General features: G+C 47.6%; 7 protein-coding genes and 1 long non-coding RNA gene across 23 annotated transcripts; 3 read left to right on the top strand and 5 right to left on the bottom strand.

Annotated features, from left to right (window-relative positions):
* Positions 1 to 39,077: 39,077 nt before the first annotated feature.
* Positions 39,078 to 43,203, bottom strand: TCF23 (transcription factor 23). The gene is made up of 3 exons (XM_069586309.1): positions 42,822 to 43,203; positions 41,890 to 42,132; positions 39,078 to 40,065 (listed from the first exon to the last, which is right to left on the bottom strand). The coding sequence occupies exons 1-3, from the start codon at positions 43,041 to 43,043 to the stop codon at positions 39,886 to 39,888; spliced, it is 645 nt and encodes a 214-aa protein (XP_069442410.1). The 5' UTR covers positions 43,044 to 43,203; the 3' UTR covers positions 39,078 to 39,885.
* Positions 43,204 to 58,947: 15,744 nt separating this feature from the next.
* PRR30 (proline rich 30) lies at positions 58,948 to 60,190 on the top strand. The gene has a single exon (XM_069582860.1). The coding sequence runs from the start codon at positions 58,948 to 58,950 to the stop codon at positions 60,142 to 60,144; it is 1,197 nt and encodes a 398-aa protein (XP_069438961.1). The 3' UTR covers positions 60,145 to 60,190.
* An 882-nt stretch (positions 60,191 to 61,072) lies between these two features.
* Positions 61,073 to 65,494, top strand: PREB (prolactin regulatory element binding). Of its 2 annotated transcripts, XM_069582842.1 has the most exons (9): positions 61,073 to 61,760; positions 62,536 to 62,728; positions 62,916 to 63,136; positions 63,326 to 63,406; positions 63,507 to 63,631; positions 63,838 to 64,011; positions 64,142 to 64,214; positions 64,405 to 64,564; positions 64,741 to 65,494. In XM_069582842.1, the coding sequence occupies exons 1-9, from the start codon at positions 61,626 to 61,628 to the stop codon at positions 64,833 to 64,835; spliced, it is 1,257 nt and encodes a 418-aa protein (XP_069438943.1). In that variant the 5' UTR covers positions 61,073 to 61,625; the 3' UTR covers positions 64,836 to 65,494. The 2 variants fall into 2 exon arrangements, with proteins under 2 accessions (XP_069438943.1, XP_069438944.1); XM_069582843.1 differs by lacking the exon at positions 64,405 to 64,564 and having other exon boundaries at positions 61,136 to 61,760; positions 64,741 to 65,490.
* Positions 65,447 to 74,728, bottom strand: ABHD1 (abhydrolase domain containing 1). Of its 3 annotated transcripts, XM_069582844.1 has the most exons (9): positions 72,485 to 74,728; positions 68,442 to 68,602; positions 67,162 to 67,341; positions 66,892 to 66,937; positions 66,620 to 66,732; positions 66,328 to 66,501; positions 66,110 to 66,158; positions 65,846 to 66,011; positions 65,447 to 65,714 (listed from the first exon to the last, which is right to left on the bottom strand). In XM_069582844.1, the coding sequence occupies exons 1-9, from the start codon at positions 72,596 to 72,598 to the stop codon at positions 65,503 to 65,505; spliced, it is 1,215 nt and encodes a 404-aa protein (XP_069438945.1). In that variant the 5' UTR covers positions 72,599 to 74,728; the 3' UTR covers positions 65,447 to 65,502. The 3 variants fall into 3 exon arrangements, with proteins under 3 accessions (XP_069438945.1, XP_069438947.1, XP_069438946.1); XM_069582846.1 differs by lacking the exon at positions 66,110 to 66,158; XM_069582845.1 differs by lacking the exons at positions 66,620 to 66,732; positions 66,892 to 66,937.
* Positions 74,729 to 75,131: 403 nt separating this feature from the next.
* LOC138436744 (uncharacterized) lies at positions 75,132 to 81,700 on the bottom strand. The gene is made up of 2 exons (XR_011255565.1): positions 80,199 to 81,700; positions 75,132 to 75,468 (listed from the first exon to the last, which is right to left on the bottom strand). It is a non-coding gene; the product is annotated as an uncharacterized lncRNA (long non-coding RNA).
* Positions 75,718 to 92,308, top strand: CGREF1 (cell growth regulator with EF-hand domain 1). Of its 2 annotated transcripts, XM_069582859.1 has the most exons (6): positions 75,718 to 76,920; positions 89,169 to 89,259; positions 90,299 to 90,364; positions 90,442 to 90,512; positions 90,652 to 90,776; positions 91,256 to 92,308. In XM_069582859.1, the coding sequence occupies exons 2-6, from the start codon at positions 89,180 to 89,182 to the stop codon at positions 91,700 to 91,702; spliced, it is 789 nt and encodes a 262-aa protein (XP_069438960.1). In that variant the 5' UTR covers positions 75,718 to 76,920; positions 89,169 to 89,179; the 3' UTR covers positions 91,703 to 92,308. The 2 variants fall into 2 exon arrangements, with proteins under 2 accessions (XP_069438960.1, XP_069438959.1); XM_069582858.1 differs by lacking the exon at positions 75,718 to 76,920 and having other exon boundaries at positions 88,026 to 89,259.
* On the bottom strand, positions 90,816 to 106,589 carry KHK (ketohexokinase). 11 transcript variants are annotated; one of them, XM_069582848.1, is made up of 10 exons: positions 105,851 to 106,537; positions 102,407 to 102,523; positions 98,632 to 98,766; positions 98,316 to 98,450; positions 96,416 to 96,488; positions 95,428 to 95,574; positions 95,022 to 95,102; positions 94,203 to 94,291; positions 93,906 to 94,063; positions 90,816 to 90,968 (listed from the first exon to the last, which is right to left on the bottom strand). In XM_069582848.1, the coding sequence occupies exons 1-10, from the start codon at positions 105,940 to 105,942 to the stop codon at positions 90,934 to 90,936; spliced, it is 1,062 nt and encodes a 353-aa protein (XP_069438949.1). In that variant the 5' UTR covers positions 105,943 to 106,537; the 3' UTR covers positions 90,816 to 90,933. The 11 variants fall into 11 exon arrangements, with proteins under 11 accessions (XP_069438949.1, XP_069438951.1, XP_069438954.1 ...); XM_069582847.1 differs by lacking the exon at positions 90,816 to 90,968 and adding an exon at positions 93,542 to 93,829; XM_069582850.1 differs by lacking the exon at positions 95,022 to 95,102.
* A 249-nt stretch (positions 106,590 to 106,838) lies between these two features.
* EMILIN1 (elastin microfibril interfacer 1) lies at positions 106,839 to 114,861 on the bottom strand. 2 transcript variants are annotated; one of them, XM_069582841.1, is made up of 8 exons: positions 114,188 to 114,861; positions 113,120 to 113,245; positions 112,452 to 112,678; positions 109,210 to 111,129; positions 108,705 to 108,821; positions 108,309 to 108,326; positions 108,032 to 108,169; positions 106,839 to 107,611 (listed from the first exon to the last, which is right to left on the bottom strand). In XM_069582841.1, the coding sequence occupies exons 1-8, from the start codon at positions 114,355 to 114,357 to the stop codon at positions 107,274 to 107,276; spliced, it is 3,054 nt and encodes a 1,017-aa protein (XP_069438942.1). In that variant the 5' UTR covers positions 114,358 to 114,861; the 3' UTR covers positions 106,839 to 107,273. The 2 variants fall into 2 exon arrangements, with proteins under 2 accessions (XP_069438942.1, XP_069438941.1); XM_069582840.1 differs by having other exon boundaries at positions 113,120 to 113,269; positions 114,188 to 114,807.
* Positions 114,862 to 115,555: the final 694 nt, after the last annotated feature.

The following is a 115,555-nucleotide window of genomic DNA, read 5'->3' as shown; positions in this document are numbered from 1 at the left end:
TTCTTCACCGCTCAGCTTTCTTCACAGTTTAACTCTCACATCCATACATGACCACTCAAAACACCATAGCCTTGACTAGACGGACCTTTGTTGGCAAAATAATGTCTCTGATTTTTAATATGCTGTCAAGGATGGTCATGACTTTTCTTCCAAGGAGTAAGCGTCCTTCAATTTCATGGCTGCAATCACCAACTGCAGTGATTTTGGAGCCCCCAAAATAAAGTCTGACACTGTTTCCACTGTTTCCCCATCTATTTCCCACGAAGTGATGGGACCAGATACCATGATCTTAGTTTTCTGAATGTTGAGTTTTAAGCCAACTTTTTCACTCTCCTCTTTCACTTTCATCAAGAGGCTTTTTAGTTCCTCTTCACTTTCTGCCATAAGGGTGGTGTCATCTGCATATCTGAGGTTATTGATATTTCTCCCGGCAATCTAGATTCCAGCTTGTGCTTCATTCAGCCCAGCGTTTCTCATGATGTACTCTGCATAGAAGTTAAATAAGCAGGGTGACAATATACAGCCTTGACGTATTCCTTTTCCTATTTGGAACCAGTCTGTTGTTCCATGTCCAGTTCTAACTGTTGCTTCCTGACCTGCATACAAGTTTCTCAAGAGGCAGGTCAGGAGGTCTGGTATTCCCATCTCTTTCAGAATTTTCCACAGTATATTGTGATCCACACAGTCAAAGGCTTTGGCATAGTCAATAAAGCAGAAATAGATGTTTTTCTGGAACTCTCTTGCTTTTTCCATGATCTAACAGACGTTGGCAATTTGATCTCTGGTTCCTCTGCCTTTTCTAAAACCAGCTTGAACATCTGGAAGTTCACAGTTCACGTATTGCTAAAGCCTGGCTTGGAGAATTTTGAGCGTTACTTTACTAGTGTGTGAGTTGAATGCAATTGTGTGGTAGTTCGAGCATTCTTTTGCATTGCCTTTCTTTGGGATTGGAATGAAAACTGATCTTTTCCAGTCCTGTGGCCACTGCTGTGTTTTCCAGATTTGCTGGCATATTGAGTGCAGCACTTTCACAGCATCATCTTTCAGGATTTGAAATACCTCAACTGGAATTTCATCATGTCCACTACCTTTGTTCATAGTGATACTTCCTAAGGCCCACTTGACTTCACATTCCAGGATGTCTGGCTCTAGGTGAGTGATCATACCATCATGATTATCTTGGTCATGAAGATCTTTTTTGTACAGTTCTTCCGTGTATTCTTGCCACCTCTTCTTAATATCTTCTGCTTCTGTTAGGTCCATACCATTTCTGTCCTTTACCGAGCCCATCTTTGCGTGAAATGTTCCCTTGGTATCTCTAATTTTCTTGCAGAGATCTCTAGTCTTTCCCATTCTGTTCTTTTCCTCTATTTCTTTGCATTGATCACTGAGGAAGGCTTTCTTATCTCTCCTTGCTATTCTTTGGAACTCTGCATTCAGATGCTTATATCTTTCCTTTTCTCCTTTGCTTTTCACTTCTCTTCTTTTCACAGCTGTTTGTAAGGCCTCCTCATTCAGCCATTTTGCTTTTTTGCCTTTCTTTTCTATAGTAGTAAGTAAAGTCGCTCAGTCGTGTCCAACTCTTTGCGACCCCATGGACTGTAGCCTACCAGGCTCCTCCCTCCATGGGATTCTCCAGGCAAGAGTACTGGAGTGGGTTGCCATTTCCTTCTCCAGCGGATCTTCCCGACCCAGGGATCAAACCCGGGTCTCCCACATTCCAGGCAGATGGTTTAACCTCTGAGCCACCGTGTCTTTCCAATAAAAGATACCATTAAAAGAGTGAAAAAGACAACATACAAAAAGTAGAGAAAATCTATTTGTGATACATGCTGCGGTTTAGTCACTGAGTTGAATCCAACTCTTTTGTGACCCCATGGAGTGTAGCTTGCCAGTGTCAACTAAAAGAACATGTACAACTTGAGAGTTGTGAGTTAAGTTTTATTTGGGGCAAAATGAGAACTGCAGCCTGGGAGGCAGCATCTCAGATAGCTCTGAGAGACTGCTGCAAAGTGTCAGTGGGGGAAAGTCAATATACAAGGTTTTGGTGAAGGGGGAGTTCAGTACCATGAAGCACTCATTTTTCAAAAGGTTTTTTTGTTAATCATGAGGATCTGATGTCACCATGAAGGGATTTAGTGCTTCTCTAGATATGAGGAGATGCAAGGATGGAGATCATAAAATCTGTTCCTAAAAACATCCAACTATCTAAAGACCTGTCCCACCAGATTCTCTGGAGCACAGAGTGCCTCTCTCCACCCTGAACTCCCTCAGGGTGTTGAAAGTCAACTGCTATAGCAGCATGGAGCTCAAGCTCATAGAGGCAGGTGGCAAACGCATTTGTTGTTCAGTGATTGGCAATGCTCTTGGTAAATGCTAATTTGTAGTTGACACCAGGCTCCTCTGTCCATGGGATTTCCCAGGCAAGAATGCTGGAGTGGGTTGCCATTTCCTTCACCAAGGAATCTTTTTGATCCAGGGATCAAACCCTTGTCTCCTGTATCTACCTGAATTGTCATGCAGGTTCTTCACCACTGATCCACCAGGGAAGCCACTTAAAGAACTTAAAGAACCTCTAAGAGTCGATATGAGAAAGACAAATCATCCGATTAAAAATGGGGGAAATAATTTAAGTTGACATTTTACAAGAATGGAAATCCAAATTCCATAAGGAATTCAGCCTTATTAGTAACCAGGGATCTGCCAATTAAAGCCGAAATAGGGAACTCTCTGGCGATCCAGTGGTTAGGACTCTGAGCTTCCATTTCAGGGGGTCTCAATCCATGGTTTGGAGAAGGAAATGGCAACCCACTCCAGTGTTCTTGCCTGGAGAATCCCAGGGACGGGGGAGCCTGATGGGCTGCCGTCTATGGGGTCGCACAGAGTCGGACACGACTGAAGCGACTTAGCAGCAGCAGCAGCAGCAGCAATCCATGGTTGGGGAACAAAGATCTCACAAGCAAAATGGCAAAAAAAAAAAAAAAAAGACAAGCCAAAACAAGATACATTTGCATACTCACCAGATTGGCAAAAAAACTCCAGGTATAGTTGGGAACATTGATTTGATTTGTGCTAAGGCGGCTATCAGTTCAGTTCAGTTTAGCCACTCAGTCATGTCCGACTCTTCATGACCCCATGGACTACAGCATGCCAGGCCTCCCTGTCCATCACTCAAACTCATCTCCATTGAGTCAGTGATGCCATCCAACCATCTCATCCTCTGTCATCCCCTTGTCCTCCCGCCTTCAATCTTTCCCAGCATCAGGGTCTTCTCAAATGAGTCAGCTCTTTGCATCAGGTGGCCAAAGTATTGGAGTTTTAGCTTCAACATCAGTGCTTCCAATGAACACTCAGGACTGATTTCCTTTAGGATGGACTGGTTGGATCTCCTTACAGTCCAAGGGACTCTCAAGAGTCTTCTCCAACACCACAGTTCAAAAGCATCAACTCTTTGGTGCTCATCTTTCTTTATAGTCCAACTCTCACATCCATACATGACTACCGGAAAAGATGGCTATAAGACCTTCTAGAACTAACACCCAAAAAAGATGTCCTTTTCATTATAGGGGACTGGAATGCAATAGTAGGAAGTCAAGAAATACCTGGAGTAACAGGCAAATTTGGCCTTGGAGTACAGAGTGAAGCAGGGCAAAGGCTAACAGAGTTTTGCCAAGAGAATGCACTGGTCATAGCAAACACCTTCTTCCAATAGCACAAGTGAAGACTCTACACGTGGACATCACCAGATGGTCAACACTGAAATCAGATTGGTTCTATTCTTTGCAGTCAAAGGTGGAGAAGCTCTATACAATCAGCAAAAACAAGACGGGGAGCTGACTGTGGCTCAGATCATAAACTCCTTATCACCAAATTCAGACTTAAATTGAAGAAAGTAGGGAAAATCACTGGAGAAGGCAATGGCACCCCACTCCAGTGTTCTTGCCTGGAGAATCACAGGGATGGGGGAGCCTGGTGGGCTGCCGTCTATGGTGTCGCACAGAGTCGGACACGACTGAAGTGACTTAGCAGCAGCAGCAGCAGCAGCAGGGAAAATCACTAGGCCATTCAGGTTTGACCTAAATCAAATCCCTTACGATTGATTATACAGTGGAAATGACAAATAGATTCAAGGGATTAGACCTGATAGACAGAGTGTCTGAAGAACTATGGACGGAGATTCGAGACACTGTACAGGAGACAGTGATCAAGACCATCCCCAAGAAAAAGAAATACAAAATGGCAAAATGGTTGTCTGAGGAGGCCTTACAAACAGCTATGGAAAGAAGAGAAGCAAAAAGCAAAGGAAAAAAGGAAAGATATACCCATTTGAATGTACAGTTCCAAGGAAGAGCAGGGAGAGATAAGAAAGCCTTGCTCAGTGATCAATGCAAAGAAATAAAGGAAAACAATAGAAAGGGAAAGACTAGAGTCTCTTCAAGAAATTGAGAGCTACCAAGGGAAACATTCATGCAAAGATGGGCACAATAAAAGACAGAAATGGTATGGACCTAACAGAAGCAGAAGATATTAAGAAGAGGTGGCAAGAATACACAGAAGGACTGTACAAAAAATATCTTCATGACCAAGATAATCATGATGGTGTGATCACTTACCTAGAGCCAGACATCCTGGAATGTGAAGTCAAGTGGGCCTTAGGAAGTATCACTATGAACAAAGGTAGTGGACATGATGAAATTCCAGTTGAGGTATTTCAAATCCTGAAAGATGATGCTGTGAAAGTGCTGCACTCAACATGCCAGCAAATCTGGAAAACTCAGCAGTGGCCACAGGACTGGAAAAGGTCAGTTTTCATTTCAATCCCAAAGAAAGGCAATGCAAAAGAATACTCAAACTACCACACAATTGCACTCATCTCACATGCTAGTAAAGTAATGCTCAAAATTCTCCAAGCCAGGCTTCAGCAATACATGAACCGTGAACTTCCAGATGTTCAAGCTGGTTTTAGAAAAGGCAGAGGAACCAGAGATCAAATTGCCAACATCTGCTGGATCATGGAAAAAGCAAGAGAGTTCCAGAAAAACATCTATTTCTGCTTTATTGACTATGCCAAAGCCTTTGACTGTGTGGATCACAATAAACTGTGGAAAATTCTGAAAGAGATGGGAATACCAGACCACCTAACCTGCCTTCTGAGAAATCTGTATGCAGGTCAAGAAGCAACAGTTAGAACTGGACATGGAACAACAGACTGGCTCCAAATCGGGAAAGGAGTACGTCAAGGCTGTATATTGTCACCCTGCTTATTTAACTTCTATGCAGAATACATCATGAGAAACGCTCGACTGGATGAAGCACAAGCAGGAATCAAGATTGCCAGGAGAAATATCAATAACCTCAGATATGCAGATGACACCACCCTTCTGGCAGAAAGTGAAGAGGAACTAAAAAGCCTCTTGATAAAAGTGAAAGAGAAGAGTGAAAAAGTTGGCTTAAAACTCAACATTCAGAAAACTAAGATCGTGGCATCTGGTCCCGTCACTTCATGGCAAATAGATGGGGAAACAGTGGAAACAGTGTCAGACTTTATTTTGGGGGCTCCAAAATCACTGCAGTTGGTGATTGTGGCCATGAAATTAAAAGAGTCTTGCTCCTTGGAAGAAAAGTTATGACCAACCTAGACAGCATATTAAAAAGCAGAGGCATTACTTTGCCAACAATGGTCTGTCTAGTCAAAGCTATGGTTTTTCCAATAACCATATGTGGATGTGAGAGTTGGACTATAAAGAAAGCTGAGCACCAAAGAATTGATGCTTTTGAACTGTGGTGTTGGAGAAGACTCTTGAGAATCCCTTGGACTCCAAGGAGATCCAACCAGTCCATCCTGAAGGAAATCAGTCCTGAATATTCATTGCAAGGACTGATGAAGCTGAAACTCCAATACTTTAGCCACCTGATGTAAAGAACTGGCTCTTGTAAAGACCTGATGCTGGGAAACATTGAAGGCTGGAGGAGAAGGGGACGACAGAGGATGAGATGGTTGGAGGGCATCACTGACTCAATAGACATGAATTTGAATAAACTCTGGGAGTACCAACTCCCAGGCTGGACAGCGAGGCCTGGCATGCTGCAGTCCATGCGGTTGGAAAGAGTCAGACGCAACTGAAGGCGGCTACAGTTTTACTCATTACTGCTTTTGCGTCATAAATGTGAATGTCCACAGAGTGGAAAGGGCACATTACATCTTTTCTTTTTTTTTCAATTAAAAAAAAATCTTAACAAAAATTTTAATTGCAGGATAATTGCTTTACAATGTTGTGTTGGTTTCTGCTATATAACAATGTGAATCAGCTATAGGTATAACTAATCTCCTCTGTCTTGAGCCTCCCTCCTACCCCTCCCATCCTACCCTTCTAGGTCACCATGAAGCACCAAGGTGAGCTCCCTCTGCTATACAGCTGCTTCCTGCTGCTGCTGGTACTGCTGCTAAGTCGCTTCAGTCGTGTCCGACTCTGTGCGACCCCATAGACGGCAGCCCACCAGGCTCCCCCTGTCCCTGGGATTCTCCAAGCAAGAACACTGAAATGGGTTGCCATTCCCTTCTCCAATGCATGAAAGTGGAAAGTGAAAGTGAAGTCGCTCAGTCATGTCCGACTCTTCGAGACCCCGTGGACTGCAGCCTACTAGGCTCCTCCGTTCACGGGATTTTCCAGGCAAGAGTACTGGAGTGGGGTGCCATTGCTTTCTCCATGCTTCCTGCTAGCTATCCCTTTTACACATGGTGGCATATATATGTCAGTGCTACTCTCTCAATTCAGATCACTTTCTCCTTCCCCTACTGTGTCTACAAGCCTGTTCTCTATGTCTGCCTCTCTATTCCTGCCCTGCAAATAGGCTCATCAGTATCATTTTTATAGGTTCCATATATATACGTTAATGTATTTGTTTTTCTCTTTTTACTTACTTCACTTTGTATAACAAGCTCTAGGTTCATCCACTTCACTACAACTGACCCAAATGCATTCCTTTTTATGGCTGAGTAATATTTCATTGTATACATGTACCCCAATTTCTTTATCCATTCATCTGTTGATAGACATCTAGGGTGCTTCCATGTTCTAGCTATTGTTAATTGTGCTGCTATGAACATTGGGGTACATATGTCTTTTTGAATTATGGTTTTCTCAGGTACAAGCCCAGCAGTGGATTGCTGGGTCATATGGTAGTTTTATTTCTAGTTTTTTAAGGAATTGCCATAGTGGCTGTATAAGTTTACATTCCCGCCAACAGTGCAAGAGGGTTCCCTTTTCTCCACATCTTCTCCAGCATTTATTATTTGTAGATTTTTTGATGATGACCATTCTGACTGGTATGAGGTGATACTTTATTGTAGTTTCAATTTGCATTTCTGTAATAATGAGCAATGTTGAGCATCTTTTCATATGTTTGTTGACCATCTGTATGTCTTCTTTGGAGGAATATCTATTTAGATCTTCCAAGCATTTTTTGATTGGGTTGTTTGTTTTTCTGATATTGAGCTTCATGAACTGCTTGTATATTTTGGAGATTAATCCTTTGTCAGTTGCTTCATTTGAAATTATTTTCTCCCATTCTGAAGGTTGTCTTTTCATCTTGTTTATAGTTTCCTTTGCTGAGCGAAAGCTTTTAAGTTTTTCTCTGATAAAGGAGACAAGAATATACAATGGAGAAAAGACTGCGTCTTCAATAAGTGGTGCTTTGAAATCTGGACAGCTACATTTGAAAGAATGAAATTAGAACACTTCCTAACACCACACACGAAAATAAACTCAAAATGGATTAAAGACCTAAATGTAAGGCCAGACAATATAAAACTCTTAGAAGAAAACCTAGGCAGAACACTCTTTGACATAAATCACAGCAAGATCCTCTTTGACCCACCTCCTAGAGTAATAGAAATAAAAGCAAAAATAAACAAATGGGAACTAATTAAACTTAAAAGCTTTTGCACAGCAAAGGAAGCTATAAATAAGATGAAAAGGCACATTACATCTTAGTAGTATCATAGGAGAATATAGCTTTAACTTCAGTGACTCCTCGATAAGGTCCCTGGGACCCCTAGAGGTTCACGGACCACACTTTGAGAATTGTTGCTCTAAAACAGGAAACAAAAAAGAACTTTCATAGCAACACAGTAACCTCAAACTGAAGGCTAAAAGTTCATAAAAACTAGTGTTACATTCATACAGGAATGCTTTACAGCAACGACAAAAAATTAACCACAGCCACATACATTAATAAGCTAGTGTTGAATTTAAAAAAAAAAGGAAAGTCACAGAAGAAAATCCTGTGTTTTCATTTGTCAAAGTTCAAAGCAGAATAAAAATAAGTTCCATTGTTTATGGACCCATACAAAGGTGGTAAAATCATAAAGAAAACAAGGAAATGATTAATCCCCAAAGCCAGGAGAGTGGCTACCTAGAGGGAAATGGGTGGATGATGTGATCAGGGAGTGGCTTTGCAGATACCAGCTGTATTCTAGTTCCTCACTGTGTGGGAATATCTTAAAGATTCACTCTAAACATTGCAATATATCTTATATGCTCTAGGTATATTTCTCAGTAATTAAAAACTCTGATGTGTGATAGTCACAGACATAGCTCTCATTTTCAATATATTCTTAAGAAGAAAGAAAAAGAAGAAAAGCGAGATGCAGAATAATACATAATACATAATATGCCACCTTTTGTAGGATAAATGAGAAGGAAAAGAATACATTAATACTTGTCTTAATGCTTCTGTTGATAGACACACAGACTATTGCTGGAAAGGTATGGAGGCAACTAACAACGATGAAGGCTGTAAGAAGGGCTGGAATGATAAGGAGACTGGGCTGGAAGGGGAGCCTTTTCTTTCATCTTTTGGCACCTTTTACACATTTTGCTTTTGAACAATTCATGCATTACCAATACTAAAATATTTTTTTAAAAACCTGTACATCTGGAAGTTTAAAAATACTTCTAAATAACAGCTGCATTAAATACAAATCTTACTGGAAATTATAAACCATTTAGAAGCTTACTGCAACTTGAGCATTACATAGCAAAAAACGGCTTTAAGTAAGCTTTTAAATCTTGAATAATCTGATGGGCAAATACATCTCATTTAATTTGCTTTTGTTGGTTGCTGTTGAGTTTGAGCTTCTTTTCTTCTTTCTCTTTCTTTTCCCTTCTCTTACGCCGTCTTGTTCTCCCTCTTTTCTTCCTCCTCTTTCTTTTTCTTCTTTCATTTGTATTTTTCTATGAAATTCCTGGTCATGTCCTCTGTTGGTTTAAATTATTGTTGTCAGAATTCTGTATATTTTCTGGATATTCATTCAATGCAATAATTTTTTTCTCCTACATTTTTCTCATTTCTTCCAACTTTTATTATAGCATTTCTTTTAACAGAAGTTTTATATTTTATAAGGACAAATCTTGCAGCTTTTTATGGTTTCTGGGTTTTGTATTTTGCTTAGGAAGGCTTTCTCCACCCCAATATTATTAAAAATATAGTTTAAAATATTTTACCTCGCCCCCACCTCCACCACAAATGTTTAACTACTTGGACCATCTGTGCTTGATGTGATGGGCCAGGAGGTTCAATCTAAAATTATTTTCCCTTCAGTGGATAGCCAATTATGTCATATGATTTATTGAAAAAAAGCCACCCTTCCTTCATAGATTTTAAACATTGCCTGTATTGTTAGTTCCATATGGATCTGTTTCTGCATTTTATTCTATTCCATTGATCTATTTTTAATCCTTTGGTTTTATATTGCTAAATCTATTTCTAAAATATTAATATAGATTTATATATTAAAAATATAATTTTATTTTTTTATTTTTGGCTGTGCTGGGACTTTGTTGCTGCTTGGGCTTTCCTCTAGTTGTGGTGTGCAGGCTTCTCATTGTGGTGGCTTCTCTAGGGTGTGTCAGCTTCGGTAGTTGTGACATGTGGGCTTAGTTGCTCTATGGCACCTGGGATCTTCCCAGACCAGAGATCAAACCCATGTCTCCAGCATTGGCAGGCAGATTCTTTACCACTGGGCCACCAGGGAAGCCCCAGCTTTATGTATTTTTATATTTATGTTGCAAATATTTATATTTATATAAATATAAAATAAATATAAATATAAAAAATTTTATATTTATATTTCAAATTCCCATGCAATAATCTTTTTCAGATTTTTTTGACTGTCATTTAATACTTTATCTTTCGGAAGAGAATCAGAATTCTTAAATTCCAATTTAAAAGTCCTGTTAGGATTTGACTGGGGTTGCAATGAATTTATAGATTAATTTGATTGTTTTGGATGACAATAGCATAGAAAAGTCTTTTGCATGGTGATGTAAGTACCAGATTCGAGTGGCTTTCCATGCAGTCTCCTTTGTGAATTTCTGTTGTTTGATTCTGACAGGCAGTTCCAGGAAGCCATCACTATCTGAGTTGTCCACAAGAGGTTCTTGATATCCAAAGTGTTGATGGTGCTTACAGTGGGCTCTGCTCTGTCTTTGGGTAAACGCTATAACTTCAAATTGGCAGGCCGGGTTAGATGCAAAGAGCCTATTTAACTTACAATATTTCCAAACAGAAGTGCACTGGTAATCCTAAGCAGTTTACTTAACTACCTCAGTGACTGAGAAATACCCTCTATTTACTCTACAAAACATACTAAACAGTGACGGAAATTCATTAAAATTTCAGAGCTAGTAACCTAGCTCCTGCTGGTGGGGTTGTATAGTTACCAGTTATTAGCTCTGGTTTTTTTTTTTTTTTCAAAAACCTGTATTTGTCAGTTGTACTTGATACTGATTGTAATTACATACAATCACCGTGTTGTCAGATGTCAGAGCCCCTGTGGACACCCCGGGAGGGCAAACTTTCCTTTGCTAACACACCCTGGCTGGGACAGGCAGGGGTGCTCCCTAGAGGTCGCCAGTGACACTGTGGGGGTGGGGTCTATTTTCTGACTCTATGGATTTGCCTGTTCTAAACATTTCACATCAATGGAATCAACAAATATGTGGCCCTTTGTAACTGCCTTCTTTCACTTACCATGTTTTTAAGATTCATCCACATTATAGCATCTGTCAGTACTTCACTGTTTTTTATTGTCAAATAATATTTCATTGTGGAGGCGGTAATGGCAACCCACTCCAGTATTCTTGCCGGGAAAGTCCTATAAATGGAGGAGCCTGGCAAGCTATCGTCCACGGGGTTGCAAAGAGTCAAACACTACAAAGCTACTGAGCATGAACGTTAATATTTTCATTGTGTGATTATACCACATTTTGCTTATTCATTCATCAGTTGGTAAACATTGGCATTGTTTCCTCTTTTTGGAAGCTATGAATAATGTTGCAATCAATATCCACATGCAAACTTTTATGTGGGTAAGTATTTCCATTTCTCTTGATTGTACACCTAGGAGTGGAATTGCTGAGTAATATGCTAATTCTGTGTGTAATCTTTTAAATGATTACCAGACTGTTTCCCAAGGTGGCTGCAAATTTTACATTCCTACCAGAAATGTATGAGAGTTCCTATTTCTTACTATTCTTCCTCTTTTTTAAAAAATGAACTTTTCATTTTATATTGACGTATATAGCTGGTTAACAATGTTGTGACAGTTTCGAGTGTGCAGCAGAGAGACTTCAGCCATGCATATACATGTATCCATTCTCCCTCAAACTCCCCTCTCATCCAGGCTGCCATGTAACATTGAACAGAGTTCCCTGTGTTGTACAGTAGGTCTTCGTTGGTTATTCATTTTAAATATAGCAGTGTGTATGTTGATTTTAAACTCCCTAAGTATCCTTTCTTTCATCCTTGACCCTCCCCCTCCCATCACCGTAGCAATCATAAATTCATTCTCAAATAAGTCTGTGAGTCTGTATTTTGTAAATAAGTTCATTTGTATCATTTCTTTTTAGATTCTGCATGTAAGTGATATTTCCCTCTCTCTGTCTGACTTATTTCACTCAGCATGACAATCTCTAGGTCCCTCCACATTGCTGCAATGGCATTCCATCCTTCTGTACGACTGGGCTGTATTCCATTGCATATATGTACTACATCTTTATCCATTCCTCTGTCGGTGACTGCAGCCATGAAATTAAAAGACGCTTACTCCTTGGAAGAAAAGTTATGACCAACCTAGATAGCATATTCAAAAGCACAGACATTACTTTGTCGGCTAAGGTCCGTCTAGTCAAGACTATGGTTTTTCCTGCGGTCATGTATGGATGTGAGAGTTGGACTGTGAAGAAGGCTGAGCGCCGAAGAATTGATGCTTTTGAACTGTGGTGTTGGAGAAGACTCTTGAGAGTCCCTTGGACTGTAAGGAGATCCAACCAGTCCATTCTGAAGGAGATCAGCCCTGGGATTTCTTTGGAAGGAATGATGCTAAAGCTGAAACTCCAGTACTTTGGTCAACTCATGGGAAGAGTTGACTCATTGGAAAAGACTCTGATGCTGGGAGGGATTGGGGGCAGGAGGAGAAGAGGATGACAGAGGGTGAGATGGCTGGATGGCATCACTGACTCGATGGATGTGAGTCTGAGTGAACTCCGGGAGTTGGTGATGAACAGGGAGGCCTGGCGTGCTGTGATTCATGGGGTCGCAAAGAGTCGGACACGACTGAGCGACTGAACTGAACTGAACTGCATTTCCTTTAAGTCAATTATGTAGAGCTCTTTTACAAACCAGTTTTGACAACGTCACACATCTGCCACACACACACATATAGATGCATACAAACACAAAAACAGACAGAGACCCCACATTTCAAAATTTCAGCTGTGATTCAGATATGACAATATAATATCCAGATGTTACAAAAGAAATGCAATTCAAACTGGGTCTGCCTGATGGAACAAATGAAGGTCATCTGTTTCAATGACTAAATCCTTTTTACTAGTATTTATGGAGACGACGTTTAAGATTTGTATTAGCCCTTGACAAGTCACAGCTATTTGTAAGGCCTCCTCAGACAGCCATTTTGCTTTTTTGCATTTCTTTTCCATGGGGATGGTCTTCATCCCTGTCTCCTCTACAATGTCACAAACCTCATTCCATAGTTCATCAGGCACTCTATCTATCAGATCTAGGCCCTTAAATCTATTTCTCACTTCCACTGTACAATCATAAGGAATTTGATTTAGGTCTAGCAGTTTTCCCTACTTTCTTCAATTTAAGTCTGAATTTGGCAATAAGGAGTTCATGATCTGAGCCACAGTCAACTCCTGGTCTTGTTTTTGTGGACTCTATAGAGCTTCTCCATCTTTGGCTGCATAGAATATGATCAATCTGGTTTCAGTGTTGACCATCTGGTGATGTCCATGTGCAGAGTCTTCTCTTGTGTTGTTGGAAGAGGGTGTTTGCTATGACCAGTGCATTTTCTTGGCAAAACTCTATTAGTCTTTGCCCTGCTTCATTCCGCATTCCAAGGCCAAATTTGCCTGTTACTCCAGGTGTTTCTTGACTTCCTACTTTAGCATTCCAGTTCCCTATAATGAAAAGGACATCTTTTGGGGGTGTTAGTTCTAAAAGGTCTTGTAGGTCTTCATAGAACCGTTCAACTTCAGCTTCTTCAGCATTACTGGTTGGGGCAAAGGCTTGGATAACTATGACATTGAATGATTTGCCTTGGAGAAGAACAGAGATCATTCTGTTGTTTTTGAGATTGCATCCAAATACTGCATTTTGAACTCTTTTGTTGACCATGATGGCTACTCCATAAAAAAAGATATAAGCACCTGAATGCAGAGCTCCAAAGAATAGCAAGAAGAGATAAGAAAGCCTTCTTCAGCGATCAATGCAAAGAAATAGAGGAAAAAAACAGAATGGGAAAGACTAGAGATCTCTTCAAGAAAATTAGAGATACCAAGGGAACATTTCACGCAAAGATGGGCTCGATAAAGGACAGAAATGGTATGGACTAACAGAAGCAGAAGATATTAAGAAGAGGTGGCAAGAATACACGGAAGAACAGTACAAAAAAGATCTTCACGATCCAGATAATCATGATGTGATCACTCACCTAGAGCCAGACATCCTGGAATGTGAAGTCAAGTGGGCCTTAGGAAGCATCACTATGAACAAAGGTAGTGGAGCTGATGGAATTCCAGTTGAGCTATTTCAAATCCTGAAAGATGATGCTGTGAAAGTGCTGCACTCAATATGCCAGCAAATTTGGAAAACTCAGCAGTGGCCACAGGACTGGAAAAGGTCAGTTTTCATTCCAATCCCAAAGAAAGGCAATGCAAAAGAATACTCAAACTACCACACAATTGCACTCATTTCACATGCTAGTAAAGTAATGCTCAAAATTCTCCAAGCCAGGCTTCAGCAATACGTCAACCGTGAACTTCCTGATGTTCAAGCTGGTTTTAGAAAAGGCAGAGGAACCAGAGATCAAATTGCCAACATCCGCTGGATCATGGAAAAAGCAAGAGAGTTCCAGAAAAACATTTATTTCTGCTTTATTGACTATGCCAAAGCCTTTGACTGTGTGGATCACAATAAACTGTGGAAAATTCTGAAAGAGATGGGAATACCAGACCACCTGACCTGCCTCTTGAGAAACCTGTATGCAGGTCAGGAAGCAACAGTTAGATCTGGACATGGAACAACAGACTTGTTCCAAATAGGGAAAGGAGTACGTCAAGGCTGTATATTGTCACCCTGCTTATTTAACTTATATGCAGGGTACATCATGAGAAACGCTGGACTGGAAGAAACACAAGCTGGAATCAAGATTGCCGGGAGAAATATCAATAACCTTAGATATGCAGATGACACCACCCTTAAGGCAGAAAGTGCAGAGGAGCTAAAAAGCCTCTTGATGCAAGTGAAAGTGGAAAGCTAAAAAGCTGGCTTAAAGCTCAACATTCCGAAAATGAAGATCGTGGCATCCGGTCCCATCACTTCATGGGAAATAGATGGGGAAACAGTGGAAGCAGTGTCAGGCTTTATTTTTCTGGGCTCCAAAATCACTGCAGATGGTGACTGCAGCCATGAAATTAAAAGACGCTTACTCCTTGGAAGAAAAGTTATGACCAACCTAGAGAGTATATTCAAAAGCACAGACATTACTTTGCCAACTAAGGTCCGTCTAGTCAAGGCTATGGTTTTTCCAGTGGTCATGTATGGATGTGAGAGTTGGACTGTGAAGAAGGCTGAGCGCCGAAGAATTGATGCTTTTGAACTGCGGTGTTGGAGAAGACTCTTGAGAGTCCCTTGGACTGTAAGGAGATCCAACCAGTCCATTCTGAAGGAGATCAGCCCTGGGATTTCTTTGGAAGGAATGATGCTAAAGCTGAAACTTCAGTACTTTGGCCACCTCATGTGAAGAGTTGACTCATTGGAAAAGACTTTGATGCTAGGAGGGATTGGGGGCAGGAGGAGAAGGGGACGACCTAGGATGAGATGGCTGGATGGCATCACTGACTCGATGGATGTGAGTCTGAGTGAACTCCGGGAGTTGGTGATGGACAGGGAGGCCTGGCGTGCTGCAATTCATGGGGTCGCAAAGAGTCAGACACGACTGAGCGACTGAACTGAACTGAACTTGACAAGTCAAGTTCCAAATTACCTATCCCCTTTTTGTTTTTTCTTTCAATAAATCATAGTTCTGAAATCTGCATTTTTAAAAAGATGGCCTAGATAGGGGGCTTCCCAGGTGGCTCAGTGGTACAGAATCCACCTGCCAATGCAGGAGACTTGGGTTCCACCCCTGGGTCAGGAAGATCCCCTGGAATAGGAAATGGCAAGCTGCTGCAGTATTCTTGCCTGGAAAATTCCATGGACAGAGGAGCCTGGTGGGCCACAGTCCATGGGTTGCAAAGAGCATACACAAAGAGATCTATGTTATTGACTTAAAGGAAATTAAGTGCTCATATAAATACTCAGAAATACAAGCAAAAAGAGGAGACAAGGTAAATTCCTCCTTGGAGGAACTTTTGTTCCCTAAAGGCCAGAAGTTTTTACTTGCCTCCTAGATAAATAAGGGAGGTTTAGGGAGTGGTACAAAGATTGGTGGACTTGGAATTTTTTCTGGAGCCACACCTCTGATTCTGTAAAGATTAGACTTGTAAAACAAGGACTGGCTTTCATTCCTCAAAGGACTGGGTGGCCACCACAAGGATATCAAAGGACTGCTGTACTGGTATCTCCTTAATGTTTTCAGTAGGGCTCCTCTGAAGGGCCACTGCAGTCCTGAGGGCTAATCCTCAGCTACTTCTGCTAAGTTCTCAGTCACCGAGGACACCTTGTGGCCAGAAAGAGCAAATGTCCCTTGCTCTTCGGAGCTGAAAATTTGTCTCTCATTTCACTAGCAAATGATTTGTTCAGACCAGATATTGACTTTTTTTTTAAGTCATATTTAACAAAAATTCAGCCACCTCTGTTTTCCCTAAACCTACTGCTCAGATCCTCCAAGGACATGTACTGATGTCCACTAAGACTCCAAGTCATAAGTGAATACAGCTTGAATAACATTTTTTTAGGATCATCACTTAAAAATGATGAGATCCAGATATCAGGAGAACTCACTGGAACACCTGAGGAGTACTGAGAGGTAGCGGGGCTCAATGGGCCCTGGTACTGAGCGCCAGTTTGGGGTGGACTCCAGGGGTCCCTATTTCCCATGTGGCACTGGTGGTAAAGAACCCGCCTGCCAAAGCAGGAGACACAAGAGACACAGGATTGATCCCTGGGTCGGGCAGATCCCCTGGAGGAGGGCATGGCAGCCCACTCCAGCATTCTTGCCTGGAGAATCCCATGGACGGAGTAGATCGGCTGGCTACAGTCCACAGGATCTCAAAGAGATGGGCGTGACTGAAACAACTTTGCACGCCCACATGCCAGGGGTCCTCTGGTGGGTATCGCTGATAATCCTGTCCCCTAGGCCATGCTAATGTCACCCCCAAAATTATCTATAGTTTATCTAAGAAAGAAATGGAAAATTTTATTCAAACCAATGTGAGGATTATAACTTGGGAGATGGTCTTTCAGTAAATTCTGGAGGACTGTCCCTCCTGCTGGTCTAAGCCCAATTACATACGTTTTTGATACAAGGGGTGTTGACAGTTTACAATCCAGATCTGCACGTACAAAGGGAGCAGTATGTCATGGTGACCCATCGGCTGTGCTGGAGACCAGGTTGTCTCCTGTGACTTTAACAATTACACCCATGAGGTTTGTTGTTGTTTGTTTGTTTTCTTTTTTTTGTTTTTTCTTTTGCAGCACCATTAGGTCCGTGGGATCTAAGGTCCTAGACCAGAGATGGAACCAGTGCTTCCTGTAACGGAAATGTGGAGTTCTAACCATTGAACCGCCAAGGAATTCCCAGCAACCTCTTTCGATGCTGGGGTTGGCATTGCCCTCAATGACCACGTGATCTAGCTCATTTCCCGTTAGGACAGTGAATTTGCCTACAGCAACAGGGTGGTGGACCTGGGCTGGCACCCCCAATGAGAGAACAAGAGGGAGAGAGAGGGTCGCAGCTGCTGGGGAGCCCTTGGCCTGATCTTGTCGCTCAACACAATGTGAATCTCCCTGAACTAATAGTTTCCACCCCAGACTCCCTGAAGAAGGGGATGAGGGGGGTCCCAGAGAGCTCTACCTTGTCACATACCATCAATAAAATACACCCTCCCCACAGCCAGAAGAAAATCCTGATTTATGCAGCCCAGGGCTTTTGTATGTGTGTGTGGGGGTGGGGTGGGGTGGGGTTGGGGAATGGGGTGGGGCAGGGGAGATCTAAAATTATAGCTTTATAACATTACAGAATAAACCCCCAAATTTCAGGGTCAGATGGCATGGTCAGACAAACTGACAGATTTGTTAAAGATAATATGTGTGCAGGACAAGTTACCATCTATAATTTACACTTGTATGAGCCAAAATATTTTGGGGCTTCTCTGGTGGCTCAGCTGGTAAAGAATTCGCCTGCAATGTGGGAAACCTGGGTTCAATTCCTGGGTTGGGAAGATCCCCTGGAAAAGGGAAAGGCTACCCACTCCAATATTCTGGCCTAGAGAATTCCATGGACTATATAGTCCATGGGGTCGCAGAGAGTCAGACACATCTGAATGACTTTCAATACACTAGAGCCAAAGTTTTTGAAATCACCAACCAGCCAGTGAGCTTCAGTGTTGCTGCGATATCTAAGGAAGAGGACACAGCAGCCCCGTTGCTTCCTAGAACCCTGGAGTTTAGTGTGTGGAAGATGAGTATCACTGCCTTTTCAAAGACCACTTGGGACAGAAGATTAAGGTGCCATGGAAATGATGTGAGAGAACAGGAATATTTCCTATGGATGGGTGTCAGTGCCAGTTCAACACTATTTTTATGCTTTTATGCCAGGGGGTGATTACGATGTCTGTAATGAAAAGGCATTTCTGGGTCCTGATTACAAGTGTGACTCCTGGGAGACTGCTCAAAGACATACACAGACCCACAACTCCTCTGCAAGTCACCAGCTTAACACTATTAGCAGCTGCCAGGCTCCCACAGCCCTTTGTGAGATCACTGGTTTGTCAGACCCCTGTGAACTCTGGCCCACAACCCGGGCAGCTCGGAAATTCTGGCTGTCAGACTGGAAAAGGTGAGACAATGCTTTTAAAGTGTCTCTCCTGGGAGACAAAAACCCAAAACGGCTTGCCTGGAGATACATACTGGGAGCATGTCTGGTAAACACCTAAATTTTCTGAGGTTGGCCAGAAATAAACTTATGTGTATACATATTTTTTTCATGAAAAAAGTAATATCCTTTTCCTAAACTACATTTATGTTGTAGACTTGCTTAAAGGAGGGGTTGGGTAAACATGAAAGATTGAATATGTTTTATCTGTTTCTTCCTAAATCTCCACTGTAATAACAGTTAAAAAAAAAAAAAAAAAAAAGACCAGAAATCCGTAAGGTTAAAGAGAAAGGAGAAATGACAACAGGAGTTAAGAGGTGTCAACATAATATTGCAAAATGAAAGCCAATGGATGATTGATTACTGATGTAGCAAGGTGGAGAGACTTAAATGGAAGAAGCTGGTGAAAGGAGGGCTGCAGGCACTGGCGGGTAGTGGAGGGCAGCAATAAAGAGCAATCAGCTGGCTCAGCAGAACACAGGAAAGGACCAGGAATCAACGTGCAACCAATAGAGTGGTTCCTCATCTCTCTATTTTTGCCTTTTTCAGTTTTTAAGAAAAAATTTATTTATTTTTATTTGGTTCCACTAGTCTTAGTTGGGACACAGGAAATCTTCCATCGTCGTTGTGGCATGCAGGACTTTTTTTGTTGTTGTGGCATGTAACTCTTAGTTGCGGCATGTGGGATCTAGTTCCCTGACCAAGGATCAAACCTACCCCCCTGCATTAGGAGTGCAGAGTCTTAGCCCCTGGACCACCAGGGAATTCCTCCAGGGTTTTACTTAAAAGGAATTAGGTACTGTTTTGAACCTCGTTTCTTTCGTTTCACACAATACCTTTCAAAGTCATCTGTGTTGTTGTATCAATACTTCTTTCCTTTTAATTGTTAACTTGCCATTTGTTTGATAAATGTGCCACAGTGTGTTGAGTTGGTCCCAGGCTCTGCTGTAAACAATGGTGTAGAGGTTTTTCAGTTTTTTTGTCAACAGAGGTTTTCATTTCACTTGGGTAAACACCTAGAAGTGAGGTTCTGGGTCCTAGTAAATCCTCTGAATAATGCTGATTATTCTGTTGTTGTTTTAACAAGCAACCGATCCAATGAGATTCAGACCACAAGTTCTGGCTCACCTCCTACAGAAAGTAATTCCCACGTTAGTTCAGCTTTGAAAGACTTTGCTATACTGTGTGGATCTGTCTGTTCATGTCCTACTCTGGGGTTGGTCTGGGACTTAGATGTGTATCTATGTATATAGGTTATAGTTGCATTCTTAATGCTTTGCCTGCTTCTCTGTGTGTGTCTTGCTTATGAACAGCTTGGGGGTGAGCCTGAGTCTTGTGTCAGCTCATAGAAAAAATCAGAGCTGCTTCTCCAACTCTCTCATGTGAGGGATTTCCACGTTACAAATTGATGGATCGTGTGACTTCTCTTACCCGTCATAGCTCATTGTGAACGGTGAGAAGGATGCCAAATTCTGTTGCTATAAATGTCTAGTGACAGCATTTCATTTTAATCTCCACCCCGTGCCCTGCCTCTCGGGTCATCCACAACCACTGTGTTCACACATTTCTCATGAAACAAACTCACTGTCCTTCTGTGTTGCCAGGAAGATTCCCACCAACAGAATGTTTGGGAAATGTGTTGTAACATCCTGTACAGGGGCTGCCAAATAGCCATTGCACCATATTATTTTTTTTTCTGGCACTTTAGAGACTCTTTAATCACCCTATTGATGTAAAAAAAAATCTGCCAATCAGTTTTTTCCTCTAAAATAATAGGTTATAACAGGATTGTTGTATCGTTGCTAAGTTGTGGCTGGCTCTTTGCAACCCCATGGACTATAGCCCTCCAAGCTCTACTGTCCATGGGATTTCCCAGGCAAGAATACTGAAAGTGAAAGTGAAGCCTCTCAGTTGTGTCCGACTCATTGCGACCCCGTGAAGTGTAGCCTACCAGGCTTCTCTGTCCATGGGATTTTCCAGGCAAGAGTACCAGAACGGGTTGCCATTTCCTTCTCCAAGAATACTGAAGTGGGTTGCTATTTCCTTCTCCAGGTGATCTTCCAAACCAGGGATCAAACCCACATCTCCTGCATTGGCAGGTGGGATCTTTACCACGGAGCCACCAGGGAAGCCCCATGACAGGATACAGACACACAAACTATTTTTGCAATTGGCCATATAGAACTCAGTAGCCATAAGGGTGCATTTGAAAACTTAAAAAAAGTGGTATTCTGTCTTTATCATAAATAATAATTGGCCTGTTATCATATTTGATGTTGCTCTATTGTATGACTATCTGCTTGATTCAGCTTCCCAAACTGAGCAGTACTTAAGCACAGAGTCTTTCAAGCTGACAAAATTTACCTTTGGTATCACATCCAACATTCAAATAAGAATTCTTATATCTTGATCACATTCTTACCACCTTTCATTTCATACTTCTGTGACTAGGGGGAAACAGAAACAAATATGAAAGTGTTCCCCTGTTGAGAGTTTGTTCATGAGTCCCCTTCAAACAAATATTCAATGTATCACAAGAAAATAAAAGTACAGATCAGTCCTAAGGACAGTCATTTTCTCACAAAACAAGATTTCTAGTGGCTAGGTGGTCTAAGATCAGCTCAGAGTCTGAATGAGGTCATTACAGATCCCCAAAGACCAACTAGTCCATCTTTGTGCTTTGCCAGCCTCAGCATATTGGTGATGCTTCCACTTGGGGTTTCAAGATGGCTGCAGAAATTTGCAGACAATGCATGAAGACATGATTTCACGCAGCAAAGAGGAAAAGGTTCTTCCCATGCATCTCATTACACTACAACAGGAAAAAACTCAACATACCATTTCAAAACAACAAATATGCTTTATTAGTGATTATATTAATCATTTTTTGGCAAGAGCAAATAAAACTACACACCTTTCTGGCAAACAACAAAATGCAGAAAGTTACACGGCTAAGGTATAGATCCAAGACCGAGTGGTGTTATGTTTTGTTTTGGGGGAGGGAGGCACACTGTGAGGCTTGTAAAAGTGAGGAGCCCTAATGGCTGGACTGCCAGGGAATTTCCCCTGTTATTTTATAAGACAATTCATCAGCAAGTCTAGGAGACTGATAGTTGCACTTTACAAGTGACATAATACAAAATTTTGGGAGGCCTAATGTCTACAAGAAAGTTCTAATAACTAACAGTGAAAGACATTTTTTATGATTACACGAAAAGAACAAGAAGCTATTGAACAGGAATACAGGTAAAAATTTCACAACAGGATCTCTTTCTTGAAGGTAGGTCTGCACAGCTCATCCAGTCAACATATAGTCAGCATAGCTTCTGGGTGATGAAGTGGTCTCTGTTTTCTCTAAGATTTCTCAGTGATTAATGTCAGCAGTGTAAAAATGATGTCATACAATATGTGGTTTTCATGTTTGTCTTCTTTCACTTAATGTTTTCAAGCTTCGTGTGTGTTGTAGCACGAACCAGTGCCTCATTCCTTCTTATTGCCGAAGAACATTCCATTGTGTAGATATACCACATAATGTTTATCTACTCATCATTTGGTGGATATGTGGGTTGCTTCCACTTTGGGGCTGATATGAATAGGGCTGCTATGCATGTTCCTGTATAAGCTTTTTTTTTTTTTTTTAATTAGTTTGTTTATGGATGGTTGCGCTGGGTCTTCATTGCTGTGTGTGGGCTTTCTCTGGTTGGGGCGAGCCAGGGCTACTCTTCATCCCAGTGCACAGGCTTCTCCCTGTGGCAGCTTCTCTTGATGGAGAGCAGGGGTTCTAGAATGCAGGTTCAGTAGCTGTGGTGCGTGGGCTTTTTTGCTCTGCAGCATGTGGAATCTTCCTGGACCAGGGATTGAACTGCATGTCTTACACTGCAAGGCAAATTCTTAACTGCTGGACCACCAGGGAAGTCCCCTGTATAAGTTTTTATTTAAACACTTGTTTCAGGGACCTACCTGTTGACCCAGTAGCTAAGACTGTGCTCCCAAAGCAGGGGGTCCAGGGGGCCTGAGTTTCACCCTTGATCAGAGAATTAGATTCCACATGCTACAACTGGGGAAAAAAAAAAAGATCCTGCCTGCCTCAACTAAGACCTGGCGCAGCCAGATAAATAACACTTGTTTCCAGTTCTTTGGGGTACATACCAAGAGTGGAACTGTTGGGTTATTTTGTAGTTCTGTTTAACTTTTTGAGGAATCCCCAAATTCTTTTTCACAGTTGCTATACCATTTTACATTCCCACCAGTAGCATATGAGGGTTTCAATTTCCCCACTTTCTTGCCAACATTTGTCATCTTCTGTGTTGTTTTTTTTTTTTTTTTTTTTTTTTTAAATTATGGTCATCCTAAGTAGATGTGAAGTGAGTCAACTTGCATTTCCCTAATGACTAATGATATTAGTTATTATTTGGGTATTTGGTTTGGACACGTTCTTTCTGGCAACTAAATCATCCAAAGAATGCGAGTGCTTCTGGTGAAGGTAGTAATTGAAGCAGATAAAAGTTTAACTGGTGCCCTGGTAAAAATTTGAGTCTGTACATAGGCAAGTCATAGATCCAATGTATTCAAATAGATGAACATAAGCCTGGTGATGCTCTTGCTTGTCATAGTAAATGTCATTTCAAGCCATTATGACCATCTTGGAAGGGTGATGGACTGAAGTACAACTCAGATCCACACAGCTTGCTTATAATAATGTCCTAACTCCCTCTGAAGATGAAAGACATGTGTTTGTGTTCCTTAAGCTAATGCATAGAAAAATTTCACCAGACACTCTGGACCACTGTTCTTTGTTTCTCTTTTTTAAAAATAAATGGGCTTCCCTGGTGGCTCAGACAGTAAAGAATCTGCCTGCAATGCAGGAGACCTAGCTTCAATCCCTGGGTTGGGAAGATCCCCTGGAAAAGGGAATGGCTACCCACTCTAGTATTCCTGCCTGGAGAATTCCATAGACAGAGGAGCCTGACCAGTTACAGTCTATGGGATCCCAAAGAGTTGGACACAACTAAGCGACTAACACAATGCATAGAAAAACTGCACTAAGACACACTTTGGATCACTGTTTTTTATTTCTTTTTTTTTAAATAAATAATACAGTCAGATTATTCAAAAGTGAAATAACTTAAAAATGCATGGCTTTAAAAGACTTACTATTGGGAATTTCCTTGTAGTCCAGTAGTTAAGACTGTGCAATCCCTAGTCAGGGAACTAAAACCTGCTTGCTTCACAGTGCAGCACCCTCTGCCACCAAAAAAAGGGGACTCACTCCTACCTTATCCCCATCCACTCCAATTCCCCCTTCAATAAGTATCTGCTTTTCATTGGTATGTGTGTGTATTTCCTTTCATAAGAAACCATATATGTTCTGGGAGCATAAAAGTACAGACTATTTTGTACTTTTTCTTCATTTATTTCTGTCTCAGAGATCTTTTAATATTAATGTTACAATAGATAATATATGTTTTTCCATAGAGCATATTATCAAACTTTTGGATTTTTATTATTATGATGGTTGAAAATGGTATTTCACTGTAGCTTTAATCTTTATTTCTTTTTATTAGTAATGAATGTGCCTGTCTCTTTGTATATTAAAGGATGCTTGATTCCCTTTTCAGAGATCTGTTTATATTTTTTTCCATTTTTCTATTGGGTTGTTGGCCTTTTCTTAATACTTTCTAGGAGCTCTATGAATATTACTGATATTTTCACTATGCCTACGACCTGAACTGTTAAATACTCTTGTTCAGTTTGTCAATTGCCTTCTGACTTTACTTATAATGACTTTTGCCTTCCTAATTTTGCCCATACTACTTTAAAAAACCCTTTTTATTTTGTGTTGGAGTATAGCCAATGAACAGTGTTGTGAAAGTTGCAGGTGGCCAGTAAAGGAACTCAGTCATACATACACATGTATCCATTCTTCCCCAAATCCATGCTACTTTTATATTTATAATTAGAATGGAGGAGGAGGAGCCAGGAAGAAGACTGAGAAGGAACAGCTGGTTAAGGAATCTAAGAGAACCCTTCAAGAAGACAGGGTTTTCTAAAGGGTCAAATGATGCTAAAAACCAAAACAAAATCCAAGACAAGGCAATAGAAATGAACATCGCATTTGGCAAAAGGGGAGCAATTTTAGAAGTAGAGATGAACACCTCGATGGAGCAAGTGAGTAAGGAAGGACAATGGAGAGAACTTGGAAAAAGTGTTGCTCTGAGGTGGGGCAGAGAAATGTGGTAGCAGATGGGGATACAGGTTCAAGGAAGGATGTTTTAGTGGGAGATCTTTACTAAAGAGTATTTGTAGGCTGATAAAAATAGGAGAAATGATCCAGTGGTGAGAAAAAAAAAAAAAAGCCAAGGATGCATAGGAAACAGAGGGAATACTTTTCAAAGTGAGGCTCTTCAGAAGGGCAAGAAGTGTGGGATTCAGGCCTATATAGAAGACACACTTCATCCACGGTGAGTGTGGGCTCAGCTGGGAAAGTGGGAGGTCTGGTCGAGGGTATGATAATGGAAGAGTTCCTGCTTGACTGCTCTTGTTTTCTCATGAGTATGTTGTGAAGGCAAGCTGAGAGGCCTCTATAAAAAAAGAAAAAGTGGGAAATCAATGTGTTAGGATGTGGGAAAGGAAGCATATGTGGGAAGGTTGCTGCAGGGCTGAGTGCCCATTTGAAATTTATGGTGAGAATTTCAAGGGAGGCCAGGGAGCACAGTTGTGGTTTCGTCTCCAGCCCCTTATTCAAGCAAGGCCTGGAGTGGGAAGTTAGTATGGGGAGAACCAGGCAGAACCAGTGGAGGGGGAGGGAGCGAGGGAGAAGGGTAGCAGCAAGGGAGCGATTACAATAATGAACCCGGAATATGAGATGAATGAAGAGGAAGTAAGGATAGTAAAGGGAAGGCGGTTAGTAAAACAGAAGGTGGTAAAAAAAAAAATCAGAGGTCTCAATAAGATTGAAGAAATCAGTTCAGTTCAGTTGCTCAGTCGCATCTGACTCTTTGTGACCCCATGGACTGCAACAACACCAGGCCTCCCTGTCCATCACTAACTCCTGGAGTTTACTCAAACTCATGTCCATTGAGTTGGTGATGCCATCCAACCATCTTGTTGTCCCCTTCTTCTCCCACCCTCAATCTTTCCCAGAATCAGGGTCTTTTCCAGTGAGTCAGTTCTTCGAATTAGGTGGCCAAAGTATTGGAGTTTCAGCTTCAGCATCAGTCCTTTCAATGAATATTCAGGACTGATTTCCTTTAGGATGGACTGGTTGAATCCCCTTGTTGTCCAAGGGACTCTTAGGGTCTTCTCCAACACCACAGTTCAAAAGCATCAATTCTTTAGCGCTCAGCTTTCTTTATAGTCCAACTCTCACATCCACACATGACTACTAGAAAAACCATAGCTTTGACTAAATGGACCTTTGTTGGCAAAGTAATGTCTCTGCCTTTTTAAAATGCTGTCTATAACTTTTCTTCCAAGGAGCAAGCATCTTTTCATTTCATGGCTGCAGTCACCATTCATCTGCAGTGATTTTGAAGCCCCCCAAATTAAAGTCTGTCATTGTTTCCCCATCTATTTGCCATGAAGCGATGGGACCAGATGCCATGATCTTAGTTTCCTGAATGTTGAGTTTTAAGCCAATTTTTTCACTCTCCTCTTTCACTTTCATCAAGAGGCTCTTTAGTTCTTCTTCACTTTCTGCCAGAAGTGTGATGTCATCTGCATATCTGAGGTTACTGATATTTCTCCCAGCAGTCTTGATTCCAGCATGTGCTTCATCCAGCCCAGCGTTTCTCATGATGTACTCTGCATAGAAGTTAAACAAGTATGGTGACAATATACAGCCTTGACACATACTCCTTTCCCAATTTGGAACCAGTCTGTTGTTCCATGTCCAGTTCTAACTGTTGCTTCTTGACCTCCATACAGATTTCTTAGGAGGCAGGTCAGGTGGTCTGGTATTCCCATCTCTTTCAGAATTTTCCACAGTTTGTTGTGATCCACACAGTCAAAGGCTTTGGCATAGTCAATAAAGCAGAAGTAGGTGTTTTTCTGGAACTCTCTTGCTTTTTCGATGATCCAATGGATGTTGGTGATTTGATCTCTAGTTCCTCTGCCTTTTCTAAATCCAGCTTGAACATCAGGGAGTTCACGGTTCACGTACTGCTGAAGTTCCCCCACCAGGGATGGAAACTGTGCCCCCTGTAGTGGAAGTGCAGAGGTGGGTTTTTTTTTTTTTTAAGGACTTTAATTTTATTTATTTTTGACTGTGCTGGATCTTCTTTGCTGTGCGAGGGCTTTCTCTAGTCGTGGTGAAATGGGGCTACTCTTTGTTATGGTGTGTGGACTTCTCAATGTGGTGGCTTCTCTTGATGCTGATCACAGTCTCTAGAACTCAGACGAGGTAGTTGTGGCACATGAGCTTAGTTGCTCTCCAGCATGTGGAATCTTCCCAAACTAGGGATGGAATCTGTGTCCCTTGCATTAGAAGGCAGACTCTTTACCACTGGACCACTAGGGAAGTCCCAGGAAATTGCACTTGAGGAGGTTAGGAGCTGAGATTCCAAGATGTTGGATAACACCTCTGGGCAGAATCAAAGGATTGGCATTTAGATTGTATGCAATAGGAAAATCTTATGGGAATATTCTGGCTGAAAGTGTAAATAAAAATAGATTTTTTGAATAAGCAACTTGTTTTACTTAGACACAGATTTAAATGGTGGGAACTATGGAGATGTGTACTTAAGTGGGTTAAGAAAATTATATACTATGAGGTTATTTTGGGGGGAACAGAGGGTGGAGTGACTTCATGATAATTCATAATGTTTGGTATAAGCCTGCTAGGGGAAAAACGCTGAAAGATCATGGCCCATCAAGGTCTCAACTCACATTATTTTGCTCACGAATTACACAACTTTCTTGTCTGTTTGCTGGGCAAGCTCTGCACACGTGTTTACAATCTGGTTAAAGAATCAGCCTTTACAATGACGTTATTAAACATGCGAGTACACAGTGGTGGCCATAGTAACAGCAGGGAGGCTCTGGAGTCTCATCCTCTCAAACCCAGTTTCCTCAGCAACAAGGAGGAGGATGGTGAAGACGTTGGGAAAGACCATTTTCTCATTCACACTCACAGGAGACAAAAACATGCCGCTAGAGAATGTTCACAGCATTGGTGTAACCTTCCCTGTCCTCCTGGTAGGCAGTCATACTGGTAGACATCCAAGACTCTCTGCTCTTTGGCTCTGAGTGATTTCTGTGACCACGTCCAGACGCCATCAACAGCCAACAAGTGAGGCTCTGAGGATCTGCGAAACTTGTCACAGCCCTCAGCTTCCCTGTTTAAAAGAGGAGTTCAATGCATTCTTGGTCAGGAGGAAAGTCAGAACTGAAACTTGCCGAAAAGAACTGAAACTTGGCTGTAGTATCATTCAGGGTCTAGTCAGGAACATAAAAACCACACCACTCTAAAAATAATATTTGTTTTTATTTATTCATTTGACTGTGTTGGGTCTTAGTTGCAGCATGTGGGATCTACTTCCCTGACCAAGGATCGAACCCCTGGCCCCCTGCATTGGGAGCGTGGAACCTGAGCCACTGGACCACCAGGGAAATCCCCATACCAGTTCTTTTTAACAGAGGGAACTTGTTATTAGGACTGCAAAGGCCAAAGGAAAGAGTATGGGAAACGTAGATGTGGCAACAGGAGGAAGCTCTCAGATGGGTGGTGGTTAACAAAGGCAAAGGGTGGAAGTTCCAGGAATCCAGATGCCTAGAGGAGGTGGAGGATCTCAGACCTGAGAGGAAGGAGTCCAGGCAGAGTCAGGCGGAGGTGGGGGTGGGATGGGGGGTGGTGGCTGCAAACCCATGACACTCATGACACTCAGAGGAGGGAAGCAAACTGTAGAAGCAAATCCCTTTTTTCTCTTCCTGCCTCAAAGGTTTCCTCTAGCACTCCCTACTGGTAGAACCTAACAAGGTGACAGCTGGTTTGCAGGAGTCCAGCCTCAGCAGCTGTAAGAAAGGAATACAAGTCTCCATTGTGGGACTATCACAAACAATGCTGCTATGAGCATTCCTTTTTTTTTTTAATTTACTTATTCATTTATTTTGCTATGCCAGGTCTTAGTTGTGGCATGCAGGATCTTTAATCACAGCATGCAAAGAATCTTAGTTGCATTCCCCAATCTGGGCCCCCTGCATTGAGAGCATGACGTCTTAGCCACTGGACCATCAGGGAAATCCTTGATATGAGCATTCTTGTGCAGTTTGGTGTCCTTTGTGCACTCACATTCTGGGGGTTTATACCTAGATGTGTACTTGCTGGACACAGGTATTAACCATTCTGGCAAATGTGTAGTGGTATCTCATGATTTCAGTTTGCATGGAATATGGAATGAAGCAGGGCAAAGGCTAATAGAGTTTTGCCAAGAAAATGCACTGATCATAGCAAACACCCTCTTCCAACAACACAAGAGAAGACTCTACACATGGACATCACCAGATGGTCAACACCAAAATCAGATTGATTATATTCTTTGCAGCCAAAGATGGAGAAGCTCTATACAGTCAGCAAAAACAAGACCAGGAGCTGACTGTGGCTCAGATCATGAACTTCTTATTGCCAAATTCAGACTTAAATTGAAGAAAGTAGGGAAAACCGCTAGACCATTCAGGTATGACCTAAATCAAATCCCTTATGATTATACAGTGGAAGTGAGAAATAGATTTAAGGAGAGAAATAGATTTGATAGATAGAGTGCCTGATGAACTGTGGACGGAGGTTCGTGACATTGTACAGGAGACAGGGATCAAGACCATCCCCATGGAAAAGAAATGCAAAAAAGCAAAATGGCTGTCTGAGGAGGCCTTACAAATAGCTGTGAAAAGACGAGAAGCAAAAAGCAAAGGAGAAAAAGAAAGATATAAGCATCTGAATGCAGAGTTCCAAAGAATAGCAAGAAGAGATAAGAAAGCCTTCCTCAGTGATCAATGCAAAGAAATAGAGGAAAAGAACAGAATGGGAAAGACTAGAGATCTCTTCAAGAAAATTAGAGATACCAAGGGAATATTTCACGCAAAGATGGGCTCGGTAAAGGACAGAAATGGTATGGACCTAACAGAAGCAGAAGATATTAAGAAGAGGTGGCAAGAATACACAGAAGAACTGCACAAAAAAGATCTTCACGACCCAGATAATCACGATGGTGTGATCACTCACCTAGAGCCAGACATCCTGGAATGTGAAGTCAAGTGGGCCTTAGAAAGCATCACTACGAACAAAGCTAGTTGAGGTGATGGAATTCCAGTTGAGCTATTTCAAATCCTGAAAGATGATGCTGTGAAAGTGCTGCACTCAATATGCCAGCAAATCTGGAAAACTCAGCAGTGGCCACAGGACTGGAAAAGATCAGTTTTCATTCCAATCCCAAAGAAAGGCAATGCCAAAGAATGCTCAAACTACTGCACAATTGCACTCATTTCACATGCTAGTAAAGCAATGCTCAAAATTCTCCAAGCCAGGCTTCAGCAATACGTCAACCGTGAACTTCCTGATGTTCAAGCTGGTTTTAGAAAAGGCAGAGGAACCAGAGATCAAATTGCCAACATCCGCTGGATCATGGAAAAAGCAAGAGAGTTCCAGAAAAACATCTATTTCTGCTTTATTGACTATGCCAAAGCCTTTGACTGTGTGGATCACAATAAACTGTGGAAAATTCTGAAAGAGATGGGAATACCAGACCACCTGACCTGCCTCTTGAGAAACCTGTATGCAGGTCAGGAAGCAACAGTTAGAACTGGACATGGAACAACAGACTGGTTCCAAATAGGAAAAGGAGTACGTCAAGGCTGTATATTGTCACCCTGCTTATTTAACTTCTATGCAGAGTACATCATGAGAAACGTTGGACTGGAAGAAACACAAGCTGGAATCAAGATTGTTGGGAGAAATATCAATAACCTCAGATATGCAGATGACACCACCCTATGGCAGAAAGTGAAGAGGAACTAAAAAGCCTCTTGATGAAAGTGAAAGTGGAGAGTGAAAAAGTTGGCTTAAAGCTCAACATTCAGAAAACAAAGATCATGGTATCTGGTCCCATCACTTCATGGCAAATAGATGGGGAAACAGTGGAAACAGTGTCAGACTTTATTTTGGGGGGCTCCAAAATCACTGCAGATGGTGACTGCAGCCATGAAATTAAAAGACGCTTACTTCTTGGAAGAAAAGTTATGACCAACCTAGATAGCATATTCAAAAGCACAGACATTACTTTGCCAACAAAGGTCCGTCTAGTCAAGGCTATGGTTTTTCCAGTGGTCATATGTGGATGTGAGAGTTGGACTGTGAAGAAAGCTGAGCACCGAAGAATGCTTTTGAACTGTGGTGTTGGAGAAGACTCTTGAGAGTCCCTTGGACTGCAACCAGTCCATTCTGAAGGAGATCAGCCCTGGGATTTCTTTGGAAGCAATGATGCTAAAGCTGAAACTCCAGTACTTTGGCCACCTCATGTGAAGAGTTGACTTATTGGAAAAGACTCTGATGCTGGGAGGGATTGGGGGCAGGAGGAGAAGGGGATGACAGAGGATGAGATGGCTGGATGGCATTACTGACTCGATGGACATGAGTCTGAGGGAACTCTGGGAGTTGGTATTGGACAGGGAGGCCTGGCGTGCTGCGATTCATGGAGTCGCAAAGAGTCAGACATGACTGAGGGACTGAACTGAACTGAATTACTATTGAGGTTACACATCTTGAATCACTTGAGTATCCTCTTTAGAAAGGTTTCCAATTGTCTCTAGACCATTTACAATTGGGTGGTCAGTCTTTTTCTTATTGTACTATAGGATTTTTAAGTAAAAGTTCTTGATACAATTCTTCTAATCCTATATATTACAAATATTCTCTCCCAGTCTGTGAACTTGCCTTTTTCACTCTCTCAGTGGCCTCTTAAGACAAATAGATGTTCCTAATTTCATGTAGTATAATGCATCAATTTTTCCTTTAGAGTTAGTGGTGTTTGTGTCTTTTTAAAGGACATTCTTATTCTAAGGTGATGAAAATACTCTCTGATATTCTTCTTTTCTCTGTTTTCTGTCTCTTTGTCCATATGTGCTGAATTCTAGTAATTTCTTCAGATCTGTTCCTATTAGTTCTGTTTTCAGCAGTTTTGAATCATCTATTGGATTTCTAATTAAAATGTTATATTTTTAATTTCTAGAAATTCTATAATTTCCCCCAGTTCTGCCTGGTCATGTTTGACAGCCTCCTGTTCCTGCTTTGTCTTTTCAAAATACTCTTCATTTCTTTATGCATAAAGTAAACATTTAATGTGTATTCTGTACCTAAACATTACAACGTCTGTGGTCATTGCCAGTGTGGTCCTACCACTTGCAAGTTCAGGGTTTTGCTCTCACTGCGTATGGCTCCGTGTTTCCTTCTGATTTTTATAACTGCTATGAGCTCAAGTTTTTATCCATGGAACTCCTTCCAAGCCTGATTTAAAGTATGTTCTTCCAGAAAAGAATTGTACTTTCTTGTGGTTAGAAATACTTATAAAATTGAAATCACTTAAAATAGGGGTTTTTTTGGTTTCTCTCCCCAAATTTTAAGGGTTTGGAAATCCATGGGAGACTCCCTCCCCTACTTCTACCCCAAGCCCAGACCTGTTTGGGCAAGTATTCTCATCTCTCTTTTACTCATGAAGGATGTTGGCATTTGGGGATCCCAGGTTGATCACAGAGTCCTTGATCCAACTTCACACTTCGTATGGACCCTGGGCTTTTGTCTCTTGTCCCCAGAGCTGGCTTCTTAAAACCAGGAACCAGCATACATCACCAGGGCTACCCCAGCTTTAGTGCTGGCCTACCAATTTTGTTTATATACTTTCTTATTCCTTTCCCTCACTTTTCTGCCAGCCCAGCAATGCATTTTTAAATATTTAAAAATTTTTATCCATCGTTTTGAGTATTCTGTACCAGAAGGGATTTCCTACACATTAGTCTACAATAATGTCAGAAATAGAAGTCCAGTAATGTTTCGTAGAAAATATGGCACTCATGCAGGAGTCCCATAAAGCATATAACTTCTTTTTCAGCAGTCAGTTAAGGAATTTTTTACAAGCCCAAGCTTTCTCTCTCTCCTGATGTGTTTCTTCATGTTCACTTAGGGTATCTCAGGAGAAATTCCTTCTGTAAATGTGTGGTTGCCATAACTGAGAACAAATCGAATGAAAGCTCCCTAAGAATAGCGATTATTGTACCAGGTAATGAGATGATCATCCAGGATCATATTAAGTTGGGAAAAACACTAAAAGCTATGGAAGAACTGATCAACCCAACCTCCTGTCAAGATCAGAGCCATCTTCTTTCACAATTTTTCAATTTACAAAGAGCTTGGAGTTGTTTAAGATAGATGAGCTTCCTGTCTTGGGATGTAAATTTAAGTGGAGAAGTTCTGGTAAAGAAGCCAGCAGGTGGCTTCTGAACAATTCCAGTTCTGGCTTTATATAAAGATCATCCTTGAAATGCTTTAAAGAAAAAAAAATCCTCCAGTAAAGGTGGTGGGCAGAAAGCCCAGCCAATCTTTGTGTCTCCTTAAGCCGGAAAAGACATTTTTCTCCTTCCTGAAAGAGCTTTAGAAGAACCAATTTAGGATTTTTACTGTTCCTGGGAGGCTATGGATGGCTCTGACTTTTTTTTTTTTGGCTTCTTTTAATGTGCAGGAGACCAGCTGCTTTTCATTCTAGGTCTTAAATAAGCTTGGTGTTAATAACATATCCCATCACTTCACTGGTAGTGTTTTTAACAGTTGGTTTCTTAACAGGATTTGCAGTGTAAGGTTCTCTTCTAAAAGTGCCGCTGCCTTTCAAAAAGGGCTATCCAGTCTTCTCACCCAACGCCCACCCCATGGCTCACATGTAACAGGAACCCCGTAAAAAGCTGTTAACTTTGGGCCCTGTTAGTCATCAAAATACAACCTAGGATTTCACAGATTTTTAGTAACACTTTTTAAAATCTCATGTAGAGTTCCACCTTTCAAAGGCGCCAGGAAATATTCATTTTTGTGGGAACATACGAGAGGCCTGCCTGTCTGGGTTACTGGCGTATTTTATGACAACTTTCTGAGAGCAAAACAGGTCTGCCTTGGTCTGTACTTCTGTCCAGGGAAATGATGTTGGCAGCGTGTTGTTGTCAACAGACACCTGGTAAGACTGGTCAAGAAGGAACCTCCTTGGCCCGTTGGTGAAGTATCACTACATGTTTGAAGCACATTAAACCAGCCCTGGCAGATGAAGGAAGAGGAGCTTTGCTGACCAGCACTTACCACATCTGGCTGCCCTCCCAGCGTCAGGGCCAGTGGCCTTTTGTGATGAGACATAGCCCTTCCCTGCAGGCTTGGCATGAACCCACACTTCAGGGATTAGAGCTGAGCTTTGCTTCAGATTCTGCTTTATGCTACTACCCTTATTCTCAGAGCACAGCATGTATTGACAGTCTTTTATTCACATGGCTCCTTCTCTAAGCCCTATTCAAAGTCTGCATTTGAAGAGACAGTGTACCTATATTTTCTCCAAGACTCTGTTAGCCACCATGCAGTCAGCAGTGGTTTCTGGGATGTGTGACACAGAACCTATTTTCATCCAACTTGGACACAACCCAGAGGTTCTGACCCACTGAAACCTTGATAGACCTGCTGGTATTTAGGCCAACGTGATTTACTCAACTTATTTTTCTCCTTCCAGCCTCCTTAATGTGGAGGAGTGTTCCTAATCTGATAATTTCTTATTTCCTTACAGGCTAAAAAACACCCAGCTTCTCATAGCTTCATAGCTTTTCCCCTTCATAGCTTCTCAGCTAATTCAATGGTCCTAGTTTCTGCTCTGTCCCCATGATCTCCCCAGTGCTGCTGGTTTCTCCTCCATCTTTCCAGCATCTCCTGTGGACAACACTTAATCCTGCTGCTCCTGCCCTGGGAAGTTGAGATGGTCCCTGTCCTTTTTTTCTGTGCCTAGCTGTTGTCCCCTAGCTGTGTTGTAATGGGGAGGGGGCTCCTCTCCCAAGCTGAGGCTGGATAGCAGAGCCCCCAGAGAGGGGAAGAGCCTCCAGCAGCCAACCTGGGGGTGGGGGGAGTAGGAAATCCAGGCTCAATCAAGAGGAGATAGATATTCACTCCTGGGGTTTCTCATCATCAAAGCTGAAACTGCGTGGTTCTTCTGGAGGCCACTTCTTCCTGGGGTGTGGGGAATCTACGCTTGGCCGCAAGTCTGGAGGAATCATGGGGCCAGGTGGTCTGTGCAGTGGTGATGGGGGTATGGAATAAGGAGGGCATAGGGACTCCTGGGCTCCTGGGTATTCTGGAACCATCAGGCTTCTTGGTGGAGCTCTAGGAGGTGGGCAGGGGCTGGGGGCTCAGAGCAGTGAGAGTGGATGGCTCTGGGAAGTGCCCTGGTTATACACTAGGAGCCTCAGGAGCACTTTGTCTTCAGGAGGCATGCGGGGCCGGACTGTGGACCCTCGGACCATTTACCCAGTGTTGCCGAAACTCCTTTCCCTCCTGCCCCTGTCCTGTCAGAAGCTACTTCCCTGAAGAGCCCGCAGCCAGGTAGCTCCTCTGTTGTCAGATCACCCCTCCCCTCCCTCTCAGACTACTGTGGGGCCTTCTGGTTTCCGTCCCCCCCTTTTCTTTCTCCCCCAGCCCCCATCCTCTGATGATCTGCCTGAGCCTGGACCGTCCGGCAGCAGCTGCCAGCTCCTTCCCACAGGGAAGCGGGGGCTTGGTGGGCAGAAGGGTCTTGGCCCCGAGAGGCCACAGCTGCTGGCCTGTCCTCTCCCTCCTCCCACCCTTGTGCTCACCCCAGGCCTGCTCCTCCCCTTCTCCCCACTGCCCCTCACTGGTCCCCTTTCTAGCCGGGATCACAGCAGGGTCACCCTTCCTGCAAGAGGAAAGGGAGGTTCCTTCACCTCCGCTTCGTCTCACGTTCACCCCACCCTTTGCCCGCATTCCCAGGACCTCTCCTGGGAAGCTGCTATATATCCAAAGAAGATGAACAACGGGATGCTGAGGGGCAGCAGAGACCAGGAGGCCATGGCCGTGACTGAGGAACGCCCCGCCCAGACGATCAGCCCCACCTTCATCCTCCAGGAGACCTCACTGTGATCCTGACCCGGGACCCTCTGTCCACATTCTGCCAGGCACACCCTGCCCCCCATTACCTCAAGCCCCTTGTCTCGAAGGCCAGGACTGAATCACTGTGTCCGCCCCAGGCAGAGTGTAGAGTTGTCACATACAGGGTCAGGGGGATGAGGTGAGAGCTTTTCTTAACCATTGCCAATCTATTCTAGAACAGAGATTCTAAGAATTTTTGGTCTTAGGATCCCTTGCATTCTTTAAAACGCAGGACTCTGAGAAGATTTTGCTGTGGGTAGTTTCTATTGATATTTATCATATTAGAAATTAAAATAGACTTAAATATTTATTTTAAAATAACATCAATTAACCCACTATATGTGACTATACATACCATTTTTATGAAAAATAATTATGTTCCGTATTGGAAAATATTTAGTGAGAAGAGGCATTGTTTTACATTTTTGCAAATATCTTTAATGTCTCTTGTAATTGAAAGCTGGATTCTCCTATCTGCTTCTACACTCCATCTGCTGTTGCAATATCCCATGTTGTTTGGCTTCTGGAAAATTCCATTATATTCATGAGAGGGAGTGAAAAAAGGCAAATCACATCTTGCATTACAAAAATAATTTTGGCCACTTAGAGCACAGAATGGGTCTCAGGGACCCCCAGTGTTCCTAGACCAACACTTTGCATGTCTGTGATCAAGAGCAAACTTTTTCTATAAAGGGCTAGAGTTCTTTCACAGAACCCTAAATATTTGGGGCTTTTCTGTCTGTGGCAGCTATTCAACCCTGCCATTTTATCAGGAAAGTAGCCATAGATTCTATGTAAACAAATAGATGAATCTGTTTTCCAATAACTTATTTACAAAATCTGGGCTTCCCAGATGGCGCCTGCCAATGCAGGAAACACAGGAGACTCAGGTTCAATCTCTGGGTTGGGAAGATCCCCTGGAGGAGAGCATGGCAACCCACTCCAGTATTCTTGCCTGGATAATCCCATGGACAGAGGAGTCTGGTGGGCTACAGTCCATGGGGTCGCAAAGAGTCAGACAGGACTGAAGTGACTTAGCACAAAATCTGGGGCTGCATTTGGTTTGCAGGCCATAGACTGCCAACCCCTGCTCTTGAATACCAAAGTTGCAGGGGCCCTGGGTTTAGAGAACTTAGGCCACACAAGGGAGAGGATCTCATCCATCAGGGCCATCTGACTCATCCTCGCCCGGCTCCGTCCAAAGGAAGAGAAAGGAAATTTCTCAGACAAGACTAGATTCTCTGTTTCTAATCACTTAGTTCTCAGTTTAGTGAAATCCGCAGTCTCTACCTTAATATTAGGTATCCCTTGGCCAGCTCTGCTTTTCCCGAAGCTCATCTAAGCCTCTGCCCTCTAACTTTGTTGCCCCTCAGAAAGCACAGGCATATCACACATCGGGCCCCAGGGAAGCCGTCCTGGCCATCACTGCCCCACCCCTACGGTGAGGGGGCACCCGGGGATGGGGCAGGAGGTAAAAGACCCACCAGTGGACCAGCATCCTTCTCACTCCCGATCCAGGACACCTGAGTGTCATTTTGTCGTCTGGGCTCCTGTTTCCTTTTGGAGCTTCTTTCCCACATACCCCTTCCCCTAGGGTCTCCTGCTGCTGCTGCTGTTATGTTGCTTCAGTCGTGTCTGACTCTGTGCGACCCCTGAGACGGTAGCCCACCAGGCTCCCCCATCCCTGGGATTCTCCAGGCAAGAACACTGGAGTGGGTTGCCATTTCCTTCTCCTAGTGAGAGGGTATTTTCTTTCTCTGCTACAGAGGAAAAAGGGCCTCCTCTTGGTTCTGGTTCATTTATGGGTCAAAGTCTCCAAGCTGACATCTCTTCTGGTTATTCCCTTTCATCCCCTGGTCCTTTCCTTGGCAATGCCTGCCCTCTTGCACCCTTTTGCCTCGCTGGTCTGGGCTGTGCTGGGTGCTGACTGGAGAAGGCTTTTGGAGCCCACGGGGCCTGTCTAGATCACTAAGGAAAGCAGCTTTGCCTGGAAAGATCCCGAGGCAGACTTAGCAACTCATCATGATGGCCCTTGCCCTCCCCAGCTCCCACCAGCTGCATCCTTCTCTGGCCTTCCTTGTCTTTTCGACCAGGGTAATGTGATCCTACTGCCCTCAAAGGATGTGACGTTACAAGGCAAAGGCTGGATGTGAACTGGGTGGATGGAGCAAGCTCCAAACCCTGAGTCAGCAGAAGCAGCCCCATGCTATGGCAGATGGGGGCGGGGTGGGGAGGCAGGGACCCAACACACCCTCAAAGCCAGCTTTCCCAGCTTCATCCCCAGAGAGATGGTATGCTACCAGCTCATGAAGAAATTCATCTGTTCCTCTTCCGACCATGCTCAAACTCAACAAGGAAGATACTGCTATTTGGCTTTAAAAATAGAACATTCAAGCTGGACTTTTATGGTCTTGTGAAGAACGCTGTGCTCGTGCCCATCCACACCTGGTCTCTGCCCTGCCTGGCCCCGTCCAGCTGCCCAGAAGCAGCTCTACACAAGCTCTCCGGGCCCCTCAGCGGAGACTCAGGAGATTTACGAGTCTGGCCTTGGCCAAGGCCTTCTCCCCATGGCTCCCAGCCCCGGTCCAGCTGCTCTCCCACGTCTCACGCTGCCTCGGCTGGGACGTTCTGTGTCTCCTTTCCTGCCTCCACCCCAGTCTGCTGAGTCACTCCCTCAGCCCCCTTTCTCCTGCTGTCCTAGCCAGCCCTGCGGAGGAATAGCCACTCTGCACACCAGACCTCAGGCTCCTGGACGCTCCCAGCCAGTCGGAATCTCATTTGCTCTCATGGTGGCAACAGTGGCTTCTGTCTAAGGCTATCCATCCTTTTGGGACTCTAGTTGGCTTGATCCCAGCCTTTCCACTCCAAGACACTGAAGTTTAACAAAAAGGTGGTTCCTTCTCTGTCTGGGCTTTAGGTGCCTGATCTGAAGCCACACCTGATCTGGAAAGTTCCTTTCTGTATGTATAGACTCTGTGATCTTTCCTCAAACAACTTCTACAGGTCCAGAGATACATTCCATCAAAGCACTATCTGATTTCTGGCACCCCAAGGCAGGACAGGGAGAGAGCATGGGAGGGCAGTGCCTGCGGGGAGGAGCTGGCCCAAGAGAGCTCATTCGAAGACAGACTGTGGAAATAACTCGTGAGCCAGTGAGGCCTTCAGCCAAAATCATGGAAAGAACCCAGTGAACCCAGGCCTATCTTGTTTGCCTTGGAGGTTAGGTATCTAATACAATGGCAGATTGTCATTATTAGCCCCTGGAAAAGATACACATTCTTCTTCTAAGGTCCTTCAAGGATGTAATTGAGTCTTCATACATAAGGCGTTAAGGTGTTGGGATGAAATTTCAAACCAAGCAGCTAGGACCATGTACAGATTTCTCTGCATCCTGGAATGTAAGCAATGTAAGCTTTCTGGCTTAACCTGTAAATATAATTCATATCAAGAAAAGAGTGGAAGGCTGCAGGGCCCAGAGAGGGAGAAAATGTAGTGATAAGGGGCAGCTGGAGAGACCATGATGCAGATACAAGACTCCTAAATTCCTCCCTGCCTCTGAAGTCGGGTGAGCATCTTGCAGTGCAAATAGCAAAGGATGTTCCCTTCTTCAGTGTCCCCTCTGTCTATATGACCCCGGTCCAGCTCTGTTTACACTCACAGCTGCCAAGAGCCTTCTGGCCCCTGGTCTTCCCATCAGCCCCTGCAGCCTCTGCCAGCCTCAGCTGCTACCTCAGCCTCAGCTGCTACCTCTGTGCCGTTGTCTTGCAATCTCCCAGGGTTTGTGGGAACCTCAGGAGAGAAAAGCTAAGGACAGTGCATGAATTCAGCTTCCAACTCAATCAAACCTTTTCCTTGTAACTGCTACAAGGGAACCCCTGGGGCGTCACCCGTGGGTGGCAAGCTGAGGCTCTATCTGCTCCTGGTCCTCCTGAGTACTCTCATCACAGAGGTGCCCACTGCTCTGCTGGGACCCGGAACCGAGACTGAATCAGATCCGATGGGTGAGAGGCAGAATGAAGACAGGTGAGGCCTGGCAGAGAATCTAGGTCCCAAGGCTTGAGTCGCAGTCCAGGAGAAGGGGGCGACTGGACGATCACTTGTCACTGGGTGCTGGTGACAGTGGCCTGGTGGGAAGAAAGGCATCTGCCTCTCCAGAGACCTGCGGCCCCGCCTCTGCCTCCTTTGTTCTTTGGCCTGAGTTGGAGGCTGTGGTGGAGTCAAGACCAGTGCACCCCAGGCCTCCAGCGTAGAGACGAGATCGCATCGGCCACTTCTGCAAGACACAGGGAGGGCGTGAGAGTCAAGCTCACTAGCAAAGCCCCTTGTAGCCCTTGGCACCCAAAACTGGGCCTTCCCTAGCCTCCCTCCCTGGGACCACCCCCCTCCCACCACCGCAACTGCACTATGACAGTGGTCCTGGGCTCACCACCACTCCTGGCCTCACACCTTCTCCTGACCACCTGAGCCTGGCTGAGAGGCACAGGAAGAACTGTCTGAGGAGAGCAATGACCACAAGAGGAAACTGCCCCCACCGTGGTGGGGAGGGAGGTAGGCAGCCGTCAGGGGCTGGGTTGTTGGGAGGGCAGCCGAGTGGGGCAGGGAGAGGCTCCTCCTGACACTGAACACTGAGGCTCCTTCTCTCGCCCAGCTCCTGCCCAAGTGCCTGTGGCCGCACACATCAGTGCTGCCCACTCTCTCTAAAAGCAGCAGGCCTCTCAGGCCCGTCCGTCCTTGCAGCAGGCACGTGGGCAGTCCCAGAAAATGCCAGGTTGACTCTGCCCTAAGATCTGCCCTCCTTTGACAGCCCTCTGGCCCAGTGGTTGAGGGCCCCTGCTCCTGGGTAGCCACCCCACCCCGCCAAGCTGCCAGGGTTCTAGCCGCAGCCGGGCTCTCATGTGTTCATTCTCCAACATATTTATCCATCATGCACCTCATGCAACTGCCTCCCCTCAGCTAAGGAATGACTGTGCCACTCAGGGACTCTGCACCAGGTGCCACCACTGGCATTTCAGAGTGACTTCTTTTTGTTTCAGATTCTTGCATTTTAGCTGTATTTACATCAAAGAAAAATATCTCAAGTCTCAAGACATTTCAGACCTATGATGTTTAAGGGAGAGAGATGGTGACAAGTATCCTCCATAAAAATAAAGTTGCTATCCTCAGAGGGCAAAGATGACCCTTTATCACAGTTACACGCTGCAACTGGCAACTTACTCTGCAGCCCCCACCCCCGCAGCCTGCCTAGTAGCTATGAGCCTGTGGTGTAAAGTCACTCTAGGGTTCAAACAGCATTCAGATACTTAACCTTCCTAAGCTTTGTTTTCCTTGTCTGTAAAGTAATTCTCAACTGAAAACAAACAAACAAACAAACCTTCATTTAGTTCTTGTGTGGATTAAAAGATGAAAATGCTCTAAAGCCCTTAGTCCAGCTCCTGGAATAGCTTAACATAATGTTAACACAATGTTAACTGTTATTGCAATGATGATTATTATTAATCGTACTTTTCCTTCATGATCTCATTTCATTCCCTGGAAGCGAAGTCAGAGTCACAGTGTCTTCCTTTTTACGCATAACAAAATAGAAGTTCGGGAAGGGTAGGTGGCAGCCTGGTAACCTCTGCATGCAGTGTGCCCTCCTCCCCGATTCCCAGCCCCTGCTGGTCCCCTACCCGGCTGGGCTTCCAAAGTGATGTTTTCTTAGACCAACCCCTCCTGAGACAGAAGTCCAGAGGACACCAAGGCGGAACCGTGTCTTGAAGGCCCTGGAATCTATGAATCTCCCTAAAGTGTGGTTTTCTTCCCCAGGCCCCAGCCCTGGAAACTGCCCACTTTGCTCCTCGACCACTAAGTGCCCCAGGGCCTCTTAAGAATTTCCCTCCCCTTGGAGGAACCACAATCTCATGGAGTCATTTCTAATCATCACCCCATGAGAAACACAGAGTCCGCCCAGTCCCAAGAGCCTGCCTCAGCTCCCCTCCCTCTGAGAGAGCAGGAAGCAGCTGGTCCCCATGTCAGCTCGGCCCAAGAGATGGGGCCTGAGTCCAGGGTGTTCCCCATCCCAAACCTCCTTCCCCAAGGCCCCGGGCCTGCGACCTACCTTGAGAGGGTGCAAGTAGCGGAGTCCACGCAGGAAAGGCGGCCAGGGGGGGCCGGGCATCTCTTGTCCAAGCGTGCGGGTGAGGTGGGCTATGTAGCTGGTGGCCAGCACCAGCACATCCAACTTGGACAACTTGGTGTCAGGAGGCACGGCCGGCAGGGTGGCCTGCAGGGCCAGGAAGGCTTGGCGCAGGGTCCTCACCCGGCTCCGCTCCCGCGCAGCGTTCTCAGGACTGGCCTCACTCTGCACAGAGGACCCGGGTGAGTGGGTCTGACCGGACACCCATCACCCCTGGGTGCTAAGTGTATCCTAGGGCAAGGTCTCCTGCCAGAGTAGTAGCAAGCCAATCGGCAGAGACCCAAGGGCCTCATCCCCTCTTTGTCTGTTCTTGACCCAGCCCCACTTTACAGTGGAGGAAATGGAGAGAAGACCTCGCCTGGGCTCAGAGCTGCGAGTCCTGGCCTCTCCCATCCTCCACTGGGCCTTCCTCGGCTCTTGCTCCATCGACATCTAACTCTGAATCCTGCTTATCAGGATGCCCTGGGTCCACAGCAAGCGCACAGTCCTACCCTGCTCTATAGGGCTGACCCTCGGCCCAGCCAGGTCCTGAGATGAGGACGCAAAGGACAGCAAAGCCCACGGGCCCTGCTGCTGACAGCTGCTCAGGAAACTTGGGAAGCACCTCACTCCTCTGGGTCTCAGTTTCCTCAAGAGAAGTCAGCTGGGCCAGCTCTCTGAGCTGCACTCTGGTGAAGGCCAGTTCTGACTTGTCCCAACTACCCAAGCATGGAGCCCTGGAGCAGACGTTGACCAGTGGCCCCTCTCTTGGGCAGGACAGTAACCACGAATGAGACTCTGCCATCAGAGATGACATTGCAGCACCTCCCATGCCTGCCTCCCCCAGCTCCCTCTTCAGGCCCCGGCTTTCTTACCCGACCCCGAGCCAGGCTCCTGGCCCTGGCTCCTCGAGGGTTCGGGGCTGTTCGGCTCCATCTTTGGTTGCTCCAGCTGGACTCTTCCCACAGGTCCTGCCCTCTCCTGCTCAAGCGGCTCCTCTTGCTCTCAGTGCCTGCTAACAACTTCGGCGTGGCCTTGGCCGGGCTCTGCCCCAGTCCTGGCATGGCCCGTGCCCCTCTGGCCCCACTCTGTGACATGCCACACCCCTGAGGTGTGGTGCTGCAGCCCCCAGCTCCGGGACACAGGGCCCAAGGGAGCCCTTGGGCTCTTGCTAGCAGGGCAGGCTGGTCATCCAGCCAGCAACGTCTATATCTGAGGGAGCTGGCGCCAACTCAGTCCTGCTCGGTTCCTTGCTCTGGGAAAACCGCCCACCCGGCACAGCCCCCGCAAAAAGCCTCCTGACTGCCTCCCAGCCGGCTGAGGGGTGGGGGTGCTGGACACGGGGAGTGGCCAAGCCCTGGGAGGAGGCCCCTGCCGAACAAGGCAGGAGGACGGTGGGAAAGGAGCACCCTTCCCGGAGCCCTGACTGACGCCGCCGGTGGTCCTGGGATAGACCTGCAGCTTCAGCTTTGGGGCTCAAGTCCCTGGAAGGGCCCTGAACTCCCTTCCTGGTGCCAGAAGCCTGGCTGTGTACGTCCCTGAAAGGACCTTCCCTCACCTTTGCTTGTGAGCATGACCTTCTGGCCACAGGTCCTCCTCCCCCTACCCCAAGCATTCTTCCTCTTTCCAACTCAGTATTGTAACTCTTACTTCTTTGTCCCTCTGGAATACCTCCCTCCAGCTCTGCCAGGGGAAAAGCTACCCATCCTTTGGGTTACGCCCAAAGGATTTCAACCCCACTGAACCCAGAGCCCACATCTCCCTGTTTGATTGGTACCCCATTCTATGCACAGCCACACCCAATTAGCTTCTTAATGGTTCACTGTTCTAGATCAGTACAGGCCAAGCACTGTGGTAAGTACTTCACACATATTATCTTATTTCTTAGATCAAGATCAACCTTTTAAGAAAAAAAGACTCTTATATCACCACTTTACAGAAGGGAACACTGAGGTATTTGGAAGTGAAATAGCTTGTGCAATGTCAAACACTGAGCAAGTGATGGAGGTCACGAAAGCCCAGGAAGTCAAATGGGACTTGGAATGCTGCCCCTCACCCTGTGCTGCTCTGCCTTGGGTGGATCACTCACATGTCTGTTTCCCTGTGAGACTCGAGGTCTTTGAAGGCAAGGACCAGGTTGTTTGCTGAGCTGCCTCAAATCCTTCATACAGCTGGTTAGGAGGGGCAGGCTGAAGGAATAGCCAGCCTGCCAGGGTCACCCCTGAACTTGAGTTACCACCCCTCCCTGCAGCAGAATCACTGCAAGTCCCTTATCCCTCAATCTTAAACACCAGCAGAGACAGAATAAGTAAAGGGAAAGTACAGAGAGGACAGAGAAACAAAGGAGGATGTACAGGGAGACAGACATTCAGCCAACCAAAGAAAGGAAAACAGAGGCAAAGTAATACTGACTTGAATGTCCATCAGTAAAGAGGTGATGACATTGATTTAGGTATATTCATACTGTGGGATGATATGCAGTAATAAGAAGTAAACCTGTGTATAGCGACCTGAAAAATCTCTCCATAATACACAATGAAGGGTCGAAACTTAGTTGTAGATAGATCACTATGTACAATAAGATCCCAGCTAGGCAGTTTGACTGTCTAAGAGCAACACCTGGCTCAGAAAATGGGAAAAACCTAAAGTTTCAACAACTCCAGCCGGCTGACCATCCTGTTCAGGGCACGCAAGATGAGACTGATATGAAACATTTCTGTGCTTTACCTAAGAGATATACATGTTCTCAGGGGCATAAGAACCCCGCCTTATATAAGAACCTCTCTGCTATTGAAACTAAGGGTCATCAGAAACTATTGCGGCAATCCTGTTTTGGGTCAAAGGTCATATCAATCTGAAGACCTGTTCACTGTGCCCTCAGGACAGAAGAATGGCATTTGGATGGAAAAAGCAATAACTACATACTTTTCAGACATAACAGAACTGTCTTGTGTTATACATGTAGTTACTCCAAAGTTATGAGATGCCACGCTTCAAGTGATGAGCTAAGAATCAGTGGGATGCTCATCCCAAGACCCTCAGCCTTCAGTTTTGAAAAGCTGCCTACAGAGAACTCCACCACCATAAACACATAAATTGGGCATTCCAAATCTAACCATCTGTGAGATGAGGAGTGGCCCATAGAATGAGTAGGAAGTATTTTCAGACTTTCAGTTCAATATTGTCTTTCTCAGCAGGCATTCAGGTGTGGCTAAGGCAGGCCTCTCCCAAAAGCTTCCATCCAGAGTCCATCTGAAATGTAATCAGGTCAATGGCAAAGCCAGACTTCTAAGGGAACTCATGAAAGCCCTTGGCAGATGGTAAATGGTATGACCTCGCTCCTTCTGGAGGAACTTACCTGTCAGGAAGTATTTAACAGGAGGTTTCCTGTGTGCTGTTTTGGATCTGTCAGGAATTCTCTGTTCCTTATTAATTCCTGAGTACTCAGGAATTAAGAGGAGAGGCAAGCCTCTCCTGGGACTGAGGAATCCAGGCATTTCCTTCATTAGTTTTTCTGTACGGTGATAAGTACCCTCTTCCTACTTGTAAACCATATGGTCAAAGTGATTGTTTACAACTCTCTCTCTAAAATGGATTGCCTACGTTTTATAAGTCTGAAATTTCAATCTTTATCTTTGCTGAGAATAACTACCTTGCAAGACAGTATAGATGCCGTGTTGATTAAAACACCTTTGCTCCATCAGAGCTCTGGTTCCCATGTCTGTCTTTCTCTCCCTCTCTCTCCCTCTCTCTCTTTTTCAGGCTGATCCCCTGAAACGCAGAGGCTCTCTGAGTTCATTTTCCTGCCCGGACTTCTAAGACCCTCTCGAGAAGGCGCTCTGCGCCTTCACCCCATTGAGAGGGCGCCTGAGGCCTTTGTGAACAGAGCAAGCCCTGTGCAGGGGCCTTATTGGCTTTCTGCGTAAACCAAGGAATATCAGCCTCTTTCTCTCTCCTTTAGTTTCTTACTGGTCGACTCCAGACCACCAGGTTCCAGTCCATTAAAGGACCTCAACACTTACTTATCAGGGAAGGAGGGAGATCTGGCTCCAACTTTTCTGAGTCAGGACACAGATAGGAAGGAAGGAAAAAAATTAAAACTACATCTGCAGCCACAAGGAAAGAGATCTCCTTGTGCCCAAGTGCATTCCTACACTCTCAAGGAGCTCTTCTACCCATATGATCAGTCCTCAGGACTGCCAAGTCATGGCCAGTTTAACCTGGGACTTCTCAGACTTTCACCTCAGGACTCAAGAGTTTCAACTCACCTCAAGACTTTCACTTCTCAGATTTGCATACTCAGCAGAGATGCTAGAAAGGAAAGGAAATCTTACACAATGATAAGCAGTGTCCACAAAGCCCCAGGAGGTGAACCTAGATAGGGTAAGCCTGATGTACATGGGTGGTGTTTCCCAGGTCAAAAGTCCAAGGGACGTATCTGTTTCTCCAGTATCTTGCACAAGTTTCCTATCAGGCTGCAGACTCATCTACAGGGCACAGCTCAGGTCCATGCCATGCCTGGCTATCTCTGCTGGTACGGGACTACCTGCATGCACCTGTGCGGACAGTCCTATCAAGTACAGCATTGTCCCAGTCTTGGGCTTCGTCCCTAAAAGCCAGGCCATGGATATGGCAGGGTAGGTTCTGGCACATTGGCCCAAACAGGCTTCATGGAGAACACAGACAGATGATGGGTGAAGGCACAGCTTCTGCCATGTGTTCTCTGTCTTTTTTAAAGTATTTTGTAATTTAATTTACTTATTTACTTTGGCTGTGCTGGATCTTCATTGCACTGGCTTATCTCTTGTTGCCACAAGTGGGAGCTACTCTCTAGCTGTTGTGCATGAGCATCTCATTGTGGTGGCTTCTCCTGTGGCAGAGCATAGGTTCTAGAGCACAGGCTCAATAGTTGTGGCTCAGGGCTTATTGGCTCTGCAGCACGTGGAATCTTCCTGGACCAGGGATTGAACTTGTGTCTCCTGTATTGAGCCACCAAGGAAGTCAGTATTCTCTTTTGAAGTTGGTCTGGGACATCTGTTTCTGGAGTAGGAAACAGGTATTGTCCCAGGAACTGGTCTAACTAATGGAAGTTGGGCCTAATGGCTCCTATCTTGGCCTCTAGTACTGACGACAGATTCTCCTCCTCCCGGGCTTTGTTTCAGTACAGCACCACCAGCCCCCACTATTTCAGGCCGAGGACAAAGCTCCTCCACAGTTCACATTGGCTCTGTCTACAGAGATGTGGAAAGGAAGTGGATATAGACAGAGTAGGATCATTTTCAACCAAGAACTTGAGCTCCACCTTCCGGGAGTTGTCATCTACACCTGGAACAATGACCTCTTGAATACTATTCATATTTGAGGTCCCTTTGAGAAGAAAGCTGAGAGCCGAAGAATTGTTGCTTTTGAACTGTGGTGTTGGAGAAGACTCTTGAGAGTCCCTTGGACTGCAAGGAGATCCAACCAGTCCATTCTGAAGGAGATCAGCCCTGGGATTTCTTTGGAGGGAATGATGCTAAAGCTGAAACTCCAGTACTTTGGCCACCCCATGCGAAGAGTTGACTCATTGGAAAAGACTTTGATGCTGGGAGGGATTGGGGGCAGGAGGAGAAGGGGACGACAGAGGATGAGATGGCTGTATGGCATCAGTGACTTGATGGACGTGAATCTGAGTGAACTCCAGGAGTTGGTGATGGACAGGGAGGCCTGGCGTGCTGCGATTCATGGGGTCACAAGGAGTCGGACACGACTGAGCAACTGAACTGAGCTGAGAAAGAAGTACTCAGTAAGCTCAGAATCTATCTGCATGGCCAGGGGACCGGTGCGAAGGGACGAGAAGAGTAGCTGTCTCCCTCTCTTTCTGGAACAGTCACTCATATTTCTCTCAGTGCCTCAAGTGCTATAGAAATGACCTGGAAGTGTGATTACTTCCACTCCAAAGGAAAAATATACTTTTATTCTTTTTCAATCTTATGTCTCTAGATATATTCCCATTTATTTTTGTTTTGTCTTTTATTTGCACCCAACTCTTTTTTTTCTTGATGCCACTCAGCATGAGGGATCTTAGCTCCCCAACCAGGTATTGAACCCAAGACCCCTGCAGTGGAAGGGTGGATTCCTAACCACTGGACTCCAGGGAATTCCCACACACAACTCTTTTTTGTGTTCTTGATCAGTGTTGCTGGAAATATGCCCAGATTATCAACCTGCTCAAAGATCAGCCTTTTTTTTTTAATATTCCTCATCTTTAAAAATTATTATAAAATGTACCACTTTAACTATTTTTAAGTATACAGTTCAGTGGCAATAAGTATATTCACTTTGTTGTGCAAACATCACTGCCATCCATCCCCAGAGCATTTTTCATATTGCAAAACTGAAATTCCATACTTATTAAACAATAATTCTCCATTTCCCCTACTCCCAATACCTCTGAACTTTCTGTCTCTGAGAATCTGGCTACTCTGAGTCCCTCATATGAGTAGAATCATGAAATATTTGTCCTTTTGTGAAACAATATTCCATTGTATGCATTTATCACATTTTGTTTATCCATTTACGTGTCAATGGACATTGGGTTATTTATACCTTTGGGCTATTGTGAATAATGCTGCTAAGAACATTAGTATACAATATCTCTTTGAGATCCTGCTTTTGATTTTGGGGGGTAATTACCCAGAAGTGAACTTGCTCGATCATATGATAATTCTATTTTTAATATTTTGTGGAAGAACCATACTGTTTTTTATAGTAGTTGCATCATTTTACATTACCACCAGCAGTGCACAAGAGTTCTAATTTCTCCACATCCTCTGCAACACTTGTTTTCTGTCTTGTTTTGTTTTATAATTGCCGTCTTAATGAATGTGAATCCCTATTCTTTTAAAGTCTCCATTTCACTAATTTTTAGCCTTATTTTTATTTTCTTCCTTCTCATTTCTTCCATTTTGCCTTAGTGGTCATTTTCCAACTTCTGGAGAAGAAAGCTGGGTTGGTTTGTCTTTAAAGTTCACTGTGATTTGCTAAATGATAAGAGGAACAATAGAACAGGAAGACTTAATTATTGTAAACATAGCTTTGCACCTAATAACACAGCCTCAAAAATACATGAAGCAACAACTGACAGAAATGCAAGGAGAAATATATAAATCAACAGTTATAGTTGATTTTAATACATCTCATGAGAAATCTGGGCTGGATGAAGCACAAGCTGGAATCAAGATTGCTGGGAGAAATATCAATAACTTCAGATATGCAGATAACACCACCCTTATGACAGAAAGCAAAGAGAACCTTAAGAGGTTCTTGATAAAATGAAAGAGGAGAGTGAAAAAGCTGGTTTAAAGTTCAACATTCAAAAAAAGAAGATCATGGCATCTGGTCCCATCACTTCATGGCAAATAGATAGGGAAACAAGGAAACCAAGACAGACTTTATTTTCTTGGGCTCCAAAATCACTGCAGATGGTGACTGCAGCCATGAAATTAAGACACTGCTCCTTGAAAGAAAAGCTATGACCAACCTAGACAGCATATTAAAAAGCAGAGACATTACTTTGCCAAGAAAGGTCCATCTAGTCAAAGCTATGTTTTTTTCCAGTAGTCTTGTATGGATGTGAGAACTGGACCATAAAGAAGGCTGAGCACTGAAGAACTGATGCTTTTGAACTGTGGTGTTGGAGAAGACTCTTGAGAGTCCCTTGGACTGCAAGGAGATCAAATCAGTCAGTCCTAAACGAAATCAGTCCTGAATATTCTTTGAAAGGACTGTTGCTGAAGCTGAAGCTCCAATACTTTGGCCACCTGATGTGAAGAAGAGACTCACTGGAAAAGACCCTGATGCTGGGGAAAATTGAAGGGAGGAGGAGAAGGGGATGACAGAGGATGAGATGGTTGGATGGCATCACCGACTCAATGGACATGAGTTTGAGCAAGCTCCAGGAGTTGGTGGTGGACAGGGAGGCCTGGTGTGCTGCAGTCCATGGGGTCACAAAGAGTTGGACACAACTGAGCGACTGAACTGAACTGAACCAAACTTAACACATCTCTTTCAGAAAATGATAGATTAGAGATACATAAGCAGAGACACTGAATTATAATTGATAAATTCAAATATTAGATATATCCACAAATAGAGGACAAACACTGGACATTCCTGGAGAGAGTAAAAATAGAAAGAGTATCAAGGCCATCTTATAAATTTTACTCTGTATATGTATGCATTGTTTGGATTTTTTAATAATGGAATTTATCTGTGCATTGTTAGTTTACTTCAAAGAACAAGAAGAGCCAAAAGGCAAACAAGCCTTTGGTTCAACTGGCTGGTTCAGGTATTTCCACCACAGTACTGTCAAAGTCTTGTTGAAGTCAATGTATAAAGGGATAATTATAATTCCTAGGCTAGAAAACTCATTTACCAAGTAGGAAATAAGAGTAATGTGCTATGTAGCACAGGGAGCCCAATCTGGTGCTCTGTGATGACCCGGAGGGATGGGATGAGGGGAAGGGAGGGTGGCTAGGAGGGAAGGGATGAATGTATAATTATGGCTGATTTGCATTGTTGTGTGGCAAAAGACCAATACAACACTGCAAAAAAAATTTTAATGTAAATAACTAAAATGAGCATACACAAAAACGGTAATGTGGGAAATTTTATGAAGTAACTAAAGACTATATTTCACAGAATATCACTATATATCAGAGAAAGTGAAGAGGAACTAAAAAGCCTCTTGATGAAAGTGAAAGTGGAGAGTGAAAAAGTTGGCTTAAAGCTCAACATTCAGAAAACAAAGATCATGGCATCAGGTCCCATCACTTCATGGGAAATAGAAGGGGAAACAGTGGAAACAGTGTCAGACTTTATTTTGGGGGGCTCCAAAATCACTGCAGATGGTGACTGCAGCCATGAAATTAAAAGACGCTTACTCCTTGGAAGAAAAGTTATGACCAACCTAGATAGCATATTCAAGAGCAGAGACATTACTTTGCCAACAAAGGTCCATCTAGTCAAGGCTGTGGTTTTTCCAGTGGTCATATGTGGATGTGAGAGTTGGACTGTGAAGAAAGCTGAGCGCTGAATAATTGATGCTTTTGAACTGTGGTGTTGGAGAAGACTCTTGAGAGTCCCTTGGACTGCAAGGAGATCCAATCTGTCCATTCTGAAGGAGATCAGCCCTGGGATTTCTCTGGAAGGAATGATGCTAAAGCTGAAACTCCAGTACTTTGGCCACCCCATGTGAAGAGTTGACTCATTGGAAAAGACTCTGATGCTGGGAGGGATTGGGGGCAGAAGGAGAAGGGGATGACAGAGGATGAGATGGCTGGATGGCATCACCAACTTGATGGACGTGAGTCTGAGTGAACTCCGGGAGGTGGTGATGGACAGGGAGGCCTGGCGTGCTGCAATTCATGGGGTCACAAAGAGTCGGACATGACTGAGAGACTGAACTGAACTGAACTGAAAAACTGTATTTAGATACAAACAAGCACTCGAGGATAAAGCAAATCACATTGCTGAACTACCAAAGTGACTCACAGAGGGTCAGAACACAGGAGTGCAAATTATAGTTCCCACTTGGCAAGTCTCCACAGCAGCTAGTTAGAGAGAATATATCGATCAGCTTTGGAAGAGCAAGAAAAGAATCATAGAGACAAATCTGATATACTCATGCCAGCACTGGCCAGAAAAGATAATGCTTTGCTCAACAGACTTTAAGTATTTCTGTTGAGATAAATGAAACTAACCTCTTAGCTTGGTGTTATCAGGCAATCAATTTATTAGTTTGCCCAACTTTCCTGGTTCTGAGACCATGCATCAAGCCTCTTTCTGACCCCCAGGCAGCTCTGTCTACATGATTTGAGAGAATTGGTGATGTTGAAAGCAGTATGTCAACCCCTCCAACTATGATTTCTCATGGCAAATTAATTATGTGGATTCTGATTGCTTTTTGACTTCCCAAATAGACTCTAAAGGGAGAATATGCAAATTATTTCCTGCCCATGTGAGCTACTTTTTTAGGGTAAATTTATAAATCGACATTCTGGCACTTAGCTCAGGCTGTGTGTTTCAGTTGGCAGGGTCAACAGCTCATTTCTTATCCTGAAAAGTGAGAGTTCAGATATAACTGCCCTCCTTGATGACACAATATAAATGCCACTTCTGGAAGCAACTCTCTAAAGAAGGCTTGCTTCTGAGAGGGAGAGTCCTGAGAACCTCACTGAAGACTGCAGTCCCTCCTTGCATGGATGAATTCATGGAAAAGCTCATGCCTGGTCTATCAGTCTATCTTAAATTTACAGTGTTCAACAATTGAGCTTCTCAGGTGGCTCAGTGGTAAAGAATCCACCTGCCAAGCAGGAGACGCAGGTTCGATCCCGGAGTTAGGAACATCTCCTGGAGAAGGAAATGGCAACCCATTCCAGTATTCTTACCTGGGAAATCCCATGGACAGAGGAGCCTGGCAGGCTATAGTCCATGGGTCACAAAAGTGTCAGACATGACTTAGTGACTAAACAGCAGCATTCAACAATTAGGCAGCAAAATCAATTAGGATATAGAAGACTCGAGCAACACAATACACTAAATAAACCTAACAGGCAATAAAAAATCTTAACAGGCATCAAAGAACACTTAACAACAACAGATAAACAGTATTCCAAAGTGTTCATGGAACATTCTCCAGAACAGAACATATGTTAGGGCATAAAACTAGCCTCGGTAGATTTAGAAAGATAAAAATCCAACAAAGAGGCTGCTGCCAGTGCCCCGGTCCCCACGGCAAGCCACTGCCGACCCCACCTCCTCAGGAGACCCTCTGACGCTAGCAGTGACGAAGGACACCTGTGTTCTCCTGCGAGTGTTCCTGAATATCAGTATACCTACATTTTTTGAGCTTTTTGCGGAAACTGTCTACCCAGTTCCAGGGGGAATTACTTGTGGAGTTGTCACTTAAGTAATACATTCATGGGAGTATTTTGTTTTTTCTTACATTTTATCACACAGAGTTGTCTTGGTTCAACTGATGTCTTCCTGGGTCCTGTTTGCTCAATTGCCCCTCCATTCTGTGCTTCAGGGAATGCTATGATGGACTCTATCTTGATGCAGTTGTCTCAGTTTAATAGCACAGACTTGAAGGAGTTTAAAGAGACTGGAAATCAATACTGCACACTACACATTTGCTTGGAATTGCACAGGAGAAAAAAAAAAGGAGAAGAGAGAAACTTCATTCAGAGGTTTTGTTAGGTTACAGATGATCACATTAATCTAATTACTACTAGATAATGATACGGAGAAGGCGATGGCACCCCACTCCAGTACTCTTGCCTTCGGAAAACCCCATGGACGGAGGAGCCTGGTAGGCTGCAGTCCATGGGGTCGCGAAGAGTCGGACACGACTGAGCGACTTCCCTTTCACTTTTCACTTTCATGCATTGGAGAAGGAAATGGCAACCCACTCCAGTGTTCTTGCCTGGAGAATCTCAGAGATGGGGGAGCTTAGGTGGGCTACCGTCTATAGGGTCACACAGAGTCGGACACGACTGAAGTGACTTAGCAGCAGCAGATAATGATAATGAGTGATAATAGTGGATTTAAAACTAAAAAAAAAAAAAATCCAAAAATAGATATGCAAAAAGCAACAAAGGTTTACTGTATAGCACAGGGAACTTGTAATAATCTATAACGGAAAATAATTTCAAAAATAATATATGTGTATATGTATAACTGAATCACATACACAAAAAATAATTCTACTTTTTGAAATTCTGTAATGTTTATCTTTTGGCCAGCTTTTCTAAATGTCCTATGGACATCTAATAACAATGTATGAGATACAAAATTTTAAATAGATTTGTGTAGGATGTAAGATGAGTATAAACTAATTAAATATAAGTCTATTTAAATTATTAATGACATCATTCAAGATGCTATTCCTATTTTTCTGCACTTTATAAAATATTCTCAGAGAAATATTAATATGTCTATGTATGATTATATGCTTTTTTCTCTTATATTTTTTGCTTTATGTATCTTTGTTTCTTTATTGTTAGGTGTCTAATGGTTTATGATGTCTATCTTCTTTGTGAATTATACCTTTTATCATTAAAAATATTCATCTTTGTTTCATTTAAAATAAATAAATAAATAAATAAAATCCTACACAGTATGTTCTCCAACCACAATGGAATAGAAATCAATAATAGAATAAATCTAGCAAATTCACAAATGTGTAGAAATTAAATAACATACTTCTAAATAATCAGTAAGTCAAAGAAGAAATTGCAAGCAAAAGTATAAATTATTTTGAGATTAATGAAAACCAAAAAACAACACACTAAAACTTATGGGATGCAGCTAAAGCAGTGGGGAAAAGGGAGAATTTATAGCTGTAAATGTCTGCATTTTCAAAAGAAGAAAAATCTCAAACTAATGATCTAATCACATTTTAGGAAACCAGAAAGGGAAGAACAAACTAAGCTCAAAGCAAGTAGAAGAAAAGACATAATAAGGATCAGAACAAAAGCAAATGAAATAGAAAAATAATGGAGAAAATGAAAAAAAAATTGGTTCTTTAAAAAGAACAACAAAATCAGCAAAACTTTATCTAGACTGACCAAGAATAAAAAAGAGGACTCTCCATAAGATCAGGGAGAAGAAAAGGATGTCTGCTCTCATCAATTCTATTCAATGTCATTCTGCAGATTCTAGCAAGGCAACTAGTCAAGATTTGGGCAGGTAGGATAATGCTTTCCCCAAAGGTCTGTTTTTTAATCCCTGTAACCAGTGCAAATGTTAGGCTACCTGGGAAGGGGAAATTAAGATTGCTAATCTTCTGACTTTAAAATAGATTTTCCTGGATTATCCAGTTGGGCCCAATGGAATCACACAAGTACTTATAAACTGAAAGGAGAGGCGGAGGAGTTCAGAGTCAGAAGAAGGGTCATGGAGGGCTTCCCTGGTGGCTCAGTGGCAAAGAATCTGCCAACCAACGCAGGAGACACAGGTTCCATCCCTGGTCCAGGAGGATTCCACGTGCCACGGAGCAACTAAGCCTGTGTGCCACAACTATTGAACTTGTGCTCCAGAGCCAGGAGCCACAACTACTGAGCCCACATGCTGCAGCTACTGAAAGCCCCACTCCCTAGAGCCTGTGCTCCACAACAAGAGAAGCCACTGCAATGAGTAGCCCACACAACTAGAGAGCAGCCCCTGCTCACTGCACCTAGAGAAAAGCCCTTGCAGCCACAAAGACCCAGCACAGCCAAAAATAACTAAATCAATTATATGTATATATATATAAAGAATGGTCATGGAGATACAACAGTGCTGGCTTTGAAGAGGAGAGGGAACTTGGGCAACCTCTAGAAGCTGGAAGAAGAAACAAGAAAATGGGTTCCCCTGAGAGCCTCCAGAAAGGAACAGAGCCCTGCCAACATCTTGACTCTAGCCCAGTTAGACTCATGTTGGACTTCTAATCTGTAGGACTATGAGATAATATATTTCTGTTGTTTTAAGAAGCTAAGTATGAGGTGATTTGTCACAGGAACAATAGGAAACTGGAAGAATGGTCAACAGAATTTTGACAAGGATACTAAGACAATTCACTGGAGAAAGAATAGACTTTTCAACAGTGTTGGGACAATTCTTTGGCATAAGAATGAAGTTGGGCCCCTACCTTGCAACACATACAAAAATTAACTCAAAGTGGATCAGAGATCTAAATTTAACAGGTAAATCTATAAAAGTCTTGGAAAAAAACAATAAGTCTTTGTGACCCTAGGTTAAGCAATATCTTAGATAAGATACCAAAAGGAAGGAAGAAAAGAAAAAAATAGATAAATTGGACTCTAATTTAAAAAATTTCATGAATCAGAGATTATCCAGAGAATAGAAGAAAATATTTGCAAATCATATATCTGATAAGAGGGTTGTATATCCAAATAAGAGACTTCTTTACCCAAAATATATAAAGTGTTAGTCGCTCAGTCACGTCTGACTCTCTGTGACCCCTTGGACTGCAGCCTGCCAGGCTCCTCTCCAGGCAAGAATACTAGAATGGGTATCCATTCCCTTAAGAACACTAAAAATTCAACAATAAGAACAACAAAAAAATGTAATTAAAATAAGGGCCAAATTTGAATAGATATTTCTCTTAAGAAGATAAACAAATAGCCAATAAGCACATAAAAAATGCTCACCATCATTAGTCATTAGTGATACGTAAATCAAAATTCTAATATTATACTACTTCACACCCACTGCTGCTGCTGCTGCTACTAAGTCACTTCAGTCGTGTCCGACTCTGTGAGACCCCAGAGATGGCAGCCTACCAGGCTCTTCTGTCCCTGGGATTCTCCAGGCAAGAACACTGGAGTGGGTTGCCATTTCCTTCTCCAATGCATGAGAGTGAAAAGTGAAAGTGAAGTTGCTCAGTCGTGTCCAACTTCGCAATCCCATGGACTAGGATTGCTAAAACAAAAAAGGCAGACAATAGCATGTGTTGGTGAGGATAGGAAAACTTGGAAGCATTGTACCTTGCTGGTGGGATTTGAAAATGGTACAACTAATTTGGAAGATTGTTTGGCAGCTTCTCAAAATGTTAAATATAGACTTATCATGTGATTCAACAATTCTATTTACTGAGATCTACTCAAGATCAATGAAAACATACGTCCATACAAACTTGCACAAGAATTTTCACAGCAGCCTTGCTCATAATTGACAAAAAAAAGTAAAACCAACAAAACTGAATGGGAAAACAAAATGTGGTATTTCCATATAATAAAATATTATTTGGCAATGGAAAGGAATAAAGTAACAATACATGCTGCAACATGTAGGAACCTTGAAAACATAATGCCAAGTGAAAGAAGTCAGACACAAAAGGCCACATATTATATGATTCCACTCATATAAAATGTCTAAAATATGCAAACCCATAGAAACAGAAAGCAGATTTAAGGAACTGGGGGGAGGGGGGAATGAGTGACTGCGGGTATGAAATTTCTTTGGGGGGGATATAAAAATGGTCTAAAATTATATTGTGGTGATAGTTGCACAACCCTGTGGGTATAACAAAAAAACACACTTTAAATGAGTGAATTGTATGGTATGTGAATTATATCTCAGTAAAGCCATTAAGAAAGTAGATGTAAAAGCATATAAGTAGGATGTCCCTGGCAGTCCAGTGGTCAAGACTTCATGCTTCCAATGCAGAGGACATGGGTTTGATCTCTGGTTGGGGAACTGAGATCCCACATGCCATGTGGCATGGCCTAAAAATTTAACAACAAAAAAAGTGAACAAACAAACAAACAAACAAAAACCCATATAAGCATATCCAAAGAGAGTAGAACTTAACTGTGCTCATCTCCCCGCCAAATATAGATGTAAATAAATGAGGTAAAGGATGTATTCATTAACAGTTGGGAGAATTCATTTCCTGGTGTATCAAATATCACTATATACATTTAAAATGTATTATAATTTTATTTATGAATTATACTGTGATAAAGCTAAAAATTATAAAATACAACTGATTTTATTTTCTTTAAAAAGCAAACATATAAGCATATCCAAGGGGGGAAAGGTGTGGACCATGAACCACAGTCAGAAAGCAAAAAACAGGAAGTTGAAGGGAGCGCCCAGCCCAGAGAGGCTGTACAGTTGAGGAGAACCCTGGCTGGAGGAGGTGTTGGGAGCTGTAAAGTACAGCGCAGAGAGCAGAGGTGGGGGCTAGGCCCAGGAGAGACTGAATGCCCCAAAGAATCGTGCTTGCTTCAGTTTTGTCAAGAGCCAGCCTTCGAATGATCTCTGAGAGAAGGTCCTAGAGCCGTGATGAGGAGAGCCTATGATGTCAGCACCCGGCCTTTGTGACATAGGCACTAGGTGCCAGGGAGAACTGCTCCAGGAGATGGGGCTCCCAGCTCCCAAGGGGGGCGGCAACACCGCCCCTTAGACACAGTCTCTGTCCCCCAGAGGCTTTCACCAGCTGGCCCCACTGCCACTGCTGCTACTGAGTGTGAAAAGCCATCTGGGTTGGGGCCAGGCTGAGTCAGAGGACATCAGTGTGAGGGAAGACAGGGATTAGGGCCACCAGAGTGCCACGAAACCAGGATGCTTGCAGAATCTGTGATTTGGATTTAAGAGAACGAAAACCCATAACAGAAGACCTCCTCCTGGCTGAACAAGGACTGACGACAAGACTCAGGCCAAAATCTGAGTCAGAGTGAGTTTAGGGTGACAGACCCTGGGGGCAGAGAGGGGCATATCCACCGTTTGTTGACTGTATTTCCCTCTCTCCAAGGTCCTCTCTTCGCTGAAGTGCCTTGAGAAACCGCCCAGAGGAACCTTTATTGGTAAGAGTTCCCAGGAACAGAACACCCTCAATTCCTAGTTCCATCTCAGTCTCCATCTCCCAATTTCCCTCTTCTAACTCCATCCTCTCCACCCTACCCTCCCTTCCATCTCCTCTCCTCCTCCATTCTCACCTTCTCTGGAGCTTTTTGCCAGCTCTTCTGACCCCAGGGGTGATATGGATTTAGGATCGTGGCGAACCAGCCTGTACATAGTACATAAGCCAGAGCCAGAAATGGACCCAGTCTCCCTGTGTCACGGGCTCTGTTTCCTTCTCTACAGATCCTATGGGCTGTGTCGTCCCCCCTGGCCCACCCAGATAACTGTTGCTGCCCCTCAGTTCCCAAGAGGCAGTTCAGATCCTCCGTGCCCTCCACCCCTCATCAATGGCCGGCTGCAAAGAAGTGAGAGACCACATTTAGAGCCAAGCTCCTGCCCAGACACTCAGAGAACCTGCTGCTCCAGGGCTGGGTGGCTCCTTCATAGGCCACCAAGAGCCACACCAACACCAGGCTGGAGCCACATTCTGTGCACAGAAGGTTTTGATTTCTCAGCCACTTCAGGCTTGAGAGATAACTGGTCTTGCATCTGCCAGGTCTCTCATCTCTGGTCTTGACTCCCCAATCCCTTCCTGAAGGATTCAAGGCAATGTTGCCTCCAAACAAGGCCCAGGTGTTGCTACAGAACACAGCGTCCCCTGGGCGGCCCCCTCAGGGCCCCTCACAAACTGCAGACTCCCTTTTCTATAACCTACAACCTCAGCCTTGCCAACAATCACTCCGCTCCACCCGGCCATCTTGCTCTCCTCCCCCACGGTCCCACTCTGCGGGCTCCCATCTCTACTCTTCTGACTCAAATTCGGACTTTGTCTTACATCCCTACTCTTCTTCTCTCTCAAATTCCCCCACTTTCTTTCATCAGAATTGCCTCTCTCTCTCCCCTCCCTGTTCTTCCTCGCCTTCCCGCCGGCTATACCCCTCTGCTACCCTCACTCACTCCTCGCCCTCTCAGCCACAGAACTCCTCTTTCCCCCGCTCACCTTGCCAGTCGCCTTTCCACCTCGAAGATCTACCTACCTCCACTCTCACGTCCCCGAGCCCCAGCCCACCTTCTCGTGGGGTCCACTCTAACAGCCAGGCATGGCACTCGCATCAGTACAGGAACACCAGGTCCCCTGGGGCGGAGGGGGCATGCGTGGCAAGCGGGAAGGACCCTGCAGAGTTCAAGGACCCAGGAGCCCTGGCCCAAGCCCTGGTGCTCCATCTGGGGCACCGTCGTATCGCCCACGACTTGCAGCTACTGCTTTTGCAGCGCCTGTGGCTAGGCCAAACCGACAAGGCCCCTGTCGTGGAGTACCCTGTATGCCTGGTGTGTCTCCAGCTCCGCACCCCCTCTTGCCCCATCCCCAGATACAGGACTGGACCCAGGTTGCTTGCTTTCCCCCAGCTGCTGCCCTGTGCCCAGGGCAAGAAATCCGGACCGCTCCGCATGGGCATTGGCTTTGGCCTCCGCCTGCCTCAGGGCCAGGCCAAGGCTCTGCATCTGCTGTCAAAAAGAAGGCTGGAGGAAGCAGGGCCTCAGGCCAAGGCTGCTCAGGCCAGTGGGTGTCAAGCCCAGGTAGCTCAAGCCCCAGTAGCTCCGGCCCAGGCAGATCTAGGGCCAGGCACCCTCTCCCAGAATGGGAGCCTCAGGTCTGTAGGCCGCCAGTCACTAAACTCCACAAGCCATTCAGGGTCTCTAACTCAGGCACCAAAACAGGCTACGGTCCACTCGAAGCCCAGGCCTTCCTCTGCCCCAAAGAGACCTGCCTCTCCAGGGCCCATTCCCCAAAAGTCACCACTCTAGTTCTAGAGCCACGGAGGCCCCCTGGAGCACCTCCTCTGAATCCCACCAGCCCTGCCCGGCCCCAGACCTCAGGGAGCCCCCGAGACACTCTGAAGGGCTGGCTGGCTGGAGGTCAGGTGTGTTCTCCAGTCCTGAATCCTGGGAGCCCCTTGTGGAGTCTGCTTTCTCCTGGCTGAAGAGGACCAAGGGCATCTCAGGCCCCACTCAGCCTTCTGTGTATCCAATTAAAAAAAAAAAAAAAGCCTGACCCTGCAAAACTTGTGTTTGAGTCTTGCTGAGCAGATCTGTGGGTGGCTGTACGTTCAGGGTGACCAGAACCCAACAAGGGGTGCAGGAGAGTCAAAGTTAACAGAATGGTCAAGGAGAGTGCATGCGGTATATCTGAAGAGGTCAAGGGACCCACAAGACCTGAGCAACTGAGAGGTGCAGAAGGCTCTGCCAGGCCCTTCAAACATTTAACTCAATTTGGTGGGACAGTTAATGGCATCCCCAGAGATGAAGCCACTGGGCCCCCTCCTCTGATTGCACCTCAGATTAACGAAGACTCATGCTGATTTCGCCAGGGGAGCAGCAGGAGGTGTTTCCTTGAAGGGAAGGGTTCACTTTAGAGAAACAGGGAATCCCCACATTGGATGGAGATCAAAAACCCAAAGGCCCTCTCAGGAGGATGGGGGCTAGGCAGAGACCTTCAACTGCCTGAGGGCCAACTTGCCTATCTACCCATGAACCCTGAGGTGCCTGGACTGGGTGGGGGGCATAGAGAATGGCCAGCCCCAACCTCTGCAAACTTCGGAGGATTGGTGTTCATTGTAAAGAGTAGCTTCCTCATACTAGGAAGCAGTGGCATCGGGATTTGAAGCCAAGTTTCTTTTCAAGTCCATGCTGCCTCCGTTTAAGAGGCAAGAGAGCCAGGAGTGTGACCTTGGATGAATCACTTTGTCTCGGGGCGGGGCGGTAAACGTAGGGCTACTGCTTGACGAGTCTGCAAGTCACTCTTGAAGTGTGGACAGCCCTGATCCGAGGATTTATTAAAGGCTTATTAACCTCCCTTAATCTTTTGGCCTGCCCCCGCCCCAAGCCAGACGTTTCCGTGAAGCGCCCGCCCGCCTCCACCGCCCCGCAGAAACATGGCGTAGTCTGCCATCATCTGAAAGCGGAGAACGGAATTCATACACCCCTGTTCCGCCAGCCACAGGCTGACTAGTGCTGACGCGTATCGGCGGCTCTGCGCCTGCGCGAGGAGAGAGGGCTTGGTGCGCCTGCGCGCTGCGCGTCTGCGAGACCGGGTTAGACGGCCCCTGGCAGTGTTAGGGACACTTACGGTGTGATTAGAGTTTCGGCACCTCGGCGGGTGAGAAGGGTCTGGAGTCTTCCCGGCAGCTACCGGACCAAGGTCCACAGCGGCCGGGACAGCAGTCGAAGGCCGGGCGCGGCATGTCCCGGGGACCTCGGCGCCGACAGTGAAGCGCGCGGCGAGCGGGATGGGTCGGCGCCGGACGCCGGAGCTGTACCGGGCCCCGTTCCCGTTGTACGCGCTTCGGGTCGACCCCAGCGCGGGGCTGCTCATAGCTGCGGGCGGAGGAGGTGCCGCCAAGACCGGCATAAAGAATGGCGTGGTGAGTATACAGGCCCGCTGGGGCCGGGTCTCAGAGCGGGCTGAGGGCGATTCCCGGAGGTCTGGGAGCGGGCCGCACCCCTGCTTCGGACCCTGCCCCTCCCTGGTGGGAACCGCGGCGTGCCGGGCGTCCCGGTGCGAATTTGTCTTGAACCATTCACTGGTGAATTGAGAGGCTCCTAAAGTGAAAACTGCACACAGCGCTGCCTAGGCAGGAACGCTTCAATTCGATCTCAGGAATCAACTCCAGGGATCGTAACCTGGCTTTCTTGGGGAGGCTACATAAGATTTGTCTGTCTGCCACTGGTAGCGGCGAGAGTGAAATACAAGCTAAGATTCTTCACTCTTTTGAGAGTTATCATGTTGTTCTGCAGACTAGACGTGATAATCCCAGCCTTGCCTGCTGTACGCAAGCAAGTGAAAAAAAGTGAAAGTGATAGTCGCTCAGTCGTGTCCGACTCTGCTACTCCATGGACTGTAGACCGACAGGCTTCTCTTTCCATGGAATTCTTCAGGCAAAAATACTGGAGAGGGTAGCCATTCCTTTCTCCAGGGGATCTTCCCAACCCAGGGATCAAACCTGGGTCTCCTACATTGCAGTAGATTCTTTACAGTCTGAGCCACCAGCGAAGACCAGTACACATGAGTGAGGCTCAAAAAAGAAAAAAGTTTGGAAAAAGTCTTTAAACTAGAAAATGCAGGTTCAGACTACAGGATGTAAGTTTGCCCTTGAGGTGCTCTCTGAACCTTACTTGTCCTGGTTCCCTCTCCCACAGCACTTTCTGCAGCTGGAGCAGATTAATGGGCGCCTCAGCGCCTCTTTACTACACTCTCATGACACAGAGACACGGGCCACCATGAACTTGGCCCTGGCTGGTAACATCCTTGCTGCAGGGCAGGATGCCCACTGTCAGCTCCTGCGCTTCCAGATCCATCAGCAGAAGGGCAAAAACAAGGCAGAGAAGGCAGGTGAGAGCCTCCCCGCTAGCTTTGGGCAAAGGGTTAAATTAATGAATTCTTGCTCATCTTGGTCTCTGAAGAAGTAGGGCTGGAGGTGGGATTATGGTAGCAAGAGAGAAGCTGATGTTCACCACTGGAAAGGGCCAGTAGGACTTATTCTAGAAGCCTGGAACCTGGCAGGCTGTTTGTGTTGCAGGTTCCAAGGAGCAGGGGCCTCGACAAAGGAAAGGGGCAGCCCCAGCAGAGAAGAAGTCTGGCGCTGAAACCCACCAGGAGGGGGTGGAATTCAGCGTAGAGAATTTGCGCGAAGTGCAGACAGACTTCAGCCGTGATCCACTGCAGAAAGTTGTGTGCTTCAACCATGATAATACGTTGCTTGCCACTGGAGGGACAGATGGCTGCGTTCGTGTCTGGAAGGTGTGGTTTGGGGAGGTAGAGGATGAGTGTCAGTAACTGCAAGGCCAGAATTGTGAGAAACTGAACCTGGGTCCTGGGGAACTTGTGAGTAAAGCCTGCACTGAGTGGCCATTCGTAGAGAAGAGGAGTGGGTATCATTTGCACTCTTGCCGGGTACGTAGGCTGACTGTGGTGGTGGTTTGGCTGCAGGTACCCACCTTAGAGAAGGTTCTGGAGTTCAAAGCCCATGAAGGGGAGATTGAAGACCTAGCTCTGGGGCCTGATGGCAAGGTGAGGAGGTGAGAGGGTGGAGAAAGTAGGTGATGATGCTGCTTGTCCAGTAAGTGGATCCCCCTAACTGTCCATCCTTGGAATCTTGATCCCTGACTAGTTGGTAACTGTGGGCTGGGACCTTAAGGCCTCCGTGTGGCAGAAGGATCAGCTGGTGACACAGCTGCACTGGCAAGAGAACGGACCCACGTTTTCTAACACGCCTTATCGCTACCAGGCCTGCAGGTGTGAAGACCCCAGAGGGTGGCTGAAAGAGGCACAGCCTAGATGTGGTGGGGGAGTGGGAAAAGGATCAGGGGGAAGCTGGTGGGGAGGGGATCGGAGCCTTGTTGGGTGTTACCCCAGACCTGACCAGGGTACAGGAGGGCACAGACCTTTGAGGAGGGCTGGGCAGGCCCCGGGAGCTGAACAGCCTCTGGCTCGGCCCCCAGGTTTGGGCAGGTTCCAGACCAGCCTGCCGGTCTGCGACTCTTCACGGTGCAGATTCCCCACAAGCGTCTGCGCCAGCCCCCGCCCTGCTACCTCACAGCCTGGGATGCCTCCACATTCCTGCCCCTTCGGACCAGGCCCTGTGGCCATGAAGTCATCTCCTGCCTTAGTGTCAGGTATGAGACAGTGGTGGCTTGGCTGGGTATGAGGGTGCCCGGGGCAGCCCGGGGAGACGTGCTGCCCACATCCCTGGAGACTGTTGCTGCTGCACAGGATTCCAGGACAGTGAGCGTTTTTTTGTTGCAGTGAATCGGGCACTTTTCTGGGCCTGGGCACGGTCACTGGCTCTGTTGCCATCTACATAGCTTTCTCGCTCCAGGTAATGGATGGACCTGGGCACAGCCCTGAGGGCTCTCTGGGGTAGAGATTCTAGGCCTTCTTTTTCACTGAGTGTGCACGAAAGTGTCGGGCCCAGCCTGTAGAGGGAAAGTCTGGGGGCAGAGGGTGTGTTTTCCAGAAGGAATCTTCCAAACTGGGCTTTCCCTCACTAGCTTTCCTCTTGTCCCCAGCGTCTGTACTATGTGAAGGAGGCCCATGGCATTGTAGTGACAGATGTGGCCTTTCTGCCTGAGAAAGGTCGTGGTCCAGAGCTCCTTGGGTCCCACGAAACTGCTCTGTTCTCTGTGGCTGTGGATAGTCGTTGCCAGCTGCACCTGCTGCCCTCACGACGTGAGTCCCTGAGGTGGGGTGGGGGTACCACTCCCCCTTTAGCTGGAGCAGAAACTTGCCCCTTGGAGAATAGGATGCTTGTCTATAGTCACCTGTCCCCTCCTTGAATGGTTCTGTTCTCCGGGCTGCAATGCCACTCCTTTGCCTTCTGAATTCTTCCCTTCTCCCTCCTGCAGGAAGTGCTCCTGTGTGGCTGCTGTTGCTGCTGTGTGTTGGGCTTATTGTTATGACCATCCTGCTGCTCCAGAGTGCCTTTCCAGGTTTTCTTTAGCCTCCCTGCTCCCAGGGAACCAGGGGCCTGGACACTGCCACCTTCTAGACCAGAACGGGGGCCTGGACCCCACTGCTCACTCCACCTGGGTCCACAGCTGAGGTTGCCACGGATAAGACTGATGGGCAGTGCCTGCCCTTCCCATTTAAAGCCTGGCTCTGGCCCTGTGCAACCCTGAGTCCTGGAAACCTTGTGTTCATCATCTGTGGATCCGCCCAGGACAGTGGTATCTGAGGGCCAGGCCGTACCACTTGCCTCCTTCCCTTTGTCTACCAGGGGCTCCAGAGTTGAGCTTGAACTTTTTCTCCAGAAATATGTGAAGATGCCCGAGAACTTGGAGGCACTGCTGTGCTGTCCTTCCTGCAGAAACAATCATTTTCTCCTCGTACCCCACAGCCTTGTGGCCAGTTGCTCTTCACATGAGCCCCTGGAATTTGCTGGGGGCCTGTACTGGCCTGGGACTTGCTGTTAGGGAAGGAAGGAGCAGAATGAAGATCCAGGCAGTAATCTTTGGGTTCCACTGGGTAGCTCCAAGCCCACCAGGCCATATGCAGTAAGTTCCTAGAGAGTCTGCCCTAGCCTTGAGGAAAGGGAAAAGGAACTTCAGCCCATTTGGCAGGAAAAGTTGATATTTAATAAACAAGGAAAGACTGAACTAAGACTTGTGTCAGCTCTTGCCTGCCTCTGAAGGGGTAGGTGACCGGGGTCCCGGCAACTCCGCCGGGTGCTGGAAGATGGCTTTGGCGTACTGATGCAGGAGGCGGCTCATGTAGCAGTGCTGCCAGGGAAGCAGTCCTTCCAGGAAGCCGATGTGGCCGCCCCGGGCCGTGACTAGCAGTGCGACGTGGAGAGAGTGTTGGGCAGCCTGTAGGGGAAGAGCTGGGGCAAGGGGAGTCGGAGAGGAGGTTAGGAGCCCTGGCCTCTGCCGAGAGTCCAGGCGCTCTCCACTTGCACCTCATACACGGCCCATTTCCCCTGGGGCCTAAAGCATCTGGATCCCCGGTGCTCACCGTCCACGGGAGAGAAAGGGTCGTCAGCTGCGTTGAGACAGAGCACAGGGATCTGGATGGTGTTGACCTTGGTTCTTGGACTGGCTGCTCGGTAGTAGGCAGCACAGTCTTGATAGCCAAAGACCACAGCTGTGTAGCGCTCATCAAATTGGCGGATGGTGCGGGCCTGCAGGTGGTGGAAGGCGGGATAGGCTAGGATGAGAACAAGGGAATAAGATGTGGGAAGAACAATACAGGGCAGAGGGGAGAGCTGGAAGACTACACCTGTAGGATAAAGTCGACATTCACCACATTTTCCATCACTTTTCTGTTTCTGCAAAAGAACAGAGGTTTGGCTCTGCACCTGGACCCCACCCGGAGCCACCCTCAGTCTTATCTCGATGGAGAAAAGTACACACACGGAGCTGACCCGAGCACCGGGACGGCCTGGCATATGCCGTCCTACCCTGGTCTCTGCTCTTTGCTCTTCATCAGGACCCTACCGGTTCACGACTTGACAGAGCCCAGCAGTGAGGCGATGATTGAAGAGCAGTGAGTTCAGGGGGGTCTCCAGGGAGCGGGTGGTCTCAAAGGAGTCCCAGCATGCAGACAGAGTCAGTGCTGCCACCAGGCCTGCTGCCCGTCCCGTTCGAGCCAGGTGATTCAGCACTAATATCCTGCAGGGTTGGACCAGGCCATGAAAAACGGGTTTGCCTTGGGGAGTCGGTACTGGAGATGGGGAGAGGATGGGGAGAAGGAAGACTGGACCTTTGGGTTAAGTGAGACAGTCTTTACCCTCCGAGAGAGATGCCCACAGCCAGCAGTGGGGCTTGGGGGTAGCGACTCTTTATGTGGTTGATGACTGTCACCAGATCTTCAGTATTGCTGGCACAGAAGGCCCTATGGGTCTGAGGCAAACCGGAACATTGGGTAGAGAGAGGGTCCTTGGCCAGAAGGCAGAAAAATGAAAGGACTCAAGAAATGGAAGACAGGTAGGTAGAGGTGCAGGACCCAGCATATCCGAAGGGAGTGGAGTGAAGGACCACTAGAGGAAGGAGGGTACTCACCAGTAGTTCTTCCCCGCGGCAGCCCCGGTTATTAAATACAACAGCCCTGTGGCACACACAGGTACATGTTAGCCAGACCCTCCCTACAGGCTCTTCTCCCCTCTTGGTAGCTTTCAGAAAGGCCTCAGTCATAAGGTGCCCTTCATATGGCACCTTCTCCCCAGAGCTAGCAGGGTCTGAATTGACACCACCCCCATCCCACCCCACCACACGCACACAATTACAAGTTATCAGACATCACCCAATTCTCTGGGCTGTTCCCATCTTTACCTGTAGCCATCCTTCAAAGCTTGATCAACTAGGTGCAAGATATATGTCTCCTGACTACTGCCTGTGATGCCAGGAAGCAGTAATACAGTGGGCTGGGTGCTAGGGTCGGGGTACTGACTGTTGGACTGGCTGGCCCAATCTAAGAGGATCTGGCCTCCATCTGGGGTTTCCAGAACTTCACTGTGGTTTTGGAGAAAAAGGCACACAAAGAAACTATTAGGATTAGGAACTCCATGTACTTCAAAAGATTTTATACCTTCTTCTCGACTCCCCAATCAACTCCCACAGTTTCTCATCATTTGAGGGCACGTATTGTGCAAAACCTGAGATCATAACAAAGTATACTGGTGACATAAAAGATGGAATATTACCTCATGGTTGTACATACTGCTACTTAGTAGTTTGTCACTCAGTTGAGTCTGACTCTTTGCGACCCCATGGACTGTAGCCTGCCAGGCTCCTCCCTCCATGGGATTCTCCAGGCAAGAGTACTGGAGTGGGTTGCCATTTCCTTCTCCAGGGATCAAACCCGGGTCTCCTGCATTGCAGGCAGACGCTTTAACCTCTGAGCCACCAGGGATGCCCATACTGCTACTGCTGCTGCTAAAGTCACTTCAGTCGTGTCCGACTCTGTGCGACCCCATAGACAGCAGCCCACCAGGCTCCCCCTGTCCCTGGGATTCTCCAGGAAAGAACACTGGAGTGGGTTGCCATTTCCTTCTCCAGTGCATGAAAGTGAAAAGTGAAAGTGAAGTCGCTCAGTCGTGTCCGACTTCACGACCCCATGGACTGCAGCCTACCAGGCTCCTCCATCCGTGGGGTTTTCCAGGCAAGAGTACTGGAGTGGGTTGCCGTTGCCTTCTCCGATGGTTGTACATAAGCCCTTCCATATAGCCACCCTGGTTACCCTCAGCACACTGAGGTAGATGGAATGAAGGTTGCCTCCATTTTAAAAGGGGTAGATGAGGGACTTTGTTGGTGGTCCAGTGGTTAAGAATCCACCTTCCAGTGCAGAGGATGTGGATTCGATCCCTGGTCGGGGAACTAAGATCCCACACATCATGAAGCAGCTAAGCCTCCGTGCCACAACTACTGAAGCCCATGTACTCTGGAGCCTGCAGGCCACAACCTGAGCTTGCCTGGCACAACTGGAGAGTTCGTGTGCTGCAACAAAAGATCCCGAGTGCCACAATTAAGACCTGACACAGCCAAATAATTTTATTCCCTATAAAGATTTCCTTATATTTGCAGCTTCCCGTTCACCCCCATCTTTCTCTTACCTCGAGTAAGGGACTATCGGCCGGGACTGCAGTAAGACTCTGAAGATGGTTTGTAGCCGCCCCTCAAAACACCAGAGCGTAGGATAGAAAGTCTCCAGTGTGACTGGACAGTGTTGCTCCAGGAAGGCCAGAAATCGGGACCCAGTCACCAGCTGTGGCCTCTGTAACCACACAACACCATCAGCCTCACTCCCCTGATATTTGCACCAAGCCAGTGAGGTGCCCAACACCAGAGAGACCTCTTCCCAGAGGGCAGCCTGGAGGGCACTGCCTCATCCAGGGGTGAGGAATCTAGCATACCTCAATCTGGAATCCCACTAGAGCCCCGGAACTCCAGACCTAGAGTGTCACCTCGCCAGAACTGACCCTGAACCAACTTCCACACTCAGCCTATCCATGCCCCAAACCCACTTTGGAGATAGCAACTAATATAAGTTACCCAGCTGATCTCCTGCAGGAAAGGTTGGGTCCTGAGCAGAGGCTGAAGAAATGCAGTACCATTCAATCTGTGACTTCTGCCTTGCAGTTGAATTACCCACACTATCATCTCAAAACCATCTCTGGCCACACTGGCTCCTGATTTTAGCACTCCATTGTTATATGTTCCCATCTCTTATTGTGCATGCTTGCAACGGAAGGGCTTCTTTTTACCACAACACCTTGTTTTCTTAACAGCCCCTGCTGTTGACTATACTCTAATGGAGGAATAGTCCCAGTGTAAACAGATTTTCTCTTCCTTCCTGCCAGCCAGGGGGAAGGTAACAGGGATAGAATGAGGGGGCAGATGAGGTCAGTGGGCACCTAGCCCTAACTTTCAACCCCTTTGCTTGATGGTTCTGGACATACGTCAAGTAAATGAGAGGGCCTTGTCATATAGAAGGCTTGTAAATGGGGAGTATGCTGTACAAAGACAAAAGGTCTCAGAATCAAAAAACAGAATTCGCATTTCTGTTGCACGCCTGAGGGGACCTGAGGACCAGACTCCTATCTCTTCCTGTAGTCAAAAGGGGCTAAGTAAGTGATGAACTCGAGAGGCCAGGTTGGTAGTATGACTGTTGTAACTCATACCTTGGTTCTTAAGCCCTGGAATAATAAATAACATCTGTGATTCACTATATGCTATTTGCTAGCACTAGGCTAAACCCAACCTTACTATAAATGAAGAAACTATGACAAAGATTAAGTTGTTTGCCCAGAGTCACACAGCAAGCAAAAGACAAAGTGGAATTAATAGTGATATTAGGCAAAACATTCTCTGGCATAAATCATACCAATATTTTCTCAGGTCAATCACCCAAGGCAATAGAAATAAAAACAAAAATAAGCAAATAGGACTTGATCAAGCTTACACCCTTTTGCACAGCAAAGGAAACCATAAACAAAATGAAAAATCAACCTATAGAATGAGAAAAAACATTTGGCAAAGAACGTAACCAACAAGGGCTTAATTTCTAAAATATACAAACAGTTCATACAACTCAGCAACAACAAAAATAGACAACCCAATCAAAAAATGGGCAGAAGACCTAAATAGACGTGTCTCCAAAGAAGGAATGCAAACGGCTAATAGGCACATGAAAAGATGCTCAGCATGTCTAATAGGAAAATGCAAATCAAAACTACAGTGAGGTATAGTGAACTACTACCAATCAAAATGACCATCATTAAATGCTCTATAAATAGTAAATGCTGACAAGGACGTGGAAAAAAGGGAACCCTCCTACACTGTTGGTGGGAATGTAAGTTGGTACAGCCACTATGGCAAACAGTATGGAGATTCCACAGAAAACTGAATCTAGGATTACTGTATGATCCAGCAATTCCACTCCTGGGCAAACAGCCACACAAAGTTCTAATTCAAAAAGATATGTTCTATGTTCATATGTTCATAGCAGCACTATTCATAATAGCCAAGATATAGAAACAAACTAAATGTCCATTGACAGATGGATAAAAAAGATACGGTACCTATATACAATGGAATACTACTAAGCCGTAAAAACCCAGGAAATAATGCCATTTGCAGCAACAAGGATGCAACTACAGATTATCATACTGAGTGAAGTATGTCAGAAAAAGAAAGACATATACCACGTGATATCACTTATATGTGAAATCTGAAATATGACACAAACCTATCTTCAAAACAGAAACAGACTCATGGACATAAAGAAGAGATTTGTGGTCACCAAGAGGGAGGGGGCTGAGGGAGGGTTGGAGTGGGAGGTTGGGTTAGCAAAAGTAAGCTTTTATATGTAGAATGGATACACAACAAGATCCTACTGGATAGCACAGAGAACTATATTCAATATCCTATGGTAAACCATAATGGAAAAGAATATTTTAAAAAAGAATATATATATTATATAACTGAATCACTTTTCTGTACAGCAGAAACTAAGACAACAAAGTAAATCAACTATACTTCAATTTAAAAATGTAAAAAATATATATTATTTCTAATACTAGTAAGATTTGTTGAGTGCTTCTTCTGTTGAGTGCTCCTTAGATACTGTGCTAAGCACTGTACATGATTATATCCTGGAACCTTCACAACAGCTGTTTGAGATATCTTTGAAAATCCACACCTCACAATACCCTATAAACCTTACCTATGATCGCCCTGTGGAAACGTGTATGAATATGTGTCACAGGGCACAAAATGTGCCAAAGCTAGTTAGTGCTGGAGCTGGGAATTGAAACCCAAGTCTGTCTGACTCAAGAGCTTGTGCTCTTAATCATTTTACAATATTATCTCCTAGTTGCCAAGACTTTGAGTTATCAATCTATTAAATATTTGGTCAATCACCTCAGAGATGTAGAACAAAGTGCTAATAAAATCACAGGTTTCATGTAACTGAGTTTCATTTTAACTCTAGTAAAGTATTTCCTGACTTATCCCTGAGAATTAATGAATAAAATGCCATTAATCACTGTCGGTGAATCAATACCAATCCACTGCCAAGTTGGACAGTCTGAACAGCACGTCCTCAGAGCCTCCAGAATGACACTTGCCCTGGATTTTAACCAGGATTTGGAACTCACAGAAGTGCTTGTAGTATATAGTGGCAGAGGTCTCTGATTTTTCTGTGGCTGGTTGCAAACAATGGAAAGTGTTTAGTTAAGGACAACTCTGTTCTGAAATAACTGACTTTTCAAATCAGACATGTAAGGTAAGGTTTATAGGGTATTGTAAAGTTTGGATTTTTAAAATTGCTTTTATTAAGGCAGAAGTATTTTATAAACAATACATAGGATGTATAAAGCTCTGCAAATATAGGAAAATTTAGGTAACATTAAATTTCCCAATAGATCTTTTTAAAGGGCTTCAATTAATAGGTTTCTTGTTAGACTCAGCTACTTTGAGTTTAATGAAAATTAAAAGATTTTGATTGGGGGGATATGCAAATTTCAGTGAGAATAAACTCTCCAAGTTCATTAATCGTCCTCTTCAGGTTTTTCCATTGCACTATACATGGAGAGCCTAGAACTTAAAACAGGGCTCAATGAGCAAGGACAGTTAGGGTATTCCTAAGATAGGCAGGAACCCCTCCCAGTCCTTAAGAGAAGCAAGGTCCTACTGATGGGGTGATGTTGGGAGTTACCACCCCACAGACTGGTTTCTTCATTCAGTGCAACTAACGAGGAAGTCAGCTAGACTGCCTAAAAAGAAAACCACAGTGTGTGTATCTCCCTGTCACCTCAAGATACCTTCCACCCCGCCTTTCTGCAAGCTTTGGTCCACATAATAAGCAACAGCATCCTTCCGATGCCTGAGAGGCCCAGCCGGTATAGGAAGTACGCGGACAATGCAGAGAATCTAGGCAGACAAAGAACCAACTCTCTTTTCGGTGTTAATAGCAAAGCTGAGCCTGGCTGGAGAGCAGGGCAGGAGTAGTGGTGGGGTTGTGGCGTCAAAATTTCACCTGGACCTGGACAGCCAACCAAGCCAGCTCCCACAAAGGGCTCGAGCCCCGATTGGAAGTGGCCCCTGAACTTCAGTAACCTAAACCCGCCGGCGAGAGCTCTGGACCCGCACCCACCTGGGGCACCCACGTCCAGTAGTAGCCCAAGTAGAGGGCAGCGCCAAGTCCCAAAAGCAGAGAGAAGGACTCTGTCCAGGTGTCATCCTGGGGGCTTTGAGAGGAGCTCAGCATCTTGTGTTGCCGAGTTTCGATTTCTAAGTTCTTGACTGGATCCGGAGCTTGGACTTCGATTAATGGGCCCGCAGGTGCGCGCTGGGCCCTGCCCGTTACACGCCATTGGACGGCCTGTGCAAGTTCGGCCTCCACCGCCTGGCGGTTCGGGGATGTGGGCCCCGCCCACCGGCGGCGGGCGTGGCGAGGGGGCGGTGCTAGGGCGCCGGGTAGGTGGGCGGGCTGCGCCGGCAACTACGTGGAGCCGACCCGACTGACCTGCGAGTGGCTTTACTGCTTGCGGCCCTGGTCTCGCGCCTCTGCGCCTCTTCCTTCCGCTTCACGGTCACCGGCCGTGCAGCCTCCTGTGAGGACTAGCGACCTCGCCTACAGTCGCCATCTTAGTGAGGGGCAGCTCCAGTTTCTTTTTCCTCAAACCCTGCCCTGGCGGCGCGGCGAGGCTGGCAGCCTGGCTAGAGTACCCCAGCCATTCATCAGTCACACACAAAGGGCACAGCCACTCGTGTGGTAACAGCCTTCCAGTCCCAGTGTTCAACCATTCACAGTGGTCCTCGCACTGGGACACATTCACACTGTGACACACACGGTGTCACAGCGTTCAGCCACTGAATGAGTGGCGTTTCACACAGTGTCACACTCACATGGGTTAAAGCCACGCATAGTGTCACTCTATGCTGTCCACACGTAAAGTAGATATTTACTCATCACTCTACCAGCTTGGGATGCTGTCCCTGTCTTCACTGGGAGATGGAAACAAGTCAGTCATCTACTAGAGCAATGACCCTCAGTCCTGACTGAAGATTGGAATTGTGTGTGTTTCTAACACCAGAAGTGCCCAGGCCCCACCTCCTGATATGGTTGGTCTGGAGAGGAGCCTAGGTATTAATATAACTTACAGGTTTTCTGGAAGACTCTAACGTGTAGTCAGGGTTGAACCCCTACAATAGGGTATGGTGCTAGATAAGGGAAGTACTAGCTGCTGCGGGAGCCCTGGGGAAGGTGCCCAGACTCCATGGATCTGAGAAAGCATACCTAGATGTTAAATGACAATACATTTAAGGTGAAATTTTAAATTAAAAAAAAAAAAAAAAGGAGTTTCCAAGGCAAGGTGGAAGAGGGGACAGAGTAGTTGTTCCAAAAGAGGGAACAGCACAAACAAAAGCCTGGATGTGAGGCTTCTGAAAGGAACCAGAAGAAACTGGGTGTTGCTGGAGCATATGAGATGGTCAGGAATCTGGTGTGGCCAGTTGCATAAAGGATACTAGAGCTTATCCCATGGGTGGAGGAAAGCCATCCAAGAGTTTTAGTGGGTGACTTGATTGGGCTTCCCATGTGGTTCCAGTGGTAAAGAACCTGCCTGCCAATGCAGGAGACATAAGAGATGCAGGTTCGATCCCTGGGTCAGGAAGATCCCCCAGAGAAGGAAATGGCAACCCATTCCAGTATTCTAACCTGGAGAATCCCATGGACAGAGGAACCTGGCAGGCTACAGTCTAGGGTCATGAGCTGAAGCGACTTAGCATGCAAGGGTGACATGATCAGAGTTATGTTTTAGAAGAAACATTCAGGGTACTTGGAGAATGGACTGGAGGGGGATGAGAACGGAAGGAGGTCAGTTAGAGGCTGTTAACAGAACTTTGGCATGGAGCGTGGCTGCCTGGCCGGTGAAGATTATTAAGATAGGAGGCAGATTTGATAGGACTTGGTAGTAGGTTGGCGGTCGGGGAAGAAGGAGGAATCATGAATGACCCCCAGTTTTCTGACTACATAGATTCAGGGATGCGTATGGGACTTGACCCTGGGATAAGGAAATGGGGAGAGGGGAAGTTTTGAGGAGGAAGATGGTGTAGTCTGACTCAGACACATAGAGGCTGGGGTTCTGTTAGGTGTTCTAATTGTGTTTTCTTAGATTCTGAATTTGTCTATTTGGCATCAATTAATCACAAGGCCAAACTAACAGCCAGAGTTGTTCACCTCCCTTCTGCAATCCAGAGGCTATCCTCTGGGATTTCCCTGGTGGCCCAGTGGTTAAGGCTCCCAAGTTAGCATTGCAGGGGGCAAGAGGTTGATCCCTGGTTGGGGAACTAAGATCTTGCATGCTACACGGTGCAACCAAAAGATTTAAAAAAAAAAAAATTCCTAGAGGCCATACTCTGAACCACTTCCTTTATCCAACTCTCACACACCAAACCAATATTCTCCCTTTCCTAAATCAACCCAGGACGAGAGACTCGTCAGCTAGGAACAGCCTCTGTGCCCCCAAAGCCCTCTGAAGTTTTTCAAGCTAGTCAACCCTAAACTGTTCACCCTGCCCTGTCTTGCTTTTCTAGCTTAATAAAGGCTGTGGCCTGTGCCTTCCCCTTGCTTCTTTCTGCCTCTGACCTACACTGGTGCTTCCCTCTGTGGTCCTGTTTGGTAAGCTGTGCCTCTTCCTCTTAAGGAAACTGTAACATTAAACTTCTCTTTCATTGGCATTGACCTTTCTGTGCTGTCATTCAGTCACCTTTAAAACTTAAAATCTGGCACAAGTCCGTAGGCTGTTCAGCTCCAGAAGTGTTCTGGGGCTAAGAGATTGTATTTGAGTTATGGTAGTTATCAGCATTCAGATGATACATTAACTTGTAGGATTGCCATAACAAAGTGCTGCAAACTGGTATCTTGAAAAACAGAAAGTTTTTGTCTCACAGTTCTGGAAACTGGAAATCCAAGGTCAAAGTGCCAGAAGGATTGGTTTCTTCTGAGAGCAATGAGGGAGACTCTGTTCCACACCTCTCTTCTAGCTTCTGGGGGTTCCCTGGAAATCTCCAGCATTCCTTGGCATGTAGAAGCTTCACTCTAATTTCTGCCCAAATCTTCACATGCTATTCTTCCTGTGTGTGTGTGAGAGAGAGGGAGAAGACAGAGAGAGAGTGTGTGTGTGTGTGTATGCACGCATGCCAGTGTATGTGTGTCTAAATTTCCACTTTTTATTGGGAAAAAAATATTGGATTAGGGGCCCAACCTACTCCAGTATGACCCCATATTCACTAATTATATCTGCAACCACCCTATTTCCCAATACAGTGGCATTCTGAGGTACTAGGGGTTAGGACTCTAACATATGAATTTTTGAGGTACAGAATTCAACCCAGAAGAGATAGTGATGGAAGCTATGTGAATGGAAGAACACATGAGCAGATGGGGAGTGAAGAGAGAGCCCAGAGGAACTCCATGACACAGAAGAAACTAAAAAGAAACGACTGGAGAGAGAGGAATGGTGTCGCCAAAACCAATGATGCCATGACCAAAGGAGGTAGTGTCCAGCAGTGTCCACCACAGGAAGGAGGACCAGGTGACTTTGATGAGAGTGAGCTTGTTGTTGCAATGGACTCTGATGAGAAGGAGCTGATTGGGAGAGGGAGAAGTTGAAGATTCCAGGAAGATAAGTCATTCACTAAAAAGGTCTTGACCTAGTGAGTGAGGAAGTAGTCTGAAGCCTCCGTGAAGAAACTGGCCCCTGTGAGAAAACTGGAGATACTCATTTGACCGTAAAGCTACAACCACACACTGCATCACTATACTGGCAAACCATCGCCCTCAAGATGGTGCTTTCCCAGGTCCCCTGCCCCCTCCATGGCTCAGATGGAGCAACCACTCAGGGAGGTGCAGTCGCAGTCACACAATGATACCCTCACTGGAAGCCAACAGTTGCAAGTGTCACTTGAGCATCACAAACAGGAAGAGTTCACACACATACCCTAACAGACACACCACTAACATCCTGTGCTGTCACACACCCAGTCAGCCAGTCAAGCACTGGCCAAACTCTCTCAAGTACTGTCATACTGGATACAGGGCCACACACAACACCCCTCCCTACGGTGTCACCAGCCCCTCGTCCACACAGCTACATACACAGCCACAATCCCACAGGCTAACAGTAAGTTAGCTTCTGTCTTGTCACACACATCTGGGTCCCAGCAGGGAGTGGCCCCCCAGTTAAATATGCTTCTTATATACATCAACTTCATCATCTGTCTCTCAGCCTCCTAGTTGTCTGTATCTGTCACGCGCGCACACCCACATACATATACGCACACCACACACTCTCGCCGGGTGTGGGCCAGGGTCTGCGGGGCGGGGCGGGGATCCTGCCCGCGGCGCTGGCGCTCAGGACTCTGCCCAGGCCAGGGCGGCGGCCGCAGCCCGGACAGCTACGTGGAGCGGCCACGTGGAGCGGTCCGGGGGAGGGCCGGGCGGCGGGAGCCGAGGCGCGGCGGCGGCGGCGGCGGCGGCGGCGCACAGCCTCCAGCGACGACCCAGACGGACCGGCGCCGCCGCAGGTGGGTGCGAGCCCTGCCCGGTGGGTGGCCTGGGACCCCGCCGCGGGCAGCCGGGCGATGCTACGCGCCGCGGGGCTGGACCGCGGGCGGGGGCGGCCTCCTGGCTCCGGGTCGGATGCTGAAGGCGCAGTGCCTCCGCATCCCTTGCGGCTCGGACGCAGCAGGAGCGCCGGCTCCCGCCTCTGGGCGCCTCTCCGAGGTTACCCCTGAGAGCAGGTAGAGGGAGGGCCTGAAAAGGGAGACCTGAGACCTGAGCTTCTTCGCGGTGATGGGGCGGGGTGGGGGGTGGGGGGTGGGGAGGGTGAAGTTCATCATCCCCCCAAGGGCTTTTCCCTTCTGGTCTTATTCGTTGCTCTGACAATCCCGGGGGGAGGGGAGGCTGGCAGGAGTTTCATCCTCATTTGACAGAGGAGGAGAAGGAGGAACCGAGGGTTATCACCCTGTTGGCAATGGCAGGGGAGCCCAGCTCTCAGGTGTGGGACTTCTTGGTCTGTACAGCCATTGCCTCTTCTCTTGCGAGGGGGTGGGGTTGTGATAGAGTCACAGGCGGTTCTGGAGGGAGGAATTAAGGCAGAAGATTGAGCTCCAAATAACTTCCGACAGTATTAGCTGGAAATGGAATGGATGCCCTGTGAGGTGCCAGACTCTTGTCCTGGGAAGTCCAGTAGAGGCTGATGGCCATCGACAGGGGTGCTGTGCAAGTGGTTTTGCACTAGATGGAAAGTCAAGCAATGGAAAGGCTCTCCCACATCCTAGAGTCTCTGAAATCCTCAGGGAGCAATACGGCCAGTCACTCTACCTACGTTTTCCAGTGCATCTCCCTGAGCCCCTTCCAGATAGATACCGTTATCCTCCTGGTTTTTTCAGTTTGCATATTTTAGGCCTCACCTATGGGGCATGAGGGGCTTCCCAGGTGGTCAGTGGTAAAGAACCTGCCTGCCATTGCAGGAGAGGTAAGAGACCAGCTCCATCCCTGGGTGGGGAAGATCTGCTGGAGGAGGGCATGGCAACCCACTCCAGTATTCTTGCCTGGGAAATCCCATGGACAGAGGACCCTGGCGGCTATAGTCCATTGAGTCAGGCAGAGTCGGACACGACTGAAGCGACTTAGCATGCACATGGGGCATGAGGGATATTAGTTTCCCAAAGAAGGACCAAATCTGAGTCCCCAGAAACCAAGCCCCCTGTACTGGGAGCACAAGGTCTTACCCACTGGACTGCAAGAGAAGTCCCTATCCTCATTTTTTAGAGTGAAGGCCCCACAACACCTGCCAAGATCACACTGTTAGTACTATGACAGACTGGATTCGATCAGAGTTTCAACTCCAAGGCCAGGCTCTCCTCCTATGCACCGATGCAAAGGCTTGAAGAAATCAAATACTGGAGGGTCATTGTGAGTGTGTGTGTGTGCGTGTGATGTAAATAACTGTATTGGATTATATAATGACTCTAATAATTGTGGTGGCTTTTCTGTGGTCATTAGGGTAAATTGTGTTTCAGCACATTGTAGTTATAGAAAATGATTAGGAACATATTTATTTGACAGGCAGTTTTCAATAACTGCTTTATTTCTGTTGCTTACAAGGGCTTCCTGGGTAGCTAAAACGGTACAGAATCTGCCCACAATGCTGGAGACCCAGGTTTGATCCCAGAGTCGAGAAGATCCCCTGGAGAAGGACATGGCAAACAACTCTTCAATCATAGTTAGAAATGTGAAAGGATGAAGAAATCACATTACACCAACCTCATTAAATGTTACTTGAGCTGCCTTAGCCTGGTGGTGCTGGTGGTTTAGTCACTCAGTCGTGTCCGACTCTTTGTGACCCCATGGACTGTAGCCCATCAGGCTCCTCTGTTTATGAGACTTCCCAGGCAGGATACTGGAGTGTGTTGCCATACCTTCAACAGGGAATCTTCCCAATGCAGGGATCGAACCTGGGTCTACCTGCATTACAAGTGTATCCTTTACCAACTGAGCCACCAGGGAAGCATGCCTTAGTCTGGCTTCCTTTAAATCATAGAGGTGAGTTATCTGGGCTAAAAATGTCACATTTGGAAGCATGACTTAGGAGAATATTACTGAGATGACACTGAAAGCCCATTTGCAGTTATTTGCTTCTGAAGTGAACTGCAACCAGAGTGTTAAGGTTGTCAGGAAGGCCCAGGATATTTCAGGTAAGGGATGAAACAGCTTGGGCAAAAGAACTGCAAGGTGAAAGTGAAAAGTATTTCTACATACTCCTGAACCCATCTGTTTGAAGCAAAATGTTAGGATGATGGGAAAATTGGAAGATGAGTCTAGAAATGGTAACACAATATCTGATCAGAGAAGGCCTTGAATGTCCAGGTGAAGACTGAACTATAATAGAAATAGGGACCCACTGAAGGTTTTGAAACAGTGGAATTCCAGCAGAAGATTACTCTGATGCGGGTGTTGTGGTAGTTTGGTCACTAATTCGAATCCGACTCTTGCCACCCCATGGACTGCAGCCCACAGGCTCCTTTGTCCATGGAATATTCAAGCAAGAATACTGGAATGGGTTGCCATTTCCTTCTCCAGGGGATCTTCCCAACCCAGGGACAGAACCCGGGTCTCCTACATTGCAGGCAGATGCTTTGCTGACTGAGTTACCAGGGAAGCTGATGTGGCTATGGAGGGTTCTTTAAAACGAGAAGCTATCAGAGACAAGGACAAGAATAAGAGACTCCTTGTGCAAGGAGTAATTCGTTATCCACTTAGTATTCACTGGAACTCTGTGAAGTAAGTATTATTATCTCCATTCCGAGGGATAATTAACCTACCTAAGGTCACAGGGACAGTCTGTGGTGCAGCTGGGATCTGAACCTAGGTCTGGCTGGTGCCATAGCCCTGTCCACTGCACATGCTGAATAGTCGCCTGCGTGTGACAAACACATAGGACCAAGAGGAGGAGAATAAGAGCAATTCGTGCAGGCAGGGTTCAGGACCAGGTCATCCTTTTCAGGGCCCACTATTAGAAAAGATTGAGAATTTCAAGACAGAGACAGCAGAGCCTTAGTCTAAGCCCAGGGCTCTTCTAAGAGCAGAGCCCTGTGTGACTGCCAAGAAACCAATCTATCATTATGACAATTGACAAATCACCTCAAAGCTTAGTGGCCGAAAACAATAGCATTGACTATGCCTGTGAGTGTACATTCTGGGCAGGACTGTGAAGACAAGCTCAGTTCTGCTCCGGCAGTGTTGGCTGGGATAGCTGGAAGGCTGTGGCTTGGAATCATCTGCAGTTTTGCTCTCTCACCTGCCTGGCCCTTGGGTGGGAAGTGAGCAGCTGGGAGCTGCAGGAATCACAACCAGGACCTGTCAAGCATCCCTCTCCTTATGTGCTTCCTCCACGTGGTCTTGACAGCACAGCAGACTTCTTCCACATTGGTTCAGGGTGTATCTGCATGTCAAGAGAGGGAGAGAGAGAGAGCCAGAACCAGGCACAAACCCTGTTGTCTTTTATGACTCAGACTTGGAGGTTACTTGGCATCATTTCCACTATTCATTATAAGTGAGTCCCTAAGTCCGGATCATATACAAGGAAAGGCAAATTTGACTTCAGCTATTTCTCGCAAGAAAGACTTGGTAGATGTGTTTTTCTCTTTTTTTTCCCCTTTCCTTTTTTCCTGTATTTTATTTTTATTGGGGTATAATGGCTTTACAGTGTTGTGTTAGTTCCTGCCATACAATGAAGAGAATATGCTATTTGTTGTTTAGTTGCTAAGTTGTGACTGACAGTTTTGTGACCCCATGGACTATAGCCCGCCAGACGCTACTGTCCATGGGATTTTCCAGGCAAGAATACTGGAGTGGGTTGCCATTTCCTTCTCTAGGGGGTCTTCTCGACCAGGGATCGAAACTGCATCTCCTATGTTGTCAGGCAGGTTCTTTGCTGCAGTGCCATACATATACATGTATCCCCTCCCTCTTGAACCTCCCTTCTACCCCCTCATCCCACCTCTCCAGGTCATCACAGAGCATCGAGCTGAGCGCTCCCTGTGCTGTGCAGCAGCCTCCCACTAGCTAGCTATGGTAGTGTATATATGCCAAGGCTACTCTTCCAACTCATCCCACCCTCCCCTTCCCTCACTGAGGGTAGACACGTCTTTCAAACCAGCGCCGTTGGCCCAATGAGTGACTGGATTAGGGGGATCTGATGGGTGCTTCTCCTTTATGCCTGAACGGCTCCCACCAGTCATTCTTTGTAGTTTCCCAAATGTCCTCTTTCAAAAGGCAACTCCTAGTGGTGATAATGCACTAAGCCTGGATAATAGGTTTTGGCAGCTCTGGGGGATTTAAATTATTCCTGTGCCTGCTGTTGGCCCAGGTCCTGACAGTAAACAGATGGGGAGGAGAAAGCAATTTGAAGATATCCAGGTGGGGAGACCAGAATGGTAGGTATATGTGAAGCCCCTGCAGAGCAGTCCAGAAAAACTTCTGGGAGGAAAATGCCTTATTGTATAATATCACCAGGCGCTGCCTTTTACACATCCTGTCTTATCGAACCTTCACCACACCCTGAGAGATGCTCTCGTCATCCTCATGTTACAGATCAAGGTTCTAAAACACAGAAGTCACACAGTTGGTGAGTTGCAGAGTCTGCATTTGAACTTAGGCCAGCCTGAGATTAGGGCCCATACCGTTCAACTCTGGGCTACATCCCCTATTCCTTAGCAATTCTGTGTTTCTGTTTTTCTCTTAAATTGTCGTTTTAAGGTTTGTATCTTTTCCTATTTACATAAATATGTTAAGTGTTACAGAGAAAAAAGAATGAGTAATTTTACCTAATATCATCTTACTTACAAGTTAGTAGGTGCTCAATAAATATAAGAATTGAATAAAGCTAGCCCTTAGTCTATAAACTTATATTGACACTTGCCTTCCCTACGAAGGCTCACCTCCTTGGTCCTTGTCACCAAAGGTCTTGACTTGGGCTGCTGCTTCCCATGGCGTCCTCGGCCGCATCCTATGCCTACTGTCATTCTCCTTCTGGCCTCTTCTGGCCAGCTGGCCCATTCAACCATTTTGTGCCCCTATTTCCACCTTAGAGCCTGGAGCCCTCAGCCTCCTGTCTTCAAACCCACAGCACACGGGGTACCAAGAACTGGGTGAGGCAGCCCTCCTGTCCACTCACCTAGACCCTTGCTAAGCCATTGCTTCCTAACCATAAACCCGCTGTGGGCAGAGCCTTTTCTCTAATCCTCACCCTCACATAATGCTGCAGTTCTTGGATTTTCACTCAGTCTCCATAGGGTTTCCATGGAGATTTCCGTCTCAAAGCCCCCGCTGGGAGTGGTGGTGAACAGCACCATCCTGAAAACCCTAAAGCTTTGAACGCTGTTCCCTCCAGTCCTTCATCACTTGTCTTCTGAACTTGATTCATGGTCTCTTTCATAATACAGAAGTTCATACTTTAAATATACTCAAATATGTCCATTTTTTTCCTTTAAAACAAATTAGAAATATTTATCATTTTTAATGGCTCTGTCACATAGTATGATTTGCTTAGCCTGTCTAAATGTTACACATTCAGGTTGTTTACAGTTCTTTGACTACTATTAATAGCACAGCTATAAATATCTTTATAAGTTCTTTTCTATTTGTGTTCTTCCTTATGTAATCCTCAGGATGATACTGTTGGATCAGAGTTTTATGGCAATTAATTGGCAGGTTGCTCTAGAAATAGTTCAGGTTTATAGCTTTAGTTTATAGTTTATAGCTCTTAAAACAATATAGGTTAATACTCACTAATTCAATTTCTTCAAGGGTTGTAGGACTTTTAGAATTTGCAAAAAAAAAAAACAAGACAAAATTTGCTATTTCTTTTGATGTCAGTTTTGATGTGAAGTTTTTCTAGGAAAATGGCTATATCTGCTAAGTTTACAACTTTCTTCTATTTCTACAGTTATGTCTGCTTTTAATTCCTAATGTTGTTTATTTGTGCCTTTTCTCTTTGTTCTTAATGAAAATTGTTGGAGGTTTTCTAACTTATTACTCCTTTTGAAGAAACACAGTTGTTTAGCTTTGGACAATCCTCTGTAGAAGGAAATGACAATCCACTCCAGTACTCTTGCCTGAAAAACCCCATGAACAGAAGAACCTGGTAGGCTATAGTCCGGTCCATGGAGTTGCAAAGTCAAACATGACTGGAGTGACTTAGCACACAGATAGACGCACACTCCTTTCTATTGTGTTTTAAATTTCTTGTATCTTTTGTTATTTCATTTCTTTTAATTTCTTTGGGTTTATTCTCTTTTACTAGCGTCTTGAGTTGGAAGCTTAACTCATTAGCTTTTAGCCTTTCTTCTAAGTTTTTAAGCCAATTCATTTCCCCTCTAATACTGTTTTAGCTATGTATCTTGCTTTGATGTAAATGTTTCCAATATTATTCAATTTTAAGTACTGAAAATTTTCCATTATATTTTTCTCTGATGTATATTTAAGTGTGCCTTTTACAGTTTTTATATAACTAAGATTTTTTTTTTAAGCTGTACTATGCAGCTTGTAGAATCTTTGTTCCCCAACCAGAGATTGAACCCAGACCCTCATCAGTGAAAGCCCAGAGTTCTAACCACTGGACTGCCAGAGAATTCCCTAAATGAGATTTTTTACATCATTTTTGTTACTGATTCCTAATGTAATTGCTTTTAATCTCATAACAGTATGAGACTGATTCTTTAATACTCGTTGAGTCACATTCTTTGGCCTTCTGCTTTTCAGTTTTTATAAATAATCCACATGTGTTGAGAATATGCAGTTGCTAAGTGACTGGAGCTGGGTTCTCTATTTGTCCAGTAGCTCAAGTTTAGTAAATGTTTTATCCAATCATCTGTCTACATTTTTACTAATTTTTAGTCTATTTAATCTTTCAGATACTGTTTGATATATGTTAAATTCTCCCCCATAATAGCAGATTAGATTTTTCTGATTGAGTTTATGCCAGCTTTTTTTCTAAAGACTTTGTTTTAGAGCAGTTCTAGGTTCGCAGCAAAACTGAGAAGTTTCCCATATAATTCCCTATACATGCACAGCCATGTCCATTATCACTGTGCCCCACCAGAATGGTACACGATGAATTGAGAACCTAAATTGACACAGCATAATCATCCAAAGTCCACAGTCAACCATAGGGTTCATCCTTGGTGTTGTACATTCTATGGGTTTGAACAAATTCCCTGGAGGAGGAAATGGCAACCCACTCCAGTATACTTGCTTGGGAAATCTCATGGACAGAGGAGCCTGGCAGGGTACAGTCCCTGGGGTCACAAAGAATTGGGCATGATTTAGCAACTAAATAACAATAGGTGTGTAGTGTTATGCCATTTATCATTTTAGATGTTTTTAGGCTATGTTGTTAGGTATCTACAGGTTCAGAATTATTATACCTTCCTAGGGGATTAAATTTTCATGCATTTTATAATGACATGCTTTTATCTATAATAATGCTTTTCACCTTAAGGTCCATTTATTCTAATATTGATAAAGCTATGCTGGTTTTCTTTTCTCTAGTATTGCTTTATGTATCCTTTTCCCACCATTTTGCTTTCAACTTTTCTGTGTTAATCTCTTAATCTCTTGAAAATTGCATGTGATTTGTATGCTGTTTTATGTAATTTTGATAATCTCTATTTCTTAACTTATGAGTTTATACAATTTATGTTTATTACAATTACTGATATACTTGGATCTATTTTACTATCTTATTTTATGCTTTCTACTTGTCTTCCTTTTTAATCATTTAATTAATTTTTAGCTTCTCTTTTTTCTGTTTTCCTGCCTTCCTTTGGAATGATTTTTAAAAATTTCCATTCCTTTTTTTTCTGCTTGTTTGAGGTCAAACATTTCATTTCTGTCTTTTAGTGGTTATTAGAAAATTTTTACATGCATAGTTAACAGTTGATCATTATGTCCACTCTCTTCCCAAACAACTGTCCTCACCTTATATCTTAATGTTGTCCAATAATGTAGCTCACACCATCTTTTTTTGCTCCATATAGTAATATAATTATCATTGTTTAACAATCTTTGTTAGATTTTCCCACATTCTGATTTTGTGTGTGTGTGTGTGTGTGTGTGTGTGTGGTTGCGCTGGGTCTATTTTTACGAGCAGGCTTTCTCTAGTTGTGCAAGCTAGGGCTAGTCTTCACTGTAGTGCCCTGGCTTCCTGTTGTGATGGTTTCTCTTGTGGAACACAGACTCTAGGCACATGAGCTTCAGTAGTTGCTGCACGCTGGCTCAATAGTTATGGTTCACAGGCTTAGTTGCTCTGCTCCATGTGGAATCTTCCCAGGCCAGGGATTGAACTCGTGTCTCCTGCATTGGCAGTCGAATTCCTATCCACTGTGAAGTCCCATTCTGATTTCTTCTTTCACCCTTTTTCCATGCATTCCAAATGTTCCTTCTGGGATCATTTTCCTTCTTCCTGAGTTATATCTCTTAGAATTTCCTTTAATAAAGAACTGTTGGTGGTAAATCCTCTAATTTGTTATCTAAAATTTGTCAAACATTTTTTGTTTAATCTCATTCTTAAAAGATAATTTTGCTGAGAATAAAAATCTAAAATGGCCATTTCCCCCACCCCTTTTTGACACATTGAAATATTATACTACTGTGTTCTGGCATCACTGTTGTTTTTTTTTTTAAATAATATTATATAAGCTTTATGTGTACTTTATATTTATACCTCTGTGTCCCCTACAGTGGGATTACCATCAAAAAATTTAGTTTCCATCCATCAATATACAGTGTATCTCCCTTAGCCACTTTACCCTCCCCCAGGCCCTCCTCTCTGGTAACCATTGTTCTCTTCTCTAGATCTATTTGTTTGTTTTGGTTTGATTTGTTCATTTATTTTATTTTTATTTTTTAAATAATTTTTCATATTCTGCATATGAGTAAAATCATATGGTATTTGTCTGCTCCATCTGACATTTCATTTGGTTTAGTACCCTCAAGGTCCATCCATGTTGCCACAAATGGCATTATTTCATCCTTTCTTATGGCTGAGTAGTATTCCATCATGTGTATGTGTGTGTGAGTATACACATGTAAATATATATATATACATGTATATATATCACATGTTTCTATATCCTGGTTATAGTAAATAATGTCATAGTAACATAGGGGTGCATTGTTCAGTCACTCAGTCACGTCCGGCATTTTGCAACCCCATGGACTATAGCACGCCAGGCTTCCCTGTCCTTCACCATCTCCCAGAGCTTGCTCAAGCTCATGTCCACTGAGTCAGTGATGGCATCACTGTTGCTGTTGTGAAATCAGCTGTCTGTCTAATTATGCTTCCTTTTAGGTGATTTGTCTTTTCTGTTTGAGTACTTTTGAGATCTTCTCTTTTTCTTTGTTTTCTATTTTTTCAGAACAGCAATTCTAGATGTGTATTTCTGTTTATTTAATCTGCCTGGGATTGTTGGGCTTCCTGGATGGGAGTGTTAGTGTTTTGCAACATAGAATAATCTCAGCTACTATTTCTTCAAATTCTGTTTTTAATCCAATTTTCTCTATTATCTCCTCCATGCTGCTTTTATATTTTATATGTCTTTGATTCAATTAACTGTACTCTGGACTATTTATTTAGATCTATTCTCCAGTTCACTAATTCTTACATCACCTGTCTAATTTATTTAACTCACTCATTGCATTTAAAAAAGAATCAATCTTTTCTTTGTATAAATTACATTTTGAGAGGATAGCTATTTGAATCCCAACTATATGTAAGGAATCTCCTGTTAGTCTCTTCACATTCAATGGGCCCAAGCATTCTTTATCTCTGGTCTTTGCTACTGCATGAAGCATTCAGCTGATAATTCAAGTTCAGTTGGCTTGGTTTGGCAGATACCCTAGGCAAAAGTTGACTTCAAGCACAGTTTTCCCCCAGGGATTACTGTTTCCACTGTGGCTTTATGCTCTGGGTATTTCTTACTTTCTTGCCAACTAAATGCATTTAAAAATATACTTTCTATTTTTATCTAGCTTTGTGGTTACTTTCATTGGAACGTTTATTCTCATGCTCCCAGACATGGAAGCCTGGGTATTTTTCTAGTCCATCCTTTCACTGAGGTGTGTTCCCTGTGGCAGGACCTCTAAAGGTCCCCAAGTAGTATAGAGAGCTCAGTTCTGTCTCCCTTGGATGGGTCCAAGACCTATCTTCTCTCCTGGTTACAATAACTAAAGCCCAAGGATCTACGTTGCCAGCCAAAGTTCATGAACATTCTTATTTTTTTTTTAACCTATATAGTTACTTATTTTTGGTTACGTTGGGCCTTGGCTGCAGCATGAAGGAACTTCTGTTGTGCTTGGTCTCAGTAATTGAGGCATATGAGCTTAGTTGCCCCACAGCATGTGGGGTCTTAGTTCTTGGGCCAGGGATTAAAACCACGTCCTCTGCATTGGAAGATGGATTCTTTTACTGGATCACCAGGGGAGTCCCCATGAACATCCTTAAGGCAGCTGTGCATCTACTTGGCCACACCAACAAACCATGCAGACTTACTGTATCTTTTCAGGCCAACTTATGCATAGAAAAACGGGGACAGTTTCTATGACTCTCAGTAGCTTCACCTACTCGTGGTCTTCCATGCTCAATTTGTGTAATATAAACAGCTCTATTTGTGTAATAGCTACACAAGCATCCACCTGTTGGCCAGATGCTCACCAACTCTAGGAAGATCTCTTAGGAAGATGATATCTTCCTTTGCAGTGGTCCTGAACCTTGTCAGGGTCATAGAACTCCTTGAGAATCGGCTGAAAGCAATGTTCCTTTCTCCAGGAAAATTCAATGCCAGCCAGAGTATAGGGCACTATTTCAGAGGGTTCCTAATTGTCTGCTGTAGACCATCAAGGACCTGTTGATTTGTCTTCCTAGAGATGAGTTTGAGGTTTCAGGCCTCAGCTCTGGAGGGCTTCTGCTTCCTCAGAAACTCACATGATATGTACACGATCCTGGGACTAATGAGAAAGCTTCTTGCTCTGTGCTTTGGTTGATCCCCTATTTGACTATTTTTATTTAATCAGTTGATTGTGCTGCCAATGATCTACACAATGTAGGCCTAAAAGAACATTTTTGTTTTTGTTTTTTTCCTTTCTACTGAGATCTGGTTTCCCCAACTGCATTTAGTAAACAGCAGTTCTTGGGACCACTGTTATATTGACCCTGATTTGTTGTGTTTTCAAGACCTACCTGAGCATTGACCTATTTCAAAGAGTCTTGAGTTTCTTTTGATTTGTTCTTTAGTGAGTTTTTAATAAATGCAAACAATTTATTTCCCTCCCTATTTAAGGCTTTTTGTGACTCTCTGCATTTCTTTTTTAAAAAATATTTATTTAATTGGCTACACCAGGTCTTCATTGCGGCATGTGGGATCTTTTAGTTTCAGGATGCACACTCTTAGTTGTGGCTTGATGGGCTCTAGTTCCCCACCAGGGATTGAACCTAGGCCCCCTGCATTGGGAGGGTAGAGTCTTAGCCACGGGACCACCAGGGAAGTCCCACTCTTGGCATGTCTAGTTCGGCCTTTTTCTTAACCTCTCTGAAGGAAATGGCAACCCACTCCAGTGTTCTTGCCTAGAGAATCCCAGGGATGGCGGAGCCTGGTGGGCTGCCATCTATGGGGTCGCACAGAGTTGGACACAACTGAAGCGACTCTGTAAAATAACTGGACTGAACTAAATCAGACATGCTTAAACTGCACTTCTCTGAGCACTTCCCCAGCCACCCGTTAATGTTACCTATGAAATAGAGATCATTAGCATATCGTTTGTTTTATTTGGGTGTCTTCCTCAAGGCTTTGTGCATTAATACTCTGCAGGGGTATGCGGGCTGGAGTAGGGAATGATTATAGGAGCAGCAGTGAGGGCTAGTAGCTGTGACAAAAGTTGCTGCAACAGCTTCTGACAGCTCTCTGACATCACGTCTGGAGTGACTTGGGCATGCACTTCTCTGGGGGGAACAGGAGTGGGGTGCACGGAGAGGCTCCTGTCTGCAGCTCGGCTTCTCCCAACACAAGTCTGCAGTATGCCCTCTACGTGCTGGATCTGAAATAAGATTTACTGGGGATGGCTGACGTCCTGTGTGGCTCCTCCCTGTGCAGGAGTCCTGTCCCCTAGATGGCAGGTAGAGGCAGAGGGAGGCGTTGCTGTCTAATCCACCGATCCCCGCTCTGTGGCAGACCCCTTCCCTCTGCTTCCCTACTCCTGTTCCTACTTCCAGTTACAGGAAGGATGTTACCTGTGATGATGAGAACGTTACTGCTGCTGCTCCTGCCTCTGAGTCAGGCTGCTCCCAAGGATGGCACCATGAGGTAATGGCATTCAGAGGGCAGAGCCATGGGCCGGGAGCAGGGGGAGTCTCAGAGAGTGTAGTGTGGGCCCCTCTGGAATCTGGGAGAGTGGGTATACGCTCCTTGACTTCTGTGTCATCCCCACCACCTCAACCACTGCATTGTGCTTGTCGGAGTATCCTCTCCAAAGTGGGCATCGACATCGGTTTTCTGGATTCACTTGGAACTGGGAGTTCGTTTCCAATGAGGTGTGAGGTTATGTGCTTGGGAAGGGGCTGCCCTTATCAGGAGCTTCTTACAGTGGAAGCTCCAAAGAAATAGAGATCCTTAGCATATCATTTCTGTTTTATTTGAGTATCTTCTTCGAGGTTTTGTGTATTAATACTATGCAGGGGGTATGCGGGCTGGGGTCAGGGGATGGATACATGAGCAGCGGCGAGGGCTGGCAGCAGTGACAAAAGTTGCTGTAACAGCTCCTGACAGTTCTCTGACATCACACGTCTGGAGTGACTTGGGCAAACAGGGATCCCCGTCCAGAACTAAGAGAAAATCTTGAGCGTTATAAAAACCCTTGAGCAGATGGAAACTCTAAGACCAACATCTACGCCTCAACGTGGGGGGTGAAAAGAGTCCATTTTGTGTTATGGAGCACATTGGGTCTATATAAAACTGGGCAGTACCAGGGCTCAGCTAGAGACCTGTCCCTTAGCAACCAACATCACAGGAAAAGAGTTGCCACAATCCACATCGTCCTGCCGCCCACTGTGCTGGTTCCTTGGAGCACTACCTTGTGTCTACTGGGTGTGGCCTCCTCTAGCCACCACCTAACCAGATATTTTATTTGGATTTTCACTTAACATCTAAGCTAGAAATCTGCAAAGGCAGAATCTGGGGAGTAAGGTCGTGCTCCTGAGGTTCCCCCCAAGGCTTTTGGGGACCGGGAGAAGCAGCTCCTTTTGGGCCCGGGAGGTGATCTCTATCAGGAGCTTGGGAGACAAGGCTATGAGGCTGGGCCCTTGGGGAGGCTCTTTGCAAGGCCAGTCCTTCCCTCCCTCTCCAGGTTGGACCCTGAAGCACAGCATCTGCCTCTGCCCAACCCCTTCGAGCCAGGCCAGGAGCAACTTCGGTGAGTAGGCTGGGGTGAGGCCAGGCCTGGGGCTGCAGACTGGTGTCTAGTGGGCTGATTTTCCACTTTTTTGCCAGACTTTTACAGAGCTACCTAAAGGGACTAGAGAGGATGGAAGAGGAGCCAGAGAACATGAGCCGAGAGCAGGGTAAGAGGCTGGGATGATGGGGCCAGTGGACGGGAGGCTCAGGGCAACCAGAGCTGGGACTGACGTCAGGCCATCCCGTGACTCCTGCCTGATCCAGCTGTCCCCTGATGCCTCTTCTGATCCAGCTTCTCTTCCTTAGTTCTCCTCTACCTCTTTGCTCTCCACGACTACGACCAGAGTGGACAGCTGGATGGCCTGGAGCTGCTGTCCATGTTGACAGCCGCTCTGGCCCCTGGAGCTTCTGACTCTCCCACCACCAACCCGGTAAGCTCTTCTTCTTCTCCATGAAGAAGACCCAGCTCCTTGGGGTTTTGGGGTTTATTTTATTTATTTTTGGCTTTACTGGGTCTTCATTGCTGCAGGCAAGCTTTCTCTAGTTGTGGCAAGTCGGGCTGCTCTCCAGTTGTGGTCTTTGGGTTTCTCATTGCGGTGGCTTCTCTTGTCGCAGAGCACTGCCTAGGGTGCACAGGCTTCAGTAGTTGTGGTGTGAGGGCTTAGTTACCCCCAGGCATGTGGAATCTTCCTGGACCAGGGCTTGAACCCACGTCCCCTTCATTGGCAGGGGGATTCTTAACCACTGAGCCACCAGGGAAGTCTGCTTTTGTTTTTCTCATCATGACTTTTTTTTTATAGTGAATCCCCTGTAAAAGGAGGGCTCAGAGCCTGCATAGCAGGGATGTAGGTCGTATGGGGAGGGTCAGGGTTCCTGGGGGCATCTCCAGTCACTACAGACTCTTCCACAGGTGATCCTGGTAGTGGACAAGGTGCTGGAGACTCAGGACCTGAATGGGGATGGGCTTATGACCCCTGCAGAGCTTGTCAACTTCCCTGGAGAGGCTCCAAGGCACACAGAGCCCAGAGAGCCTCCGGAGCCACAAGATGTTGGGATGCAGCCTCTGTTGGCTAAAAGCCCACCGAGACAAGAAGCATATGAAGCTCTGAGTCCTGGAGAAGCAGCTGGAGGACAGGCAGAGGCCAGAATGGAGTTCTTGGAGCCTGTACAGGAGGCTGGGGGACAGGCTGATGCTGTAAGAGAAGCCCCAGGCCCTGGAGGGCAGGTTGGGGGACAGGTAGAGACTGGGGACACTGGAGGGAGAGCAGAAGAACTTCTAGGAGAAACACTGGGGTCTAAGAACACCCCAAATGAGCCTGAGATTCATGCTATTCAACTGGAGAATAGTGAGATGTAAACCTTGAGGGTACAGGTTTGCACCACTAGAAGTCTCAGTGTTGGAACATAAGCTCTAAGGGTAGGGTGTGTATATTAGGATGACGACCACCTCTGTGCCCCCTCCTTGGCCCCAGTAGGTGGTAGGTCTTTCTGTGCAGTTCAGTTCAGTCTGTGCAGTTCAGGGAGACCCTAAGTTGAAGGGCAGCTTTAGGGCCCAGATGACCAATAAATAACTGAATGAACCCATCCCCCTGGGCCATCGATCCTCTGGCCCAGCATGCCCTGGCCTTAGACTGCAGGGGTCAGGGACCAGACAGGCCTCTTGGGAGGGCAGGAATTCAGTTTACCCAGTGTTCCCAGACGAGACACAGAAGAGTTCAGCACTAGGCCACAGCCAGCTGCAGACAACTGGGGAAGGGAGCCCAGCCTCTCCCCAGGGCCCAACCGCCAACACACCCTCCTGTATTCAGGGCAGGTCTGCTCCATCACCCTGTATCTGCTCCCCACCCCTGAAAATATTAATAATAACTGCCATTTACAGAGTGCCTAGTGCACACTGGGCATCATGCTGGGCATTTTATAGGTTGTGATTTCATCCTCACCATAATTATATGACCAGATGGAATGATCTCTACTTGACAGATAAGGAAATTGGGGAAGATGGAATTCAGTAACATACCCAAGGTGAAACTGAAAATCACTCAGTTGTGTCCTACTCTTTGCGACCCCATACAGTCCATGCAATTCTCCAGGCCAGAATACTGGAGTGGGTAGCCTTTCCCTTCTCCAGAGGATCTTCCCAACCCAGGGATTGAACCCAGGTCTCCTGCATTGTGGGCGGATTCTTTACCAGCTGAGCCAAAAGGGAAGCCCAAGAATACTGGAGTGGGTAGCCTATCCCTTTTCCAGGGGATCTTCCCAACCCAGGGATTGAACCCAGGTCTCCCGCATTGCGGGCGGATTCTTTACCAGCTGAGCCAAAAGGGAAGCCCAAGAATACTGGAGTGGGTAGCCTATCCCTTTTCCAGGGGATCTTCCCAACCCAGGAATTGAACCGGGGTCTCCTGTGTTGCAGGCAGATTCTTTACCAACTGAGCTATCAGGGAAACCCATACCTAAGGTGACATAGGTAATTAGTGGCTGATTTGAATTCAGGTCTGTCTGACTCTAAAACCCATACCTTTGATCACATTCTATGGCCTCACCCTGCTGCCCCAACTCCCACATGGACATCTGCTGATTCCCACATGCCTTCAGTCTGGGTCTCTCCCAGGGAAGGCACCACTGTATCCTGGGTCACATTTGTGGCCGAGGCACTGTCTTGACTCCAAGGAAACTTCCAGAGTAGGGCTTGGGGGCAGTTACTGGGGAGATATTTTTGAATTGCAGAGGCTCCACCAAACCACAGAGTAGGCTCCCTGCCTGCTGGCCTGTCAGGTTGGCTCAGCCACGTGGACGTGCTTGTGGCCACTGGAGTCTTGTGACAGCACCAGCACCCAGAGGAGCTTGTCTCATGGCTTGTGGTTATTGGGAAGGCTCCCTGGGGTGCAAGGGGTTAAGTCTCCCCTCCCACTAGGAAGGCTCCAAGTCAGGCCCTCTTTCCTTGCTTCCTGGGCACTGACACCTACACTGGTGGCTGCTCTTCACCAGGAAGACCTGGGCCTCCAGCAAGGGCACAGCTCATGGCAAGCCTGGGTCGCTTCCTGATGCCCTGGTCTCTGCAGGCCCTCCTCTGGGCCTGGACAAGAGGTGAATTTGGGGAAATAGAGAAAAAGAGGGTGAAGGATTGTTGGATCAAAACCTCTGGAATCCCCAGCCAGAGCAGCTCAGTCATTGAAAACCCACAGACGGCCAGGAGGAAGCTGGCTCTGGGAAGATTTATTTGCTCTGCGACTCTGCCAAGTGAGATGCCAGGTCACAGGTGGAGCCCTCCCACAACCCAGATCGGCCCAGGGAGAAGGGCAGCCCGATGCCAGGCTGGCCGCAGAGGAGAAGGCAACAGGAGCCAGTGACGCCAGCCTGGGGCAGGGTGTGAGCCGGTGCCCACTGCCACAGGGCACTCATACGATGCCATCAAAACCCTGCAGACCGCACTTCTTGCCAGCCACCTGGCAGCCGAACCTCAGAGCCTCCTGCATGCTCTTCCCTGGAGAGAGGGACGAGTGGCCAGGTCAGCCGGGTCTTCCTGGCCCCAGCCCTGTGCCTCCTGCTGGGGTACTCACCCTGGGACAGGCTGAAGATGACTGCCGCGTTGAAGGTGTCTCCAGCCCCCAGAGTGTCCACCACGTGGGGCGGTGGGAAAGCGTCGGAGTGGAGCAGCCGTCCATCAGGGCCCAGCGCGTCGGCGCCCTCCTCCGCCCAGGCACAGACCAGCGTGGCCCTGCGACACCCTCCACTCAGCGAGCTGTTAGCCCAGCCCTGGCCCCAGCCTCGTCCCCCTCCCAGGGCAGACCCTGGATGCGAGGCTCCCTCACTCCTCACACCCGCACCGGGGCGCGGCCTGGCTTCTGCGAGCTCACCCCTTCCTCACGCGGCTATACAAGCCCCTCAGGGCCTCCTCTGCTGACCGGAACCCGAAGTGCTTGGCCACATCTTTGCTGACAAACACCTGTGGGCAGTGGAAGACAGGCTGATGGTCATCTGAGCTCTAGCCCCAGCTGTCCCATACCACCAACTGCCTGACATTGATATTATAACGCTCCTCCTCCAACATGGCCGCCTAAGCCCTCAGGTAGCGTCCCGCTGTACCTCACGAAAGGTTTTCTCACTCGCTCAAGATATGCTGGAAAGCAGCCATGTAAGCTGTGACACAAAAGTCCCAGCCTATTTGTTCTAAGATCAACGAATCTCCTCACAATTGAAAACCCAGGGTGGGTCTTGAGCGCCATCTTGGGGTGCAGTTTACCATAAGCGGGTTAAATCACGGCTCTGAGGAGGGTTTTGGTTTTGTTTGGCTTTCCTCCTACAACTGTGCCCTCTAAGTCTGATTTCTTCATCTTTAAAACAAAGGGGGGGGGGGCTGGTTTCTAGAGCTTTCTTAACACCAGCTACACATTAGAATCACCAAGGAGTTTTATTTAAAAATACTTCAGGCTCCACCTCTATCAACCAAATTGGAAAAAAAAAAAAAATGAAGGTGGAGTTAAGGCATCCACATTTTTTAATGTGCAGCCAAGGGCCCAACCTGCTTTACCATGGTGCTAGGATTATCACCCAGATTCCATTTATGTTCCAAGTTTACATGGACAAGTCCTCTTCCCACCCTCCCCCATGCCCTAGTGGCTCCCACCCCATAGTTGGAAGGCACTGTGCTGTTCTATCCGCTATAGCATCTTCACCTGCTCTGATGCGTTCTGGCCCTGGAGCAGAGCAGGGCAGGGCAGGGCAGGCAGCTCAAAACCAGCCAGGCTCATTCTTCCCTTCCAAAGGAAAAGACAGGAGGCCCATTGAGGAGAGGCTGGCCCTGTGGCTGGCTGTCCTGGCCTTGTACAATCCATCTGGAGATACCCATGAGCCCCCTGGGGTTGAGAAATTTTACTTCTTGGCTACTGTGTAGGTCTGTGCAAGAGCCCAAAGCAGGGAGTCTGTCTCTTTGCTTTGCCCTCACCTGCCAACATCACCATGTGTGAAAGGCAGGATAAGGGAATGTTCAGACTCCATTTAAGAACCAAATTAAGCTGGATGTGGCTGGGAGCTGGGGGGAGTGTGTGGGGTTGGGGGGTGGGTGCTGCAGGGGATGCTTACCACATCTCCATAACCAAACAGCTGGTACAGCTCCTCACGCGGCTTCTCCACCTCCACAGACACCTTGATCTTGCTCTCTGGAGGCTGCCTGGCATTGTGCTGTTCTATCCGCTGTAGCATCTTCACCTGCTCTGATGCATTCCGGCCCTGGAGCAGAGCAGGGCAGGGCAGGCAGCTCAGGACCAGGCAGGCTCATTCTTCCCTTCCTGCTGGAACTATGGGTGATGGGGGGAGAGGAGCCAGGGCTGCTGAGCTGGAAGTCATCCTAAGTCTCAGAATTCCAATGCTGTTATGGACCTTGGAGACCTTATCAACCAGCCCTCCCATTTCACAGATGAGAAGACTAAAGAATAAAAGAGACTTTCCTGGGACTTCCCTGGCAGTCTAGTGGTTAAGACTTAGCACCCCCAATGCAAAGGGCATGGGTTCAATCCCTAGTCAAGGAACTAAGGTCCCATATGCTACACAGTGTGACCAAAAAAAGAGAGACTTTCCTAAGGACTACAATAAATTAAATGACAAAGCTAGGACTAGAACTCAGGACTTCTCAAGATCTCCTTCCATCTAGACTCTAAATGTTCTCTTGGAATGAAGACTCTAGTTTCCTTTATTTGGGAGCTGGGTTGGGGCCTCTCATTCCTGCCTTCCCCAGAGTTAACAGATCAGGTCTCTCACAGGCTGGCTCCTGCCAGAGGCTGAATCTGGAGGGGGTGGGGCAGCCTGTAACAGAAAGCATCGGACTTTGCCTAGAGCCAGCCTCCTGCTTCTGGTGCCTATATCCTGCTGTGTGATCTTGAGTACATTACTGAATCTTTCTGGGCCTCAGTTGCCCACCTGAAAACATAAATGAGGACAGAGAGGGGATGGGTTGGGCAGTGCTGGGCTCATTTATCGCTAAGGAACTCCATGGTTCAAAAACCAAGGAGGCAGAACATGTGGAGGGGCTGGAAGGTTGAGGCCCTCAAAACACAGGTAGGGCAGGTCTTGCCTCAATGTGGATCCACTTGAACCGGGTCAGCTCAACCTTCTCAAAGTCTTTAGCGGACACATCTGGCAGGTTCCTGAGTCACAGAACAGAGAAGGCACAAGGTGAGGTCAGCCAGAGCCAAGATCTCTAACTCGTTGCTAGGGCCCCTATGCCTGGCACTGCCTGCAGCATGGCAGGAAGCTGGATCTATAGCACATGCTTCCGAGGCTCAGCCCTGGAACAGACCCTGTTCCAGGCTAAACTTGAGACCACTCCTTACTCCACTGAGCTCCATCCAGATGGGGGACTGGAGGTAGTTTCCTAGGGTGCCCCTTCCTGTGTTTGAGGCTGTGATATTATCTAAAGGCAAATTCATCCACCGCATGTGTCAAGTAAGGGGCCAATCTGCATGCTTTGGAGACCACATCTCCCCAAATGCTCTAAGAGCACCAGGGACTACAATTCCCAGAATTCCTCTTGCCAGCAGCCCACACAGCTCCCAGCATGCAGTGTCCTGGGAAACTACAAGGGCGACCGCCATTCTTCCTAAAGCTCAGGTCTGGTTCTACTCACTTCTGGCTGCCCCAGCAGTGTCAGCACCACTGTCCTGAGTTTGGCAGCTCCATGTTATGATCCTGAGATCAAGGTTGGTGGTTGAGGATGAACTGATTTTTGGCTGACTTAGGTGTGGAAACCTGGGAAGGGTCTGCCTTGATCTTCCTTAGCCAGAGACCTACACACAGCCAGTGGCCTCCCCTCCCTGTTCTGCACTGAATCCTCCCTGGATTTAACTAGCTGCCTAACTATGTCCCTTCTGAGGTGCGTCCCCATTGGTAAACGGGGCTGACCCTTAGCTTAACAGGCCTGCTGCGGCTGGAGATAATGTGTGTGGATATGCCTGGACCGAGGCCAGTAGGCAATAGACAGTTCTCCTTGGAGCTTCTCTCCCTCCCTTCCTGTGAATACCCATATTGTGTCCCTGATCAAAGTTGCTACAGAGTGTTGCTCAATGGGCAGATGACCAAGCATTGCCCAATGGGAAGATTGCCTCTAGGGTATATGCCTACCCACTCATTCGTTGGGACACAAAGAGCCCAGGGCCACTGGTTATGGCCTATTCTTCTCCTAGAATGACTGCCCCTCCCCCAGGCCCAGTGGTTATGCTGGGCAGTAGGGTCAGCCGGAACCCCAGGGCAGTTGGTCTTGGGCCATCTCAGCCCTAACAGAGTACCTGGCACACACACACTAGGTTCTCAGGAAACTAAACCTCTGAGATTTTTCAGGAGGGACTCTGGGAGAGAGAAGTCTCTCCCTGGCAGCCTGGGACCCTAAAATGACCCCTCCCCCCCGCCACCAGATTAGCAAATCAGATGGCCCTTATCTGCTGACCCAATGTCCCTCTTCCTTCTTTCAGCAATGGCTTTGGATGGTATGTGGTATTTGGTCTAGCCTCATTATGCTGGACCCTTGGGAGTGGCTCATCTTTTTTGAATACCCAAACCCCAGCTCCTGATGCCATGCTGCAGGCTGGCAACCCTGGAAACTCCAGTGTGCCCCCTTCAGGGATCAAGATGGTTTGAATCTCATCTCCCATGCCCTCAGAACGACTTACCCACCCCCACACCCAGGCTTCTGATTGGCTAATTATGGAGGAATCACATCATAAATTACATTTTGTACAGGTCTGCCTGCCTCTTCTTGGTGTTGACCAAGGCTAAGTCACCAGGCAGAGCAAAGCTCACCCCTTCCCACCTCACTTGTCCCCTAATTGAAAACAATTCCAAAATCACTGAACAGTATGGCATAGGAACAATTTCTGGTACAAAGAGAGAGGCCACGAAAGGCAGGCAAATGGGATGCCTGTGTGGCAAGTGAGGAGGCTGATTGGTGGGCTATGGCGGGCTAGGCCAGGGGGCCTTACGTGTCGTAGAGTACAATGGTACGGGAGCCATTGGAGATGTTGACGATGCAACAAGAGCACGGGGTCTCCCCTCTGCTCTGCCAGGCCACCTGAGACACATCCACGCCCCGCTGCCTGAAGTCAGCCACCAGGAAGCTTGGTGGGGGGAACCCAAGCCAAGGGAAGGGCAAGGAGACACAGATTAGAGACTCCAAGTGGCCCAGGCCTTCCAGGCCTTCCAGTGGGGAGCACACAGGCCTTGGAGAGAAGGGTCCTGCTCTGGGGGCTGAGTGATGGTGGCGGCGGCAGCTGGCAGGGTGCAAACAGGTGTACAAACCTGTAGGCATGTAGGATGGTGCGGCTACCGCTGGCCTCGCTGATGATGACTGTGGAGATGGGGACGGAGCCCGTGGTCTGAAAGACCATGTAGCGGAGGTCCACAGAATAGCGGCGGAAGTCGTCCAGGACAAAACTGCCAGGGCGGAGTAACCGGGGAGGTGCAGTTCGGCGGGGATTTGGGGATTAGAGGGTAGGTGGCAGGGCCATCGGGGACCCTGGGGTGCAAGCGGAGAGGCTAGGAAGGGACTGGGGTTTGTCACAGGCTTGGGGGGGCAGGAGAGGTGGGAGAGCATGGCTAGAGCTCAGGGAGGAAAACCCTCATGGACATTCTTTTAGGTCCTGACTGACCCTAGCCTTCAGTCTGATTCAAGCAGGAAAGATTTCGCTAGATGGGGTGGATTTTGGGACTGAGGATATGTACACTGTTCGAACCAAGAAGGTGAGGGCACTGTGGCCTGCACTGTGCAAGACAAGGCAGTATTAATAATTACAAGGTGATACTTTGTCCCCCGGAATTCCAATTCAGCTATTTCAAATCCTAAAGATGATGATGTGAAAGTGCTGCACTCAATATGCCAGCAAATCTGGAAAACTCAGCAGTGGCCACAGGACTGGAAAAAGGTCAGTTTTCATTCCAACCCCAAAGAAAGGCAATTCCAAAGAATGTTCAAACTACCACACGATTGCACTCATCTCACACAGTAGCAAAGTAATGCTCAAAATTCTCTAAGCCAGGCTTCAACAGTATGTGAACCGTGAACTTCCAGATGTTTAAGTTGAATTTAGAAAAGGTAGAGGAACCAGAGGTCAAATTGCCAACATCCACTGGATCATGGAAAAAGCAAAAGAGTTCCAGAAAAACATCTACTTCTGCTTTATTGACTATGCCAAAGCCTTTGACTGTGTGGATCACAACAAACTGTGGAAAATTCTTCAAGAGATGGGAATACCAGACCACCTGATCTGCCTCCCGAGAAATCTGTATGCAGGTCAGGAAGCAACAGTTAGAACTGGACATGGAACAACAGACTGGTTCCAAATAGAAAAAGGAGTACGTCAAGGCTGTATATTGTCACTCTGGTTATTTAACTGATATGCAGAGTACATCATGCAAAATGCTGGGCTGAATGAAGGACAAGCTGGAATCAAGATTGCCAGAAGAAATATCAATAACCTCAGATACACAGATGACACAACACTTATGGCAGAAAGTGAAGAACTAAAGAGCATCTTGATGAAAGTGAAAGAGGAGGAGAGTGAAAAAATTGGCTTAAAACTCAACATTCAGAAAACTAAGATCCTGGCATCCAGTCCCATCACTTAATGGCAAATAGATGGGAAACAATGGAAACAGTGAGAGACTTTATTTTTGGGGGATCCAAAATCACTGCAGATGGTGACTGCAGCCATGCAATTAAAAGACACTTCCTCCTTGGAAGAAAAGCTATGACCAGCCTAGACAGTGTATTAAAAAGCAGAGACGTTACTTTATCGACAAAGGACTGTCTAGTCAAAGCTATGGTTTTTCCAGTAGTCACATATGGATGTGAGAGTTGGACTATAAAGAAAGCTGAGTGCTGAAGAATGGATGCTTTTGAACTGTGGTGTTAGAGAAGACTCTTGCGAGTCCCTTGGACTGCAAGGAGATCCAAAGGAAATCAGTCCTGAATATTCACTGGAAGGACTGATGCTGAAGCTAAAACTCCAATACTTTGGCCATGTGATGTGAAGAACCAACTCATTTGAAAAGACCCTGATGCTGGGAAAGATCAAAGGTGGGAGCAGAAGGGGATGACAGAGGATGAGATGGTTGGATGGCATCACCGACACAATGGACATGAGCCTGAGTAGGCTCCGAGGGTTGGTGATGGACAGGGAGGCCTGGCGTGCTTCAGTCCATGGGTCACAAAGAGTCAGACATGACTGAGCAACTGAACTGAACTTTGTCCCCCGGTTCCCTCTGCCTGCCCATCCCCCGGTACTCCTCTCTTGGAAGTCCTTCCTGTCCTCATGTGATTCCTCTCATTCCACACCTGCCTTCATGATGCCCAGCCAGGAGGTGGTGCTGCCTTGGTGGGGGCCAGGGGCCCCGCTCACTGCCCTCGCCTTCCACAGCATGGTGAGCCCACCCAGTGCCTAAGGCCCCTCAGTATGGGTCCAGAACTCCTGCTCAGAATCCCCTCTGGTCAGAATGAGTTGTGGGGGCAGTCCCTCAGGAAGACTGCACCAGCAAAACAAGGAGACCACCCCGCCCCTCCCAGCTCTTTGGAAATGCAGAGTCCTGTCACCAGGAGCTGGCAACTACACCCAGTAGTGCAGCCACCATCCTGGCCGTTCTCACTATGACTGGACCCCACTTTCAGCAACACCAAAGCTGGACAATACAGATTGGTATAAAGGTACCATATCAGGGCATCATTCTTTGTCTTACACCTTAAGGATCCTTTAAACAGCAGCTTTCCCAGGTGGCTTAGATAGTAAAGAATTTGCCTGCAATGCAGGAGACCCAGGTTCGATCCCTGGATGGGGAAGATCCCCTGGAGAAGGGCATGGCAACTCACTCCAGTATTCTTGTCTGGAGAGTCCCATGGACAGAGAAGCCTGGGGGACTACCATCTGTGGGGCTGCAGAGTTGAACGTGACTGAGTGACTGACACTTTTCTACTGCATGGATGGAAAACAGGATTTGGTTTGCCACATACCTTTTAGTCCCCACAGTGCCAGGCACACGGGAGGTGCTTACACAGTGTTTGCTGAGCATGTGGGGAGAATTTGGAATGGCACACTTATCAGCATGACTGCTACTCAAAGTTGGGCCCGCCACCCAGAGCAAGAGGCCCAATCTCGCTCTAGCTGGGAGGAAAGGCAGCTGCTGAAGAGGGTTGGCAAGTGAGCGGCTGTTGGCTCTGGGTCCCTCTGTCCCACCCCAGAGGGCAGGCTCTAGCCCCATTATTTTCTCCATGCCAGTTCCTAGGGAAAGGAACCTGGCTGCAACTTGGGGCTGGGCTCTAACAGCGTTCAAAGGGCTGTGCTTTCCAGGCCAACAACCTGGCAGCCTGCCCCTGTGCCCACAGTAGGCAAAGTGTGGGCCTCACCTCCTGATAAGTGCTTGCTGAGTTGGCAGTGCCAGGGGTCAAAGAGCTCTTGGGTCCCTGCAGCAGCCAACACAGAGCAAGTGCATGGGCCACTATGGGTGGCAGCCTTCTGGCCAATGGAAGCATGGGTCTGGGCCCAGTTTTAGCACGTGGCATCGGGGTGTCCTTGGGCAGGGAGCTCTTGATGCTTCAGTGAACATCAGGGACACAAACACTGGCCCTGCCCCCTCAGTTAAGAAAGAAACTGTGGGCCTGGACCCTGGGACCACGGATGCAGGACATCCTGGAGGGAGGGTGGGTACAGCATGTCCCTAACCACCTTCTGCCACAAGCACAGGCAGGACAAGGGACGTGAGAAGGGCAAAGTCACATCCACCGCAGAGAGTCTGTTGGAAGCAAGGAAGGAGAAGGTGGGAAGCTGAAGCAGGCTCCAGGGAGTGGTCAAGGAAACAGGCTGTGAAAATGAAACCTTGACAAGAGCAACATTAATGACTGAGCAGCAGATAAGCCACACCAGGGAGAGTCTGGGATGCTGATCCTCCACTCCCCTCTGCCCCACCACCCATTTCTGGAGGTCACAAACCATTTCTCAGAGACTGTCCAAGGCTGTCCAAAACTGGCCAAGGCTTCCTTCTCCCCCCACCCTGAGGGCCGCCCTTCCCTGCTCCCACCACTCACTCCGCAACGTGGCCTGGGGCCAGCGAGCCCATGAAGGCACAGGGGGCTCCAAGCAGGGAGAGGACAGTACAGGAGTTGGATGCATTGCCTCCACGTTGCCATCTCTGGGACAAGCACCTGCAAAACACAAGGAGGGTCCCTGCAGCTCCAGTAGACTGAGCCCTCGGTAGGGCCCCCAGAATGAAAAAGCCAGGAGGGCCCCTCAGAAAGCATCCAGGCCAGCCTTAGGCTCAGCAAAGGGAAGAGGCCCAGGTGAGGACCAGGTCCATTCCCCAGCCCAGGCTAAATTCAAGCTCACAGTGATTAATATCTGTCTCCCACTATTCTTTTGACATCAGGAAAGCACTCCCTCGGTGTCATCACAGTTTGAGGGTTCCACTGACTCTAGGTTACCTCCTCCTCTTTAACAGTGACCCAGTTCCCCACCTTCCCCCTCCTCCCATCAAGCCTCCTCCTTGAGAGCTGCCTCTTCCCAAAGGTGGCAAATCTACTGCTGCTCCTGCCTTAGGAGAGCCCATTTCAGTAATAATTTAGACTAAAATGATTAAGACAAGAAGCAAACCTGGACACTGTATGATCATTTAAGAAGGTGGGGTGGGGGAGTTGCATGGTAACTTCTACTTGTCAAAAGTTAAAAAGGTTGTTGAGTGAAGACAAATGTTTCTCCATCTTTGTTTTTCTTTTTTTTCAGCTTTATTGTGATGTAATTGATGTATAACATTTTGTACATTTAAGGTGAAGAGAGGGATGATTTGATATATGTATATACTGTGAAATGATTACTACAATAAGGTTAGTTAACACATCCATTCCAGCACATAGTTGCCTTTTATTTTCCTTTGTTTTTCTCCATCTTTACTGAAAATATAACAAAAGGAAACGAAGTCAGGATACACCTGATGGGCTATCATCATCAACAAAAATGATAACTCATGCATATACAGTCAAAGCACTGGAATGATTTTTCATTTGTGTTCCAATAATACTGTGAGGTAAACAGTGCAGGCTGTTATTTATATTCTTCCAGTTTAAAAAAGGATAACAATAATAACTGCGGTAGCTTACCATAAGGGGAACAAGCACCAAAGAACCACTAATTAAGAGAAATAAGTAGAATTTTTAGACTAAGGTATATTTGTACACAAAACTTAACACTGAAGTTCCCTTTAGCCTTTGGAAAAGGGGGCCATGATCCCGTGAGAAAGAAGGATACTAATCTGTAAAGGATCCAACATTTCTCAAACTCTGAGCTTTAGAGAGATTTTCATGCTGTGAAGAGAGGAGAAGCCTGGAGGGACTGGACTTGCTCAGAGTCACACCAACAGGTAAGGACAATGCTGATACCAGAACTCAGGTTTCCTGATCCCAAACCACTCCAAATGCTTTGTATTTTTAACTGGGTCCCAGCCCGAGGAGGTTTCAGAGAAAGAGGCTATAACTTTACTCTGTGGAAACCCTTCAAAGTCACATGGATGCCCAACTTTGAAGATGCTTTCTGGAAGGCCCTTTAGGCTTGGACTCTGAGAGGCCAGGCCATTCCTCAGGGGTCTGGATGAGTTCCAGGTAGCACCTCCTGAGGATTCTCTGCTGCCCAGGGAGAGAGCGTAGGACAGGAGGTGCTGAGACACTAGGAAGGCCTGGGTCCCCACTCAGGTCTGCCCATCTGGGAGGCACAACAGAGTCCAGGAGCTGGGCTGGGTGGGATGGACGCATGAGAGAGAGGCCCTGAAGACAAGCAAACTGCTCCACAGAGGAGCAGAACCATGGGTCTGGGGGATGAGGAGGCACCCCCTGAAGGGCAGGGGGCGGGGAGGACATGGTAAGGGTCTCTTCAGAGAGGCACTTCGCTTAGTGCCCACCATCGGAACCGGCCCCCATCTGGGTGACTAGTAGGCTCTGGTCCCAGCCTCCTGACAAGCAAGCTCAAAGGGGCTGGGACTCAGCTCTAGTGGAGCAGGCACTCTGGGTTCCCCCAAGGTCTCCCACAGTTCATGGAGAACCTGTAGCCCTAGAATTCACTGTTCTCCTAAGAGTAAGCCTATCCCTCACTGTGTACCAAGTTCTGGGGCCGACTTGACCTTGGCAGGTGGGTGAGGTCTATACAGCAGCACACCCTTGTGCCCAACCCCCACTGTGCCTTCACCCTTTGTCGGGGGCTCTAAAGTCTGGCAAACAAAGCAGCCCAAAGCAAAGGGTCACCTCCATGAGATGGGCAGCAGCAAAGGAACAGGGAGCACCTGAGAGGATAGAGGGCTGGAGACCTAGCATTAGGATACGTGAGTTTTACTACTGCTTTGCCACTCATTAACTACGTGGCCCCTTACAAAAACTGTCTCATTTCTCCAAATCCTTAGCTTCCTCATCTATAAAGAGAGAACAGGACTGATCCTTACATGCTTTCCATGGGCTGCTGTGAGGAAAGCATGTAATAATGCCTGTGATAGTGCTGTATGGATCCAAGCCTGAACTCCCAGCGCTCTCCCCTCAGTGAGCCTCATGGTTACTGGCACTGTAGCATCTTCCCAAGCTCAATCTTGAACTCGCCTTTCATCCAGTTCTTGGCTGAGAAAACTGAGGGCCAAGAAGCAATTCCCCTCTCTATTCTAAGCACTAGACTACCCCAAGAGAAAGTCACACATTCCACTGCACTGGAGTGTCTTGGGATAACGTGTAATGGTGCAGTTCTTATCAAGAGTAAATATAGGAACCAACAAATGACTCTTCAACTTCCACCAGACAACCAAGAAGGGTGTTTTTCACTATGCTGTTCACTGAGTACTCACTGTAAAAAGGACTTCTGGTAAACTCCTTTTGGAATTCAGCACAAGGAAAAAGTCTGTATGGCTCATGAACCAACTGGACCATAACTCATAGCATCTCCAAATTTGCCTGCAGCGCCAGCAAGCCCTGAGATACAATGAAGCTCAAAGACCACGGTTTTCAATGTTTTTGAACAGTCTAACTGCACATACTTCTTATTGTAAGCTACCTCGAAAACACTGTTTAAAAGAAACAGATGAGATCTGTAAGTGGTAAATAAATTAGAAGTAAATGCTGGTGATAGGCACTTGCACGGGTCTTGTTAAAAAGGAAGGCACTGCTTTTACACCTTCCTAGCTGTGTGCCCTTCAGTTAAGTCACTGCGTCTCTTAGGGTCTCTACTTGCTTAGTCTACTTGGTAAAATGGGGATAATGATGTCTGACAGGTCCCAGGGTTGGAAATGGGAAGTGGAGAACACAATGCTATCCAAAGCCTGGAGCTTAATACTAAAGGCCTCAATTCTTTCCCCAGGTCCCGGGCAGAGGTCATGAGGCACCGGCTCCCAAGGCGACTCTCACAGCCTCGCTGCGGGCCCGGCTTCGCATCCCTGCAGTCTTGGCCGCCTGGCATAACGCGGGGCTGCAGCGGCCCCTGGGGTCACCAAGGGGCCCGGGCGCCCCTACCTGCTGTCCGTGTCCTCCTCTGGGTATTTGTCCATCACATTGATGATGTCCAGCACCACTAGCCCCACGCACAGAATCTGTTTGTCTTCCATGAAGCTGCTCCCGGAGCTTTCTGGCCACCTGGCTGATGGGGTTCCTCCCTGGTTCTGCCTCCTATCCGGGTGAATGGTGTCCCGGCTCCCAGAGTCTGGCTCCTCCTCCGCGTTCGGAGCTCCTCCTCCGGGGAGCCTCCGGCGGCGGCTAGGGGTGCCGTGGGGTGCAGGGGACGGAGCTGGGCCCTTGCTCCCCACGACCACCCACTCCAGAGGACCTGGGAGCGCAGACCGCAAGGTCTCGGTATCCGGCCTTTCCTTGGCAATCTGCGTGGCCCAGGAGATGGCTACGTCTTCCACTTCTTGCCCTCAGTTTCCTCAATTGTCTGAAGGACTCGGAGCTGATGCAAAGCTCTCTAAAGCGTAGCTAGGCAACCTCCTGAACGCCAAGAGAAAGTACAGCAGAAGAGCATCCCGTGCCCCGCCCGCTCCCGCACCAGCTGATTCTCCAGACCCCAGGCCCGCGGGGTTGAGTCGGGCCTCGCAGCTGCGGCCTGACCCGCAAGCATCCCTAGCCGCGGCTCGCGCTGTCCCGGCTGCCCCGCCCCGCCCCCGAGGTCGAGCCAATCCCAGGCCGAGGCCTCGCCTCTGCGGCGGAGCAGCCGGGGCACGCAAGGTGGGCCGCGGCAGTCACGTGACGTGAGACCCCGCCCAGCGGCGCCGAGGTCGCGGGTCTCGGCGCCCTCTGGCGGACTCGGGCGGAAAGGGTGCGATCAGGAGGAAGGCCTGGCTGGGGCTCTAAGCGGGGGACGTGCTTAGCGCTCGCGGGTCCAGAGCAGGTGCAGGCAGAGCTCCTCCGGTCGGAGCTGAGGGAGCGAATCTGGTCAGGGGCTCCCTCACCCCTTCCCCTGTGTACTCCTGTCGACCCATGAACACATAGTAGAGCAGACGGCTTGTTTAGTTTTAGTTTTTGTTTTTTTTAGAAAAACCAAGTGTCTTTATTCCTGAATAGTTTAGTATGGCAGTGGGGGCCGGAGCCCCCTCGAGAGAGCCCTGGAGCCGAGGGACTCGGCCTGGAGGCCAGTTGGGGGAGCAGAGGGTGCCAGGATGGGCCCCTCCGCAGTCCGGGTCCTGCAGGGACGGCGATCAGGCCAACGGTCTGGACGAGGGGACCCCAGAGTTCCCAACTCGGTGCACTCCAACCATGGGGAGGACGCCACTCGGCTCGGGGCGCTTCTGCTGCGGCTCCCTGGGGGTCGGCGCCGCGTCCCAGGCGCGACCCCGGGGAGCCCGGCCCCTGGCTGGCTGTTTGGCTGCGTAGACACTTCGGCCGGTGGGACCCGGTCCCCCCCCCCCGCCCCCGCAACCCCCGCTCTTCCCCACCCCGCCGTCTACGCCTGTTCGAGCTCCAGGTCTTCGTAGAGCAGGGCTCCGCTGAAAATGGTGAGCGGTTCCTCCGAGTGCGCCAGCTGCCCCATGACCAGGTCGATGCAGACCGTGTCCCCGACCTGCAGCGGCAGGATGAGGCTGAACACGCCTAGGGCGCCCGGGCTGGGCTGGCTCTCGGCCACCGGCTTATTCTCCAGGCCCTCGGGCTCGTAGCCACCGGAGTCTATGCGAGCCACGCCCAGGTTGGAGCGGGACAGCACGGCCTCCACCTTCTCGTGCCGGTGCCCCGTGAGCACCGCGCTCAGCAAGTAGCGCCCTGCCAGTGGCGCCGTGAACACGCCTGCGGACAAGAGAGACAGTGAGGAGGGGAACAGGTGGCAGGGGCCGGGAAGGCGTCCGGGAGCCCTTCCAGAACTGTACTACGGAGGGACCCTCTGGGTCTTTTCTACCTCTGCTACCAGGACCTGAGCTCCACAGACGGCAGGGGAGTCGGTGTTTTTGTTCATTTCCGCATCCCCAGCACTTGAGGAGTGCCTGGGCAATAGCAGCCCCCCAGAAAGAGCTGTGGAAGGATAGGCTCTTCCCCTCCCCACCAACCCCTCAATCCAAGTTGTGGTGAGAAGGGATAAATGAAGGAGAGAACAGGGTTTCCCTAAACCAGAGAAAGGATCCAGCTTGTCTGAAAGGGAAAGAATGGGGACATATCATCGCACAGCCTCCCCAATCCCCCCAGTGCCCAGTTGCCTGCTTCCAGGCTCACCAGTCTCTGGATCGTAGTAGCCCCCATCGTTGAGCAGGACTCTGTCGAAGGGCACCGTGCCTGGTTCAGACCTGGGCAAGCTCAGGGCAGCTGAAAAGGCTACCCGGGGCACGGAGGCTGCTGGTGCCCCCTCGGGTCCTGGGGTGGGGGGAGGGTGTCAGAGTGGATGCTCAGTGCAGCCCCCTTATTCTCCACCCCCCAGGGCTGCCTGAGGCCCTCCATCCTCCAAATCCTGGTTCGGGTCCCCTCCCGCCAGCACTGAATGAGGGGAACTTACCCTGTTCACCTTGGGGACCTGTGGGGAGAGAAAAGGGAGCAGTGAGAACTAGGGCAGCTCTCGCTGAGTCACTCAGCAAACACCTGCTTTCCCACTGTGCCAGGCGCTATGCAGTCCCCCAAAGCAGAAATGGGGAAGACAGATGGGATCTATTTTTTTCAACCTTGTAGACTCAGCCACAGTCTTCAACACAGCAGGGAGGCCACCCATAGTCAACTGGCCAGCACACTGACTATCCTATCTCCTAGTTACTTTCCTAGTCAATGTCAGCCATGTAGGAGCCCCAGTTCCTCACCCTTTTCCCCCTTCTCTGTCAAGTTCAGAGTAGAATGTCAAGCCCAGGGCTGCCCAGGGGGGTGGCAGCCCTGGCTGCAGCAAGTTTCTCAGCCCGCTCACCTGGTGGCCCCATAGGCCCCTTTTGTCCATCCTTGCCTGGAGGTCCTGGAGGCCCAGCAGGGCCAGGGGGTCCCTGCATCCCAGGAGGCCCTGGTGGCCCAGCCTCACCTGCAGGCCCTACGGTGACAAAACTGGGTTGAAGGAGAGCCATAAAAACGAGTTTCCAAAAGACAAGGAAGGTGGTAGATCCAGGGACAGGGTGATGGGGCCCCTTGCTGCCCATGCTGGGTACCTAGGCAGCAGAGCAGCACCCCACCTCCACCCACAGGCCTGTTTGAGCCATCAAGGAGGGTGGGGAGCTGGGACCTTGGGTCATCTCTTGTGGACAAGCCAAGCCCTGGGACAGCGATGGTTATGCAATTCATGCAGAGCAAGGTAAAGAGCAAGTAAACGAGATTAAGGCTAGGCTGTTGTAGGGTCAGGGGAGGGGAAAGAGAAGACTTGAAAAAGGTCCTACCCGCCAGCCCCCCCCCCACCGCCCCCGCGCCTCGTCTTGCCCGCTCACCGGTGAGGTCCTTTAGGCTGAACTGGTGAAGCTGGTCCTCCAGCAGCAGCAGGGAGCTATTAAGGGCACCCAGCCGCTTGCCCAGCCCGGCCTGCCCCTCTAGCAGCTTCTCCAGCAAGGCTGCCTGTGTCTGGCTGGTGCTGTTTGTTTCCCGTAGCCCAGCCCAGAGCCCAGCCACATGTCTGGAAAGGCCTTCACGCAGGCCCTGCAGTCCCCCGGCCACCGTGTCCAGCCTCTCACAGACTCCCTCCAGGCGGCCCAATCGCCCCTCTAGGCTGGGGCACTGGCCGGCCTGTGCCTGTCCCTCCTCCAGGCCTCGGAAGCGCTCCTCACTCTCTGTGGCGTGCTCTGTGGCCTCCTGTTGCAGTCTATTGATCTCAGAGATGATGCGGTCCTTGGTGGCTCCCAGGTCAGCCAGATCAGCACCCTGGCCCTCCACGGTGGTCTGCAGCTCATGCAGCGAGTCATTGAGGGAGCTGAAGGTGAGAATGACCTCAGAGAGCTCTCCTTGCAGGGCCTGGAGGGCTGAGCCTGAGCTGCCCCCGAACACACTGAAGCCATCCAGCGGCCCACGGCTTGGTCCCCCGACCCCAGGGCCGGCCCCAGGGCCCCGGGGAGGTAACAGCGGGCAGGAGCAGCGCTCCACGCCATCCCGCAGGCGGCCGAGTTCCTCTTGTACACCTCCGCAGGCACCACAATCCTCCTCCCCACGGGCCTGCAGCAGCCCCTCCAGTTGGCCCAGCCGTGCAGCTGTGAGATTCAGCTGCAGTGCAAACTCTGCAGCCGTCTCGCCCAGGGCATCGACACGACCATGGAGCAGGCCCACCGCCCCTTGCAGTTGCTCCAGCGCAGCCTGCTGGGCCTCCCCAGCTGCTCCCAGCTTGTGCAGGTCTGAGCCCACCAGCCTCAGCTGCCCCTCATTGTCCAGCACCCTGTGCTCCAGGGCACTGAGGATCTCCCTGCCCTGGGAGTCCTGCTCCCCAGGGGCCCCAGAGCAGAGCTGCCCACATGCCTGCACTGCCCCTGCCACCTGCTCTTCCAGCTGACTCAGCCGCCCCCCTAGCTCTCCGCTCACATTGGTCAGCCGCCCCTCTAGCTTCTCTAGTTTGCCCCGGGCAGCAGGTAGCCAGTGGCCCAGCCCCCCAAGACGCCCCGGCCAGCCCTCCTCCTGTTCCTCCGAGGGGCCCAAGGTAGAGTTGAATCGGTCCTCCAGGCGGGAGAGGCGGGATGCTAAGCTGGTGTAGCCTGGCGGGTGGCCCCCCTGCCCAGATGCTCCTCCCAGGTGGGTGCCTCGCCGCCCGCTCAGCACTGTCACCGAGCCAGCCACAACGTCCAGCCTCCTCTCCAGCTCGGCCAGTCGCCGGCCCAGCTCTGGAGGGCAGCATTCCTGAGGGGCCCAGCGGCCCAGGGCCTGCCCCGAGAGGTGACGCTGCCGCTCCTCCACGGAGGCCAGTAGCTTCTCCAGCGCTCGAAGCCGCTCCCTGTCTTGCTGCTGCTGCCGTCGAAAGCCATCCAGCCCTGCCAGGCACACAGAGCACGACTCCTGCAGCCGCTGCTCCAGCTCCCGCAGCAGCTCCTCACTGTGGCCAGGAGGGGCCGGGGTGGGGTCCGGAGCCCTGCTGCTGCCGCCGCCACTGTGATGGTTGTTCAGATGGCCCAGCTCCTGGTCATGGGTGGAGACGCGGTTGTCCAGGAGCTGCAGCTGCTGCTGGATCTCACTGAGGGTTTCGTGCACACCCGGGCGGGCTGCTGCATCTGCCGGTTGTTGCCTCCCATTAAAGGCCGTCTCCACGGCCCTCTGGACGTCTTCGGTCAGGCGCCCGCTCAGTCCCTGCAGGACACCCCGAAGGCCCTGAAGCTCCTTTGTCAGGCTCTGCACCTGCTCTTCCAGCTGCTGGACCTTCTCGGACTCCCCAGGACCTGGCAGAGAAGGGGAGGGATAAGGCTGAGGGGCTGGTCCCTACCTCCTAGGGACCTTCTCTCCCCAGCTCCAGCGAAAGGGCAGAGTCCCAGCTGATTTGGCCATTCCTTAGCTGGGTGACCTGGGCAAGAAAAGATGGAAGGAAAGAGAAAGCAAAACAAAACCCCAAAAAAGAAAAGATGGAAAGAAACTCCATTCACTGAATGCCTCTAAGTCAAATATGCACCATGGCTCCTTCCCCTTTACAACTGCATTGCACAAATACCATTGTGTGTTTTAGTCGCTCAATCATGTCTAACTCTTTGCGACCCCATGGACTGTAGCTCGCCAGACTACTCTGCATGGGATTCTCTAGGCAAGAATACTGGAGTGGGTTGCCATTTCCTCCTCCTCATTCCTTCCTTCCCAAACCAGGAATCAAACCCAGGTCTCCCTCCTTGCAGGCAGATTCTTTACCATCTGAGCCACCAGGGAAGCCCATTAGCTTTTCCCATTTGATAGACTGGGAGATAGAGGGCCAGAGAGGTTAATTAACTAGGCCATGGATTACAAGTTTAATATGGTTCTGTCATCCAGAATGCCTCCTAACTTTATGGAAACTGTTTCTGCAGCTGAAAAAAAGGAACTGACAATACATCGCTTCCGCAGGGTGAGTGAAATGTGAATGTGGGAGGCCCCTCTCCACACCACCACAGGGACAAACACAACTCTGAGGCAAGCTGCAGGGGATCTGGCTGGGTGTTGGAAGAGTCAGCCAGCAGTTCCTGTTTCCATAATTACAGCACGGCTATCTCCCTGGCAGGCAACACAACACATCTGCAGTGCTGGGCAACGGGGACTGCTGCATTCTGGGACCTGCAGTCTCTAGAGGCCACTGGGGCACCTGGGACCTGTAGTCAGCTGCAGTGCATGCTAGGACTTGTAGTCCCAAGTGTCTATCCCCTTGGACCAAGCTTGTCCAAGGAATTCCCCGTTCCTCCCGCAGCTGTTCCCAACTAGGAAGTATCTCGGCCACACGTGGGCGTGTGCGAGCACATTCTCTTTCTCTGCCTTCCTTTTCTCTGGGTCTCACTCAATCTCTCTTCTCTCACACACTCACACACACATACACACAACCCCCACACAGACATTCTCTCGGTCTCTTGCTCTCAAGTGTGGAAAGGGACCTCAGGGATCTCATTAACTATCTTTTGTTCTGTGCACTCCTCCACTCCTCGGCCCCCAGCCCTGACCTGGAGCAGGGGTCTCCCCATAGCAGCCTGGCTCCATGCTTTTCCCCAGCATTGTCCCCATTCCTCTCCCCAGCAACTCCCATACTCACCTTCCCCTCCCAGTCCACTCAGATGGCTGCCCGCACTGGAGCCGGAGAGGTTGGGGCGGGCCGGCTGGGGCTGGGGCCGGGGCCGCGGGGTGGTGGGTGCGGAGCCCAGCGCCGGGGCAGGGCCCTCTGCACAGTCATCGCCCCCGTACCCCTGGCAGCACCTCCATTCCATATCTGTCACCGTTTTGTAGGCCACGCGGTAGCGAGGGCGGAGGAAGCTGCGGTACCTGGGAGAGGCAGAGGGAGGCCCCTTACTCCTTCTGCACCATCAGTGATGCTGGCCCCTGTCCTCAGAGATGGGCCGCTGTTCGTGGGCTAGGTCTGTCCCTCAGGCTGGGTCCCCCTTACTGGCCAGCATGTGGCCTTGCTCAGTTGACAGTTGTCAGCCAGTTGGCCGAAGGCCAATCCCTGTTCTTCCTCCCCTTGTTCTGTGCTGGAGCTTTGAACTCCTCTCCTTGAATGTGGCCAGGCCCAGAAGACACATTCCCAAGGCTGGCAGGGTGGTCCAAGTGAGTGTGCCCTCAGTATCCCACCAGCCAAAGAGTTGCCTCAGCATCTCCTCAAATGGCTCTCAGCGAAGCCCCTGGTCCTGCCCCTGGCTACCTGCTTTGTACAAATCCCCCAGGTTGGCAGCCCTGGCCCCGCCCCCACCAAGTACCCATCCTCACATGATGCTGCGGGAACACTGGGGCTGGCCCCAGCCACAGGGCTGGTAGTCGGGCTTGACGAATGTCTCCACTCCATCCTCAAGGACACAGCTCACTGTCCGGGTCACCACATAGGCACACCAGTTCCTGCAGGCACAATCCCACCTGGGTCTGAGGGCCAGAGACACACATTCCGTGGGGAGGCCTAGGGGCTACCAGAGGGGCTGAGGGAGGGTCACAAGATGAAGGGCCTCTGAGGACCAGGGGGAGCTAGGGCTTTGGCAGGGACAGCTCCTCACCCCACCCCACCCCCCACGCCTTCCCGTGTAGTAGGAGGCAATAAAGACTTTTCAAGATGGGAACAGGAGGCCCAGAAAGCAAAACCACAACTACGGGATGTTGATCCTCATGGCTGGGCTGCCTGGGGAGCATCTGAATTCACGCATTCATTCATGTCCCTTTCTGTCTCAACCCCCAGCTTGGCGTGGCCTGTGTGAGCTGGCTGGCCAGGTTCCCTGGTGAACCCCTGGCTTCTCCTCACCCTTCAGGGGAGTGGTCAGAGCAGGCAGGGGTCCAGCTCAGGGTTAAGGAGAGAATAAGCCATTGATGAGCCCTGCCCGCCCTGGGGCTTTCAGTTCTACACTCTTGGCCCCCCACTCCCCCACCCCCGACCGGCCTCCACTCCGTGTCCGCTGGAGAAAGGAAAGGAGCAGAGAAGTGATGTGGAAAGCGTGGGTTTCTGCATGGGGCTGAGGGGGCCCTAGCATGGGATGAAAGGTCTGCCGAGACTCCCAGGCTGGTGTGGGCTGGCAGTGACAGGAAGGCCTGGCCCGTGGCCCTCAGGATAGCTTCCCTGGGCACCTAACGTGGAAGTGATTACTCCTGAGGTTAGATGGGGTAGGGGGGTGCCTATCTACTCCAGGGGGCCCTGAAGGAAGGCGGGCATGTGAAGAGCCACCTGGTGGCTGGGTTTCCTCTTACCCCTTCCTTTGCCCTAGTGGACAGCTCAGAAGAACGTACCCGGGGCAGGGGCCAGGACACCCACCCTCCCGCCTACCTCCAGCATTGGGCTAAGACCCAGACTCCTACCTGTGGCGGCTGGCAGGTCGGGGGGCACTCTGGGCCTGGGTGCCCCCAGAGCTGAGGGCCCCGCCACTCCCAGTGTAGAGGCTGTAGCCGCGAGGCGGGTAGCTGGCTGCCCCCACGGCGGTGGTCAGCAGGCAGCAGAGGTAGCAGCTCCAGAGGGTTCCGGGGGCCATGGTGGGGGCGCTCTGCGGCGGCCCTCAGAGGCACATCCTGGCCTGACCACTGGCGCCTCTGCCTGGAGCGAGGGTGGGGGGGATGCCGCTGCTCTGAGGGACAGCAGGTCCTGTCCCCAGCTTCCTGCCGGCAGCCCCCAGCCACACACCTCCTCCTTGGCTGCCTGGCCTGACCCCTCTCCCCCTCCTCTTTCCTCCTCAGGCTCCTGTCTGTCCCTCCTTCGATTCCTTCCGCTCTCCTCTTCTCCACTTCTGAGGGGAGTTTGTTCTCTGTGCCCCCCCTACACACAGCCCAGCCTCCTGCGCCTGGTCCCTGGCCCTCTCAGATGCTGCCTCCTGGGCCTCCACCCCCTCGCTCCATCTGGCCCTCCTCTGGTCTCCACTGTCGGTTTTCCCCAGTGACCAGATCCTGGGGGTGACAGGGCTTTGCCCCTGTGGCTGCTCAGAGGCGCAAGAGTGGCTGTGGGGCGGGCCCTGGCCTCCCGCCTCTCTCTCCCTCACTCCCCACCCTTCCCCCCCTGTCTGGCTGGCGGTCCAGCCTCCCCCTTCCTCCCCCCACCTCTCCAACCATCGTGCGCCACATCTGCTTCTTGTTAACTCCGGGAAAGAGAGAGAGAAAAAAAAAGGAAAAACAGAGAAATGTGGAGTTGCCGCCGGGCTTGGGTCCAGCCTCTCAGACAGGCCACATGGAGCGGAGCCGGGGCCAGAGCTGGGGAGGAGGCTCAGGGCTGGTCACTTAGACAGGGAACGGGAGCTGGAACCACAGCTCTCCTGGGGCCAGGGCAGGACCCCCGCCTCCCCCCTCCCGGGAGAGGAGCCCTAGGAGAGGTGGAGAGGAGAGCCGTAAAAGGGAGAATGAACTTGCAGGGGCTCAGCAGAACTGCCACTCACCATCTAGTCCAGCTGCCTCCTTTTATAGATGTGACAACTGAGGCCCAGAGTGGGAAAGTAACTTGTCCAAGGTAACACTGCAAATCAAGAGCATAGCTCAGATTAGAATCTAAATAGTACCCAGGTCAGTAGCTTGGGAGGAAAGAGGAGGAGAGGAGCAAAAGCTACTGGACCAGGGAGCAAAATGAGGACTCCACTGAGGCTGGCAGGAAATTCAGAGAAGCCAGAGGAAGAAAGAAGTCCGGCAATGGAGAGCAACTTCTGTCAAGCATGGAGAGGACATGGGCAGGAGGAGGAAGACTTCATT

The sequence above is a fragment of the Ovis canadensis genome, chromosome 3 (genome assembly GCF_042477335.2).
Source record: "Ovis canadensis isolate MfBH-ARS-UI-01 breed Bighorn chromosome 3, ARS-UI_OviCan_v2, whole genome shotgun sequence".
NCBI classification, from domain to species: Eukaryota; Metazoa; Chordata; class Mammalia; order Artiodactyla; family Bovidae; genus Ovis; species Ovis canadensis.
This window is presented reverse-complemented; position numbering and strand designations above follow the sequence as displayed.

Excerpts from the sequence above, each read along its gene's own strand:
- KHK (XM_069582847.1), bottom strand. The coding sequence starts at position 105,942 with ATGGAAGACAAACAGATTCTGTGCGTGGGGCTAGTGGTGCTGGACATC. Across the intron at positions 98,451-98,631 it reads ACCATCCTACATGCCTACAG|CTTCCTGGTGGCTGACTTCA; the intron begins GTTTGTACACCT and ends CCCCCCACCAAG. Across the intron at positions 93,830-93,905 it reads CATCTTCAGCCTGTCCCAGG|GGAAGAGCATGCAGGAGGCT; the intron begins GTGAGTACCCCA and ends CCCTCTCTCCAG.
- PREB (XM_069582842.1), top strand. The coding sequence starts at position 61,626 with ATGGGTCGGCGCCGGACGCCGGAGCTGTACCGGGCCCCGTTCCCGTTG. Across the intron at positions 63,632-63,837 it reads TATCGCTACCAGGCCTGCAG|GTTTGGGCAGGTTCCAGACC; the intron begins GTGTGAAGACCC and ends CTCGGCCCCCAG. Across the intron at positions 64,215-64,404 it reads ACATAGCTTTCTCGCTCCAG|CGTCTGTACTATGTGAAGGA; the intron begins GTAATGGATGGA and ends TCTTGTCCCCAG.
- PRR30 (XM_069582860.1), top strand. The coding sequence starts at position 58,948 with ATGTTGCCTCCAAACAAGGCCCAGGTGTTGCTACAGAACACAGCGTCC.
- TCF23 (XM_069586309.1), bottom strand. The coding sequence starts at position 43,043 with ATGTCACAGAGTGGGGCCAGAGGGGCACGGGCCATGCCAGGACTGGGG. Across the intron at positions 42,133-42,821 it reads GGAGCCTGGCTCGGGGTCGG|AGTGAGGCCAGTCCTGAGAA; the intron begins GTAAGAAAGCCG and ends TCCTCTGTGCAG. Across the intron at positions 40,066-41,889 it reads GCTACTTGCACCCTCTCAAG|AAGTGGCCGATGCGATCTCG; the intron begins GTAGGTCGCAGG and ends TGTGTCTTGCAG.
- CGREF1 (XM_069582858.1), top strand. The coding sequence starts at position 89,066 with ATGGCAGGTAGAGGCAGAGGGAGGCGTTGCTGTCTAATCCACCGATCC. Across the intron at positions 90,365-90,441 it reads CCAGGCCAGGAGCAACTTCG|ACTTTTACAGAGCTACCTAA; the intron begins GTGAGTAGGCTG and ends CTTTTTTGCCAG. Across the intron at positions 90,777-91,255 it reads ACTCTCCCACCACCAACCCG|GTGATCCTGGTAGTGGACAA; the intron begins GTAAGCTCTTCT and ends ACTCTTCCACAG.
- EMILIN1 (XM_069582840.1), bottom strand. The coding sequence starts at position 114,357 with ATGGCCCCCGGAACCCTCTGGAGCTGCTACCTCTGCTGCCTGCTGACC. Across the intron at positions 112,679-113,119 it reads CAGTGTTCCCGCAGCATCAT|GTACCGCAGCTTCCTCCGCC; the intron begins GTGAGGATGGGT and ends TGCCTCTCCCAG. Across the intron at positions 107,612-108,031 it reads CTACTACGATCCAGAGACTG|GCGTGTTCACGGCGCCACTG; the intron begins GTGAGCCTGGAA and ends TCTTGTCCGCAG.
- ABHD1 (XM_069582844.1), bottom strand. The coding sequence starts at position 72,598 with ATGCTGAGCTCCTCTCAAAGCCCCCAGGATGACACCTGGACAGAGTCC. Across the intron at positions 66,938-67,161 it reads GCTTTGAAGGATGGCTACAG|GGCTGTTGTATTTAATAACC; the intron begins GTAAAGATGGGA and ends TGTGTGCCACAG. Across the intron at positions 66,733-66,891 it reads GCCGCGGGGAAGAACTACTG|ACCCATAGGGCCTTCTGTGC; the intron begins GTGAGTACCCTC and ends GGTTTGCCTCAG.